This window comes from Euwallacea similis, chromosome 7 (assembly GCF_039881205.1).
Source record: "Euwallacea similis isolate ESF13 chromosome 7, ESF131.1, whole genome shotgun sequence".
Lineage (NCBI taxonomy): Eukaryota > Metazoa > Arthropoda > Insecta > Coleoptera > Curculionidae > Euwallacea > Euwallacea similis.
Window position 1 is genome coordinate 2,548,360 of NC_089615.1, and position 135,440 is coordinate 2,683,799.

At 34.8% G+C, this 135,440-nt stretch overlaps 21 protein-coding genes and 1 pseudogene across 21 annotated transcripts; 9 read left to right on the plus strand and 13 right to left on the minus strand.

The window, feature by feature from the left end:
* The first annotated feature begins 911 nt into the window (after positions 1 to 911).
* LOC136409829 (syntaxin-1A-like) lies at positions 912 to 7,107 on the plus strand. The gene is made up of 7 exons (XM_066391634.1): positions 912 to 1,079; positions 1,190 to 1,231; positions 4,215 to 4,368; positions 4,426 to 4,748; positions 4,809 to 4,946; positions 5,003 to 5,113; positions 6,798 to 7,107. Exons 1-7 carry the CDS (start codon positions 1,047 to 1,049, stop codon positions 6,864 to 6,866), a joined length of 870 nt encoding a protein of 289 aa, XP_066247731.1. The 5' UTR covers positions 912 to 1,046; the 3' UTR covers positions 6,867 to 7,107.
* Positions 7,108 to 9,159: 2,052 nt separating this feature from the next.
* On the minus strand, positions 9,160 to 12,002 carry Arl6IP1 (ADP-ribosylation factor-like 6 interacting protein 1). Its single transcript, XM_066391905.1, has 5 exons — positions 11,880 to 12,002; positions 11,646 to 11,801; positions 10,346 to 10,460; positions 9,970 to 10,226; positions 9,160 to 9,767 (listed from the first exon to the last, which is right to left on the minus strand). The coding sequence occupies exons 1-5, from the start codon at positions 11,889 to 11,891 to the stop codon at positions 9,549 to 9,551; spliced, it is 759 nt and encodes a 252-aa protein (XP_066248002.1). The 5' UTR covers positions 11,892 to 12,002; the 3' UTR covers positions 9,160 to 9,548.
* A 698-nt stretch (positions 12,003 to 12,700) lies between these two features.
* On the plus strand, positions 12,701 to 14,547 carry LOC136409939 (ubiquitin-conjugating enzyme E2 S). The gene is made up of 5 exons (XM_066391799.1): positions 12,701 to 12,858; positions 12,923 to 13,076; positions 13,721 to 13,908; positions 13,964 to 14,092; positions 14,150 to 14,547. The coding sequence occupies exons 1-5, from the start codon at positions 12,841 to 12,843 to the stop codon at positions 14,279 to 14,281; spliced, it is 621 nt and encodes a 206-aa protein (XP_066247896.1). The 5' UTR covers positions 12,701 to 12,840; the 3' UTR covers positions 14,282 to 14,547.
* A 403-nt stretch (positions 14,548 to 14,950) lies between these two features.
* On the minus strand, positions 14,951 to 18,307 carry LOC136410061 (jerky protein homolog-like; annotated as a pseudogene).
* A 2,056-nt stretch (positions 18,308 to 20,363) lies between these two features.
* On the minus strand, positions 20,364 to 32,934 carry ana3 (anastral spindle 3). Its single transcript, XM_066391585.1, has 27 exons — positions 32,763 to 32,934; positions 32,518 to 32,705; positions 30,560 to 30,870; positions 30,224 to 30,497; positions 30,028 to 30,168; positions 29,747 to 29,974; positions 29,007 to 29,173; positions 27,836 to 28,055; positions 27,517 to 27,778; positions 27,251 to 27,450; positions 26,823 to 27,082; positions 26,597 to 26,765; positions 25,725 to 26,034; positions 25,434 to 25,637; positions 25,099 to 25,378; positions 24,857 to 25,044; positions 24,544 to 24,807; positions 24,252 to 24,487; positions 23,952 to 24,105; positions 23,585 to 23,769; positions 23,228 to 23,526; positions 22,959 to 23,155; positions 22,690 to 22,902; positions 21,632 to 22,450; positions 21,115 to 21,326; positions 20,789 to 21,059; positions 20,364 to 20,712 (listed from the first exon to the last, which is right to left on the minus strand). The coding sequence occupies exons 1-27, from the start codon at positions 32,809 to 32,811 to the stop codon at positions 20,438 to 20,440; spliced, it is 6,576 nt and encodes a 2,191-aa protein (XP_066247682.1). The 5' UTR covers positions 32,812 to 32,934; the 3' UTR covers positions 20,364 to 20,437.
* A 1,903-nt stretch (positions 32,935 to 34,837) lies between these two features.
* On the plus strand, positions 34,838 to 40,128 carry LOC136409988 (uncharacterized). Its single transcript, XM_066391877.1, has 2 exons — positions 34,838 to 35,190; positions 39,772 to 40,128. The coding sequence occupies exons 1-2, from the start codon at positions 34,896 to 34,898 to the stop codon at positions 40,053 to 40,055; spliced, it is 579 nt and encodes a 192-aa protein (XP_066247974.1). The 5' UTR covers positions 34,838 to 34,895; the 3' UTR covers positions 40,056 to 40,128.
* Positions 40,129 to 43,771: 3,643 nt separating this feature from the next.
* Positions 43,772 to 44,844, plus strand: LOC136409979 (uncharacterized). The gene is made up of 2 exons (XM_066391868.1): positions 43,772 to 44,422; positions 44,473 to 44,844. Exons 1-2 carry the CDS (start codon positions 43,870 to 43,872, stop codon positions 44,730 to 44,732), a joined length of 813 nt encoding a protein of 270 aa, XP_066247965.1. The 5' UTR covers positions 43,772 to 43,869; the 3' UTR covers positions 44,733 to 44,844.
* A 2,458-nt stretch (positions 44,845 to 47,302) lies between these two features.
* Positions 47,303 to 48,212, plus strand: LOC136409983 (uncharacterized). The gene has a single exon (XM_066391871.1). It carries the CDS (start codon positions 47,353 to 47,355, stop codon positions 48,115 to 48,117), a length of 765 nt encoding a protein of 254 aa, XP_066247968.1. The 5' UTR covers positions 47,303 to 47,352; the 3' UTR covers positions 48,118 to 48,212.
* Positions 48,213 to 51,859: 3,647 nt separating this feature from the next.
* LOC136410116 (uncharacterized) lies at positions 51,860 to 52,567 on the plus strand. The gene has a single exon (XM_066392083.1). It carries the CDS (start codon positions 51,860 to 51,862, stop codon positions 52,565 to 52,567), a length of 708 nt encoding a protein of 235 aa, XP_066248180.1.
* Positions 52,568 to 53,052: 485 nt separating this feature from the next.
* Positions 53,053 to 53,607, minus strand: LOC136410117 (uncharacterized). The gene has a single exon (XM_066392084.1). It carries the CDS (start codon positions 53,605 to 53,607, stop codon positions 53,053 to 53,055), a length of 555 nt encoding a protein of 184 aa, XP_066248181.1.
* A 2,442-nt stretch (positions 53,608 to 56,049) lies between these two features.
* Positions 56,050 to 56,941, plus strand: LOC136409982 (uncharacterized). Its single transcript, XM_066391870.1, has one exon. It carries the CDS (start codon positions 56,087 to 56,089, stop codon positions 56,858 to 56,860), a length of 774 nt encoding a protein of 257 aa, XP_066247967.1. The 5' UTR covers positions 56,050 to 56,086; the 3' UTR covers positions 56,861 to 56,941.
* A 3,462-nt stretch (positions 56,942 to 60,403) lies between these two features.
* Positions 60,404 to 61,579, minus strand: LOC136410118 (uncharacterized). Its single transcript, XM_066392085.1, has 6 exons — positions 61,523 to 61,579; positions 61,422 to 61,466; positions 61,216 to 61,367; positions 60,980 to 61,161; positions 60,681 to 60,892; positions 60,404 to 60,621 (listed from the first exon to the last, which is right to left on the minus strand). Exons 1-6 carry the CDS (start codon positions 61,577 to 61,579, stop codon positions 60,421 to 60,423), a joined length of 849 nt encoding a protein of 282 aa, XP_066248182.1. The 3' UTR covers positions 60,404 to 60,420.
* A 2,068-nt stretch (positions 61,580 to 63,647) lies between these two features.
* LOC136409946 (uncharacterized) lies at positions 63,648 to 64,744 on the plus strand. The gene is made up of 3 exons (XM_066391805.1): positions 63,648 to 63,756; positions 63,808 to 64,025; positions 64,568 to 64,744. The coding sequence occupies exons 1-3, from the start codon at positions 63,747 to 63,749 to the stop codon at positions 64,682 to 64,684; spliced, it is 345 nt and encodes a 114-aa protein (XP_066247902.1). The 5' UTR covers positions 63,648 to 63,746; the 3' UTR covers positions 64,685 to 64,744.
* A 4,167-nt stretch (positions 64,745 to 68,911) lies between these two features.
* Positions 68,912 to 72,730, minus strand: LOC136409848 (uncharacterized). Its single transcript, XM_066391658.1, has 2 exons — positions 72,297 to 72,730; positions 68,912 to 70,143 (listed from the first exon to the last, which is right to left on the minus strand). Exons 1-2 carry the CDS (start codon positions 72,529 to 72,531, stop codon positions 69,905 to 69,907), a joined length of 474 nt encoding a protein of 157 aa, XP_066247755.1. The 5' UTR covers positions 72,532 to 72,730; the 3' UTR covers positions 68,912 to 69,904.
* Positions 72,731 to 77,759: 5,029 nt separating this feature from the next.
* On the minus strand, positions 77,760 to 79,098 carry LOC136409826 (keratin, type I cytoskeletal 10-like). Its single transcript, XM_066391630.1, has 2 exons — positions 78,649 to 79,098; positions 77,760 to 78,593 (listed from the first exon to the last, which is right to left on the minus strand). The coding sequence occupies exons 1-2, from the start codon at positions 79,052 to 79,054 to the stop codon at positions 78,196 to 78,198; spliced, it is 804 nt and encodes a 267-aa protein (XP_066247727.1). The 5' UTR covers positions 79,055 to 79,098; the 3' UTR covers positions 77,760 to 78,195.
* A 654-nt stretch (positions 79,099 to 79,752) lies between these two features.
* LOC136410119 (uncharacterized) lies at positions 79,753 to 82,622 on the minus strand. Its single transcript, XM_066392087.1, has 5 exons — positions 82,068 to 82,622; positions 81,829 to 82,008; positions 81,518 to 81,775; positions 81,306 to 81,308; positions 79,753 to 80,209 (listed from the first exon to the last, which is right to left on the minus strand). Exons 1-5 carry the CDS (start codon positions 82,462 to 82,464, stop codon positions 80,112 to 80,114), a joined length of 936 nt encoding a protein of 311 aa, XP_066248184.1. The 5' UTR covers positions 82,465 to 82,622; the 3' UTR covers positions 79,753 to 80,111.
* Positions 82,623 to 90,163: 7,541 nt separating this feature from the next.
* LOC136409901 (uncharacterized) lies at positions 90,164 to 91,717 on the plus strand. Its single transcript, XM_066391751.1, has 3 exons — positions 90,164 to 90,531; positions 90,585 to 90,775; positions 91,370 to 91,717. Exons 1-3 carry the CDS (start codon positions 90,200 to 90,202, stop codon positions 91,627 to 91,629), a joined length of 783 nt encoding a protein of 260 aa, XP_066247848.1. The 5' UTR covers positions 90,164 to 90,199; the 3' UTR covers positions 91,630 to 91,717.
* Positions 91,717 to 92,708, minus strand: LOC136410120 (lysozyme C-3-like). Its single transcript, XM_066392088.1, has 3 exons — positions 92,670 to 92,708; positions 92,369 to 92,606; positions 91,717 to 92,312 (listed from the first exon to the last, which is right to left on the minus strand). The coding sequence occupies exons 1-3, from the start codon at positions 92,706 to 92,708 to the stop codon at positions 92,209 to 92,211; spliced, it is 381 nt and encodes a 126-aa protein (XP_066248185.1). The 3' UTR covers positions 91,717 to 92,208.
* A 2,333-nt stretch (positions 92,709 to 95,041) lies between these two features.
* Positions 95,042 to 96,007, minus strand: LOC136409945 (uncharacterized). The gene is made up of 3 exons (XM_066391804.1): positions 95,558 to 96,007; positions 95,392 to 95,504; positions 95,042 to 95,333 (listed from the first exon to the last, which is right to left on the minus strand). The coding sequence occupies exons 1-3, from the start codon at positions 95,943 to 95,945 to the stop codon at positions 95,043 to 95,045; spliced, it is 792 nt and encodes a 263-aa protein (XP_066247901.1). The 5' UTR covers positions 95,946 to 96,007; the 3' UTR covers position 95,042.
* Positions 96,008 to 97,566: 1,559 nt separating this feature from the next.
* Positions 97,567 to 105,498, minus strand: Osi10a (Osiris 10a). Its single transcript, XM_066391865.1, has 4 exons — positions 105,022 to 105,498; positions 100,578 to 100,762; positions 98,028 to 98,313; positions 97,567 to 97,976 (listed from the first exon to the last, which is right to left on the minus strand). The coding sequence occupies exons 1-4, from the start codon at positions 105,303 to 105,305 to the stop codon at positions 97,790 to 97,792; spliced, it is 942 nt and encodes a 313-aa protein (XP_066247962.1). The 5' UTR covers positions 105,306 to 105,498; the 3' UTR covers positions 97,567 to 97,789.
* A 4,791-nt stretch (positions 105,499 to 110,289) lies between these two features.
* On the minus strand, positions 110,290 to 112,712 carry Osi9 (DUF1676 domain-containing protein Osi9). Its single transcript, XM_066391769.1, has 3 exons — positions 112,462 to 112,712; positions 110,963 to 111,209; positions 110,290 to 110,709 (listed from the first exon to the last, which is right to left on the minus strand). Exons 1-3 carry the CDS (start codon positions 112,624 to 112,626, stop codon positions 110,366 to 110,368), a joined length of 756 nt encoding a protein of 251 aa, XP_066247866.1. The 5' UTR covers positions 112,627 to 112,712; the 3' UTR covers positions 110,290 to 110,365.
* Positions 112,713 to 119,186: 6,474 nt separating this feature from the next.
* Positions 119,187 to 120,280, minus strand: Osi8 (Osiris 8). Its single transcript, XM_066391628.1, has 2 exons — positions 119,739 to 120,280; positions 119,187 to 119,677 (listed from the first exon to the last, which is right to left on the minus strand). The coding sequence occupies exons 1-2, from the start codon at positions 120,168 to 120,170 to the stop codon at positions 119,300 to 119,302; spliced, it is 810 nt and encodes a 269-aa protein (XP_066247725.1). The 5' UTR covers positions 120,171 to 120,280; the 3' UTR covers positions 119,187 to 119,299.
* Positions 120,281 to 135,440: the final 15,160 nt, after the last annotated feature.

Consider the following 135,440-nt stretch of genomic DNA (forward strand, 5'->3'; position numbering starts at 1 on the left):
TATCCTCCAAGCTGAGTTTCCAAGAATTTCACACCTAACAAAGCTTTTACTATCAACTTAATTAGTTCCTTGTCTAAACATTTTACTTAACAAATTACCTATCTAAACATTTAGTTGTTGCGTATACGTTGTTTCCTGGAGAAGGACCCAAAACAACCAATTTTGCTGTCCTTGACAATGGAATCATTGCTATGCAGAAACTTTCTCTTGTAAGCAAAATTTTCCTAACTTAAAATTTATGTCTGGGTTTAGCCGAGAATTTACAACGATCAATAATCCGAAATGACAGTTTTAATAGTTAAAAAAATGCAAACGGAAATAGCCCGAGAGAAACTTTTATTGTCTTTAAATGGGGAAGGTAATGGTTATTGTAAAATTTGAAAGGCAAATGAAATTACCAATTATTTTAAGCTGTTGGAATATCAGCCAGTCTAGTCAATATAGAAAAGTGGTTGAACGATCTTAGGATATCATTAAAAAAAACTAAGAGGAAGTAGGTAGATAATAGTTAGTTTTTTCGGACGCTTATCTAACACCTATCCATCTATTAATGAACCGAAACGTGAATTTGAAAGTTAAGAAGATTTTAGGAATTTCTACACATTCTATTTATACAACTCTGGCTAATAAGTGACGACAGAGAAGTAAACACCATCAACAATTTCCAAACACACGTAGATTATTCATCAGGTTCTATGGACATATGTACCGTCAACATGTGCTTAAGCATATAAAAATTTCAAGGTTCTTACGTGGTTCCACGTTTTACAACACTAAAGTTTAAAGCAAATTATCGCCCAGTAAATGGTTAGCCATCGTTGGTAAACTTGCAGGTAAAAACGTCCTGCTAATACGAGTCTTACCCACATAGCAAGTGTGCCTTACTCTAACCGATATTTACTTAACTTCCTTATATAGTATTTATTTTTCCTCCTTGTGATATTTATATAATAGTCATAATGAATTGACATGGAATAGAGAGATAAGTAGTGATAAGATAAGGATTTTACGCCCTATCAGTATGATTCCCTTTGAATATTTCAACTATGGTAAAAGATAGATTAGACGATTTGAGGAAGGTAAGCTACTAGTTTATGAATAAATTAATGACATTTGAATTATTCAATAAGATTAATATTGAAAGCTGTAAATAAGTGATTAAATTAATGTTAATATGTAAACATTGCAGGAACGGGGGAGGCACAATGGATATACGCAAGTGGAAATTCAGGTAAGATATGATAACATTTTTTCTGAAAACTTTATCAGCTCCAACAGATCATTCTGATCGGAAAATCAAAAAACATATCAACATTTAGACCAATCTAATCCTATAACGCGCCTTTAAACATAAAGGCATGGATGTAACAACATCCATGAACATCACCACTTTTTAGGTAATGTAAGCGGCTAGATTCTAATACCAGTTATCTCAAATAAGGGTGGCCCTGTATAATAAAACTTACAGCCTTCTCTTCGTAAAAACTGGAAAATATGTAAGTTTCATTAAATCGGTACAACTGTAATGCCCCAATAAAAGACCAATTTCGCTATTCACCCAACAATAAGTGTTAAGGATGTTGATGGTCGATAATTTCCTTTTAGCCTTAGTACGCCTCTGCGCATTAGACTTCGGTTTTGGTACTAATATATTGTAGAGTATCAGACAAAATCAAAGCAACTTCATAATTTCTCATTTTTTACATATATAGTTAACCGTACATATTTAAAACTATTATAATTTTCCTAAATAATAATCAATTAACCTACACGAGTTTGATTTTGTCTGAGTTCAGAGTAAATATTGTTTTGAAGAACTTTAATATAACAATTTTCTTGATACGATAAAGTTAAAGGAACTGGAGGATAATTTCTTACAAAACAAAAATAATATAATTAGAACTTATATTTTTTCCAGTATCCTTTATTGCTGACAAATTTCTGGCGTCTGTGTGGCATGGAAGAAATGAAATTATTAATTACATATATCATCATCTATTGTATTTCAAGCTATATGCACCTCTTCAAATAACTGGTGGCTATTTCTTATTTCTCAGCGACGAATCCTTTTTTCGACGATCTCCCATAAATTTTCTATGGGATTTAAGTTTGGAAACTCAGCTGGCCGTTTTAAAACGGAACTATTTTTTGCACAATAATTTGAGCTGTATGCTTATGGTCATTATCATGCTAGTATATAAGTCTAAATGGCACGTTTCTTTCTGCAAAAAAAAGTTTAAGGTTTTCCAAAATATTTAGATATTTATATCTATTCATAGTTCTAGTAACCTTATACAAAATGCGGATTGCAGATTCGGGTTTGCTAAACTGGTGTATTTGATGCTTTGATCTGTTTTTTGGAGATTTTTCGTAACCTTCTACCACGCTTTAAATTCACTACATACCTTCGAATTTAATAATGTTAGTTGTTTTTTAAACAATATCTTTTTCACACCAAAAGCATCTGTTATCCACTTGTTACGATTTGCCGGACTTACAAGCCTCAACGATTTTTCTTTTAAGATCTACTGAATAATGAATACCACAAAGCCTATTTAAATCAAAAATCCACTTTGAAATCGAATGAAATTCAAACAGTAAACTAAATTTACTATCTAATTGCTTTAATTTTGCTGCATGCATTTTTTGAATTTTTTTATCCCTCAGGTCACAAAAACTAAAAGCCTATAGATAGTAAATAAATAATAGTACTCTCATGAATAAAATACGTTGTAAATAAAATATGATCATTGTAGCATCCAATATTATTAATTTTTTTGCAATTTTACATAGTCGCTCTAATTTTTTCCGATTCTTAGTACTTACGGAGTACAATATGGGACAGTTTCCAACATGGGAGTCCATCCTCGGGTAATTATTGGAAATAGTGAAATTTCCTGGACTCATGCACCTTTTTTCCTTTTTATTTCACAAAATCTTTAAAAAAAACCGACCTGTTCTCCTAGCAACCGAATAGTGCGAGATTCACTGAGGTGTGAACTAACAACCTCATCTTTCAAGGGTCGAGGGTTTATTACACCCTCATTGTGTGACGTATTCCGTCTGATTATTTTCTTTATTGGGTTATTGTGTTGTTGCCCTATTGTCCTTCTTAAGTAGCGGCACCCATCATTAATTCCTTTTCTTTGACCATGCACCTGAAGAAATGGCATTGCTGCAGCAGTCCTACTTCATTTTACTTTCCAGCATCCCGTTGATGAGGGATATTGAAGTTAGATTCTTCACACACTCGTTTAGGGTTTCTCTTTGTTCTTCAAATAAAGGGCATTGATAAATGCAGTGCCTTGCGGCGTCATTGATTCCACAGTTCCTGCAACCCGGGCCCGTTTTATCTATACTGTCCATATAGCTCCTGAAGGGTCCGTGTCCGCTGAGCGCTTGAGTTAGGTAATAATTCAAGCTTTTATGTTTACACAAAGTCCATGAGTTTAGGTCAGGAATAAGACTTTTTGTCTACTAACCCTTGTCCTCGAGACTTGATAATCAATCCTGCCATTTCTGGATGGTCGTACTTCTGACTGCTCTCCTTTCCACCTCCGATACCCGTGGAAGAACGTTGAGAGTTTCACATTCGTCCAGGAGGAGGTCAATAGGGGCCATGCCTACTAGAACTTGGACTGCCTCGTGGGATACAGTGTGATATGCACATATAGTTCGTACGGCTTTTCTTTACTCTCAGCATTATATATGTGTTCTTTTTTATTCTCGTCATTCAGCCCCAAATTAAGGCAACTTAGAATAGCATCGACTATGTCACCCCGTAGGGTAGTTGCCTTTTTTAAGTAGGCGGTCCTTCGATTGACAGCATTATTCTGTGAAAAAGTCCCAATTTGTTGAGACTCTTTTGACAAATGTCCTTTCAACTTGTAACTCTTTGAGCCAACCTTTGAGACATTTAATGGATATCTTCAGGAGAATGTAGAGATTGCTCACTGTGAAGGAGATGTCTTTCCTATCCCACTTCGCGCCCGGGCTATACTTGACGAATGGTCAGTCAAATGATCGCATTCGCTTCTCTCATCATCTCTGCACCATCGTCTTCGCAAACGACTAAAACTATGTCGTCCGCATACCCCATGAGCGTGATTTTTGATGATTTCTCAGCTTTCAATATCGCATAGATTCACGCACCTGAATCTTGATCGTATAATTTCATTAAAATATTACTGACTTGAGAATGTTTCCATTTTTAGGAGGAAACCCGACCTCTCACAAGTGGAAGTAACCTGCGAAATACGTTCGAAAGGGCAGATATTTTGAGCCAGTGGATAGGAACTATTGAAGAGAATGTAGAAGCAATAAAACAGTATGTTAGAAAGCTAGATGATGTCACTGTGAATCAAAAAGGTATTTAGATTCAAGATGTTTGCTGATTGTAGGCCCTAAGCTTGGCAAATTTTATAGATTTAAATGACAAAATCGACTCCCTGTTTCAAAACAACACAAGCATATCGCATCAAATTCAAAACAAGATTAAAGAATTTGAGGTGGAAATCCAAGACTGCGACACATCGGCGGAAGGGCGAATTAAAAATATCCAATACAACACCCTGAAAACCAGATATCAAAAAATCTTTAAGCTAAATTCTACCGAACTAGAGAACTTCAGAAGTATTAAAAAATCGCAACTCGAGGCCCAACTCAGAGCTAAAGGGGTGAGGGTGACCGACGAGGAGCTTACCCAGTTGCTGCAAGATGGAACTGACATACATATTTTTACCGAAAATGTGCGTCTTACCTTTGACTTTATAGATTGCCAAAGTTTTTACAAATTTATTGATTTTAAGATTTTGGCTGAAACAGCCGAAGCCAAGAGGGTTCTGCAAGATATAGAAGACAGGCATCAGCAACTGCTGAAAATCGAAACTATGTTGGTGGACGTGCGGGATCTGTTCTTGCAAATGGCTATAATCATTGATGAACAGGTACAATCCTGCGAAATTAGAAGCGAATTCGTTATTCATAAGGAAACTGTTTTTAGCAAGAACTGATAGACCGAGTGGAGTATCAAGCAGAAATGGCGCAAAATTTTATTGGCAGAGGGAGGGAAGATTTGAAGAGCGGGCAAAAAAGGCGTATGAAGCACCTGAAGGTACGTATGCATAAAGGGTGTTCCAGGGCAACATGTAAATTTTTCCTGAGGTGATAATTCAGGCAGTTTTATGAAGAAAAATTCTTATAAGCACGTACTTGCGATATACAGGGTGAGCGTCTATAAGAAGTTGTCGACACCACGTAAGAAATCGTTAGAAAAACAATAATGTCGAATTAATAGTTAAAAATGTGGTTTTAAACGATATTAACATTCAAAAAATTAAAATACATTTTCTTAGGTCTAGGCGGCGAATATTTTTAATCGGAATGTTGCTCATCGTCAATTAACGATAAATGAATTATGTTTTGTTAAGAATAGCTAGCAGAATGTGTATCCGGTAATCACCTAAGCAATTCCGTTTGATATGACTGCGTCTACGTTTCACGTAGCGAGCCGTAATTTTACGCCAAACGTAAAAGGTGCTGCAAGGAAAGTTTTTACTGCGCATGAGCAATTCGTAATTTTTACGTGTTCAAGTCGACTTCAACTGCCTAGTTAATTCTTAATGCACGCGAATGCGTTAAACTTTTTTGCAAGTTATTTACACCGTTTTTCCATGGAAGTTGCTGATCTGCACATGATCACATTCATGATTGCGTCTTTGAAAAAGTATTGCAATAGCGTGGAACACGTGCCAAAATACAAAAATATTACAAAGACATACCTATTGGCGCAACCAATCAATAAAGGGTGTTTTTAAGTACGTGGCTAAATTTTAAGGTGTGATTCTAAGACGAAAAATTTATATAAATATAGGTCCGGTAATATTTCGTTATCAAAATATAACATATCAAACTTTGTTTTTATTTGTCACATATTAAAAAAAACTCTTAAATAACAAGGAGACGCAAACAAATATAACGTTGAAACTTGATGACAGTTTTTAATGTAGAATAAAGGAATTTTTTAAACTAAAAATTGTTTGTCTCCTTTTGCTAGTGGCGTGCACAGAAGTAACGCCGGAAATTTGAGAAAAATCAAACAAGAAAAACACTTGATCAAAACTACACTTAAACAATGGTACGCACGTTTTTAAAGTAAAAAAAAAAAACATTTAACAATAAGTAACACGAAACTTACGATAGTTGCTGAAAATGTCCTCCTTCAACTTAAATGCAAGCATTATCTTCTTGTTTTAATATCAATTTCTGAACACGTTGCAATATTTCCAGTGTATATCTTATCTGATTACATGAATCCCATATCCGTTGGATTAATTCTCCAGCGTTAACTGGAATTCTATAAACGAAGAACTCTACATGCCTTCAAGAGAAAAAATCTAACGGATTTAAATCTAGTGACTTCGGTGGCCATGACTACTTAATGCGAAGAAAATATAAAAGTTTTAAAAAAGACAGTGATGCATAAATAACAATAACAATCATAAATAACACTGTCAAATTTCAACAAAATCAGCTAAAAAATTATTAAGATTTTTATAAGAAAGGATTTTTAAAAAAGTTTGACACTGTTTCTTGAAAACGAAGCTTTACTGGACCTATGTTTATATAAACTTTTCATGTTAGAATCACTCAAAGAATTACCTCTTGAAGTTTGGCCACGTAGTTAAATAACATCCTGTATATTCGTAATACGTGACATCTATGTATCGAATTAATTACTTTCTTCAATACTTACTGATTTTGTAAATTTGGAATAATTTTAATTTTTTCTATTTCAGCTTAAAATCGCCCTTATAGTAATCGCCATTGTGTTCGTAATTATATTGATTGCGTTACTTTTTAAGTAGATAAGGATAACATGACTATAATATTTATATTTCTTGTAACAGGTTGGTAATATATTCCCGTACGTCTCGGTTTTCGCATATAGATGCATAAAATATACACGCATATTTCCTGCCTCTAATGCTTGTTAGTTTCGAGTATCAACTTAAATTGTTTGCTGAGAACATGTTAGTTTTTCTATTAGAAACACAGTGTACTATTTCTATTCAATTGACGACTTATATTGGTGCTAGTTCTATAATATACTATTTTATAGATGTAATAGTATTTGCTCCAGTATATTCTAAATAATAAACACACAAATCTATTTGTCAGTTTATTATTTACCTAGCAGCAGTCCAGGAGTGACTGATTCAGTCGTTCATCCCATATGATCCCACACCAAATAATCGAGTGTGACTCAAGTGATAATGAATGGTGAATATTAAATCCTTTTCTATCTCGATGACATACGTGTGGTAAAATATTTTTTTATTCGCGTGCGGAAAACTGTACTTTACCACATTAATTTGGCTGTGGAAACGTGTGAATTTCCGCGGAACGTACGAAGCGGTTCCATAATATAACACAAGTTTAAAATTTTAGTTTTTCAGTTACTCTACATCTAATCGATCGATGCTCTTCCCGAACCACCTCGTATTCTAAACTGCCCCACAAAAAGATAGCTCCACTCATGTTTTTTGGTAATTTACGAGTGTTTAAACTTTTCTTAAGTTTTTCTTTTGTATCATGTTTGTTGACCAAAAACATTAGGCTCTGCAAAGAACCATTCACATACGCTTCCTCATACCGTAATAAAGTATACTAAACCGAAAATCGGCTTTCACAGCTCCACTTTGCTTTTGTCACTTATCGATGTGTTTTTGTTTATATTGTTATTTTTGACAGCGTAAAAAACTGTTTTGAAAGATCGTGTTCGGTTTGGTTCAGTATTTGTTGTAATGGGACGTGGTCCGTCTTTAACTGAAGTGGAAAGAGCAGATATTTTGACTCATCATCGTTATGGACGCTCAAATCGTTGGATCGCTCGTAAAATGGGACGTAATCATCGAGTTATTAATTGTTTTTTGAAGGATCCGGTCGCTTACGGTACGAAAAAGTCCCCAGGACGGCCGAAAAAGCTTAATGCCCGTCAGAGAAGACGTATCATTAATGCAGTTTCAAATGCTACCGTATCGTGCAGCACCATCAAAAAAGATCAGGACCTTAATGTGTCAATTGAAACAGTTAGGCGTACGATTCGTCAATGTGGCTTTGTTAAACGTTCAAAAATGCTCACAACGCCAGAATTGTCTGACGTTCACAAGATTCAACGTCTCGCATTTGCTCGTGCTAATGTTCGCACTGATTTTACAAATGTAAGTTTTCAATGTTACCAGCAATGTTATGTAATTATTTAACGCCTTTCATTTAGTTCATTTGGTCTGACGAGACAAAAATGGAATCTCGACGGCCCTGATGGATTCAATCCATATTGGAGAGATTTGAGGAAAGAGCCTCGAATTTTTTCACGTCGAAACTTTGGTGGTGGCACACTAATGGTGTGGGCAGCGTTCAGCGTGCACGGTAAAGTGCGTTTAGCATTTCCATCCGCTAAAATGAATTCAGAAGAATATCAAGAACTGCTGGACGCATGTCTTTTGCCTTATCTCGAGGAAAATGACGGTATTGAATTCCAGTATCAGCAAGACAATGCACCAATCCATGTTTCGCGATCAACGAAAGCTTGGTTTAACGGAGCACAATTGCCACTGGTCGACTAGCCTTCCCGTTCACCGGATTTAAATGTTATCGAAAACGTTTGGGCAATACTCGTATGCCGTGTTTACGCAAATAATCGCAAATATCGTACCATTGAGGAGCTCAAAAATTCAATTGTGCTCGAATGGAAAAAGTTAGATAATAACTTTCTTGTTCGGCTTGTAGATTCTGTGGATAACCGTTTATTTCAAGTAATTCAGAGGAATGGCAGCGCCACTAATTACTGAAATGTCGTCAATGTTATTATTTTATTGATAATATGTAAATAAATGATTGTTTTTGAAGTGAAGCTATCATTATGTGGAAGCCAATTTTCGGTTTAGTATACTGTATTACGGTATAAGGATGCGAATGTGAATGGTTCTTTGCAGAGCCTAATGTTTTTGGTCAACAAACATGATACAAAAGAAAAACTTAAGAAAAGTTTAAACACTTTCGTAAATTACCAAAAAACATGAGTGGAGCTATCTTTTTGTGGGGCAGTGTATATGTATAGAAATATTAGGATTTGCGTAGAAATAATAGAACCGTGTCTACACATTTCGAAGAAACCCGTATTTATTTAATATTTAAGAAATCCATATAAAATTACTTAATATGTACAGATATCAGTCAGACATTTAATATCACACAAAATTTATATTAATAGGTACGTACATTCCTTAATTATAACAATTAATAACTAAGGAATCAGTAATATCATATAGCGTTTCCCATTCCTATATTTGCAGGAGCATTCAGAAAAAAAATGGCCAAAAAGTCCAGTTATGAAACATACAACACAATACGACGATCAACATTTTTATATTTTCAAAAATGTGAATGGAAATCGCTTTTAAAAATTGTCCCTTCCGTCAAGGACTTACACGTAAAAACAATAAATTAGGAAAAAACAAACTAAAGAACACACGAGGATACAATCTTCACTGTAACTTTTTCTGACCAACTCTAACCTTTGCATTCTCCACTAATTCATTGAATAGCTTGGAAAATGTTTCAGAAAAATTCTTCAGTTTTCCATGATATTGCATTCCAGGAAACATGACAACGAATGAAACGGCAATATAGGACAATAAGAGATTGTCCACGGTGCTTCCGAGCCAGGCGAGCACAATTAGGGCTGATATGGTAACGCCAAAATACTGAAATAACGAGCATTAATATAAGAAAAATTGTGACTTTTTTAAATAGATATTTTTAATGAAAATTTTAAATAGTCTACATATGAAATTAAAACTGACGGTGACTTTTTACTTGAATATACAGAAATATAATATAATAATATATAGAAATTAAAGTATTATATAACGTTAAACCTTTTTACATTGTTTTATGCTTACTCACCAATTTTGGATTGGTGACTCTCATTCTGCAAAATGAGGAAATCAAAAGTTGTGATTTGGTTTTGTACAAAATAATATTTGTACATATCTCTTCGTATTCTTTTTGCTTTTCCGGTGTCCAAGTCTCGGGTTTAAACACGGAGCTTAAAATGATTGGCATAAAGTAGTCACTTAGAGTTATGGCGATCCCAATTAGTGACATGATGGTCAACACGTTTGGGTCACAGAAGAGTATTAAGGTGAACAGAACCGTAGTGCCTGTAAAATATGAAAGATATTATTATTTGCTATTATTGTAATTGGTGAAATGAGGATATGAACTTAATATGTACTTAAATAATAAAATATTAGATATTATTTTAATACCCATTAATTACCTGCTAACAAGCCTGTAGCATAAAAATTCCGCTCCCATAACAATAGTTTATTTGTGAAGAGAACTAACTCCCGCCACGGTTCCATGGAAAGCTTCAGTTTCCTTATTTGTGTTTCCTGGAATTTAATAACCCATTAAGCAATGAAACTATTTTCTTTGGATCATCAGTTTTAGAAATAAAGTAAAAGAAAGCTACTCTGCGAGATGGGGTAATCTTCAGGCGCACCGTGTTTCGCGGGGATATTGTTTTTCCAAAACTGAAAACATAAATGTTTATAGTAATTAAATAGGTAGGGTCACTTTAAATTACAGCATATTATGATTACTAATGGTGATTGAATAACAAAGGCTTCATGGTTCTTAAACAAGCCCAAATTAAAGCATCCCTTACATAACTTGAGTAACTATTATACAGAGTGTTTTCTAATGATTGCGGAAAATTTTAACCACGGATTCTACATTGAAAAATAATGCCAGTTTGCTATATAAATCATATTCTGAAAATGCTTTGTTGAAGAAATACAGGGTGTTGAAATTTAATAATTTGCCACTGAATTTTCCAAAATTAAAAATAATTTTTTAATTCCTTGTTCAATTCTAAAGAAAAAGCCTTCTTGAGTTAAGAAATTGTATTATAACATCTTGAGAGACAATTCGACATACACCTGAAATTTTTGAACAAGTTCAATATTCAATGCATCGGAGGATAAATGCTTGTATTGAAGTAGGAGGAAATCATTTTCAACAACTTTTATATATTTTTGTTAATAAAAGATAACCTACAAAATGTCATTAAAAAATCTCTATTGTTTTGAAGAAATTTGTGAATTTCAATTTTTTTCATTCAATTTCAACACCCTGTATTTCTTCATCGAAACATTTTTGGAATATGGTTTATATAGCAAACTAACATTATTTTTCAATGTAAAATCTGTAGTACAAATTTTTCGCAATCATTAAAAAATACCCCGTATGTCAACTTATAAATACTTTTTTGTCAAAAACTCGATAATTGTAAAACATTATTAAGCTATGCAAATGAGCCTGAGTTATGTGACATTATCACATTTGTTCAGGAATGAATAAAATCTTGAGTTAGCTTTCATCACAAAACACACACACTAAGGCTAATCAGGCAGAAGACCAAGGGAGGACTGGCAACTGTTTAGAAATAATAAAATGCCGACTCAAATATGACAGTGGTATCATCTAGTATTGAATCAGCTTTTTGCCCGAATAGCCCTAATGTAGTTTGTGAGCTATATCAGCTATGGGTTAAAACAGGATAGAAAGTATAGTACCATTGATAGAGGAAGGGATATCTTGTAATCACTGGAAAAGGAAGTAGTGGGTAAAGGTACGTTCATTTGGGAGTCGCAGAGAAAGCCTTTGGCGAAAGTTCCTTGGTCATTGAAACAAGGTGCCAAAGCTCTTGGGGGTTGAAAACAAAGGTCCTCCTTAAAAAGTCGAATTAAATAATAACAATAATAAGATGTATTGGGTAATGCGCCTATTACATAAATGCGGATACTCACGTTGTCGCACATTGTGATTTTTAATTGAATTTTTGAGAATTTCTTCGGAACGTATTTTTTCAAGATTGCATTATTTGAAGCTTGACACCAAAAACAAAACACAAATACAAAACAAAGCACCCTGTGACGGGTGGCGAAAACGACAAATGACACTATTGACATCATTAATTTGAATTTCAATATCAAGCATAATTGATATTCTCAGGGTAGCGGCCCCCATAGAATGGGAGCATGGAGGGAGCCGTGTTGGAACTCTGGCAAATACTGGCTTTTAATTTGTTCAAAAAACAACTACAAAGCACAAAAATTATATATATAAAATGTATAGAAGAAAAAAAAGGACACTGATCAAACAGGCATACTTTAGCACCTGTAGGTGCTTTTATGGTCACTTGTTCGAAAATGATAGTTAATTTTTTCCGTTCATCAAATATGCTGATTTTGACTCATATTTCAAAAATAAATCTAATTTTTGCATAATTTCCTCAATTATCCGCTTAGTTTTGAACTATTTATGCTCAATTTCTTATCTTATCTGTCGGTAATAATCAATTGCAACCTCCGAATGGCCGTAAATCAGATTTTCTTGTCAATTTTGATTTAATTTTTTTTTTTAATATTATAATATTCTGGATAAACGCTATTTTTGAATAAACGTAAAAAAATTTAAGCTTAAGGTAATTAAAACCTATGAAAACCATTAAACATTTTAAAAATTGAAACAATGCAACATTTAAATGATTCTTTCATAATCTCGATGACGCTCTGTCAGGTTTAATAAAGTCGTTATTTCAGATAGCTGTCACGTTTTTTTTTCATTTTTTTCTTGAAGAAGTTGTAGAGGGGGAAACGTCAATTTTTTATCTGTTATTATTATGAAGGAAATTTTAACAGTTTTTCATTAATCTTACACTGTAGAGTGTAAACCAATAAATTCAATAATCCCTGGTCACCGATTAAGATGGCAAATGCAGGAAGCGTAAGTTTATCATGTAAGAATTAAAATTCCGGTCTTAAGAATAGCGTTTTGTTTAAATTTTAAGATGTCCAACAACGTTGAAAACCTCTCCCCCCAAACAATCCGCGGGGTTGTGAAGGAAATGCAGGAGCTAGTCAATGACCCCCCCGAAGGAATTAAGGTCCAGATTAACGATGAAGATGTAACCGACATTCAAGCATTCATTGAAGGCCCTTCTGGTAAGTGATGCATTTTTCTTTCTTGTTTCTAGTTTGTTTTATCATTTTCCCTTTAGGCCTTTAATTACAATTCGTATTTACTGTGATGCAGAGACAAATTTTACTGCACTTGCATGCCACTATTCATTTTTTTAATCAGCTATTTTAAGGTAGATTCTCGATAAAGGATGTTTGAGCTTTAAGCTGCATCCATTCAGGGAATGATAGAGAAAAACAAAATAAGATGTACCTCCAAACTTTTTTTTGTAAATCCATCATTAATATCCAATAACTGAAGATGTCAATTCTTTATTCAATTTACAACATTCTTTATCTCTTGTATTTTGTCCACCCTTGCATTCACATCCCTTGTCAGTTGGTAAAATACAAAGTTGTTTTTGAAAAAGAAAGTTTTTGAAAATTATTCATTTTAGGATATCCCTTATACTATACCTATTTGTCTTGGAATCATTGTGTCTTTTATCATTCCCATTAAGGTTTCTATAATTCCAATGGAACTCACAGTTTCTCAACCTTAAGGGTATTTTGCATGTTATAAAAAAAATGAATACAAAATTACCTATTAATTTAGTGTATCTGCTCATTTAGTTTAATAATAATTGCATTAATAAAATATTCTTATAATTGTTGTTTCATACACCAAGGTACCCCTTATAATGGCGGAGTTTTTAAAGTTAAATTAACACTGGGCAAAGGATTCCCCACAGAACCACCAAAAGCCTATTTTTTCACCAAAATATTCCACCCTAATGTGGCTGCAAATGGAGAGATCTGTGTCAATACTTTAAAGAAGGACTGGAAACCTGATCTCGGAATCAAACATATACTTCTTGTGAGCTTTATATTATGCCGGTCTTAGTTTTGGAGATTTATAATGCATTTTTTAGACCATTAAGTGTCTTTTAATAGTGCCCAATCCAGAATCGGCCTTAAATGAGGAAGCTGGTAAGCTTTTACTGGAACAATATGACGACTATTTTCAGAGGGCGAAAATGATTACTGAAATCCATGCCCAGGTAAGTCATATGAGAAATTTAATTGCACTGAGTGGTTAATCTACATTCTTAATATAGCCCCATAAAAGTAAAGGGCTGGGGACAGCAGAAGGTCCGATGGCTAAAAAACATGCGGGCGACAAAAATAAACTTACGGCAGAGAAGAAGAAGATATTAAAAGATAAAAAGCGAACTCTAAAACGTTTATGAAACTTTCCTTAATAAGCCATTTACAGTTATCATGTAGGCTATTTGAAGGAGGCTTTAGTTTAGACCCACTTAAGCGGAATTTTAGCGGAACTGTTCCAACAAATTTTATAAGCTAAAAGTTTCTAGTTTACAATCTCGCCCTACTAAGCTAAAACTACCTTTTGTACTGCTTTCTAGTTTGTTTCTGTCCTCATCTCATTTCTTTATACTATTTGTCATGCTTTTTGAACTATTTACCATGAAGACAACATACATATTTCTTACAATTTGTGAAAATGTTTTCTTTAGATACGACTCCACTACTAGGTGGGCTGTTATACCCCACACCCCAAAATAACCCATTTGGCACCTATTCCCACCCCTTATTCCCCATTACCCTCAGGTACCTACCTAGCCCCCAATTACCGCCAAAAACCCACCGCACTAATCTTTTCGTCTCACCTAAACCATTGGAAAAATTTTTAAAGAAAGGCATCAAAAACCTTCTCAAATCCCCAGGTACCTACCTGAGGAGAATGAAAGAAATTTATCCCAAAATTTTTTTTATTTTCCCAAAAAAATTATTTTGCACAACATATGACGAGTTGGATGATGACGTTTAGGTGCTTTCTTTTTAAAAAATATTTGATTTCCTTAATAAACTTTTTATTGTAGCGTATGAAAACAATTTCACATAACAGCTGGTGGTGGAGGGTTTGGTGGACTCAGTGATCCTGAGGAGACACCGGAATCTTCATCACTGCAAGAATATAAAGAATCTTTAATTGTTATATACAGTTTAGCTTAAAACCAATAAGTTATAGAAGACTGGAAAGGTGAAACTATAGACATGACATTCTGCATCTATCTCTTTATCAAAAATTGATTTATAAGAATTTCCAGAATGTTAGCTGTTGTATTATAGGATTATATTTAACATTTTAACAACTATTATAGTTATACTTCATATTTTACATCTTGGCTCTAATAAGCCGTCTGAAAATTTGTTTGGAAGGTGGGCTTCCAAAGGTGATATTTATGTGGCGGTTATTCGACATCTCCAATCTAATGGTTGATACTTTGATATTAACCATATTTGCTTATAATATATATAAGCAAAGCATTATCCTTATATATTCCTCCTGGCGACACTGGCGATATTACCACATCATTTTTCGTTACTGATAAGTTTGCTTCGTATGAATTAAAAAGCATGGAATTTATCACCACTCTAAACTGCATCGCCGTATTGCCTCCTGCCTCTTCATAAACTGATTGTTTATCATTTTACAGGTCATTTTTATCAATATATAGTAAAAAGTGGAATAACATAACCTTCGATTCAATATTTAATGACACGGAAATTTGAATGAACACAAACAGTTTTCTCCACACCAGAGCTTGATAACTTCTTTCATAGATGGCGCTCGCTGGTTAAATTTGAACAGATTTAATATTATTTTCATTTTAAAAAGATCCAACTATTTTCAAAATAACTTCTTTATAAGTAAATTAACTATAAATACAACATTTAAAATTCTTAATTCGTCTTTTTATTGTGCATATTTAATGTTTAGTTACATACAAACACATTTGTGGTTTGGTTTTTAAATTTTTAATTGTTTCCTCAACTTGTTTTTTGGTTAAATTACCATTTTTATATTTATCATTTAAATTGTATATAAATTTGTCAGGTACCTGTTCATTTTCTGATTAATGATTATTCGCATTTGTTATCTCTTTGTTACTGTTAATTACAGTACCGGATGCTTTTAGCATCCGAAAGAAGCCTCCGGCTTCCATTTCATTATAATCACACTGTGTTTGCGCTTCAGTACGAAGTCGTTCCGACCTCCTAGGATGCGAAGCATCCGTACTAGTGCTAGTACGCATTTGTTGCATTTGAGTAGTAACGTTTTCAAGTTCCTCTTTCAACTTAGTGACAGGATCTTTTTGTCCATGGTTATTCATCATATATTCATATAGCGGTTTAATTTGTTTATAAATTCGTAACAGGTTCGCTCTAGAATTGTTATACAGTAGAGTCTCGATATAGTGAACTAATTAATGAACGATCTTGTCATTACACCGAGGTTGTTCACTATTTAGAGTTCAGATAAAAGCATACAACAGTGATATTCACGAAGTGTTTATTGCGTTAATAACTCAGTTTCAAGTTTAATATAATATAAAAACATATATATTTTAGTTATAAAACAACACGAAATACATATTCTAATAATAAATAGTAGGAGAGATACATGTGGTATTACATATTTAATTAAAAAAATAAAATCAGTTTGTAGAATTAAAAAAGTCTGTTAGTTTACTTTGCTTTGTCGGCTTATTGTACATTGTTTTCACTAAATTACCTCTGAGATCTTGAAGAACAACTACAGTAGAATATTCTATTTCATCGGAGTTTTCTTCAGTCCATTGAATAACCTTGTTTAAACATTTCAATGCCTCGCATGTAGAAATCAATTTTTCAGACATAAATAAATCCGGAACCATATTACTGTCCTCATCTTCAACTTCAATTATGTCGCTTTGCTCATTTTCTGGCTCATCTTGATAATTTTCTGGTTGCCGGTCTTCGTTCCAAACCGCAACATCATTTTGATCACATGCGTTGGGGTCCAAGACACTTAGGATTTTCGTGATTTCAAATTGTGTATATTCTGGATCTTCATCCCGTATCCGTCATTTCAAAACACTTAAAGGAATGTTTTCTTCTTCTTCTTCAAAATAAATGTTTGGTCTTAAAATTTTATGCCAACATTTTTTAATTACTATTGGTTTTAATTTCTCCCAGGCCAAATTTAGGTTTGAAACAGCATCTCTTAATTACAGCTTTTAACGTTTCACCGACATCACCTTTTGCAACTACTTGAGATAACAAATTTTTGCGATAAAACAGTTTCGTAAGACGTATTGCATTCTGATCCATGGGTTGGATGAGTGGAGTAACGTTTGGCGGCATGTACATGACGGTAACACATTTATCTATTTTGTTAAATTCTTCTGCTGGTGGGTGGCTTGGATCATTATCTAGCAATAATAATACTCTTATTGGTAGACCCTGAGTTTCTAGAAAATCCTTTACCTCTGGAATAAAATTCTTTTTGAACCAATTCTTGAAAATTTCCGCTGTCATCCATGCTGTCTTAGAATGGTCATAATTCACAGGGCAATTAAATTTTTTGAACGTCCGAGGATTTTTAGCTTTTCCTACCACTAGCAACTTGACTTTATGATTTCCAGAAGCATTCGCACACGCTAAAAATGTGATTCTTTGTTTTTCTGTCTTCCTTCCAGGGGCTGTCTTTTCCATTGAAGAGACAGTACGTTTTATCGGGTAGAAGCTTCCAATATAAACCTGACTCGTCTGCATTGTAGATTTGTTCAAGACCTAGTTGAAGCTTCGCTATTTTTTCTGACAATTTTTGTTTAAATGGAGCTATTTGCTCGGGCTGTGATGACAGTTTTTCTCCGGCAATTTTTAAAAACCTTATGCCGTAGCGTTTTTTAAAATTCTGTAACCAACTGTTACTTGCCTGAAAAGATCCTCTGTAAAACTTGGAATTTAGAGTCTTTGCCTTCTCTTTGATCATGTCCCCATTAATGGGAGAATGTTGTTCCCTTTGCTTTAAAAACCACTTATACAGATGTTTTTCCATTTCTGCATAAACAGACATTTTTAAGGTTTTTCTTTTCCGAGGCCCAGTAAATGTACTACCAACACTTTGCAAAATTTTATGTTTCTTGTTTTTAATTGAGGTGATTGTAGATTTAGCAACACCATATTTTCTGGAAAACTGTATAGGTGCTACCCCACGTTGCAGTAATTCTAAGATTTCTGCTTTTTGTTGCAGTTTTTAATGTGTTCTTTTAGATAGCGACATCTAAAAAAAACAATTACAATATGTAGTATTTGCTTCAAAGATTCTGTATACAACACCTTTATTTTTAATTTAGCAGCACAACATTACACTATCATCACATATCTTATCTAACAAAGAGACTCCGTTCAGAACCGTAGCAAAAACTGAATTGTGGAATAAACATGCTCGGGGGAAGTACCGACGTATCTGTAGGGACTTCCCCCGTATATGTACCAACGCTCAAAACTACATCACAACCGTAAGCCGACCGCAGAGTCTTCATGAAAGTAAAAGTGTTTATTGTATAATGTTAATCAATCAATAATCACTCTAGCGAGGTACAGTTTGTTCACTATTGAGAGGTCAATGTTATTTTTTTGTATTCACTGCAACGGATAGTTCATTATATCGTGTGTTCACTATATCGAGACTCTACTGTACTTACTTCCTATTTCTGTTATAGAACACTTTTCGTACTCAACTAGTTCGTACATTTTAAATTTTTGTTCAGGATTCATTTTAATATTTATTTATTAATATTAAAATAAAAATTTTATACGGGCGCAAACGACCCTACTAGGATGCCTTCGGCATCCGTATAACATTACCGAAACATTAACAATATGATCGTGTAACAGTTATATAACAGATTAAATTTCCTCTTTTAGAGTATTTTTTAGTATATCGTGTATGTACCTGGCGATTTGAGAAGGTTTTTGATGCCTTTGCTAAAAAGTTTTTCCAATGGTTTAGGTGAGACGAAAAGATTAATGCGGTAGGTTTTTGGCGGTGATTGGGGGCTAGGTAGGTACTTGGGGGTAAACGGGAATATGGGGTGGGAATAGGTGCCAAATGGGTTATTTTGGGACGTGTGGTATAACAGCCCACCTAGTAGTGACTCCTTTTTTAATTTTAATTTTTACATTTATTTAAAATGGCCGGCTCTTTATGTAGTTACTCTGCAGAAATTCACTTTTTCCAAACTTTAGCTGCCAGGTGCAGAATATTAAAATTTTATTCGTCTTAAAAGATAATGCAATTTTGTTAAGTTTGCTGGGAATTTTACCTTAAAGGGAGTATGGACTGTTTTTTATTTGTACATCCAGGAAGGTAGTGCAATCCGCTCGAATCTATTGTAATTATTTTTTCCGGTCACAAATAAAATAAGTACCTAATTAAATTATTGATTTTTTTATTGTAAGAATATTTTTTAGCAAAATGTGTTCATGTAGTGACTGAGTGTTTCTTGTGAGTATATTTATTTAATAAAATTCTTTGATTCCACTGAAAAACTGTTTTATTGAATTAATTAGTAGAGCTCTCGTGGAAAGGAACAATCATCTATTGTGTGGCTACAATGGAACTGGATGAGCATGTTGCTAACCAAGGAAACATATTTCGACACAGTGAATAATTTTTTTACAAAGCTCAAAATCCTTAACAGATAAATACAATTACGCAGGTTCCAGGTATAACTTCTTATTACTTTCTAAGCTTCCAGATTAACATAATCCACGAGAACATGTGGCAGAAGAAGAACAACTTGTATAAATCTTCCGGGCTATTAATATCAAATACTTCAATGCGCTTCAAATTCCTGATAGTATCTTGGGTAATTTTTATTATTTCTGCTAACATATCAAGGGTGAATGTACTGGAAAAATGGGATGTTTTGAAAAACTACAAAGTTTGTTACATGGTTTTTTTGATGTCTTAAAACGTAAATGTCAGCAATTAAGGTTAATGTGGGCGTCAAGTTTTTGATGTATATTATACCGGTCAGGTTCCAATTTCCAATAAGAGACGGTCATGATATTGTAGTTTTTTTACATGAACTGTACTCAACATGTTATTATTTATGAATTTGATTCAAGTGATGTTCCTTATCTATCGTTACCTGTTATGGAGCTGTAGCAGGAAACTGCAATGACTAAACACTCTAACTTGCTGATTCATTTTGTTAAAGACCCAGTTCCGATTTATAAAATACTTTTTTTAATTAGAAAAATGTACTTGTTTTCTTGATAATATGGTAAAAGACCACCCTGTTCAAACAGACAACATTTTACATTCATAGTGGATATTTTTCTTTTTAAGAAAAGACTAACTCACATTTTATAATAAATATAATATGTTAAATATAATTTTTTAAATGTTACAAATTAAATAAAAAAATATTAATATTGTAATTGATTTACCTTCACTAGATACTAAGAATAAGACACTTACGACATTAAAATATCAAATAGCAGTAAAAATTTAGAAAATCCAATGTTTTTAAAGGACTTTCTAATCACTTTGAGTATCTGGTCTTATCACTCCCTCTCAAAATACTCAGTACCAAGTCCATTAACTCCAGATCATCTTTCCCATAAGAGTCGCCTGCATTTCCCAGCAACCTCGCGCATTTAAGCAGATTTTCTAATTTCGAGTCAAGTTTAGCAGACTTGAAAATAAGTTTGGCTTTTTGGTTATTAGCTGCCAAAGACCACATGATAACAACTACAGTTTTCTTCTCTTCGCAAGTTCCAGAAGAGAGTTTTAATTGAAGTAAATTTAAGAAATCACCTAAAAAAATAAATATTACAGTTTAGAAATGATCGTTTATACTTTTATGTTAAAACAATATAATTTAACTCCTCACCCGAAGACAATAATCGAGGCCTATTAGGTTGGTAGAATGTTACATTACGCAGAACCATTAAAGCCTGTTGGCGATTAATCTCTTTACTGTTGTGGGCTAAACCGATTACTACATCGAGGAGATCGTTTTCCTTGGCAATTGCCGATTGACCCTCTGAATATCTCGTATAAGTTTGCAAAAATTCCAACCAAAGTAGTTCGACATTGTCCCAAGGAAACTGGCGTTTGGTCGCTGCAGGATGCATGCGAGACATTGCTTGGAATAAATTACTCTAAAATTGAGGATGTATAGGAAAAAAACATGTAAAGAGAAATCTAAAGTTTTACCTTAGAAATTACAACTCGGCATTCTAAAATATCACAGCAGTGATGTAAAACATCGAAGGCTAATTCTAGGACTGACAGGTCATGGCTCTTGCTCACTTGCTCCATCTCTTTGGAAATTACGGATATAATGGAATGTAATAAGGAAAGGTTGCTTGGAGTTTTTCTGGGGCCTGTTCCAGCTATAGCACTGGTTAGTGGCAAAGATCGACATGCTAAAACAATGAATATTTAAAGATTTAATCATAGAAAAAATCTGAGAAAATTAAGGTCTATTGCAACTTTATGCCTTATTCCAGTTCTGTGTTTAAATGAACTCGAGCATTCTAAGATCGGCTTCGATTCTGTTAAACCTCAACAATTCAGTTCATTTCAAATATTTACTTGAAAAACACATACAGAAATCGGCAATGTTAATGGCAAGTATGTTAGGCATGTAGAAGAATATCCTATCAGCGCCATCGCCATATTTTTTAGAAGTGTTGTTCAAAGTACTAATTAAACATATTTCAGAACTTACCTTGAGGACAATCTAAAGTATACACGGACAGCAACCTCAAGACGTCAACGATATAACTGCTTTGGAATAAAAACCATACCCACAACTTATGGACTACGTCCGCCAAACTGAAACTAGCAGCCAGGGTCTTGACTTGTGAATTATTCAGCATGAAATTCGTTAGCAAGCCTATTAAATCCGCTATTTCTTGGAGCACTGGAACTATTCTTTTCTTATCTTGCACTCTGCGCAAATTTTCCACAGACTCCAAGGTCAACCTTATATGGAATTCTCGTAACTCTTTGATTGTGGTCTCTAAAAGATGTTTTTCTAAAGCCTGCCTTTTGGCTTCTTGGGAAATGCAAAGAATCCCGGTCAAGGCCGCGATCACCAGGCTTTTTTTCTTGTTTATCTGACCGTCTCCTGTTATTTTGATGGTGATAATGTCAAACAGATAGATCAGGATTTTACATAATTCCGCTCCGACCATAAGAGCATCTTCAGAGTTATCAATAATGCTGATGTCGCTTTCTTCTGCGCTTTCCGGTCGCATGTGTTTGATTACCTGGCCAAAGTATGCTTCTTCTAATAAGTTACTTTTATTTCTATTGAACCTGCCCGAGTCGTAAGAGGTTTTAAGACTAGAAGTCTTATCTTTTCGCATGTCATCAAAATTGTCTCTAAACGTAGCCATTATAACTGTTTTAGGGCTGCGTACAGTATCTAAAATGTTCTCTATCGAATAATTCATGGATATGAATTCGTGTGTCTTATTCATAGCTACGTCGCACTCGACTCGAAGTAAGGACACTAATAGTATCAGTGTTGAGTTCTGTAAATCTGAAATTAGGCATTTAATAAGATCTGAATGAATCTTTTAAAGTTAAATGAGAATTCAAACACATGAAGTCTTATTTTACAATCCACCTAAGTCAAAGGTGTCTGGAAGAAAAGTGGTTATTATTCTACCTAAAGATAGAAAATCAGACACTTTTCACCTGAGAAAAACACTACATAATACCATGAAGTACATGGTTGTAAATAAAAAAGTGTTCTTGATAAACCGGGGGAAACCTTACCATTCGATCCGACGCTTCCTAATGACTCACAGAGTGCATCCAGAAACTGCTCCACGCCAGTTTGTTCAATCGTCTCTGATATTATAGAGAGACCTTCAATTTTCCTAGGACTAATATCATCATCGTTGAAGCTTTCCAGAAGAACTGCTATTAAATTGAAAATCTCACTCCATAGTTTATTCCTTATATACAGCAATTGAGGCAAATGAGTATCTGAAGTAATAGTAGTATTAATACATGAGATTGATTAAAAGGTATACACAACATACGGAAGTTTTTTGCATTAAGAAGACTGAACAGGACATTTATGCAATCTCTGGTATGCAGCACAGTTCCTGTACACAAAGTATTGTAACTACAGAGTTTTCTCAGCAAACTACAAACGCTGGTATTCATTTCCAATATATTACAATAGAGGGCCAATTCCTTCTTATTATCAATGGATATTGATGGCAGACACATAGTTCTGCAAGGCAACAATATACACACTAAATACTTACTTAAACAAATAAAAACTTATCAAACCTTCTTTACAGACCTAAAAATCAATTTAATCAATCCACTCTCATGCAGTTTTCCATACACTTCTTTATTACTAATATCAATAATGCTGCTCAGACACACAGAAATGGCTTTAATAAAACCCGGAGTAGTTGCATTAATTGGTATCTCACGGGGAACGCTACTGGAGCTGCGGCTTCGCTGCGATTCACCACAATCGCGAAGACAAACCAACGGTCTGGTAGACTTTAATGAGTAATCCAATGTGAACAATGTTGTAAGGATTACGTCCAGATGATTATAAAAGTCAAATTCCTCTAACAAAGCTGGGATGTCCTTAAAAATTTGCCTGGTTAGAAGCTCCACTGGTAAAATATTTATTTCTAAAACTAACCTGCCTCTTGCCCAAGAATGAAGGACTCAAAACAGTAGCCACACCATTGTTACTTTCATAAGATATATGCAAGCAGAGATTTGACAATAACAAAGCTGCGTTTTCTCTTACGATACTCGCTTCACTGTGATCGGTTACTATGCTTATTGACAATTGCCAAATATTGCCGTTTTCTGATGAGAGATCTGAATAAAAAAGTAATTAGTTAGTTCAGGTTACATATTTTTGGAACTAGTTAAACGGTACTTTGTTGAAATTCACATTATGTGAATTTAACCAATCTAGTACCAATTCAAATAACAAAGACCCTCATCCTTAATCCCAATAATTAGTCACAATTATAAAAGGAATCCAACTCTATTCTTACCATTGATAATTTCCTGGGCGGCTATAGGGGAGTTTGATAAATTACTGACCAGTTGCACAGCCGCCGCCCGAAGAATCGCATCTCTGCTAGCCCACATGGCTAAGAAACTCTTGGTTGGGCGGGTTTCTTCGTCAAAAAAATACTGTTCCCATCTCTACAGGATGTTACAAATTCGATGTATTAGCATTGCTATCTTTATTAAATATTTATTGTTGCTCTAATTGAAAACAGACCAACAAATGGCAAAAAAGCACAAAGCGTGACAATGGACCAGAGTAAAGATAAATCTGAATTACTTACCTTTATTTTACAATGTTGCAACTCCGCCAGCAAATGATTGAGTATGAAAAGAACATTTCTGGATATGCTCAAGCCCATCACAGATATCGCGGCGGTGGCTCCCTTTCCGCAGTGAAAGGCCGTTAAAAGTTCACAAAGGCTGGAAATAAGTTGAGGAATAGGCCCCGTTTTATCCTGACTCCAGCCCAGTCTGGCAGTTAAATGAACGAGACATGACAAAAGGGCATCCAGATAGGCTTAAATGCGAGTACAAATATACCAGAAATGGTTAAATATGGAATGTATTGCCTACCTAAGTTATAGAAGTGTTGCCTGTTATTGTATTGAAGATTTTCGCTAATTATCTTGATTACATGATGCCAATTGTTTGGTTTATCTTCCTTGGGAGTGTAGTAATCAAGATAGCGATATTCTAAGGTTACGCACATGGTTAACATTTTTAGCAAATTTTGGCTTACTAATTTGGTGTCCTCTTCAACGTTGTTTTCATACGCTAATACGTCAAGTAAGCAATGTGTGGGATCCTTCAAAAATTTGGTTATCCAGCAGTCTTTTACTAAAAACCTTAAATTATATTTTTGAACTTAAAAAGGCAAAGGGGGCACCTGAATCTTTATACATGGGCACCAAAACGATTAGCAACTTTATTACAGCAATTAACAAGACTATATCCTCATCACTTGAAGGTAAAACCTCTAAATACCTCGTAAAAGATTCTTCCCATGGATGAGATAACAGCTGGTTGTCTTGATTGTCGTTCAGTTGACTAGATATTTGGTAAAACTGCAAATATCTTAAGAAACAGCCTTTAAAACAAATTAGAGAATACTTTCAATAATTCACGTACAAAACCAATTTCGTTATAGAATCCTGAACAACTTCATGTGAAGTTGCACTTTGAATCATATACAAATACTTCTTGATGCAATAGTGTATAGATGATGATTTAATATGGGCCAGATCTTGGGGCTGTAAGGTCAGTATGTCGTTTGCAGCCAAAGATAGGTCTTCAGGCAACGAAAATTTGGCATCATTTACATTAATTAAATTATTAAGTCCGTCGTAAATATCGGCATGCCACTGAACCTGAAGTGAACTAAGGCTCCATTTGTCTTGAGTAATTCCCGCTGAATATACAGAATGAAAACTAAACTATCGTTAAATCTAACATCGACCACTTACTAAATAAATCTTCTGGCGAATAGGAACTTGCGTTTAAATGAGTGTTGGCAATGAAAGGAACACACAATTTCTCGTCAAGTAAATTAGGTATTGAGAATGTAGCCTTTGCGGGAGAACCACGTATGTAGTCCTTAAAAGTTAATAGAAAAAGAAGTATTGAGCCTTCCAATCTCATTCGATCATCGGTAAAAAATAGAAACAATCCTGAAAACATGAAAATACATAAAAAATCAGTAATTACGACACTACCTAAAGACTGTGTCTAAGAACAAGAAACTAAAAAAGACATACCCCTTAAGGTGTAATAAAACACATCCATATTAGCACTAAGCTCCTCCCGTACGCTGGAATGATACAAAGCAACGCTCTTCAATATGGATACTATGGGGATGATTGAATCGGGATAATCCCGAAAATCATTCTCTTGCAACGCTCTCCTCATTAGGTGGACCATCAACGTTAGACCAGATGAATCAATGAATATTTCGTGCAACAGGTAATCATCCATCATGACGCTGATCTGATTTAAAGCCGATCTGCGGATAACTGGTTCCACGTTTTCGGATTTAAGGAGGTCTAAAACCTGGTCTAAGCTACTCGGCTAAAATAGTGTAGGAAACCAAATGAATGAATGGTGGAAATAAGTCTTTCAAATACCAGGGTTAGGCAATAAGATGTATGTTGTAGGATAAAGATTATGTTTAAAACTATTACTGCTGCAATACAAATATAATCATAACATAGAAATAGATTTAACCTTCTCATATTAAGAAAACTCAATAAAATAAAGTTATACACCGCCAGAAAACCAACAACTCGAAAAATTTCTAAACTATTTGATCTTATTGCCGCCTTTGTAACCATAGATGAAGGAAAGATCATAGAAGCCCAGTGCAATACTTTTAAAGTGGCACCCAAAAAGAAAGCTGCTTGAAAACACTCGTTTCGTCAACTGCTCATCATAAATGCCTATAAGTGCATATTTTTCGTATTTCTGCACATTTTGCATATTGCTACATATTTTGTTCGAAGTTAAAGGATTTGACACGGCGACAAATACGAGAAATGTATGATTGATAAGCAAAGGGCGTATTTTTTAAATGCCATTTTACAGCTTTGCGCTGCGCTTCTATAATGCGTTCTTATTCTATGCCTGAACTAACTTGATAAAAATGTTCAGACTTCCTCATTTTGTTAATATCTACTACGGCCCTTTTTATACAGCAAGCATTTGACATCGCCTTATCAAAAATTGTATTAAATTTAGGTAAAACATCTCTAGAATTTTCTTGTTTGGCCAGCAGCCAACATAAACGGGAAAACGCTTCATCCCTGTAAAAATGTTCCCTGTAAAATCTGTTAGAATTAATCAAGAAAATTACAGGTTACCTCAAAGTAGAATTATCGGCAAAAAGCAGTTCAATATTGCTCTTTAACATAACAATTTCGGGAATAAGCAATACTTTCGCGGTGTCAGGGTCTACTACATTGACTATAGTACGACCTAAATTGGAGGAATTTTCGGCATAACAGAGAATTATTGGTAAAACAGGAATTAAGGCCTGGATGCAGCTATCCCATATGAGTTCTGCCACTACAGCTTTACACTTCAAGACGTAGAGGAGTATTTCTTCTGCCAAGCGTTTAACCTTGAAAGAAGAATCAAAATATGTGAGGAATAACTATAACTAGGAATTGTCTAAATATTTTATAAATTTAGTTATATTTTAGGTAAAAGAAACTATATCGTCAACACCGGAAATGGTTTCATATTTACAGTTACGTTAGCTGAGATGTTCTAGTATTTCTAAACTTACTTCATGCTTTCTCAAACCGAATAAAGCTATTTCTGTAATTATCTCAGAGTGCAGCAGAAAATACACTGGACTCCCAGGGATACCTATCGCTGTAAAATTCATCTGAGTAGCTATGTTATCGATTACTTTTCTGTGACAAAGTCGATATGTTTCTTCTTGAATTTCTGGGATACGATGCGCCAATAATTGAAGCAAGGTATCTAGAAAATACTGATCTGAGGTATCCATGGAAAAAATGTTTGAATTTCCTACAGATGGAAATTTACCTTGAGCTAGCTTCACAATTTCCAAATCATCCCTATAACTATATAGCATGTCAGCGCATAAATCTACAAAAGACGACAGAAATTGCAAATTTCTGTGAAATTCTACTCCTGGTATTGCGCTGTAAGCCAACCGAAACTTTTCAGCAACTGTGGCTTTCCCAGCATTTCTTAGAAATTTTACGGTGGTGGTTAAGCCATTGCAAACTTTCATCGTATTTTCGTACTTATTTAAAGAATTCTTATCCATGGAAGAACTGAAGCTCTGTTACAAAGAGAACAAATTACTTTACTACACATTGCTGAAGTACTCACCAATTACCTCGACATATTGTAGGAGACATTTATGGATTTTGGGATACAATCTCCCCAGGCTGATGTCTAAAAGACTGTTGCTCAATGAAAGTTTAAAGTTTTTAGGGAAAATTAGGTTGGATTTTGGAAGAGGTATTAAGCATTTCAACCATTTGACGCTGATGCACAACAGATGGAGATAGATAACTCTACAGATCAGGTTATTTTCTAGGCTCAGAGATTCTATCCTGCAAAACAAAAATTAAAGATGCAACGTTAATGTATAGAATTTGTAACGCCCTGTATGTTCAAATTCGCAGGGATTAAGTTTATTGGGAGGGGTAACAGCACAGTTAAATTCTTAATAAACTATATAGAAGGGATTCTACTTTAAAGTCGGAGACGTTCTGTAATCGAACAAATGAAGTAAAACAAACAGCATAATAATCACTTTGATATATTTAATTGCAATTGATAGTCATAGATAGATTAACATAGAGAAATTCATTTATTATAAATACAAAAACATATAAAAATGATAATTACTACCTACAAGTGGTATAACGGCCGAATAACACCCTATCACCCAATCACATTTCCATCACAATTGGTGACAAATCGGTAGCCACCCGCCACTTTTACTCTTTCGTCAATAGATCCACTCTTAAATCTATTGATTTAAAGAATGTCGAATCACAGGCAGTATCCAACGACCCCAATGCCGTCCTCTTGGACATCTTCTTGCGTATCTGTCTATTTCTGTTGCATTTCTCTATCAATTTGAATGCTCTCATGTTTATGAGAGTTTATAATTCCGAAAAATTTTCCTTCGATTGTGGTCATTACAGCACTATCACATTCGGAATGCAAATAACATCTTCAAAAGATTCCATTTAATGTAACACTTGTAAACTGATAGAGGAAACTCTGGATAAGAATGAATTATTCTTGTTCGTCAAGGTTTAGTAACGTAGGTAAACTCATCGACATTTTTAGAATATTTCAAAAAAGTTTTAGTAATTGAGAAGCAAACTTTCCGTGGTTTGCACAAAACCTAAAGACTTGGACGATGCGTATAATTTAAATACCTGTTAGAAATATCTAGGAGGGTGCAACTAACATAAGAGTACAACATTTCGGACTTTTTGACAGGTTTCAGATGTATCTATTATACTGGCAAATTTATCTAAATCACTTACCTGAAATATTGCAGAGTATCGCCATAAAGTGATAAAGAATTATTCGTCTCCTTAAGAACAGATAAATTGTCGGTCGTTACTTGGTCTTTCCAAAGATTTTCTCCTATAGCGCAATTTAGTAGATTCACTATTTCGTTTAATAAGTTCAAAGACATAGCTTGACCTGCCTAAAAATAATAATTAGAAAAGATATGAATTTACGTTACAAAGTTTCTTCCTATCTCATATATGTATAGGGTGTAATATATCAACATCGGAATATTTCAGGGAGCGATAATACTCTGCCAAATAGAAAAATGCTAATAGGCGCACGGTTAAAAACGCACCATTTTCAATATATAGGGTGGCAAAATTTCACCTTCTTTTTCATATTTCGTGGGAAATTTTAAAAATTGAACTCAAGGTATACGTGAGAAAAACGCAGTGTGAAACTTTGCCACCCTGTATATAGAAAATGGTGCGTTTTTGACTATAGGTCTATTAATATTTTTTATTATTATTGTGTTGAGTATTATCACTTCCTGAAATATCTGTATGATGGTATGTTACGCCCTGTATATCTTTTTATATCTCGCCAATTCGATTCACTTCGAATCAGCTAAACGCACAGTTGGAATGAGGCATAAGGTTGTAACAGCTTTAATCATCTCAGGTGTTTGGGAAAGTCGTGCGGCGTTGGACATAGGTCGAAATTATTGACAAACTTTATTTCTAAAATATACCACTAAATAACATCTTACATGGTTCAATTTGGGTTTATGCTCATTGATCCCCTCCACTTTTAAACTCATACACTTTAGAACAATATTCATTGTTCTAAAACAATAGTCCGGCACAGTAAATGCGTTATTTTTTAAAATCTTTGTTTCTTCAACCAATTCGAACTTATCATTAATCGACGGCTTTTCTATATCGTAATGCCTATTTAAACTTGGAGTAGTACATAATGATTCCAAATTAGGCAGCATCTACAATGTTGGAATTTATAAACCAAATTAACGCAGATTGTTATACAACCAACTTCAGTTTTGAAATTTTGCATGCATGGGTCATTGCAGTGATTTATTCTAACTTGCAATGCTTTAGTTAAATCATAAAAACACTGAAGAATTATGTTGTTAAGCCTGGTTGAATGACATGTAGACAAGAGCTCATAGAGGATCTAAAAACAGTATGTAAATATTTTCATAGGACCTATGAAAATAAAGAAACTTTACAATGACAATACCAGGCCTCTGAATAAAAACTTCAGCAGGAAAGTCATGCAATAGAACATTGATAAAGAATTCACAAGAGTGGTACAGCATAGATGAGCCATCAGGATTTTTTAACGAGTTTTCAACTGATTGCAAGACATTCCTATCTGTTTCAATCAACGGTTGCCACTTCAAAGTATGCACTGGAGTAGGTCTGTGTGTTATACTGCTCTCATCCAACCTGTATGTGGGATTATTGGATGCTATGGTTTCATCAACTACTGTTTGTGGATACCTGATTAATTAACAATTTAAGTGAAGATATTATATTTTGTTTCAAAATATATTAGACATTACCCTAATTGATGAGATGATCCCTTTTGTACTAAACCTTCAATTGTAGTTGCAGTCTGTATTACTGGGTGTGACTGTGAAACAGTCCATTCTTCCCCACAACTGCTGCGATAGCTCAAAGGAATATCATTTTTCAATGGTGGAACCACTGAAGGCACATTGTCAAATATTGGAGTTTCAATAGTTTTCAATATGCCAAAAATGTCATTAATTTTTTCATGAAACTTGGGGCTAATAAATGATTTTATTTTCTCCAGTTCTGACTGAATAGTGGTTTTTCCAATGTGACAGATTAATATTTTTCCTGCAGGGGACTTGGAAAGAAATGCCCAATTAGTCAGTAAAATGACATTCTTCTTTTTACATCATAAACAAATTGATAAGTTCTCAGAGAAGTTTTATATAAAAGTTATGTGCTGTTAGACAAGCTAATTTTCACGGGTACTTTGAGTTAAAAAGGGAGCTAAAAATAACAGTATGATGGTTGAGTCAATTTTTTAAAATGGAACAGGTTAATTTTTAAGTCAATTTCAATCACAAAACTTATATGGAAATTTTTCTCAGCATTAATTTGTTTATAATCCAGAGGGAGAGAGTCACTTCACTGACTAACTCTGTATAATTATTAGGTGTACAACTTTGCTTCCGCCGTTTTTGAATAGATGTATGTAGCGGTAAGTAATGATCGAAATAAATAACCCCATGTGGGCATGCAGGAGCCTTGGGCACCTGTTAACATAACCTCATAAAAATATTAGTCTATTTGTGTCTTCATCATAAAGTTATTCGCAATTGAAAATGTCAGTGTACGAGCCAAATTCTCGTCATTTGCGGGAGGTTTTACTTTTCTGCTTCAATATGAAGAAATCTGCTGCTGAGGCTCATCGAATGCTCTCAGATACTTATGGGGAAGCCACTATTAGTGAAAGGACATGTCGTGAGTGGTTTCAGCGCTTCAAGAACGGTGATTTTCACGTCGAAGACCAACATAGTGGTGAAAGAAAGAAGGTTTTCCAAGATGCGAACTTGGAAGCATTACTTGACGAAGACTCGTGTCAAAGTCAACAAGAATTGGCACAATCATTGGGAGTGACTCAACAAACAATCTCAAAACGCCTCAAAGACATGGGAATGATTCAGAAGCAAGGATATTGGGTGCCGTACGAGTTGAAACCAAGAGATATTGACAGGCGTCTGTTCGCTTGTGAACAGTTGCTTGCAAGGCAAAGACGGAAGGAATTTCTGCATCGTATTGTGACTGGGGACGAGAAATGGGTTCATTACGATAATCCCAAACGCAAAAAGACTTGGGGATATCCCGGCCATGCTTCCACGTCGACGGCCAAACCGTCTATTCATGGTTCCAAAATCATGCTCTGTATTTGGTGGGATCAACTCGGCGTAATATATTATGAGCTGTTACAACCAACTGAAACAATCACAGGTGCTCTTTATCGAACCCAATTAATGCGTTTGAGCCGAGCATTGAAAAAGAAACGGCTGCAATACAACGAGAGACATGATAAAGTGATTTTGCAGCACGATAATGCTCGACCCCATGTTGCGCAAGTGGTCAAGAAATACTTGGAAACATTGAAATGGGAAGTCCTACCCCACCCGCCATATTCTCCTGACCTAGCTCCTTCTGATTATCACTTGTTTCGATCCATGGCACATGGGCTAGCTGACCAACACTTCCGGTCTTATGAAGAAGTAAGAAATTGGATAGAATCGTGGATCGCTTCAAAAGATGTCCAATTTTTTCAACACGGGATTCGTATGCTGCCCGAAAGATGGGAGAAAGTAGTGGCCAGCGATGGACAATACTTTGGATCCTAAAGGTATAATTAGTTTTTTACAATAAAATCGCGAAATTCGGAAAAAAAACGGCGGAAGCAAAGTTGTACACCTAATACATTGATTGTGCAAATTTTAATTAATTGCAAATAAAGAGTGCTTACCTGCAGAATTCTTTTAATTAGGTCTAATACAAGATCCTCACTTGTGCAGGGTTCAAAAAGGAACCAGTTAAACAAGTTAAAAAGTAGTTCCCTGGATCTGGATAAATCATTGTCAAATACAAAACCATTGTCTAGCTTTGAAATAAGAGACAACAGGGCCCTTTCCCTAATTTCAGCTATTTTATGAGCTAAAACTTTCAAGTTCTGGCAATGTCTGACTTCTAAGAACTTTGAATTTAACTTACTCAGCTTTTGGATCATGGCAGAAGAAATATAGCTTTCGCTTTCGCACATGATTAACGCACTAGCATACGGGTTGCTTATGGGTTTCACTTATTTCCGGAAATAAATTAGGAATAGAATCGAAAAAAGAAATTGTTGTAGAAAATCGGTTGAAATTTCAAAAATTTAAAATTTGTATACCATTAAGGATGATGTTTACAAACAAACAAATGCAAACCGCTGCAGCAACTGACACTGACACTCGTCATTTGGCAATTGCGCTGTTTGATGTTTTAAGCTCCCTCTTTTATTGTGGAAGGAAAGCTTATTAAAGTATTCCGGCGTATCCACCAATTAATTTAAAACCTAATATGTACATTTAATGTAAAAAATTATACATATTAATTCGTTTCGCTTATAATTATTAATCTTTTCAACGGGTAACTACAGTGTTCGGTATCACTCCGACATAGGCACCTCTTTGTATTTAGAAGAGATCTGTATTTTTTGAAGAAATTGAAATGGCACTTTCTCTTCTAATAGTTATTCAGATGCCAACTAGGTGGCGGTTCCGTTTCAATGTTAGCAAGTAACTCTATCAGATGGCACGCTACATTTCTGCAATTTAAGACCGCCGTCACATATAGCGTAAAATGGTCAAAAGCGGAAGGCAGCGAAGGTGTCAAAGATGAAATAGTCTGATTTGATTGATTTTTTCAGGTTACGTTCCGTTCTGCTTTTGGGTATTTTCCGTTGTATGTGACGTCAGCTTCACGGTACTGTAATTACGTTATACTGTAAGGTATAAGAATAACTGTTTCAGATTGATCTATAGCAATTATCGGCCTAAGGCCTTTTTTCTAACATCTTGATAAACAAATAGAATATTAAGATCTGAAATCTACACCACGTCATTTAACGCAACTGTTTGTTACTGTAACATTCCACTGTACTGTAAAACCCGTTCTTACAGATTTAACCGAATTTACTTATATGGAAAAGTTGACAGTTATCGAAGGACAGGGTGGTCAAGTTAAAAATGATTTTTAGATTTTTTAAATTCTGAAACTATAGTGAAAAGGAACACGTAATTTAATGTCCAGTGTTTTCATGTGGTCTTTACGAAGATCTTTATATTGTATTAAAACTCGAAAACGTAAATATGTACGAAACGAACCATCTTAGCACGAGCTACCAATTATTACTTATTTATGTAGAAAGCTTTGCATAACCCAACGGTTAATGGAAATTAAGAACATAGCTATGTGAACATAATTTTTTTGCTTTCAGCTGAGAGCAAAAAAGTTGAGAGCTGTCAAAAGCATGGAAAAGGCCGCTGACAGCTCCCTCTTCATTTTACATCAAAGTTTAATTCAAAAACGCCATCTATTAGCTTCTTTGCGAAATTATTTAATAGACCATAAGTGATTTTTAGTTCTGTATACTTTGTATTTCGGTTGTTCTCAACCTTCAGATATAAGTAATTCAGTATAAGGTTCAGTTATGTATCATCAATAATAGGACACCCTGTATATATATGTATTTTTTGCCAGTAATATCAGTTGCAAGAAATAGAATGACTTCAAAACAGATTTGCATGCAAATTTTCGTTTTGTAATTTTATTACGCTCTGTGTACACGCAGAAAATTATAAATTTAAATCAGATTTTCAATTTAAAGCGGAGATATTGAGGCAACCAGGCCTCAAAAATACCGAGAATTCAGGGGCGTTTTTAATGGTAGTGATTATTATTCATGAAAATCTCTAATTGAACCTAAAAGGAGAGCGAAATGACTTCTTTTTGCCAAATTTATGCGACACCTCTGCATTTGTATTCCCTCACATACTACCACGAACTTCACCACTGACACACAATTAAATCTTCAGGAGAATAAATTAACACCAGAAAATGACGCAGAATACCAAACAATATTTGCGAAGCAAAAATGTTTTTACTTTTCGTTTAAAACAATGCACGACCATCTTCGGAATTTATTTTACCGTGTTACATATCTGAATATTTAAACACCCCTACTAACACCCCTACTAAAATAAAAAAGAATTAAAAGACTTGTTCCCTTGTTTATCACCATCAATCTGTCGCCCCTGTTTGTTTCTGTTCCCTCGTTTGTCCTCCTCAAACCCAACTAAAACCATGTTAAAGTTTTGTGCAATTTTCGGCTTAATTACTTGTGTTATTGCTTACGATCTCATAGAAGGTGCCGATGGAGTTAAAGATCTAGAAGAGTCAGAGGTATTAAGCTATTTACGAAGAATTGAGGATTTGGATTCCATTCCACTTGTGGGAAACTACGTTGTATTGGAGAAAAAGGCGTTTCGTGGAAGTAAGAAAATGAACGGAAATTTGGTGGAGAGATGTGTGAGTTTCCTGGCTGAGAGAGAATTGCGGATAAAATTCCCTGAGAGTGAAGCAAGAGACCTACTAACAGGTAAATTTTTCAAGTGGATCTACAATGTGTTCATTTAAAAACTTACCACTTCAATAAGTTCAGAATGAAGACATTGTAAATGGCACCCTACCTCTGTATGTATCTCATATTAAAGAACATTTAAAATGCATTATTTTAATGTTAATCATTCTAAAATTGATAAAGTTGTTTTCGATAAATAAAAAAAACAATTCTTTAACAAAATAAACAAACTTGCAAGAGTCCAGTTAGATTTGACAATTACTGCTTAGTGACTGGCAAATAATTTACTACTATTATTGAAGTGTTAGTTTATTAAAATCGGTTTAATTCATAGAAGAAAGAGTCGAAATTGTCTTAATTTATGTTGCGATTAATGAATTTTCTAGGCAAGCTGCGGCTGTGTTGAATGAAACGCATCCTGGCAAATATATTTCGCACGTTTATGTCATTCACTTATTGGAAAAATTTTAAATGACTCGATCTGTAGTGAATGTGAAACGAAGTAGTCACAACATGTTAAATGAAGCTGCTCAGATCAAAGTGCTAGGATACTTGCAGCCGGGCCAACTACATCACAGAAGAAAATATCCCACGAAACCGGAATTTCATTAGGCTTAATACATAAAATAACAAAAAATTATGAACTGATGATGGATTAACAGGAGAGGTATAGTAGAATGGCTAGCAAGACCTCCTGACTTAACGTCGCTTGATTTTTCCTTTTGGGGGGTTATTTAATCTGTAGTTTACAAAACGATCCTTCGAGATAGTAATGATTTAAAAAATCAAATGATCTCAGAATGTCAAAAGATTATAAGAGAAACTTTCAGGAGAGTCCGAGAATAGGTCAAAAGAAGATTATAGCTTTGTTTAGAAAATAATGGGGGAGTATTTGAACATTTAATACACTAATTTTTAAGTTTGTAACTTTTTTTAGAACATTCCCTGTTTTTGTCGAAAAGATATTAAGTTTGATATAAAAAAAAAAATTAAACAGTTGTAACAAATTATTCAACAATTTTTCGAAAACAACTTTATCAATTTTAGAATTATGTATATCAAAATAATACATTTTAAGTGCCCTTTAATGTGAGATATACATATATCGAGGTAGGGTGCTATTCAAGATTCTGAAGTTGTGGTGGGTGGAAGTGAACATATTGTATAAAGATGCCATTTTATTTAATAGCGCATGTAGCTGAGGTCCATCATAATTTTAACTAATGACAATAAACAACCTTTGTAACTGTAGCACTACCGAGAGTGAAATTCGACATTGACTTTCACTGCTGGCAAACCAGATTTTTCCCAACTCATTGTCAATAAGTGCTCAAAAAGCTAACGCTGCAAATCTGCTAAGTACCATCTCAACGGTAGTACTTTCGTTACAGAGAGTAAGAATATAATTAGTGACATAGATTTCAATGGAAAGGTTGTAGAAAGTGATCATTCGAAATCACAAAGCCGATAAAAAAATTATTAAAAATGCTTTAGATATCCATTCTATTGGCGCTGAGAAAGTGTTAGTTGATATTACAGATCCGGTTGAAATTGGAATCACACAAAAAAGAGTGAAGAAGTATTAACTGATTGCAATATCGGCATCGATGAAAGTCAGAAAATATTGTTTTACGGTGGATAATTTAAGTTCCTTTCAGCAAGCAAACAAATTGAGTTAAAAGTCGTGGAAAGAACAATAAGCTCGGAGTTATATTTTAATAGTCTCCAAGTCCCAAATTCAAATGTGATACAATTAGCCAGCCACCGGAGCTGACCGTTAAACCAGAAGTCCGTTAATTTGTCACACTCTAAATAAGTACAAACTGTGCAAAGGTATGTCTTCAAAAAAAAAGAATGGGTGGGGTCAAATCTGAATTTTAAATTGAGTTTTGTACGATTATTTGATCAAGTGGGTCAAGAAATATCGGACAAAATTTTAATAATCTTCAAGAGAAATAATTACTCAGATAATAAGTTTGATTTTATGGTGCACTTGATGTATAGTTTAAACGAAAAATGTGTTAAAAGAAAATAAAAAATATTACAAAAGCTACTAAAGAACGTTTGCAGTAAGTCTTGATAATTTTTGAATGTTTTTCTTTTGTATTAGGAGCAGCAATAACGGCCTGGCGAGTGTTTTAGAAAGATGTGGTGATAGAAAATAATAATTCATAGTCTGTAATACCGAAAAATATGAACTAATACGTGGATTATTATGACCTATGAAAGGTTAAACTTATATTTATGCATTCGCGATTTTTTCCTATGTTACTCAAAAACATGTTTAACAATTATGTTCACCGATTACACTTAGGTTCCTATCAATTGTTTTTTAATAGATCAATTTCTCGTTAGGAACTTAACTTAAGTTTGTGCCAATTTTCTAATATGAAATGATCGATAAACCAACATAAGACTGATTAATCTGCTGCTATCTGAAGACTCTTCCGACATACAATGTTGCTTCAGTTCTTGGAAGATTTTTGTCTATTCCATTTTCTGGAACAAAGTTGCCAAAGCCTTCGTTGATTTCTCATAGATTTTCCACGGATTTTTAAGTTTCTTAGAAGTGTAGAGAATTTTTTATTTTTTTCGCATACATTTGTGAAACTTTTTGGTTATGTGCTTTCCAAGGAATTTTTGCACGTTGCAGTCGCAAAGCAATTTTTAAAAATTATTCTTTATAAATTGTAAAATAAATTCAAATTATACAAAATTTGTTAGGTTTTTGCAGTTCTACAAGAAATGTTCAAATTACTTCTGTGAATCTGATAGCAGAGAGCTTTTCAATTATTTTGTATAATTATTTGGAACATGGAATCTCCATGTTTTTCTAGTTTCCAGAAGGTTCTTCAAGTGTTTTTTGAGATTATAGATTTTTGGAGTTTCTCTTCAATTGCAAAAGAATTTCAAAATTTTCAAGCTTTTCATTCGTTTTTGTAGCTTTTGAAGACATTTTTGAAAGTTTTGGAATTACAGTAAATGTTTCATTTCGGAGGCATTTCAAAGATATTTGTTGTCCTTCAAAAGTATTTTAATGGATTTTTCAGTCTTGAACGATCTTTTTTTTTACTTCTCACAGATTTTTGGAACTTACCAGCCTTTGTAAATTGCAATAACATCCAAAAAAGTGATCTTTATTTACTTCCTCCTATGTCTTAAATAATTTTTCACCACCATCTTTTACCTTCGTTCGGTGTTCTACGTAAAAGATGAACTTGTTGCTCGGTCAAGTAAAAGCATTAAACATTGTAGAAAGCTGGAATGCTTCAGATAAAAACTTCTTTCACCAACGGTCGGTAACGAAAAGTGAGTGAAAAAAATTCACATGCATGTGCATGTGAAGATATTAATGAAAATAGTGGTACATAATATGATTTAATTATGTAGACTATTTAAATTAAAGTTCTTTCGCACTAGCAGTGATAAAGAAACAATTTTGATTCGCTATAAATATATATACAAAATTGTCAGACATATTTAATTCCTCTATTTGCCAAACCATTTTCTAATTAATATGGAATAAATCAATAGAGCTATAGCTCATAAAAGTAACAATTTCCGGGAACTCAATATTATGAATTTTATGAAAATATTATGAATCTTTTATCTTAATTTTAATTTAATTCGCATCCAGCACTTGTTTGTAATAATTACCTCTGAATCAAACTCACAAGTTATGAATTACCCAGGAGGAAGAGAAATTGAAGAATAAAAAGAAATTATGGCATTATATTGGTGAAAGTGATTTGTATCGTCGCAAATACCACACATTTTCATTAAGAGAACTTCACTATCTTTCATCATTGTGTATTTGTCGATGAATGTTGGTTGTCATATATTAAGACTCAGTTGAGTACTTAGTGTGGAAATTTCTTCACTTAAATTCATCATATTATCATATTCTTAAACAATAGATTTGATCTTACATGTGTCACCGTTTTTAAATTAACAAATACATGAAACGAATAAAAATCATAATTAGTTCAGGTTCTATATCTACTATCCCAACAATAAAATTAATCATCCTAAATTCAAATCTCTCAGGTATGTTAAGATAAGGATGAAAGAGATTCCTCTAAGACAGTTCATTTGAAACCCCTCTGGCAGCTTCCAACCAATGGAGCAAGTACTCCACAACCCAACTTTCTTCACCATAATCGATGATCATGGGTGCGTCATCCGTGGCTAACCAACTGACCCACATACTATCGAGTTCTTTAAGTCTTCCGCCTCGGCCCTGACCTTCTCCCCTGGTTAAGGTTGTCTCGGTTCGTTTTTTCCTTCTTCTTTTTCTGGGACCACGCCTTTTCCCTTCCTACGTCCAAAGAAAGTAGGTACTTGTTTACAGTACACTCGGGGGGACAGTATATTAAATGTCGCTGCTGGTGGATTTCGACGGTACTATTTGCATGGTATGAGACGCATGGTTTGGTACCGCAGACTCCTTCGATGCAGCGTCAAGTTGTTTGTTACTTTTAAAGTAGCAATATCATGAAATATAGATTTACGTACAACTGAATTTTCTAAGTAACTTTTCTGCTATAAGTACTTTTAACTAAAGCCTCAGATAAGTATGCATTTTTTTTCTATTTTCAGGCGCAAGAGGCAAAAAAATCAAACGAGTAATCCTCCCACTCCTCCTCTTGCTTAAACTGAAAGCCGCCATAGTACTGCCTATAGTGCTCTCTTTAATAGCCCTAGTGTCGTTTAAAGGGTTCGGTATGAGTCTGGCAGCCCTGGCTGTAGCCGGTACCACCGCCCTAAAGAACATTATAGAGCATGCAGGTTCTAAGGTATCGTACGAAGTAGTACCAGCACCTATTGGGCACTGGGGCCGCTCTGGAGTTGTCGCAGATAACTCTGCAGCGGGCATTTATTAGTACGAATAATAAGTTTTAGTTATTTAATAATTTATTGTGTGTGATTATTTAATAAAACCAACAGTTTTTCGTATATTCTAAAGTATTTCATTTCACAAAAATTATTATCCTCAATATCGCAACAGAAATAAGTACTGTAGCCACTGGATCGGCCCCCTTCTTCCTGAAACAAAAATGTTCTCATTAGTTGTCAAGTTAGCAGATAATAACAATTTAATTTTGAGATCATAACTTTCTCATGAACCAGATTCGAACTTGCTCACTCATAATTAAGGGAGGAACTAGTGCGACAAAAGAAGTGTTGCCGAAGGAAAGTAAACTTAAATTAATGTGAAAACTAGAAGGTATTCTGGTATAACCAGTACTAAGATGTGTCTAATTAAATGATATCAAATCGGTATGTGTGAACTTGAATCACTCTAATTAAGGTGTTTTGATGTAAACAGGAAATTACTTGCAAAATCCAATGATCTCATTTCCTGATTAATTGGCTAGATTTTGGCCTAGATGGAGTATACAGGGTGTAACATATCATTATGGTGATATTTCAGGGGACGATAGAATTCTGCAAAATAATGAAAAAATAAAGTGCTGATAAATTAATGGTGAACAAAGCACTAGTTTTAACATATAAGGAGATAAAGTTTCATGTTTTTTAAAGGACTTTTTAAAGTTTTTGTAACATTGTTTTCGTTTTCGTTTACATTTATTTTTGTTTTAAGAAATTTAATTAAATGTTACAATTTGCTTCAGATAGGTGATAACTGAGCCTGATGATTTTTTTTCATTACTTCCTGTGTATTCTTAATTTGCATCAATAGATATTTTTGAAAGTTCTTCGAAAACGGTAGAAGATACGAAAGTACTGCAAGAAACCAACAAGTTAAAAATTGAAGAAATAATTTAAATTTGGCATCAGAATTCATACAGGGTGTTTCAAATAAAGATAGAAAGCATAAAATAGTACATGATCGAAAAAATATACCACTCTGTATATGGCTACCGATGATTTTGGCATTTTGTTGTAGAGGGTCTTAAAGAAAATGGCGTACGAAATTTTAAGAATTTAACTCAAGGCATATTTGTTAAAAACGCAAAATATTTGAACAAATGTGAAACTTTGCTACCCTATACATATGTATATCGAAAGTGGTGCGTGTTTGACTATGGGTTTATTAGCATTTTTTAATTATTTTCCAGAGTACTATCGCCCCCTGATATATCTCTATGATGATACGTTATACCCCGTATTTGCGTTATTCCCGGTAGGGGCGAATATGTGTTCCAAATATTTCCTCATGAATATTACTAGCTTTTTGTAATCAAATCAAAGTAAAAGAGTCGGTTTCTGAATGAGCTAACTTCATAAATAATTTACAGAAATATATGTCAGTATCCAAGTTAACCAGTATCTTTGTTCCTATTACAAATTGTTATGTTAATGGAAGTATTGAAAATCGATCAGTGACCGAGAAAAACAGGATTATTAGTATATGAAGTTCTAATATAGTGTAGATGAAGCCATGAAGATAAATCGATATCTATGTTGTTTTGAACATATTTACTGGCAAACTGAATTAAAATCATCCTATAGATAACCTCTATACGACCGTTTTTTAAGCATTAAACTTCTTATTCAATCACTTTAAAAGTACGGGCTTTGCCCAATATTTCCTTATTCTATGCCAACAATATTTCAAAAATGAAACAGAAAATTTGATATTCGGATATAAATTTAATACGTGCAGAATTTCAAAATTAGTTAAATACAAAAAGTTATTCTTTACTACTTATCAATGTTTACCTACAGTGCAAGACCTCTTTTCCCATTTTTAAAATTTTTGTATATTTCTTTTAAAATTTACTTCGGTATTGCAGGCTGCGGGATTTTCATTATTCTATCGGATTATATGGATATTAGTTTATTTGAAGTTTTCCCCCAACAAATCCAAAAGAGATTTGACAAGTTTGAAGAAACTATTGCAACTTCCTAAATTTTTTGATACTTTCTGAGGAGTTTTTGTGATTGTTCAGAATAAGATTAACATTTACATAAATCTGGAACTCTCAGTTTTATTTCTTGTATTACCGATGATTGACATCCGGTAGTACCAGAAAATTTAGCAATGTAGTAAAATCTCCACTAGAATATCTAAAAACATACAATTTGTATTTGCACTGTAGAGCCATATGGAAATATCGCAAATTATTAATAGAAAGTAAAAAATCTCTTAAAGATATATTTAAAGAAGAAACACAAGAAGTTCATTAAGTAGTTATAGAAGTTTACATAGAAATTATTTAATTTAGATCATTTTTCTTAGTTTTAGAGACGCTTAATTTACCAATGAATTAATGAACTTTAAAAATAGGTAGGTGTCGATACTGACTCACAACATTGGTATTTAAAACTAAAAACTTACCCGTTATACATTCATAATATTAATTTTAAAATTTTAACACTCGCCATAAAGCTATTTCTAGAATATCGCAATAATACAAGTTTAGGTAAGTATTTTATGTACGGGAAAAATCACCTTTTGATGACATCTAATTAACTTTGAGGGCTGTTAAGAATTCTTGACAACATTTGTAAAAACATTATTGCTTACCAGATTAAATGGAACCTCTTTGAACCTCAAGTACCTAATCACAACTAAACGGTGTAAACTCAGACCCAACCCTACCTAAATATATCGAGCAGTTAGATTGTGATAGTGATAGTCAACAAATTAGAAGCGGATTCTGACCTTAATAGTCTAATGAACTTCATGGAAATTAATATTCTGCATCTCTTGTTGCGGTAATTTTTATGAGTTCAGAATGTAGAGCAAGCAATCGCGACATGCTTCTACTTTCTTTGGTACCATGCAAGTTACATTTTTAACCAATGACGTCCAGTGACGTTACACTAGAATCAACCAAGAAGGTAAATACCATAAGGGCCAATAGATTTAAGTAAGGCAAAGGTAAGGTAAGGCTAATTTTATATAAAATAATTCGAACAGGTATCATTAGAAAGTATGATGAAGCAATTTTAACATGGTTCTTAGCTCCCTACTACAGGTATAATAAGATTGTAATTACGCTGTGATGTTTTGCCATTTCGACGCTACTGAATAAGAGATTTTTCATATCGATGTAAATTTACCTGTTTGATTAATAGCATCACAGAATTCTTACCAGGGACGTATTAAGGCAGGGGAGTTGATTTAGATTTTTCTTGTGCAGACGTAAAACAAGAGTTCGTGATAGATTAGAAATATTGAGGAACACGATTAAAAGCTGAAATATGTTTGGTAGAAATTATAATTATAATTTTATAGAAATATATTTGGCATAATGGAAAATATACCGATTAAAATTGGTTGTGTAAATTCTAGAACAATCCTCAAAATCACTTGAGGAATTCGTGTTTTTCTTCGGACTTAGTTTTTCTATTATGGAACTATTGAAAAAATTTCAAATAGAAATTTTTGAATGTTTATGAGCATTATACGTTGAGCTTTCTAGCCTGTCTTAAATAAAGAAAAACAACTCCGTCCCTGTTTTCACCATTCCATACAGATTATCCGCATCAAGTTCCATTCTACTGGGGAAGTAAACGTATTATGATATGCAATTATCGTCTTTAAGTCCATCAACATACGACCTAAACACGTCAGGCCCAATTTTCCATACTGATAAATTATTTCCACTGTTTCATTTAAGGAACATGTTTTGCTTTTTTCCTGCTTACCACCTTTAACAGTTCTGTATATAAACTAGATAACTAATCAGTCTACACATCAAATGGTGAACAAACTGTAGAAGGATGTTCACTTGGAGATCGGTGTTTGTTCTTTCCCTACTTGTGGCCCTTCAGGCAGTTGCCGAAGATGCTCCCGAGCCCTTCTCGAACCCTTCACCCGAGAAAAGTGATAAAAGTGAATATAAAAAGTCGTTATCCAGGGACTGTTCCAGTGTGTACACTGCTACGTGTTTGAAGTTAGACGTCGTGTCCTGGGTAGACAAACTGAATGAAGATGACGACTACAGTGTAATGCCGGGAGTGTCTTTAGTGCGTGAAAATGGCAGTGCTAGATCTAGTACTGCCGATATTGTGGCTGAACTAGCCCGAGATTTCCCTAACGACCCTGATGCTCGACTGGATGCGTACCTCATGAAGAAAGTGACCTCATACCTCAACAGCCACTCTGTGAGGCTCAATTTGTTTGACCGAAAATCTTACGTGGAGGAGGCCAGAAAAAGAGGTGGATCGGGTGGAGGAGGTGGCAAGGGAGGTGGGGGTAACGGAGGAGGAGGCATGGGCATGCTCGTGGCAGCTGGAGCTATGATGAAAGGGACTTTAATGGCTCTGGCTTTAGGTAAGTGCAAATTATCCCAATAAACTAATGCTAGTTTTCTTTCATATTAGGCGGCATCGCAGCCATAGCAGGTAAAGCCCTGATGACTGGTCTCATTTCCTTGCTGCTCTCAGCGATTGTCGGTCTCAAAGCGCTGAGTAGCTCAGGACACAAACAAACGACATACGAAATTGTATCCAAACCCATCTATACACAATCTCACACTCATTCTGAATCTCATGAGCATCCGCACTATGGACACTCCTCCTATGGCAGGAGTTTCGATATGCCTCTACCATTACCACTACAGCCTGACTACAAACCAGCATAGGAAAAATGCAAGAAGTGATATTGAATTGTCGTTAACTATATTATTTATTTTTATTTATTATTGTTTATTGATTTGTAAAGATGGGATTAATAAAGTTTTGAATTTACATGAAATAGTTTGTTGGATTTCTGATACAAGTGTTCACGTCCAAAATTCAATTGTCTTTATGTTCTCAAATTTATTGTCTGTAAGAGTCAAGTTTGTTCAATTTATGACTCCTTTTCTTAAAATAGAAGAAAGAAGAAAGTATGGGTTTTTGGGTCTTTTGTTACTTGAAGTTAGTATTTTCACCCATGTAAAGACCAGATGACCAGGACAACAAATCAAGAGAATGGTTGCAGTGTTTGACCCTTTTAATACTGATGGGTGGTAAAAGTGTGAGTCTTTAGGAGTTAGTTCGTTACAGATCTTTTGACCGTTAACACGTGCCTTCTGACTGTAATAAAGAAATTAGAGTTCTAACAGAAACGATCTGTCTTAGATTCTTTTATTTCTATACCCCATAATTTCACATAGTTCTATCTAGAAAAAAGTTTTTAAATCAAGGTAAAATTATCTTATATATGTGTTTGCTAAGATTACATGTAGCTAGACTGATTTGGAAGCTAATATATACAGGATAGCTCAGTCTCAGTACAGAACTCGATACCATCCAAACTCTTTTAGACATTGATTTGGAACGAAAATGATGTCATGCCACATGACTTGTCTTCATTTTAAAAATAGTGAACATTATACAAAGTGTTCCAAAAACTATAACGGTGGAAATCTATGTATATTATCTTAAATTTAACACCATATATATTCTGATTTTAATAGACAGAATTCGTCTTGACGATTTTTAAAACACTAGGTGGTTTACCTCTAATAATTTTCACGCTAACCTAGAATTCCTGTTTCATAATAATCGAGCAGGGAAATTAGCTATCTATGAAGATGTTGAGAAATGCAAATAAACTCATTAAATTAATGAAATTAATTATGTGAAAATTTGTTTCCTTGCTTTTGAATTTGAGCTCTTATTTTTGACCTTCTCTATCCCAAGTTTGAATGGTACTTGTTAATTGGTTTATCACATTATCTTGATGAAACAGAAATTCTGTGTTAAGTTGAAAATTATTAGAGTTAATCTACTCAAATATTATATTTTCATAATAAGCGTTCTCTCTATTAAATTAGAATCATGCAACTGGAATACGAGTAATTAAATAAAAATAACTAATTATTCAGTCGGTAACTACAATATAATAAGGACTTTCGTCACCTACAATGCACCCGTTTTCAGTCTGGCATAATTCTGCATGAATATTCATTATGTTTTTATTTCATTAATCTTTAAGTCCACACCTTTGCTGATTTTTCCTACATTCTCAGTCGAAATTTGATATTTTTCGCGAGTGAAAAGTGTCGATTTGTATATAGCAAATTAAATTAAGTTCTGTTTTCAGAATAGAAGTTATTTACATTAGAGAGATACAGTCCTGGTCACGTAAATAGCACACTTTGTATTTTAGTTTTTTTCCTTTAGTTAAATTTAGTGCATTTTATAACGTTATGTTAAAATTATGAAATAGATTTTCATTTTTTCAACAATATTAAGATTAAGTAACTTAAACACAAATAATGAGATAAAATTTATTTTATTTTTTTCCTTATACAACCACTTTATCCCAATTAAATAAGGCGTGCTATTTACGGTACCAGGACTAAATATCACGAATTTTTCGAACGAAAGAAAACCTCATTAATAGTTTATTCCGTATTACGAATATCTTGTTTGTTGTGCTACTATTCGGCTAAATCATCTTAGAAACAATATCGATACGAAAATACACAAAACTTTACAATTTGTCTTTTGCAAAGGGACTAGGTATGGGATGAACGATGACAATGGTACGATGGTCTCCAACATTCAAATATCTGTACTGCCTTTTTTGCGAGCGTACTGCTCACCGGTCTAAACACGGTGACGACAGATGAAATAATATACAGTGCCTCAATAAAAAATTCTGCCAGATGTATCTTTTTTATTTATTATTTCCAGCAATTTTTTTAATGGTAAAACAACAGATAGGTATAAGAAATCTTGACCATTCCTGCTTCATGTAGCTAATATATTTAAATTACCAGGCAAAAACACGCAACATAACTACAGACAACCACTTTACCTAATAAAGAGGCTATTATGGTACTTACATTAGTCTATATTACACACAATACATATTCTCACGAATCTCGTTAATGCCATCGTTTCTCGTAAAAGAACGAGAGCATTTGGAATCCAAAACTGTCGAGTCCGCTGCTCGGAAATGTACGACATGGTAGGGTTTAAGTAATTGAAAAAATCCCACATTCGACATACGGCCGCCCAGAAAAATCCTTTCTCTATAGTACCGAGTGAGAGCACCCGAGTCACCTCGGCTATTGTGGCCTAATGTTAATAGTCCTGTCACTTACTCTCACAGTAATTTTTGTGTGCTCCACTTATTCTAATTCCCCAGAACCACCGATTTTGGTGGGTACGTCGTCTATATTTTTTAACCGCAAACAGGATCGGGTATAAAACACGCCACACTTTATGCTAAATCATTAGAAGCAGATTAAGCACTGCCGAGTCAGCATGGGTCTTAAGATTGTAATGGTTGTTTTTGTAGCCACCCTTGTGGGTTTAAGTTCAGCTGAAGAAGTTCCCAAAAAAAGTGATCGAAGCGAGCTTAAAAAATCTTTGTCCAAAAATTGCGATGACTATTCGCTGACATGTCTAAAGTTGGATGTAGTGTCTTGGGTGGATAAGCTGAATGAAAACGAGGATATTGCGGTACTTCCAGGAGTGTCCATAGTGCGCGAAAACAATAGTGATAAATTGACCACTAGTGACTTAGTGACCGAGCTGGCTCGCGAGTTTCCCGATGACCCCAATGCCAGACTGGATGCTTTTTTGATGAAAAAAGTCAGCGGATTCCTTAACAATCACTCAATCAAATTGAACCTCTGGAAAGCAGCTGAAGACGGTGCCGCAGGGTCTGCTCGTAAAAAAGACAAGAAGGGCGGTGATGGCTTAGGAATGCTTCTTGCTGCCGGTGCTATGATGAAGGGCATGCTCATGGCACTTGCTTTGGGAGGCATTGCTGCCATTGCAGGAAAAGCCCTTATGACCGGCCTCATTTCTTTGCTACTTTCCGCCATTATTGGCTTGAAATCCCTTGCTGGTGGCGGTGGTAGTCACTCTACCTACGAGGTAGTTGCCAAGCCCGTGTATTCAACATCCCATACACATTCGACCTCTCATGAAGGAGGAGGTTGGGAGGGTGGCTATGGACATGGCAGAAGCTTAATGGACGCACCTCTGCCTTTAGCCCTGCAACCCGGCTTCAAACCACAATAACAATACTTGTGATACTTTTTAACTTATTTATGTCAATTTCTTTTATGTATGTTAATAGTTATTTATTCGTAGGTAAATAAAGAGTTTTAAGTTATTTTTTACAACAAACGTTCAATTTCTCGTCAAATACGGGATGATTAATATTTATTTAATCTAAATTTAATCATAACGGTAATGGAATACTACTATAATGGTTTCAAAGTAAATTAAGTAAAGTACAATAATTAAACCACTTCCTCCTTTATTTAGAAGTGATCGCAGGCATGCAGAACTAATAGCACTTAAATCTTAAATTCGGATGTGCGTGCTCCAGTTTGCTAGACTATGAAAGATTATGCGAGACCTGCATTCTAATGCGCGAACCTCATTATCAAAACATATGTTCTTGATCAACAAGAAAATAATAACCAACACCACTAACTATATGTAGATGAATGGCATCGTAGATGAAGATGTTGGCAGGATTGGACGGACAGTTTGGGATAAATGATTAGACAGAAGTGGTCCATTAACAACTTTTAGTATTCAATAGCGAGTTAATGATATTCTATTTAAAGTTATAATGTAGATAATGCTGGCGGTGTGTAGTTTAATAATGATGGTTTAAATTAATAAATTTCTCCGAAACTCAGGCCTGAAATTTCGATTTCTTCATATTGCATCAGATATACCTACTCTGCATATTAATCTTAGTTACACGAAATCAGCCAGAATGAGAGAGATACCAGAATCATTAGAGATATTGGCTTGTTTTTCGCAAAGTTTTCATTGCAATATAGTATTTTAGTGTTTGTCAGCAAATAGAGCAGGCGTGAAGCTTCAGTTTTACCTAAGTTCATTACAGTAACTTGATTTTAAGCTGGGAATTCCTTAGAGAGTTCTGAAGGGTTCAAAAAGTCAATGCCCAATTAGCTCTTCAAATTTTTTTTGAAAATTTTTAAATTGATCTGAAATACATGCAGTAAATTCTTGCAATTTCAATACTTTTACTGATAGAAAAAAATCTTAAAGAGGTTCTAAAAAGCTCACAAAGAGAACATAAAAGCAGAATTTTAACTTTTATAATTGCAAATTAAAAACACTTGTGCAATACGCACATTACTGTATCTTTCATCCCAAATTGCAGCATCAATATGCAGCGCTTGTAAAAAGTATTGCAAGATATTTATAACTGTCATAAACCCCATATTTTAAAACAATGTTTAAACAAATATAATTTTATTTTAAAAAAGGTATTTTATGCATTATTTTCGATGTTCAAATTTTTCACTCCTATCCAGCTACTTCTACTAATTTTTTATTTTTAAGTGGAAAGATACCTGCTATAGCATATCAAGCGAAAGATAATTCAATAAGGGATCCAACGGTATACTTAGAATTAAAATTGGATCTACAGTTTTCTTCCAAAAAATAGAACCAAGTCCGCATCCTAAAAAGATTAAACATTTAATCTTTGTTTCCTAGATAGCCAATCCAATCTTATTTCACTTTGAAAGAGAGTGAAAAAATTGATAATAAAACGTAGAAATTTCAAATCGTCTTCAACGTGAATACATTTTTAGATACAAAATATTTTGGTTTTGATAGAATTCACTGATAGTAGAATTCAGTTGCTAGATACCTACCGCAGTAGGAGAATAAAAAAAATTGATCATTTATTTGAGAAGCAAAAAATTGAAATTTTAATCTTTTTGAGATATGGAGATCGTAAAAGAACTTACGAAGAGATGTGTCTCATATTTAATGAGAAATGTTCAGACCGATTTATTGATAGAAGTGTAGTTTGTCGGATTAATAAATTTTTTTAGCAAACTGAAAGGTTTAAAGCTGTTCCAAAATATGGAAAACCTCGAATAGCAACTGGTGGCGATTTATCGATTAGTACTTTAGTACTAGATATTCTTTTATCAATTGATGAACACCTCATACAGTCTAACAGCAAACTTGCCGATGAATTTCATATATCTGCAAAATCAGTAATCAATTTTTTAAAACAAGCAAAATTTCATCCACACAAAATTTCTTTTATCCAAGACTGAACTGAAGATTTTGATCATAAGATGGAATTTTGTGAATTGATCCATGAAAAAGACATTTAGGATAACAAATTATTTTTTAGAATTTTATTTTCGGATAAAGCAATGTTTTGCTTAAATAAATCCATTCATCGACATAATTGTCGCTGCTAGGCTACAGACATTTCTCATTGGGTGCAGACTATGCATTCACAACATCCGGCAAAATTCAATGTATGGATGAATATAATCGACCACCAGTTCATCGATCCATTTTTCAAAGAGGGAAACTTAAATAACGCACAATACTTGTACTTATCGCAAAACAAAATAGTTCTATCAATCTTCGCAATTTTTCCTAGAGAAATTGGGAAATAAATAGTTAATAATATTTGGTTCCAACAAGATGATACACCACCACATTGAGCTATGCCTGTGAGAGAGTATCTTGATAAGATTTTTTCTAGATGGATCGGTAGAAAAGGCTCAATAGAATGGCCCTTACGAACTCCAAATCTTACGCCCCTCGATTTTTTTGGGGTTGCTCAGATCCAGTTTTAATTCTGAGTATACTGTCATATTCTTCATTGAATTACCTTTCATTTAATATACTACCATGGGTATATTACTATTTGAAAATAAAAAGTCAGTATAGGTAGCTGGATAGAGGTAAAAACTTTGAAAATCGAAAATAATGCATTAAATACATTTTTTTAAATTAAATTATATGGGTTTAACCATTTTTTAAAAATATTGGGGTGAGGAAAGTTATAAACGTGTTGCAATAATTTTTACAAGCACTGTATATTGCCCTAGAAGTAATAGATCGTTATTAATGTACTTAATATATTGCATATTAAAAAAATCTCGGAGAAAACTGGATAGTGCTAAACAAAAAATGACCTGCGTAATCTAGAATTGACAATAAACGAGTATTGTTAATTATATTAATTGGCCAGGTTCTGCCAAATAAATCAAAATTTAATCTGCCCCAAACCTTGTGTAACAAAAAAGTTGTAGGATGGACTCGGTTTGTAGGGCCACTAGGTAAGTGGTATTCCGTTAAAAAAAAGCTACATTGATTGAAATTGAGATTCCTTTGAGCATTTGTTTTCAACTTCAAGCTATTAAAGTTGATAAAACTTTGTTATTTAAAACTTTTATTAACTTCAAAATGGTCACTTGAAAAGTGAAATCATCACTCTCTAGGAGTACCACGAACGTTCTATTAAAACAATTTTTTCACCAACCATCTCTTTCACCACTCAAGACAATTCCAAGAAATCCCCTAATAACTAGCTGAAAGTAGTAATTTTAACGAAAAATAATAATTGAATTCGAGCAAAATTTCACCTTTCTATTAAGTTATGCAGATGGTAGATATGGAAATGGAGCATTATCGATTTTAAAGATACCTACATACAATCGAACATTTACTCTTTGAATAATTGACGATTACATTAATCATAATTGCCCAGTAATTAAAAAATTAAAGAATTATTTTAAGACGATTTTGATTTTTTCCATATTATTCACCTACTTTTAAATGTCCCTTTTAACACGTAAACCAAACGAGTTTACATAAAACAGAATTTTTGAAGTTATATTTAGAACAAACCCAGTTTAAAGTAGAAAAACTAGATCTGCTTCACAACTTGTATTGGAACTATAAAAAAACACCTTTTTCGGCAAACCGCGGTTATTAGTGAAAAATCATCACTACGAAAATGACTCTGTATAAATTAAAGTTTGTTGCAGTATTGTTCTTCGTTCTAAAGCTCAGCAGTGCCATTAAGACTGAACCACACTTTCCATTAGATTATTGTAAACAAATCTATACATTGGCCTGCTTCAAATTCGAGGTAGCAAATTGGCTCGACCACTTCGAAGACCGTGATAACCTGCCCATTGTACCGGGAGTTTCTTTGTTTCTGAGCCCCAGCAGAGTTAAAGTGCATCATGAAGTCCCTAGAGAATTTCCTATATCTTCCAACATTGAGACGAAAGCAGACGACTATTTACGAAAGAAGTTAGACCAATTCCTTTCAAGTCACTCAATAAAGATTAATTTATGGGCGTTAATTGGTGAACAAAGTGCAGAAACTGGTAGAGAAGACAAATACAAGAAAGGTGATAGCAATACTGGAATAATTCTTATGGCAGTAGCAATGCTAGCAAGTGTCTTGACAACGTTTGGAATGGCAAGCATTACCGCATTAGCAGGAAAGGCCTTGATTACTGGGGTAATATCATTTGTTCTGTCAATTGTGATTGGGGTCAAGGAATTGGTTGGAAATGAGCATTCGCAGGTCCCTCGAGCAGTAGTCGTAATTCCTGAGGGATGGGGTGCTTATGGCGAACATGTCAGGAGTGCCAATAGAGCTGAGTTAGTCGTGAACGAAGTGAGTAATACCAGTGCTCCCGAATTGTTATAATATTAGTTATTATTTATGTTGTATACTCCTGTTTAGTGGATAATGTTAAATATTGTTCTTTACATTTCCGAGTGTCTACTGAAATGATAGTATTCCATCCTCCAACTGCAATGTGTATTATTTAAAACGTTTAGACCCATAATAATTTAAAAATCGATGGAAAAGTATTAGAATATTTATTTGAAGGAAATTTACAGTAATGTATAAGCTCTTAATACGACAAGAAAAATGTATTGTTCGAGTTACTTAAAACTTAAAAAATTACTGTTTTATATACATACATGGGGTTAATCCAAGAAAATGAAAAGTATTTTTATAGGAACGCAGGTTCTATCTATCACTGGCATGAAGACACTTCAATACGTATCTTTAAAATTATAGTAAATCAATTAGAATTTGAAAAAGTAAATGTCTAAAATACTTTTTATTAATATACAAAATCAAAAAAATACAAAATTTCACCAAAACTTTAATGGAACTCCCTCTCATTCTGTGGACTGATGCTTCCCATAATATTCAGACTTCTTCCATGTCTTCATTGCCATTACAGATGTTATAGTAAAGGCAATTATGGCTGCCAAAAGTGCTTTTCCTGCGACTAAAAATATGACTGCCAAAGTTATAGCTTTGACAATAATCAAGCCTATAACTCCGCTTATCATAGACATAGCAAGCACTTCTTTCTCCCTATTTTCGTTTTTCTTCTTCTTCCCTTGAGCTCTTTCTTCAGATAGCACCAACTCTGATAAATTCAGTAAATTTGGAATAACATAATGGGTTTTCAAGTAATTGAAGATATTGTCAATTTGTAAGGAATCCAAGTGAATATGCTGTTCTGAGTTCTTCACAAAAATTTCTGTTCTAAGTTCTTCATTCTCATTGTTCAAGATGGTTGAGTTTGTGGTGATGTCGGTAAGATGTGGTGTAGAATCGTTCATCAAAGTCACTGCCCGCACTGTCAGACACTGCACTAAATTATTTTTGCAATTTTCATAATTTTCGTGGTTCTTTGCGTTCTGGTCATCACTAACTATAGTCATCGTCATTGCAGTACTGAAGATTAATGAGGAAAAATAACTTAAAAGCAGTACTATTTCGGACATACTTGCTCCGCTAGCCGTAATCTTCATTTAAAGTTATGTATGTTAATGGTAGATTTTATATTTGGGCAGGTATTAGAATTCAGGTTTATAGTTGTATTATATTCATTGTGACGTTATATCTTGTATGAGTACTACGGTAATTCTATTATTTACTTCTGCCAGATCAAGGCATCTTACTCGAATGTAAACTTTGATTAATTAATATTGAACATCCTCTAGTGCATATTTAGATATTATAGTGTAGCAATTACAATCTTAAAAAGGAAAAACTTCATATGAGAATTTTTTTGGTCTTGTTTAAACCTAAAATGATATTTTGTCAAACCAAATGTTTGTTTATCAAATAGTAATTATAACATTAACATTATAAAGGTAAAAGCTTCATCTGCATTCTGGATTTGGGGCTTTACTACAAATACTTCGGAATTATTTTCATGTAAATAACTTTTAGAAGATTTAATCTTCATGTTATACTTCTTTTGTTAACAACAAAGTCATGTTTATTCTCTATCCCTTAATAAACTTTTGGACTATCTTAAAATACCAATTCGATATTGGGAAATTCCACCACAAGTTTCTGGCATTTCCCATTCTCGTTAAGGTAGGTTGGTAAATTATTGTTTTAATTTTGCAAAATTCATAAAATTACTGGCCACACAATTGTAATATAAAATGCTTTGGAGGTATAGAAATTCGTTTCATGCATAAAATAGCAATTGAACTCACGTCAGACAACCAATACAGTTGGATAACTGCAGAGGTTACGCTTTTAGCCATGCAATTTCTTGGATATTTTTATAGTTTAACTCAAGCATTTACAATGAAATTGAAAAAGCTTTATTAATAAAGGATAAATTACTTTGTACACTATTTTGGTTCTGGTCCTGGAATGGCTTGCTCGAAAAGACATGAGAACACCTTAGTTCTTAGATGGCCTGTGATTGTATCACATCTGCAATACCTCAAAATCTTCAACTTTGCTGATGGGTATTAATTTCATACACATTTTCCAATTATTTTACATTTTTGTTATAAATAATGTAATAACGACAAACTTCTAGCTAAAATCAAAACAAATAATTTTGAGGTTATGATGAAATAAACAAAAGATACGTCTGCGAGAAGCCCAATGATCCCGTCTCTCTCTGAGCCTTACTGCCTGGGAATTCCAGACAAGAAGGGGTATACGTTTCAAGCAGAGGTCTTTATTGCACATGTTGACGTCCTTCTCTTGCTTTCGTCTCAATGGTTTTGTACTCTGTCTTACTTGTGATGACCGACTGACCTACATATCTAGATCATCCCCTTTGATTGGCCACAAAATCATTCAAAATGGAATGCGTGGAATGTGGATAAAACCGGATTTTGGTAGCGCCTCTGGTTTTATCGTCCTTTTTTACCCTTTGGCGCTCGCATTAGAATGTTTGCAAAGCGGATAAATCCGGTTTTTGGCATTTTTATTCCTGTTCGGAGCGTCTTTGTTTACCTTCATTTGACCTTCGCAGTGGAATGTGGATATAACCAGTTCTTTATAGGGCTTTTTCCAGGGATTATTTTTAAAGGAGAATGAATATGTGTATATTAGAGGTGATTTAAAAACGGTCTTAAATTAAATAATAAATAATAAATTTAAAAAAAATAACAAAATAGGAGAAGTACGTGTGCTCTACTGCGTATGAAACTTCTCAATCAAACAGTTATAACCGGTACAAATGCAACCATAACCAAGCACGCGTAAGATGTTTCGCACATTAAACATGTGATAAATTGTGTAAGTTTTCACTATTATCAAACCTAAAAGTCAAAGATCGTTTCAACTTTTATGCAGTTTAGAATTTAATATTTTTAAAGCACACCTATATGTGTATTAAAGCATGCATACATAGGTATATTAAGACCTTAAATAAAGATTTAAAGCTATATAGTACTTACAAGCTCCACAATGCATTTTGTCTATCCATTCATCTTGCTGCACTTACAATAAACATCTAACTGGTTTCAAGAGCACTTAGCTCTTAGACCCATTTTTAAGATGAGAAACAGTGCGATAAATTAAAGCATGATGGACGGGTTTGCGAAAAAACCAAATTATTATTCGAAATGACTCTTAAAATTGCGTTCTAAATGTGCTTGATCTAATAGTTTACTTTTACTTTAATGTAAAAAACCTATTGTGGTGATCGTTCATTTATTAGAACGTGCTCATGGGATTTCTCATAGAGCGGATGCTGGATATTTACCATTTCATGGTTACTGTGCACTAATTGCTCGGTGCTCCACTTCTTTCTATTCGTCTTGAAGAGTGGTCAAAATTTGATCGAGACAATTATTGCAGTTTTTTAATCACTTTTCACTAGTATAAAAGGAGACCGAGATTTTACACTCCCACAGTCTTCTGCCAGTTCTCATCAGAGCAATGTGGTTGCCAATTATTCTTATACTCTCCCTTACATCTCACCACGTGTTCGGGGATGAGAGTAAAAGTGAGTTTAAAAAGTCGTTTTCGCGGAACTGTGACACTGCATATTCCCTAACCTGCCTCAAACTGGATATCGTCAACTGGGTTGAAAAGCTCAATGAAGAAGATAACTATAACTTACTGCCAGGTGTGTCAATAGTGCGAGAGAATGTTAGTGCTAGTGCCAATACTGCAGACATAGTTGCTGACTTAGCTAGAGAGTTCCCCAATGATCCTGAAGCACGACTAGACATGTTTTTGATGAAGAAAGTGAGCCGATTCTTCAATAACCATTCTCTCAAGCTGAAGCTTTGGAGCGACAATAGCGTGGATGGAGCTTCAGCTCGTAAATCAGGCGGTGGATTAGGCGGCGGCGGCGGCAAAAAAGGGGATGGAGGCGGTTTAGGCTACATCTTGGCAGCTGCTGCTATGATGAAGGGCACCCTCATGGCTATAGCTATGGGAGCTTTGGCAGCTTTGGCCGGAAAAGCTTTGATGGCAGCACTGCTATCTCTCGTGTTATCAGCTCTGGCTGCTCTTAAGGGAGGCGGCGGAGGTGGTGGTAAAACTACCTATGAAGTAGTTGCCAAACCTGTGTACAGCTCGTCACATTCTCATTCTGTAGCTCATGAAGACTATGGAGGCAGCGGTGGTCACTCGGGGTATGGAAGGAGTTTCGACGGTCAGCCTCTGCCCCTTGGATTGCAACCAGGATATAAACCGGGCCACTGAGTTTGTTTTTTGTTGTTATTTTATTTATTTATTTGTTTAGTGATAAGGAAGAAAAAATAAAAATGTCGTTGTTTTCAAAGTTGGTGATTTTGTCGTTTGAAGTTGATGTGTTGCTGACGGTACATTATGGGAAAATGGTTATCGAATACAAAACAATTTTGTGGAGAAATTGAGGTTTAAAGTTCAGGCATCTTTAAAATGCTAAAAAATAGGTACCAAAGTGACCCGGTATCTCTAAAATTAAAGAAGATTTTATAAAGCGGTTCATGTTTTAATTTTCATGATAATGGTTGCCTCAATTGAAGTCCTGGTATTTTGAAAACACATTTTTTAACACAGCATCCATTGCACTACCTGGTTTCACATACGCTCCTGAACTTTTTCTTCTGAATAGCCGAATTTTTCACTTCGATCCAGTTTGAGTTAGATCCAGATATGCTGCTCGGTGATCGTGCGACTTCGCGGACCCGTAAACGAGACGATATTTCTGATATTGTCGAATAAAATTGAATTTTAAAAGCGTGATTTTTTACTGTTTTGAACTGAGCACAATCTCATAAGAACTTGTTATGTTCTTATTTAATTGACATTCAAATCCGCGCAAACTTTTCCAATTGTTTTGCACATTTTCCCGTGAAATTTGATAATTTTTGCGACCGAAACGAGGGAAACGTGGAGACGCCATTAACACTGACAATCGAAGTATTATTTTGTTTTCAAAGCCTTCTTACTCAAAAGCCTCTCTCCCGTGTGATGTATTATTGTAAAACCACGTGTCGATTTATTTATATTGAATTTAGTACGTGGCACGTAAGTAACAAATGGTATAATAAGTAAATAAAAGGTAATAAATAATAAATTATTTGCATGTATTTATATAGGATGTCCGGAAACAGGTGGTCAACCCGTTAACTATGCATTGTTTCAGAAAAAAAAATGAGATTATTATGCCTCATAATTACACACGGTATCAAACGATTTCTACTCATATATGCACAATGTGTAAATTATCTAAGTTCGGAACTAGGTGGGAAAGTAAGTTCGACAATAAAACTATGGAGAAAAGCTGTGGAGAAAGATAGTAGAATATGTGAACGTCATAATTTCAAAGACATGAAACTATGGAAAAACACATAGGAAGAAATCTGCATTCCTGACTGTAATTGACTCAAAAAATCTAGGATTTTATTTTAGTGGGATTATGTAAATGGACAGTTAGTTAATCATAGGATTCCTGATCATCATTCTACTGTTTTTATCGTAAAATTATGCTTAGCTGTAATAATCAATTTTAATCAGTTTACAACTTTAATGAAACACAAATCTGGTTATCGTAAAATAAAGGAAATAATAAATATGACAGGAAATTTAATCATTGAAACAGAGAAAACATATTTCTACGAATGTCCTTTTTTCAATTTTCAAACATTAGAATTTTACCTTCACCTTTATTTTCGGAATATTCAATTGGATGTATGTATGTACTTGTAATCTATTAGGTTCATCGGTCCACTTCGACATTTTCATTCACCGATAATTGCACATCATTCAATAATTCTAGAGAAATCTATCCTTTTCTTAACTTTAGATTTGATTAAGGTGTTTGTCTTGGCAATCTATCAGGAATGATATTATCGTTATTCGTCGATGTATGGAATCAAAGTCAAATTATTGTAGACTCCAACGATCAAACTATCATTCTTTAAAATTTGCCAATCATACCAACCTGCTGGATGAATAAACTTGGGAAATGCCAGATACCTTCATAACTTAGAAACTTTAATCGTATCTGCCTTTTATTGTTCTTGTTTTTCGTTCTAGAACGTTAAAGATTTGTCCATGGACTTGGACATTGAATTTGTATTAAATAATATACTGAAGTTGAATATTTCGAGTAATTATAAAAGATTTTTTATTTTTACATGAACGTTGAAAAACAATGATTAAACACCATACCACTATTTTAACAAAAATAATGTGAATAAACACGAATGGTGGTTTAGTCCACTATGGTGATAACACCTTGGGTTACGTTATACATAGAGACAAACCACCCATCGACAGTTAAAACAAAAGGACAAATAACTTATACTGAAGTACAACCTGATGACACACATGATCAGGTGTACAACACCTGATCTGCACTAAACGCACTACAGATTTTTACCACTACAGGGTGTCTCTACAAGGTTTTTACAACGCTCTACCATAGATAGCTGAGATAAAAAAAAACGATTTAACCACATTTGCCTTAGTCGAAAAGTTGATAATATCCGAGCTACAGAGTGGCAAAGTTGAAATGTAAAATTAAATTGTTAGCCATAATTATTAAACGGCAAGAGGAAAACTCAAGAAATTTTCTACAAGGGTGTTTTTCTGGATGAGGAATTCATATCTACAAACAAAATTTCGGTAAATCGCAGAGGGCCCCACGTATACGAATTAGGTACTTGTTTAGGTCTTTCAAACTTTTTTGTTTTTAACGGTAAATCAGTTTTTGATGAAAAAACGTATTTGCGCGGTATTTTTGCTTAAAAAAGGTATACCTTAATCAAGACGCTAACTGCAATCATTTTCGAGAGAAACGCTTGTAAAGTAAATGGAAAGGCATGTCATTTTATAAATTTTTATTTTTTAATATTTAAAATAACATTAAAAAATTACTTAAGTAACTGTTCAAAATGCCCATCATTTACACGCACACAAAAATTAATGCGACGAATAAAATTAACCCCTGTTGTTCTGTTGCTGCGTGCCACCCTGTAGCTCGGTTATTATCAACTTTTGGACTAAAGCAAATGTGGTTAAATCGTTTTATTTTGATCTCAGTTACCTATGGTAGAGCGTTGTAAAGATCTTTTAGAGACACCCTGTATATTTGAGGAGATATATTTTTGCTTATACAAAGTATGTTTTTAGCGAACACCCCGAATGGTATCTAATTTACAGATCCATTTGGAAATTTTAACAATGTTACGTATAAAGTTATTAGTAAATATAATATTTTTACAGTTTCGAAGGTCCTGCCTAATTTCCAAACAGACTGAGTTTCAGAATGTTTTCTGACATTGTGAGTTTAATATTACAATATTCTCATATTTAATGGATTTTGCAATCGTAGAGTTCAGGTTAGTTCAGATTAGTAACTTTTCATTAATAATAACCGTAGCACCAAGGCTACCAGGGTTTGTTACATGTTTAAACTGGAACCATTCTGGTAATACTGATCGCGCCCTCTTCGGTCTTAACCTCCAAGCAAAGATTTTAAATTCAAATGCTCCAATTCAGACTGCCTTACAGAACCATACAATAATTCATACATTAACTACATTTACTTAAAGGCTTCATACACTAAACGTTCAACAGATGGCAATAACATTAACAATACCTGTTACGGTACCATCAATAAGTAGATCAATATCCAAGACCGCCCGCACCAATGCATCTAGTAGATAAATTTAATAACAAATGAATAAAAAACTATAATTTATTTACGCAAAAAATAAATAAAATAAATAATAACAATCGACTACATTACATACAAGTTCAGTTCAAATAGTTCATCTCTTTCGCTGTTCTGAGTAAGCCAACTGCTGGCTGTATTTCGCCTGATCTTCAGCGGTGTTGAAAGACCTGGAGTATGGGTACTGTGCTGAAGGTGCTCCATATGAGCCTGATGGTGGTCCATATGAATTTGAAGGTGGACCATAAGACACCTGAGGTGCAACGTTCCAAGTGGCTTCAGCCGTAAATTGATGGTCCTAATAAAGAATCCTACGTGCATCCTGGTTTTTATATGAACAACACGAAGAGTACATACATTGATCTTGCTTCCTTTGTTCAGCATTTGAACAAGGAGGATGGCCGATAGTACTAATGCCACCTTTCCTATAAGCAGCGCAGCTCCAGCGATCAAAGCTACTTTTCCCATGAAGAGAGGTATGAGGCCAGCTATGGCGGCACCCATGCCCATTACGCCCATTGATACGCCTCCCTTGCGTTTGTTGTTCCCTCCTCCCATCTTCTTGCGGCCTAATTTCAACATTACAATGATAGAAAATAGCAACGAAGACAATAAAAGAGAAAGTGTAGGAAAAAGAAGCAACGAATGGAACTAACCTTCTTCCAAGGCCCGACCAATTTCTTCGCTGGAGGGAAGCTTGACCTTCAAAGTCCTTCCAGAGAAAAATCTGGCAGTGGCATTTCCGATTAATTGCAACATAGACCCATGGCTGGATTTGGCCTCAGTTATTTCGTCTTTCAGTTGCTTTCCCGAGCGATAGTTTTCCGTCTTGCCATCGCTGGTTTGATATTGGATTTTAGAATGTTTTTTTTAATAGCTTGTTGGGATTTACCTTAGTAGTGACACTCCAGGCAAGACTTCAATATCCTTCTGTGAGGCTAAGAGATCTAGAGATCTTACTAATCTTTCAGTGGCGCAGCTGACAATTCCATCACTGTTAGGTTGGAGAGCGCAGCTGTTAAGGCTTCTGACAAAATCCGAGTCCTGCTTTATGGTACAAATGAATTGAAAGTTTGTTTATTTTACAATTAAACTTACTGCACTATTTATCTCGTTCGTATCCACAACACTCGAAAGGGGTACCTAAAAGAGATTTTTATTAATAAACACTAACAACAAAATGGTCTTTGTTCACTAACTCCGCATACTGCAGTTGCTAGCGCTAACGTTGTCACTACAACTTTAAGGGCAGTCATGTTTCTTTTTGGTCTAAAGATGGATCTTCGCCGTATTGAAGCACTTGACGCACTCTCCCGGTTTAAACAATGAAATATAATATTTATACCTTTAAAGCCCCCCTTTGCGACAAAGTTCCGAAAAAATACAGGGAGGTGTCGCACGCATTGTATGTAAAGTAACACCTACCCATACATAAAGTGACCCAGTGAAATTAAAAGTAAAATATTTGCTTAAAGTCCAAAAACCAGCCGGAACAAATATAACTGTATTGTATAATTACACAAGATATTATTTGGTTAAATTTCACTTACGCTTCGGTATTGTTAACTGAAGAATACAGGTTGACTTTAAATTCTAGTTCAGGGTTTGCCATCCAAACAGGATTTACAAGCTTTTGGTGATGTCATTTTCTTGCTGATTTTAACTTTTTTTTTAGTTTTACTTTTAGTTTTTAGGAGTTTTACTAAAAACCAAAAAAAAAAAACCGGAAATTTCATAGCAAAGAACTTTGGTTGTTCAACAAGAAACTACTTTCCTAATTTATTTTCCGTCCCTGTATCTTCTAAGAAACGTATCACATCTTCACTATTTCTCAAGGTTTTGTTTGGCAGGAAGAAAGTGTGAAAACATCATTAGCTCTGATTTAATAAACTAATGATATTTATTTTATGAATTTTGAAGGTAGTGCTATAAAATGTGAAATGAAAATCTGGATAAGATGTTAAAAAATGTGGTGGAAGGGAAGTGGAATGATTAATTTAATGTTATTTGTTCATCCTTAAAATATGCACTCCTCATGAATACTGATGTCTTTGGATTAAGGTTAATGACTTGACAGTGAAGGACCTGCTTAAATGGTATTATAGTTGTAACCACAATTTTTTTAATTTAATTTAAGTGTTCTGAGATCTCATGTGAATAATTGAAGCGTCTTTTCGCCCTTTAATAACCACGTACGAAAAGAGAGGAATAAAAAGGAATGCAAAACCACAACCGTTAACATTTTAAATGTAACACAAGTTCATTTTTGGGTTCTGGGCCTTGATGTTGCTTTGATTTAGCGACTAAACACTTGGAAATGAATTTGTCATCGACTTAAAACTTTTTCTAGTATTGTATGAAAGCAATTTTACGGCTACGGAAATTTATCACCAAATTTCTTTCAAAATTCTTGGACTACTATTATTTATCTAAAGCAATGAGGTGTAAAAAAATTAGGTCATTTCATAAGTTGTCTGCAGGTTGTTCTGAAAAATTTTCACTAAGTGGATCTATGTGACAATGGGCGAGAAATTATTGTTAATTGTACATAATGACAACAAATAACAGTGGTTTTTATTACGCTATAAATTATTCAGTTAGCCATACACTTTATGTTCAATTTCTAATATCGTTTTGTCCATGCGGTAAACAATTTTCCATCGATATAGCAATTACTCTTGAAAGTTCTCCATAATTTATGACATAAGAAAGAAAAATCTTGAAATAATTCGACTTCTAGGGACATATATGTAGGTGAATGTTTTCTCAAAGTTCACATTCCTAATAAACAGATACAGAAACGGTCAATTTCTCAGACCAGATTAAAATATCAATTTAGATACATACTTGAATAATATTTAAGGTTGTTTTCTGCTGTTGTGATCTCAATGCAGTAATAAACTCAACCTTCGTATAAAAGGCAAATAAGTGCCCGAGGATAGGTAATAATCTTCTGATATCGACTTATAACGATTTTCCGCCACTTAACAAGCGGCAGATATAATTTTATTTTTCATATTCAATTTATGTTAAATGAGACGTTTATTAGGCCAAACTGTAATAAAAGAGAAGGGCCGTATTATGTGGATTTCAAAAAAATCATGAAAAGATGTTAAATATTGGTACCTGTGAAACTAAATGGGTTCCGAGTAATTGTATTAAAAAAAGTTTGGTATTCAAACTGAACTTTTCACGTGTCATGCTAATTCGAATAATATTAGACCAGCAGAAATTTATGGTTACATAAGTCCGCCTCTGTCTTCTCTCAATGCGAAAAAAAGAATTCACTGACTAGAGTATTTGTTTTTTCCTAACATGCGGCGTGACAGGCTTATTTGCATTTTCACAATTTTTCTCATAGTACTACTGCCTCTAGTCAATAACTTTCTACTCCCATTTTCCAACTCTACGAGCTTGTCAGCCATGGACTCAGGTGAATAACTCAATTGAATGGAGAATTTAGCCTTAAAAGTGAGTGTTTTAGGTCTGTATGTCGAGGCAAGAAAACGCAAGAAAAATGATAGATACCTCATAGGACTGGTCTTTGGGGCCCTTTTGTGCAAACTTGTGCTTTTCCCACTTGCAGTTAAGGCTATGGCTGTTATGTCAAGTGTGTCGGTTTTGATGAGCGCCATGGGACTGATTATTTCATCCATTGTGGGATATGGAAAGTTACCTTCTAGGACGGTGCCTGAACAAGTTGTAAGTGGTTTTGTTAATGTAAGAACGTATTGAGCGATTGAATTGGACGTCTTGCCCTTTGGTTTATTTCTAAGGCCTGATTAATTTACCTATAATTTGATTACGTCTTAATTTATACTACTAGAGACACAATATTAAATTATTACAATTAATAACTGTAGAAAAATTGGTGATGTGGATAATAAATCGATTTTCTTTGTTTTCGGCCAAATTACCAATAAACAATAAATGGAAAATTAAGATAATCACCAGAGCTTAACGAGGCCGAAACTGATCTTATTCTTGGGTTGATGATCGAGACCGATACCAATGGCCGTCTCGGTCTCTTTTTTGGAATTAATTGAAAATTCGAGATTGAGAAGTCTCGATAAGCTTTAATCCGAATAGAGAGGGCAAGACAAGGAAATAGAGGACGAATTTCTAGTTATTCTGAGATGTTTTTCTATATTTAATAATTTCTGATACATATCAATTATTTCTTATATTTCGGCTGCACTATATGTGTATTCACACAACCACCTAATGGTTCTATTTCATTTCAGATCAAAATTCATCATGTGAAAAATGGTGGATGGGGAAAAGCAGATCTCGAACTTCCTAAGGGATACATCCCCCCTATTTCCATGGATTATGAGTTTGGCGAAAACATATCTCCCTAAAATATACCTTCAAGGCTAATAAAATACCCGTACACAATCCAGAAATGTATTAACGTGTTTTTACATATATGAAGGTGAAGTTACTACTGTTTGGTCATGTCCTTTCAATGTTTTATTATCTGGATGGTAAGATTCATGTAGTATTGGGTTTGATACTACTGTAGATAAAGGATGGTTAAATGAAATCGCAGGTCAGAAAAAGGATTATAAATATGCATTTATAAATATAAAGTGAACAAATCAGAGGACAATGTAACTTATGAATTTGCGAGCGCGGATGCAACTCCTAAGTTACCAACGACCAACCGAACCCAGAAGAAAAGAGAGCTTGTTGATACACGCCCTACAAATCCTTAAATACTACAACCCAGGATGATAAACCATGAGCGTACTCTGATTAAGGTGCCATCTGCACTATCCGCCGTATTAATCCATGGTGTCTTAGCTGGAAATTGGAACTGCAACTATAGGGCCGATGAAGTCTATTGCGGACAATTCCAATACCGACCAAGTTTATTGCGGAGATTTCCAATGTCAACTAGGCATATGACGGGAAATTCCCATGCTCCAACTAATGCCTACCAGGGTCGTACCTCAGGGGTATATCAATCTTAAAGATAATATCTACTATCTAACATCTTCCTAACTTAAAAGTAACACCTATTTACAAGAATACACCAACAGTCAACTGTGATCTTACATTCATAATGGTTGTTTTTAAATGAACAGGGCTGTTGAGGTGTTAGGAAATGACCAAATACTTACTAAACTTGTGTTGTCTTTTATGAATTTAACTTTAACTAGTATAATAATAATAATCTTAAGTAAGTCTGTATACCACTGCTCATGAATGTAATATAACATATTATTTTAAGAAACCAGCTTATTTTAATATTGCTTTACCTATTGATATTTCCGGCACTTCTGCGGTAGCAAATCCTCCTTTAGATGGATGTGCCTGAGTCACGTACCGAAAATATCTTAAGAGTTTTCAATCAATAGGAATTTAATGACCTTTTATGTGATAAAAACAAGGAAGTGATGTAAACAGATTTACCATATAAACATCGGATAGTGCTAGACGGAAAAATCGTTCCGAATAGTATTGTTTAATAGTGCATATCGTTGGGATTAATGATGGTCTGTTATAACTTCCATGACGTTGCTCTCAAGAAGTTACTGATATTTTGACAAACTCACTTATACTTTCTCTAAACATTGAAGAAATTAGCCATCACGGTAAGTCACACAAAAATTAGTCAGAGGTAACACGCATTGCGATTACAGTGGTTCAAAATGTTGCTGGTTAAAATCAAAACCACATTAACTCCCTTATCCCTGGATCTTAATAGGCTTCAGTTGTCCATGACGTCGGGCGTCCATATGTGAGATAATATATCTACAAGACAAAATGCGAAGAAAACAGATGACTACATGAAGATGCAGATGGCTCTTATACAGAGTGTCCCGGAAAATGTGGGCATGCTTTTGAATACACATACAGGGTGTCAAAATAGCAATACAGACAAGTTCCTATAAAAATTTTTTCTACAGACCCTCCCTACCAAGATATAGGCTAGGGAAGAAGTATTGCAAAGAATTTTGTTTAATTCCGATCAAACAAGAAACAATGCTAGGATTTTGGCGGGTGCAACAATTTTCAATTTGTCGTGCGCGATAATGTATTAGACTACAAGGAGCCCACGTTGAACCCACTTTTGAAGTTTTTAATTAAACGGTTAAATTATGAATTCTTCATTTCGACTTCGAAAAGGTTTAATTTAATTAAAAATTAATTTAAATAATAGGCTTTTTCTGGAAAACGGTTCATCTTATCGATGTCAAACAAAAGTACCTTTTTTTTTAGTTTAAGCTTCAAGCTATCCAAAAATATTCTTCTTGTGTCTTTGTCATACAGAGTGTTTAAAATATGAGTATTAATGTGTACAAGCTGGTCGATCCCTGGCGAACTTCAACAGTGGAATGAGTTTCAAAGACATCATTTTAAGGGGCCGTAACTAGTACCTATCATATTAAAAAATGATCAAATTATACCAAGTACTTTAAAAGTTATTTAATAAAAACCGATTTTCAGGGGTGTCTTTTAGGGGACTATCTCTTGGTAGGAAGGGTCTATAGAAAATTTTTTTATAGAAACTTGCCATGTTATTTTGACACTCTGTGTATGTATCCGAAAGGATGCCCACATTTTCAGAGACACCATGTAGAAGCTTAAACAAATTAGTTGAGAGCATAACAAAATTCCTCATGTAAGATAAGAGTAATTGTCACTTATGAAGAGAAGTAAGTTACCGTTGAGAAATTATGGAATTTGCTAAACTACATGCTAATTGTAAGACCTCAGATTGGAACCGCTTTAAAACGATTGGGATTTAACACTAATGACGTGTATAACGAATAAGGACATTATGCAAAGCAACTCCATCGCTCCAATAAAATAATTGGAATTTTTCGATTTTTTTTTAATTGAAGAGGTGCTTCAAGTAAACAGGCCCTAAAAAACGTTTAATGTGCCAGCTGAAGCTTTTGATTAATGCATTACTTGAAGCGTTTTAGAGGTAATTGGACCGTATCTAATGTCACGGCTGTAATCATAAGAAATATCAAGCGTGAATATTAAACAGTAGACTCGTGCTTGCTTGGTATAGGACTGTGAATAATAATATAGAAAAATGGTAGGTAGTTGTTTTCTTTATTGCTATCATCATGATGTCAAGTAACCACACATGCTCAGGTTTCGAGCAGAATGGGAGTTTTATGTTCGGATAGCTAGTTTTGAAGCAAAAAAAGTTGTTTTTTTAAACGCATTAGCGACTGTAAATTCTTGTACATATTTATGGATAAATTAATAATTTATAATGATTTTAAATCATGATTGTTTTACAAAAACACTCAAAACGGAGATAATTCATACGATTTGTCCGTTAATTACTTTCCGTGCCGACGCTTTGATCTCTTTTTTCGTATTGCCCTTGGTTTTCGTCAAATCCAACAATCGCTTCCTCTCGATGTAAAGAGTGTTGATCAGGGGCTCCTCCGTTGCCTCTTTAACAGACCGCACTTCTTTCTTCTTCCGTACGTCCTTCATGAAGGGGGGCTTGTCTGCGCTCTCGTAATTCAGGGAGGACTCCTTTTCCTGGGACTTGGGCTTGCGGGCGGAAATGTCCAGTGAATCGTCGTCGATACTGTCCGTCATTACCTCCACAGCTTGCGTCATTGTGGAGGCCAATTTCCACTTTAAAGCGCTATGACAATGGGTCAAATTTCTTCATAATAACACCAAATGTTTGCAATAACCATGTCGTGAGTTACTACCTAAAATATATTGTCTGAAAAGTTGTTTTTTCAAGGCCCTACTCCTTGTCACTAATGATCTATACCTGAAGGTTAAAAATAACCAGAAGACACGATTTATGGACCTTTATTTTTGTGTCGCACTTTTGTTTACGCAATTGAGAGTTTGAAGAATTTTTCAATATTGTATTTATTCCAGGGTTTTTGCACTTTTGCGGTGTAATTTTCACTTGCAGTGATACACAATTTGGCACGCAGGATGTCTTCGATTAGCGCTATCCATGGACATAAAAAGCACGTTTTCTTGCACCATTTTAACTACTTCAATAGAAAGATTCCTATTGGAGTGATTATATCTCCGTCTGTTCCCGACCTTTGTTCGTTACGATCTAGAATAGGAGCTATGAGAACCTAATAATGATTTAAGGGCAAATACGCATCAAACGGGTATCCGTGATGCGGCCAGCCGTCCGATTAACCGCATGCGATAAAAATCTATGTTAACTTACGGAGAAACTTTATTTCTATTCGTATTATGCGGCCGATAGTGTACGTTAACAGTAAGTAACAAGTAACAGTAAGTTAACATACATTTTTATCGCATGCGGTCAATCGGGCGGCCGGTCGCATCACGGGTACCCGTTTGGTGCGCATGTGCCGTAAGTCTTTCATGACAATGCGCAAGGAAAAATAACGTTCGTGATACAAACATGCAAAACTTGCACAACACATTTAATTATATTCCGTACAGTGCGAGTAACAATAAAGGTAATTACAAAGATAAAATATTTTCAAATTATGCCTAAAAATAAATAAATAATAAATAGATTTATGAGAGATACAATAAATTACTTTAAACCTACATGTTTTATATACAAAATGTTCTTATATATCTAAATCCTGTAACATATGAAAAAACGTTAAGAGTAATCTTACTGTTCTGTATTTTATAGATTTTTGCTCTCAGAAACGCAATCTTTACAGACGTAATAAATTCTTGAATAACGTTTTTTTATTGCACAGCAACCCAAATCCCTGCAATGGAATGTCTGATAGGACAAATCTCTCATAGGATGATGATAAAATGATGAAGATTTAAGCCATCATAAAAATAGTGAGCTAGATTCACCTTCTCATTTCCAGATCAACCCATATAATATAAGACCTTGTAACTCTAGCGAAGGATATATCTAAAACCAGTTTGACTGAATAATTCTCTAATAACGACCAAAGTTAAAATCTAATAATCTTCACTAAATCTATTTTATACCTTATTTTACCTTTAATATTATACCCGATGTTACACGTGAAGAGTAATTAACCTGTTAAAGTGGGGAAAATATAAAATCCTGAGCCAAAAATGGTGATTCTATAAGCTTTAGATTCTCGCAAATGCATTTAACTTCCCTCCTTGCATCAGACAGACTTTGACGTGTTGAAGAGGAGAACACCCCTATAATGTAATAAAAGTGTAGTTGTTGATATTCTCTAAATCCGAAATAAAAACCTTCTACTTTGAAATTATATCTATAGACGAGTTGAGTCCTAAATTATGTTTTTGCCTTAGGCTTAAAACCAGATTCGACTACACAGTGTTTCTCGATACAACGAAAGAAGAAAACATTTATTTTGACCTATCAACTGGCGTTATTCTACTTATCCGGCAACTAGTCAACCACCTGGTGCAATTTCGCGGACTAAAGAAAACGTGAATTTCACGTACCTAAACCATTGATATCTCCATGCCGTTAACTTTAGTTTTTTAAAATAAATTCTAGAAGTGCCTCCTCGTACATAACAACATTCAGGCATTATTCATAATCAGAAACTACATTCCGAACTGTTATGCCCCAAGATTTACGCGCTATGTTGAGTATTTTAATTTATTTAAACGAGGTATAAGTTTTAATTGTGCCCACTCTTCAGGCCCATGACGGCAGCAAATAAGGCAAAGAAAAATCCTGCCAGGCCTGTGGCTCCTGTCAGAAGGATCAATCCTCCAATCATGACTGGAATAAGGGTGAAAAATTTGAGTTTGTAGGCTATGAGTAAAGGCATCATGTATTTCTTCATTTTTTTCTTTAGGCTGCCTTTTTTCCCTCGTCCTGATCCTTCGTCGTCTAGGTCCTCATCCAAATCTGTTGCTGAAAAAAAAGAGCTTTTGTTACATTTTTAAAATGTATATAAGTAATCTCTAATTATAGTTACTGATTTCCTATCCAACTCTCCTTGAATTGCTTATTATATATTACTTATCATAAAAATTTTAATACTTATAAATAATGCGCGTACTTTAATGAAACTTTGTAAATATATTGACAAAACTATATAAAATAAATGATATAACTTGCGAGTAAACCGAAGTCCAGAAAGTCTTTAAAATTCAAATAATATGTTTAACCATTTTGTGAATTTACACCCTTAGAAACTCGTCTGGGCATATTTCTAAGCAAATGGTCGATTTCTTCGTGAGGTAGTGTATCCCAGGCAACTTGAATTGGATTTCATAACTCTGCTCAAATACATCAAGAGTTTTCTAGTGTGGAAACTGTTTTTCTTGTCACGTCCCATACGTATTCTATGAGGGAAAGATCAGGAGAGCATGGAGGCCAAGGAAGCACATTAACATTGTGACGTCATAGATGAGCCACAGTTATACGAACGTGGCCGTGCATTGCCTTGCTGGAAAAGCACGTTTCCAATACGTTGAATGTATTGTATCTATTGATTCTAATACTTCCTATATGTAACGGTGTTACATGTAAAATGTGATCAATTGTACTACTACTACAACAAAATACGTATATCAATTTTAGTTAAATTTGATGCATTAAGTCTAGGAATTGTAATTTTTATGATATCTAGTATATTTAAGCATATAAAATTAGTAATAGGAAATAACATTAGTGAATGCTCTATGCAAAGTATCCAAATAAGTAATCCACTTAGGTGCCTTATATGACTATTAATGCATCTTAGCTAAACGTTTCTTAGCAGATAAAGATAAAAAGGTCCACTGCGTGTAACTGGACATAGACAGGTAAGGTACTCTTAAATGAGAAATGGATAAGAACTGCTTTTAAAATGATCGCCATATAAAAGTTTCATAAGCACTGAATGTATTTAAGTACGCTCTTGAATATTGATCTTTTCACTCTCTTTCGTCCCAAATCGTAGGATGAAACAGTGGCGTATCACTTTTTCCTGAAAAATTTTTCAGTGATATCCTTAAAGGCAAACAAGTGAACAAACCCCCTGAATAAGGGCTCCATCTCCTTAAGGAAGCTCTCTCGGTAAAACTCGTAATAAAGTTTTTTTCATAATTTGACTCACTGTATCTGAATCTAGAATCCTTTTCTCAAACCTTTTACAAAATCCCTTGTGTTAATTATACAAAATGTTGATTAATTAACTTCCCATGATCTGCTGTGAAGAGTGCTGCTATTGAAATCTTGCAGTAAACAGCAATAAAATGATCCATTGAAAAATGGTAAAAACCAAATTGGGCGTTAAGTATTCCTCTGAGAAAGGAACGATATATTCATCTAAATCACGTTTGCTATAGTGAAATGCCATTTTGAAATGTAATCAGTTTTTGTCTCAACATCGTGTGTGTTGGACCACTATGAATCTTTTACCTCAAATTTATTGTTGATTTTCTAGTATTGCTTACCAAACATCACCGTTAAACTTTATGGCACAATATTGCCTTTATTCTCATTAACATAATATAGGAAGAACATATTACATTCGGTAGATATAAACCTAACAGGACTAGGCAATAATGAATGCTCATCGGTCAATTGTGATGTGCTATTATGGCCGTTAAAAGACACATGTTGTCATGTAATTAAACGATTTACGTAATACATTTTTTCGTGGAAATTGTGCAGTTACACTCTCAACTAACAGAACCGAATTATGTAGCTATAAATGAAAAAGGCTTCGCTTTTTTTTAATGAATTTCTTCTAATTAAGAATCAGATATAAATATTATGTAGGTCAAGTGTTGTCCATCAGGATATTCTCTACTCTCGTGAAAAATTAAAAAATGCTGTGAATGATATTGAAGTTTCAAGGGGGCTTAAAGAGGGGATGACCCACAAACCCCGAAAAATCTTCCCTAGGCGGAGCCTTTTCAACTTTCTCATGCATAATTGGAAAACAATATTTCTGGTTCAGGTGATCATTGATGAAAATATTTTCACTAAACCTCAGCTCTTCCGCAAGAAGATAATTTTAAAACTCCAAATCTGCTTAGATGAAATAAAATCAAAATTATAGGATTTTATCTTACCAGGACTAGACTCTGAGGAAAAAGGGATGCTTGTGTGCAAAGACCACGTAGCCACTGTAGGGTACATCGAAAGCGCACCTTGCCAGCTCTGCACTCTTTTATCCATCGCTCCAACCTTCTCTATTTCACGAGGATCCCGCTCTAACCTGTCTTTTGCACCGTCGAAACCATCGCAACAAATCGTGGTACACTTTAGCAAACAAACCATCAAAATTAACCAGAAATTGCTGTCCATTGTACACCTAAGGAGCCAAAAAAGTCAAGCCACTTAACTCAGACCGGTCGAACCATAACTTTTTGGTAGAACAATTAAGAGCGCTTCAGTTCTTTTTCTGGGTAGTACCGCGATGGTACCCACTACCAAGAGGTCTCTAGCAGTAATGCCAAGTTAACGCAACTGACATTGGACCGCATTTTGTCTCAGCAATTGCGGCCTTGTATTGAACTGTTTTAGCATTAATCCCGGTGTAATGCTAAGTACATATTATCCACGTTTACGCATGAATTCGTTTAATATGGAATGGTCGGACCGTATAATTTTTGCGGTACTTGGTATTATTGAGGCGTAGTTTTTGTCTAGTATTGAATTTAAATTTATATTTGATATTGGGTTTTCGATAAAGTGATTCAAAATACTGATTTCCATTTTGATGGATCGTTTTAATGGAAGTATGGGTAAATAGTGTTTATGATAAAATAGAGAGCAAGTGGGTTACAAAATGACTGTGAACAGCTTTGTAGGCTGATGTTGTACAGCCTTTTCAAAATCGCCGCTAATTCAAATTTCACTCAACTGAATATTTTAACCACTAAACCATCTTTGCTCAGTTTATTCCCTTGCAAATTTCTGCCATCGTACGTTCACCGTTTTTGATTGAAACTCAGTATATTAAGGGCAAAGTTGAACTTGCTTCCCTATCAAAACCTATTTATTATCTTAAAACCTTGAGAGTGCATTACTGAGAATAAAAAATAACCAATGTTTAATTAGAAAAAAAATTAAATTATAGTAATTTCTATCATAATTTTGTTCTTTAAGCCGCAAATGCTAATGGAAAGTGCTTCTTTTGTTGTGTAATTTGCATGATTTAAGTTGGTTAAAATCCTTTAAATTCTGTACAATCACTAAGCAATAACTTTCGTATGATATTACGTAAGTAATGATAGATTACCTCTAATTAATTAAATGATTTATTTAAAATTAGTTAATTGATGACTAAAACAAGATGTCTTTCATGTTAATTTGGAGTCTAAGTTTTTCATTCTTGAAATTGATTTTCCCATCTCAATAAAGCCCGCTGAAGGGAAGAAACCCTTTGAGGCTTGACAAATCTAATGGTAGATATTTTTTGTAATTATTTCATTTTATCGCTTTTTATTTTCTATGTATTAAATAATTGTTCTTTGGCATACCGTATTTTCGCTACTTCAAGTTAATTTTTTCAACTGTAATCCGACGACATACATATATCGCTAAACTTATAATACACTTGCTCAGTGATGAGGAGGTTAGTTACCTCTATTTAAATTAAATGGATACTGAAATATTCCTAAATTGATATAATTGCATTTTTGACATAATATTATTACAGTTTTAGGTGCTTGAAAATTCTTAAAGTGCACGCATTTTCCTTGAAAAGTAGAGCAATTGCAAATTACACAAGTTTTAGGCTCAATAACGATCTTCAACGAGTAATCAAATTCGTCGATATCTTAACTAAAGACAGATACCAATAAGTGCTACTTATGTTTCTTGTTACAGCTAGTTGTTCTTCAGTTACGGCCCTCTTAAAGAAATTATTTCCTTTTGTGCAAATATCAGGCAAAAAATCGAAAACGTTTGAACGTGCCATTGTGTAATTTTCAGTTGCAGTTTGATAGCATTACGTTCAAATATGTACTTAAATTTTCTTTTCTTTATGGGCGCCATAGAATTTGCTCAAATTTTTTAGATATTTTTTGTTTTGAAATTTTTATTAAATTTTGACCTACGAAAACACTTTTTTAAGTATATAGGGCATTTCCAAAAATATGGGTACTATCCCAAAAATGAAAAACTCTTATCAAAAGATTGTACTTATTCTTATAAATTGTTTTCCAAAAACTTACTTTTACGGAAATGTAACTCTTCAAAATTTGATAGTGAAAATGGTATTTTCTAAATAACTTTTCTTCCATTTGATAAAATTTGATGAATTTTTAGTCACTCATGTATGATTTCAAGGTTAATAAGATAGGACCTAACACTTCTTTTTACATCTTCAGGGAGGCGGAGACGGAGGCTACGCTTAACTTTATTATTTCTAAACTTCTAAAGTCTTAGATTTAGCCGTTATGTAGTTTATTAGAACTAACTTAAGAAAAACGAATGTGCTTGGTTGCTGTATGTGAACTGAATAATTTTCCAGAAAAAAATCCTATTTGCCAAAGGGCGTATTTTACGAAAGCAACGGAATTTTGGGTGTATTTTTTACTATTCACCTAGAACCTAGAAACCAAAATAAACAACATTTTTGTGTTAAAAATGAATGTATTACTTTGAAATAAATTCATGACATTTCATCAACTGGAAGAAAAGCTATTTAGAAAATATCATTTTCGCTATCAATTTTTAAATTGCTGTATTTCCGAAAGGGTATGTTTTTGGAAAACAATTTTTAAGCATAAGTACAGTCTTTTGATAAGAACTTTTCCGTTCAAGGATATTGCTCACATTTTTGGAAACACCCTGTATACATGCTATTTCTGGATACCCTGTATGCTGTACCATATCTACCTAAATTTTTTAATTCCACTTAGTTGGGAAATAAGACCTGAATCGATAGAGTGTTTGGAGCAGTGGCACTTACATAGGTAGGTTACATATATGTATACATTTGAGCATACTGAGGTACTAGCAGGTATCACCTAGACATTGCGCAATTTGGATATGTTCAATATTGAAAATGAATGTTCCAAATTACATTTACGGATAAACTATCGATTTTGAACTATAAGCTAAAACAAAGCAGTGTTATAAATTTTAATTCAATAGAATATAGAGTTTTTTAGTTATAACTTTGTTAGTAGATTCTAGACTAAATGGTGAGTGGGTCTTTTGCAATTCTTACAACTGAACGTGGATGAGACGTCGTACCATAGTAAGTACGTAATATCTGATTACTAATATGGACGAATGTATCAATGAAAAGCAGAAAACTATACTTGATTATACATTGACATTGAATTATACTATTTTCCCAGTAAGGTAGTATACTACCATGTGCAGAACATAAACTAATACTTTCAACCATTGGACCCCTACCGATATTGAACTGTTTTTCCTGATAACTTCTTAGGGGAAGTACTTGAAATTAGAAAGTTGAAAATAAAGACGACATGCGCATAGAATCGTAAACCCTTACATTTTACGTGTTAGACAAGTTAGAACATACAAGTCATGTTTACAAACCCTTTTAGACCATTCTTGATCAAGAATTTTTAGAGACCCCCATTAAATTTTCAATTCGATTTTCAGGTTTTATTCGGCCTCCAGTATTTTTTCGAAAGACATGAATAAATAATAGTTTGTAGGAAATTTAAATAGATAAGTAGCGTGTTATTATTTTCTAGAATAACAGACTTCTCCTTGAGAGCTGACACAATTCATATGTGGAAAATTATAAGTTTAATGTACTTTTCAAGTTTGTATTTTTATTTTGTAGAAAAAACCTGATGTAAAAATATTTTCAACCTGATATAATTTTCGGGTAAACCGGAAAATGACCCTTAGTTCATTTGTTTAAATGGAGTATGGCAGTTAGTGAAAATAGTTTTTTTGTTGAAAATAAATATAAGTTTTATATTATAATATAGTACTGATTCTCAACTGTTTTTTATGTGTTTTGATTTTCACGATTTTTTCGACACATATAGAGTTTTACTAATACTTAATTGTTGACAAAATTATTTGACAAATTAGTGCAAAAATAATTGTAGGATGTTATTTGAAACAATTACTTTTTTGGATTTAAAAATTCTAAATGTTAATAATTTTTTTCAACAACTGTTCAAATATTTTTCTTAATTTTTTAATTGTTTATAAAAATTTGCAAATTTTCTAGTAATTTAAAATTTACTTCGTCAATCTATTTCAAATTGTTTTATAAATAATCGAGTTTTAGTAAAGCCCTACAAGTGTCGAAAAACTCGTAAAAATAAAAATTAATAAAAAACAGTTGAGAATCCGTATTATGATGTATCATGAAATTTATATTTATTGTTAAAAAAAAACATTTTCACTAAAAAAAATCCCATGTTCCATTTAAAAAAATAAAGTAGGAGTCAGTTTCCGGTTTAACCGGAAGTGATATCAAGTTGAAAATATTTCTACAATATCAAGTTTTTACACATACCAAAAATGCAAACTTCAAAAATACATTATACTTGTAATTTTCCATATACGGATTGTATCGGCTCCCATAGGCAAACCCTATGGGAGCCGATACTATAGGAGCCTACGGCAATTGCCCTCTGTCTCATCCACTAGGGTATATAAATTTTAAGAAAAGGCTTAATGTTTTGAAGAAGATTTTTAGTAAATCCGACCCATTTGAAAACAATACTTTGCGAATTCGTCATTGAAATCTCTTTTTTTTCATTGCAAAGTTACAAATCGTCCCTGCATTTGTGTTAATAAACACGAGAATGGTCAGGTTAGGATTCAGAAAACTCCAGATATAATCGCCCCAAAATGAACGCAACCACTCAACTTCATTGAAGCAAAACATCAATCGGACTTAGTTTCTGTGAGTAAAAAGTGAGCGTGAAAATCTAGTAAACCAGCGGTAACTAAATCAAAATCAACAAACATGACGAATTAATCGAAAATCCAATTGTCGATAAAATGCTCTCTATAAGTTAATCGATTTTTATGGTTTGTTAGACTCGAAGCTCAGGATGAAATAGAGTAACACTCGGATTGCTTAATATCAATCGCTTTTCATCAATCGTTCGAGAGTTTTTGGAGAGAAAGTTTTTTAGCTCTTTATTCAATCGAAGAAAAACTGTCAATTACATGTATGTTCATCACACATATCAGGTGATACGTAAAACCTGTTCGGATCATACACAGGTAACCCATCAGGTATACAAGAAGTGAAATCGGAAACCTGAAGCTGTTTTTGCACTTCTAAAATCCGCAAAAGGACAGAAAATCGTTTATACATGTATGCCGAATAGCTAGAAACTAGGACGAGGAAGAGCATAATGTCCTCGTTCACAAGAAAAAGGTAAATAATTGAGATTGCCTATCGAGCAGATCACACGCCAACAATTATGTTAATTGCATTGGCTTGTTCGGAATTCTCTTGCGTTTACCTCATTTTGCCTTTCTTTTGTCAAACTTTCTTTCTTTATCTGCTCAGCGATACCAATACATAGTAATAAATATTACGTTCGGCGAGGGCCAAAGAAAACAATTAATCAACAACATTATTTTTTATTGGAGGCAGAGAGCAGAAAAAATACTGTCAGGCATACAAGTCAAAGTCAGTCAAGTCCAAAAACATAAATAAATATAAATAAATAACGTCCAGTTGGTGTGTCTCGATAGCTTAAAAATTTGCAAAATTGCAATGACATATATAGCTGTCCGAGCTTCCTCTGGAAGCAAATCTTATATTAAATAAAAAAACATCAATATTTGTGTGATTTCGAATGTGCGCCATTCCTTGAGATATTGGGTAGTTATAAAAAACCATGCAAGTTACTATAATTATTATAAGGGTTGTGACTAGATAAATTATGTATAAATATGACATTGATTAGGCCATCAAAGACGGGAATGGAACACTTTTTGAAAGGAAGTTAGAGAGCTACAAGTTAATCGACCCAAAAAACATATTTGTACCGCAATAATTTATGGCTTTTCGTATGACCTATAGGCCAATTGCTGGGCGTCCTCTAAGGACCTCTTGTCCCATCCTCCTCCAGAAGATTGCCAGCCACCGCCACCACCGCTAGACCAGCCACCTCCGTGGCCTCCGCCGCCGCCACCGCCTCCATGTTGTTGTTTAGCGGCGAAGAGCTTCTTTACGGCTATTATTCCTGATATCAGCAGGGCTATTTTCGCTGTAATTAAAGCTTTTCCTGCTAGCAGGAACAGGCCGGCGATAGCTATGGGAATGAGCGCTGCCATTTTTGCCGCAATCGCCATCATCATGCCGCCCATCATATCTTTCATTTTGCCGCCTCCCTTGCCACCTCCACCGCCGCCGCCTCCCCCGAGGTTGCCACCGCCGCCTCCTTTACCTCGGCCTGAAATATATTTTATAAATGTTTTTTTTTTTTCAATTTAGTTGACTGTTGTTACCTTCTTCGATCATTTCCGATATCTTAGGCATGGAAATTTCGATCGTCCTACTTCCCAGGAGGCTATTGACTCGTTCATTCAGCATGTTATTGAGGGCTTCTTCCTGACCTTCCACAGATCTGGGCAAGTTTTGTTCAATTTCGTTTTCGAGGATGTGGGGTTCTGCAATTGTAGCGTCCTTGGACTTGATGAGGGCGACACCCTCCATTAGGGGCAGTTTCTCCATTCTGGCTACCCTGTCTAAGAAGGTAACAGCCTTCTTTTTCAGACAGGGCGAGAAACCTTCGGAATTTGCACACTCATCATAGATTTTCAACATAAAACGAACACTAGCGCTTTCGAAACTGTCCTGGGCCAAAACACTGAGGGCGCAAAGCACCACCACTAATACAAGAGACCTCATCATTCGCGCACCGGAAGGTTACGACTTCGACTGATGCACCCAGTGATTTTACAGGTTGTTTTATAGTATCTTCCTTGACACGAAGATTGACCTTTTCTCGCGGTACGACCTGATAAAAACGGCGACAAAGAGGGGACGGTACCGCGTTCCACGAGTAAGTTTCAATGGCAGATTTTCTTGTTTCTTCTTGCCCTAGAGCGAAGGCCATTGGTCGATCGTGACCCAGAATTTCGCCTCTCTTCACATCATTGGACTTAAGAGAGAGTTGCCCCTGCTTTTGCACCTTGCAGATGATGCCGATTTTTCACCTGTACCGTTCAGAGATAGTGAGTTTAATTCCCGGAGAAAACTACGATTGAAACTGAAACTGCAAGACGGTTGAAGTTGTTTTGCTTTTGGGCGGCCCAGTCAACCGTACCAACTGAGTTCATGGATGGTCTCATTACTTCATTGCTAATTAAAATTAAGAACTCTTTCTTGTTTTTTGTCTGCAATTAAGATCATAACATGTAGATGCTTGAAAAACTAAAGCTGTAAAGATGCGGACATTTTCTTTTAATAAAACATCGTTATCAACAAAATTAGAAATAACATTCATCTATTTGCATCAAATAAGATACACGTAATCAGATAAATAAATTAACAATAAATACACATTCATGGCTACCCAGCAACGGTCTGGTAAAAAAATAAATAAATAATCGTAAGAGGCAGTCCAATTAATCTCTGACCAAAATATCGGTCATAGCCGCAGATCGAAGAATTCGGGTTGCATAGAGATGATTTAAGGAATGCGATTGTGAATAATGTTTATGACATCAAATTGAATTCCACCATAGGCGGGAAAGGTCATTAAGCTATGTTTTTGTGTCACACATTTACCTACATGTGGCACGAAATATAGTAAACTTTTTGTACAAGTTGAAGGCATGAGTGTAATACATGAAGTCTCATCATTATGGAAGGATATAGATGATTTGGATGACTAGATGGGTGATGGTTAGGTTTGCACAATTAGATACTGTGTAGTGAAAAATCCTTGAGCTCAATATTTTTGGGACTATTGAGACATGGTCGGCTCTTGCTTTTGTCCTTGATAGGCCAAGTTGTGGGTTTCTTCCAGTGATCGCTTGTCCCAACCGCCTTCCCAGCCGCCACCTGAAAAATATATGAAATCTTTTCTAGAGGAATAAATTAAAAAAATGTTGGAATATCATAAAATACTATAAAACAAACAGTTTGCCTAAAAATAATAAAACCGCTAGTTCTGTTGATATAACTAACGCTAACAAATTAGTACGATGTGTAGCTGTAATATGGCTTATATTCGGTGCAGCGACTATAAAATCTTATACAAATTATCTACCCCAAAAGCACATAATTTCGTATTTTTTTTTAAATTATTCTTATTGGATTTGCTATAATTTCTCGTCTAGTTTGGATAGAGAAATTCTGGGAATAGCGAACGTCGGTTCAGGGTAACACTGCCCCAAAACACTTATTTATTCGATCTATCAAATTTTGAAATTTTTGAGTCAACTAAGATATTATTTTCTCGTTGAGCTAGAGTTTCTTAATAAAGCGGCGTTACAACGTAACGGCCGTAATATGGCATTAACGATACGCTTCAAAAGTTGTATCAACGTAAAGTTCATGGGCAACGTTTTATAGCGGTCACCATATTCCAGTACTGCCTTCCTAGCAAACTCTAGTTTTACGTAATGCCCTGTTGGTAATGTGTCAGGTAGTTATATCATATCTATGGTAAATTTTTAAGTAAACTGGAAATAACTTAAAAAACAACCTATAACGGAAAATGAGCTATTACAGTTGGGTGTGTGTAATGAAGTTTCAAACCAAGCGGAATAATAAAGGGGATCGGTAAAGAAACGCTCAAGTAGTTGTTGAAATACCAGAGGCAGGTCTTAGATAAATTCATTTTTTATCAGTTGTCAATCACATGTTTGATAGTAAATAGCGAATGGTTCAATCGATGACTTCATTTATGGTTCACCGTCTACTGTGAGATTTTTTTGATCACTCTATTCACGTAAATCACGCTGATAGATTAGCATAACCGTGATGATTACTGCACGATGTAGAAATGAAAAATAAAAAAATATTTAATAATATCAAATTTGCAACTAACTGTTGCTCGAGAAATCAGTGCTTAGAGCATCGTCCTGATGTAATCGAATTGCAGTGAAAGGTCTGATTACATTGATGATGAATATGTAATGTTATTTTCTGAAACCTCCTTCAGACTGAGAAGCATCAATATCATGACAACCAATTAGGCGTATAAAAACAAACTCGTCGGTAGCGAATAATATTAATTTCTCATTTCATTATATTATCCATTGCTATGATAATCATGCAGCCATTAAAGTTGATTCATCGTGATAATATAGACTCACTGCCGTTAAATTATTAAAGGATTTTAAAGTATTTTTTAATCAAATATACCTGCTCCGCCACTCCAACCTCCAGCCCATCCTCCTGCTCCTCCAGAGCCTCCGCTCCAGCCTGAAGAGGCATGCACGTGTTCCACATGACCTTGGTTCTTATTGGCCAGCAATTTCTTTGCAAAAATGATACCGGCGATGAGAAGGGCGATTTTGGCTTGGGTCAATGCCTTGACAGCGAGAATGAACAGACCACCGATAAGGAGGGGAAGCATGGCCAATTTTTGAGCCATCAGTTGCATCAAAAAGTCCTTAAGGTCTGTTAAGATTGATTGCATTAATCTGAATTTGCAGAAAATGTAGCGGGCATACCATATCCGCCTCCCTTTTTTTTGCCGCCACGTTTGCCGCCGCCGCCACCACCCCCGTGACCGCCACCCCCGTGACCACCACCCCCGTGACCACCACCCCCATGGCCGCCCTCGTCGACTCCGAATTTATCAAAAAGTCCGTTCAGCTCTTCGAATTTATCGTCTTCTTGTTTGCGTCTAGCTACAACAATTAATCAGGTTCAATTTACGTAATTCTGAGGATTTCCTTTCTGTACTTACCTGATTCAATTAGTTTCGGGAGGGACACTTCGATGGTCTTAGATCCAATCATCCTAGCAATCCTCGTGAAGATCATGGAGGTAAGGGCCTGACTCTTGGCATCCAAAGCCCTTGGCAAATTCTTCTCTTCCTCCTCCAACGTCGGAGCATTAGGTATTTCCTCAGTTTGTCCATTAATTACTACACCATCCATTAGGGAAATTTTCTGCATTCTGCTAACCCTATCGATGAGGTCGAGTGCCTTCATTTTCAAGCATGGCGATAATCCTTCCGATTGCGAGCATTCGACGTACAAGTTTAAAACCTCCCGCAGGCTTCCCGTGTAAGTATTGACACCATCATCGGCAAGAGCACTAATTATGCATATAGCAAACACTGCCACTAGAAATGGCTTCATGATGTGACACTACACTACGCCGAACTACACTGATATTTCTTCTGGACCAGTCTTCTTTATATAGTTTACATTTGAATATAAATTAAAGTAGATGGATATGCTTAAATTTGTGTTGCCCAAAATCATTGGTCTTCCTTCTATCATGGGAGAAACATAAACTCGTTTGAGTATGAGAGGGGGTCAATAGAATTTAACCTTGACATAGAAAAAAGCGAAAAGTGTTAGGTTTGAACAAACCATTATGGAGATGGACTATACCTAGAAGTTAATTAACGTTTTTATTGGAGGATGAACACAGGCGGCACGAGCATGTGGCCTAGGAAAGAAAAAAATTATTATGTTCTTTTCGTAGACAATTTCTGCATTTTTATCAATTTTCTTCAGAGTAAATTTCTATTTTGCATGATTATCAATTGATATCCTGTACTTATTTCAAAAATAAATTAATCGTTGTGAATTGAGTACAGATATAGAGCAGGAGCTGTTTGGTTGATTTTAGGAAACCGCGATAAGAAATCACGAACAGGTTTTCTAGATCGAATAAATCTATAAAAAATGGCAAACCTTATATCTACTCCATTATTTCAATTATTGTTGAAGCTTTATACAGCATGTCAATTTGAAAACGAACTACCCTCGATATTTTGGTCCTTATAGAAAATATGCAAAAACACGTCGATTTTATTTTCAAGGAGGACATTTTCGGTTTTCTATTAAATTGCACCCACCCTCTAGCGAGGATGGAAATGACCACTAAAATCTGAAATAGAAATGGCTATTGAGTTATACTTTATTTGAAAGATCTTTCAATTACTTTTCGAAACGTAACGGTTTTTTTTCATTGAGAGATTTCTGAAAAATCATGTCCAAACAGTAAACAACTTTCAATATCAATTGTCTTCTAGAAAAATTGTTTATTAATGTTTTAAGTGTTCCAAAGCTGTCCATTATTTTTTAAACAGTAATAAAATTTGTTTTCAAACTCTATTCTAACATTCACAAAAATTTCTATTTAAATTATCCTACAAGCAGCTGTAATTCTCCTCTTCCATCCTTTCAAATTTATTGACTTGGTTTTATCAAGAACAGATTATTATTTTTGTTTTTATTTGTTTATTCATATTTGTAAATGCATTTTTTAAATATTCTACTCTTAGAAATAACAGTAAGAATAAGACTGTTCAATTAAAAAAGAACGATGGAATTCCTGAGTTTTATGTTAAATTATTATTTATTATTATAAATCTTATTTCGCAAGTTAAAGGCTGGTAATAACGTTTTACAAGATCTTCATTTTTATCACGATGGAATCTATTTTCTTTCTGTTAAACAATAGTTACATAATAGGTTTCTTGGCAAATGGATTCGTCGAAGAGGACCAATTGAGCGGCCACAGCGTTTGCCCGATTTAACCCCCCTGGATTTTTTTTCTTTAAGGCATTTTAGATATGTTGTATATAAAATCCAGCTTCAAGATTTGGAAGGATTGAAAAGAAGAATTACAGGTACGTGTAGGGAAATTCAAGTTGACGTTTTTGTGGAAGTTAGAATGGAGTTTGAAAACAAGCTTTATTACTGTTTGAAAAATAATGGACAGCATTTTAAACGCTTAAAACATTAATAAACAATTTTTCTACAATATACTTGATTCCTAAGCTTGTTTACGGTTTAGAGATGGTTCTTCGAAAACTTCTCAATAAAAAAACAAGTACATTTGGAAAAGTAATTGAAAGACCTTTCAAATAAGGTATAACTTAATCTTTCTTTCCATTTCAGATTTTAGTAGTTGTGTTTATCCCTGCTAGAGGGTACATGCAATTTAATAGACAAAAAAATCGACGTGTTTTTGTACATTTACATATTTTCTATAAGGACTGAAATATCGTTCGGTTCGGGTGGTTCGTTTTCAAATTGACATGCTGTTTAAAGGAAATACATTAGAGTCACCTATAGGACACAAGGCGATCATATTGATGGCATTGTATCAAAAGAAAATAGCAATGCCACACCGTTCTGAGACACCCTATGTGCTTGAATATTTATTTGTGCCGCAAGGTAAAAACCCAGAAGATTACTGCCGCAGCATTTTTCATAGCTGAGTCGAAAACGAGGCTATGAATGGAGTTTAGGTAGTAAATTTACGCTGTTACCGAGTAAAACACATAACTTTTTGGCTGAGAATTTCATTCATCAGATATTTACAAATTATATCGTAAAATTTTATTGGAATTAGCATCTGGTTCATGAAATTATTCTTCGAATATGTCGCACATCTGGATCAGAAAAACGCGCAACTGCACTTCATTCACGAAATGATATCAGGCTGACTGATGGTGGAAGCTCAATACGGATGTCATTAATTCCATTCACAGAATAATTCAAAGATGTCTATTATTTGTCTTTATGCCGTTTTTGCACTTAAGAGGATCCATCTTTAATGTCTTATGTGCTCCGATTGCGCATCTCTGATGACGCATCTCTCGATGAATGCATCTGTGAAAACAAAATGACGTCATATGGGTAATAAGTCATAGCGGCCTTCCGTCCAAAAATGGGACCAAGTATAGTGGAATGTCGGCAAATGTATGCTACGTCCATATGTTCTAGGTCGTTGGTGTGTATGAGTGCACATGTACGGTGTGCCCCTTTAACTGCTGAAACCATTTTAACTTAGAGAAGCTGAGTGCAATCAGCAACTCAGTGAGGTAAATGGAAAAAAAAATTTTTTCTATTAATGCATGTGTGTGTCAACTCTGATTTGCGTGTGGTAAATTTGTTTAACGCAGACGTGCGGTAGAATCACTTCACCGTATGCTCGTAGGAAACTTTCATCACATATTTATCTTCAAAATGTTTGAACCGGGTATAGACCATATGTGACGGTAGCGAGTGCCTGCACAAAATGAACTAACCTTTAGTTAGTTCTTACATTCAGTTTTCTCTTCACGATCGAGTCTGCATGACTAACTCTTTTAGGAATTCGCCCTTAGAACTGTGAAATTCTAGACTCTCCACCTTTACGACCTAGAAATACTTTCCTAAACATTTTAGTAGGCATCAGAGGATCATTTCATTGTTTAATGAATCTCATATGTTTCCTTCATAAATTATGAAATTGCGCCTTAATTATGTAAATAACAGGATTTATCATATGTTTTATCCGTTGAAAGACTTTAAGTTCTTCCATACGACAACTCAACGAGCTGTTCAAGTAAATATGTACATTGGCAACAAGTTTACTTACATTGTTAAAACAAACGCAATTGTCCTCTCTTCTCTACGCCACTGACCAGCCAGCCTACGTCGAAGTATCAGAAGAAGATGTAGAGATAAGAATCATAAATTTCGATTTTCTTTCCGTTAAGCAGCTAGCCAAATATTTAAACTTTCGTTCAACATCCTTTAGAGCGTTATGGTAATTCATGGGTGGGCCATAATTTTCTCTTCTGTTCCGGTATTCGTCCAAATCACCACTCGAAAGAGGTAGGTCGGTGGCGGGTTCAGATCGCTCATGCAACTTTAAAAAAATTAATTAATTAATGTTTATTATTGCGGTTGGAAAAATTCTGAATTAAATTGAAATATGTCAAGACACTAAACAGTGCGCCACACTATTCTAATTTATAGCACCATATATTCTCTCCATAGTCACAGGTACTTCCGTTGTATAAGATTTCTGTGGGCGAATTGATAGGACATAATAATTTCCTTCACAAGCCTATTTTTCATTTAATCCCATATTTACATATCAATTCACTTTGTTGAGAGCCAATGAATTGGGTTGACAATGGGCAGCATTTTAATAGACAGGCAGATCTATTGAAAATTTTGTAATGTTTGCAACAATACAACTATACAGGGTTCGCCTTGGGGAATTGGCACAATCTGTATATGGAAAATTACAAATTTAATGTATTTTTGAAACTTGTATTTTTGTTTTGTGGGAAAAGCCTGATATTGTAAACATATTTTCAACTTAATATCACTTCCGGTTAAACCGGAAACTGACTCTTACGTTATTTTTTTAAATGGAACATGGCGGTTTTTTTAGTAAAAATGTTTTTTTTTGTTGAGACTAAACATAAGTTTCATAATACAAAAAAATACTGATTCTCGACTGTTCTTGATTTATTTTGATTTTTACGACCTTTTTGATACCTACAGAGGTTTCCTAAAACCACCCCCCATTATCCAACCAAACTCAATTATCTACAAAACTATTTGATGTAAATTGATGAAGTAAATTTTAAATTACTGGAAAATGAACACGTTTTTTTAACAATTAAAGAATTAAGAAATATATGTGGGGTTGTAAAACTGAGTCATGGTTAAGAATCGTAGTAAGCGACCTTCGACGTCTTTTTAATATTGTTTGTGTTATGCCTCTCATTTTTATGACTCCGCATTCTTCCGCGAAGTAGGATGAGTTAGATGGATGGGGTAACGGTTTTTCTGGGTCTCTGCCACCCAGATGTTGACCGGGCGGGGGTGAGAAATCCCGTTACCAAATAGAATAGTTTTTAAGAGAAAGGACGGACCCGGCCAGTCCTGAATGTAAATTGGTGGGCATTAGATCTAGGTCTGCCCTTTTCTCCTTTTGTGTTCAACTGTAAATAAACGCTCACTTATACTTCTACTTCTTTGAACTGTGATTCCCTTTGCTTTGGATATAATCACCATCCTATATCTACTTTAGTGTTGAAACTCAATACCATATTGAGTTGCGATACTACATATATTTAAAGAAGTTTTTGGAAAAATGATTGAAATTTAGAATTTTTAAATTCAAAGAAATATATATTTTTTTAATAGCACCCTACAATTATTTTTGCACCATTAGATTGGTAGAAAAAAATGAAGAAATTCAATCTACAGCATAAGTATTAAAAATTATACTTTTAATAAGTATTAAAGTATAAGTATTAAATTAACTTTTTGAGTAAATTGAAAAAAACCATAAATTACTTTATACTACGCGAGTCATTGATACATCATCGCACCTTTACATGATTAAGTTGCTTAATATTTATTTTGATTTTTTGTTTGTTTTTTGTACAATGTCAGGTTTTTTTCACAAACTAAAAATACAAACCTGTATAAACTTGTAATTTATCATATATGATTTGTGTCAGTTCCGAAAGGCGAACCCTGTATAGTGGTTACAGGTGCCATTAACCCGCAGCAGTGTGGTGTTGTGTTTTGTAGGTTTGCCTAAAAGTTAAAAGGCTCATGAATAAAAGTAAAAATGTGAAAAATTCCACACTTAACGTAATTGTACCGGGGTTTGTTTAATAAATCGTAACACATAAGACCAACAAAACTACTTCCATTAGAAACGAAATATCACATTTCCTTTCGTATGTTTTTATCTATTTATTTTGTGTTTATGACTGTAGCTCTAATGTAATAGATTGTTCCGTTAATTAAATCCCCCGTTTCCAAATACTGAATCGGAGAATTATCAATCAGTCATACATGTACTCTCTGAATTCTCCGCTTCATGATGTTGAAGATACGCACATAAACGCGCTTAAGCAACTTTCTTTTTTATGAGACTTCCCAATTAATTAACATCGAATTAAGCTGAGCAAACGTGCCGGTTTTTATTTTCTAGACAATTTGGAATCTACTTATATCACCACAGCAATGAATTTTTTGCGTTTTCATGCTCAATTGAACGTTTAGGAACTTAATGTTTAGACTGCAAATATTGTTAATGAATATATTACCTACTAATGTGGTTAAAATAAGCAATTTCCCCACAAAGTTTTGCGGTATCGATTCAAGAATAGAAATGGATAATATTGCACGAATGCATAAAATTCCGATGAATAAGTAAATCAGGTTAAGTTAAGTCTTGAAATCAATGAAGTTTAAATCTAGGAAATCAACACTGAACAATAATGAAATTTACATGTGACCTATAGAGATCATCTGCTTGGCTGCTGGTTAGCTCGTCATTACGACCTGCTTTTAAGAATTTCATTCTTGGTCTGTACATTACTAATTTGAATATCACGTGAAAGAAGTAGTCTTCGGTATTTGGGGGCATAGCGATAATTTTTTCTATCCTTCCGATGAATGGGTTCTTTCGGAATCCAGTAAGATTCACTGTTAATGTGTGCTTTTAGACATAGAATTTGCATTGCAAGTCTTTCATGAAGGAGCCCAGTAGGGTTACCTTTGTCGCTGTGACTACGTCTTATGTGGGTTCGGAGGTTAGAAGGTCATAAGAAAAATGAAATTTCAGATAGGTATAAGTACCTGTATTAAAGCTCGATAAAAAAAACTCGGTCAATCTTATAAGAAGAGTTCATAATTTGGAGATTTTTTTAATTAAAAAAATTCATCGTTCATGATTTTAAGTGGTAATTCAGATCAAAATGAAGAATCTAACGAAGAATTAGATGAACCAGAAGTGAGGAAAGAAAGTGCCGAAGATATGGATGAAATTGAAAAGCTTGAAAAGCCAAAGGCCGATTCGAAAAATCGAGGAAATTTAGATAGATATGGGGGAATACTTTTAAGAAATCGTCCAAGCAATAACGAACTTAAGATAGAAAACGTATCTAATTTGAGTTATGAATGTACATTCAATACATATTAATGCATAGTCAAATCTAGTGTGTTTCTGAAAAACCGAGTAGGGAAATCGGGACGACCATTAGAGAATAGTGGCGTGATACTCTCAAAATTTCAAAAGTTTAATATTTTTAGTATCTCTGTAAGAGATCCGGCTTTTACTTTTTGAATTTAGATGACCTTTACGCTCTAAATTATTGCAAAGAACGTATTGAAAACGCCTGGATCTAAAACTCTTTTAGTTGCGAAACACCACCAAACTTTCTTAAGATCATGACGTTTCCTCAAGAAAACCACAAGAAGATATAAACATGATCGTACCTGTGCGAATCTTCCCACAAATTACAGTTCATTAACTACGGCAGAACAAAGGCCTATTTATAGATCCATTAAGATGAAGAATGTCAGCTATTCAGGAAACTCGAACAATTTTCTTAATGGAAATTATATGTGATTTTACTACTGACCCATTAAATATTTCCTTTGGAGTTACTCCACGGTCTACTTGAACGATTTATTAGCAGTTTATCATTATATGTATGTATATACCGATACTTATTACTGCCAAGGAATAAATTTGCCTGTGATTGTTCGTTTATGAACGTATATATTAGCAATTTGGTAATAAGAGACGGTGCAAAAATCATCTCACTGTTAAAGGAAAAACATCAAAAGAAACTGCTCTCATAATCTACATTTTAAAGACCGAAACGCCAACGTTTCTGACTCACTATATGGCTCACGCATCCGTGTGTTTATTAAAACAAAATCAGTTTAATATGGTAATAAAAAGTGAGTTAATAGTTTGCGTTTTTGAACGTAATTATTTAGGAAGCCGGAGGCTTTCAAATCAACAATTAAAGAACTGCACCCCAATTGCCTCAATTAGCATGACGATTTTGCTCTTAAAACCCTTGTCATCAAATATAGAAATTTGACCCAAAAATGTCCACTACCATAGCAAAATTTGCAAGTTCGTTTCAACTATCCTCGGTCAACAAATCACAGGGGCCTAAAGTTGCATGTAAAGTGTTAATTTTAATTCTTTACGGTCTAAAACACCTGCATGTAAGCAACACGAAGGCTTCTTAATAAAGCCCCCAATCAACTACACCTTTGCGCCAGTTGAATCTTACACCTTGAGTAAAATACTATGAGACTTCTTGCACTAATTTTAGTGACGTTTTGTGGTACCCTCCATGCAGCCACAGGCCAAAATGAACGTCTCAGCCCTTCACAAGTGTTCCAAAAATTCTTCGGGCAGTGTTCGCAAAAGGAAGAAGTCATTAGATGTCTTAAAATTCAAGCCCTTAAGGTCGCCGAAAGGGCCCTGCACATCAAATCTTTTAACGTAGTCGAAGGACTTGAAATTGTCGCCAATGATCGAATAGGTAAAAGTGTGAGTGGACTTAACTTCAACGAGGCTAAGGTGGAAAACTTGACCAGTGATGATTTGAATAGTTTATTAGGAGATAGGACTAACAGGTATTGTAGCAAAGCAAAAATTTAATTTGGAGGTAACTTTTTCCTGCGTTAAGGTTTCTGGATACTCATAGAGTAGAAGTAAACCTACCCAAATTAATTGAGCAAACTGGAAGAAGCCTATCTGAAGAGGCGCTTGAAGGTAGGCGGCGGAGGGGTGGTGGAAAGAACAAAGGAGGAGGAGGGTATGGTCCATTGCTGGCTGCTCTGGCTATCAAGGGGAGTTTTCTGGGTCTTGCTTACAAAGGTCAGTAATGTGATTTGGTATTCTTCATACAAACACTCCATTTAATATAATCCATATTTGTGATTTACATTTTGTTTTAACCTCTTGTAAAAGACAAATATGGTCTTGCAGACATTCTCATTTGGCATTAGTAATTTACATTGAACAGTTTATCGGTAACGTATAATCTTCGTAATAATGCCCTACTTACTAGCAATCAATATGTTAAGTGATGTATGTAATTAGGTACCTCGATTATATGAGTGGTTTAGCTGGAGAGATCGCCATGGTGTAATTAAAATGAGCAATAAAAAAGGGAACTAAAATATCTAAAGTTCTTAATTACTTTAGATTTACTGATATAATTAATTTTCTGGCAACGATTTTAGGAAATTTTGTTTCGCGAAATTTCAATACAAAAGGCAATTCATTACAAGATTTGTGTCTTCCCACTAACAATCTTCATCTTCGTGAATACGTAACAAATTTTATCAAAGTTTTGACCAAATTCATGGCCCTCGAAACAATCAGCGAGTGCCATGAATTATATCATCTTAAATCATAAATATTTTCTCCAGTGACTAGTATGATTCATCATACAATACCTTGTTATAGGTATCGCCATCATGTCAGGCACAGCGATATTGATAGGCAAAATGGCATTACTGCTTAGTGCCATTCTAGGGCTCAAGAAGCTCATCGCAGGAAATCAAGAGAAAACCACCTTTGAGATAATAAAATCTCCGAAATACAGCGAAGACCATGTTCACTCCACAACCTTTGAAGATGACCATCATGACCATTTTAGAAGGAATTATCTGGATCCTGGTGAGACTCATAAGCGAATTTATCGGTTTCGTATTCCGGAACATTAGCGTATGAGGATTTTTTGTAATATTGTGTGTAAAATAAAAATGCTTTGTTGTGTATTGTTATAAAATTATATTTATTTCTGTGTTCGTTTATGTTGCTTTTTAAATTTTAATCTAGTGAAGGAATACACAAGACGTTCTTAGTTGGCTAATTATTGATCTCAACTTTGGATCAATGACAATAGTAGAAAATCACAAACTAGATTTGAAATAGTATAGTTCATTCAATGTTACGTCTTAAATTATTTGTGAGTTTTGAACTGTTTCTTCTTATTTTTTATTTTTTTCTTCTTATTCGTTTGATTTTTTTTCCTTTTTTTTCCTTCACATTCTTTTGAATTTTCTATTTTTATTATTATTTTATTTTTTAATAATAACATGTCCAAAACTGAATAGCATTTTTCTTCACTTGAAGAGCTTAGGGCACTCGCTAATGCATGGTTTCATTAATCTAATGCAAATAACAATAATTTAACGGGTCATAAATACACTAATATAGATATCATAAAGACTACATCCTGAAATCCATTTAGTCTGATCACCCATACAAAGATGATTCGTAGTCCAGGTGCTGAAGCCATATCAACCCATGCTCTGAGTTTCTGAAAAGACTTTCTTGGCACATATGATATCACCTGTTATATCATCATCCAGAAGGGATTTGCAGGAGATGTGACAGCCTTTGCCTATAGAAAAATCGTTTAAATATTATTGAAATATGCAAGATCGCGCGAAAAGTCACCAAGCGTGTTGGAGTCGGAACACCAATAAAGATGACTAATCTGGAGAATACCATAATCACCTGTTTGGTAATTGATAGCCTTGATGTTGAACCTGGATTCCTCGTAAGCTATGGAAGTCCATGTTTCTAAGTGATCTCTGCTGGTAACTCCTTGCCGTACCATCGCTTTGGCAAATTCACAGTTCGAGTAAACTTTGGTATAACTTCCTACTACTAGAACTGCAAATAGGAAAAAGAACTAAAAGGTGTTGCCCATGTTATTTTTTTTTCAACGTAGTGTTAAGCAGAGTTTTACGGTTACATTGATTTCTGGGACACTTCGCAGTCGTTGATAAAGCATTAAGCTAAAAATAATTTCTTTGTTAATTTTGTACTAAAATTGTTATTATTTTTGTAATAGAGAGGTCTCAGTTTGGTTAAAGTAAAAGTGAGATTGCTTGCCTACACATACTACGTCGGCCATAATAAGAACGAAAAACAAGCAAGAGAAAACCAAATCAGTACCCATTGAAGCTGCTCTTCAAAGGTCGGTACGACCACATACAAGATGAGAAAATGGGACGAGATCATCACGAGTATACCGTGCAGGAGTGAAAGTTATCTGTCTGTGAGAACAGAGATGACCTGATGAAAATGCTAGAAGCGAAGAATTTGGCCCATGTGTACGATGAAATGTGAGCTACGAATTTTTTTCCGATTTTTGCTGTAGTTCTCTAATATCTCTTTAGACAAGGCTTAAAGTTGTAGATTAAAATGTTGATGATTGATACCGCAATTTTTATATTTATATTTAGAGCTCTTATGGAAATACTTGCGTAATTAGTAGGGATGTGTAATCCAAAACTACCCATAAATGTGTGTGGGAGTTTAAAATAAGATCAAATAAATTAAAGTCCTAAAGGTAGGGAAACAGGTTTGAGCAGACGCACCTTAATCTCCGGTTACCGGATTACCGGTCTCGCGGTCAAGATCAAATGTTGACTTTCCTATTGAACATATACGCGGATACAGCCTTATGCAACGCGCTTAAATTTAACTCTTTATATGATTTCTCTTCTCACATTTTCTCTAATGCGTGTGCTATTGCTGTCCTTAATAGCAAGCTGACTAACTCGATCGACCTGGAAATTGAATTCCGAATAAAAATGACGGACATGTGGATGGACTTCATCTGATGTTCTTTGTCGAAGAATTTAGTTTTTTTTATTAAAGGCTTTAAAATCGATGGGAATTGTAAAAAAGTCTTGAAGAGGGCAAAATTTTTGCAATTTGTTAATTTGAATTTTATTATGTATGTATTTACCCATCGTGGCAGTTCAAAATTAGGTGACAAAAATTGAAATGAAAAGAAAATCAATTGAGAGTTAGATAAAAAAAATACACGCACGTATATAGGTACGCAGGTTTACGCTTTTTCACTTATTATAGAAAATCGCATGTAGTTTGGAAGTCACGTATTAAGTGTTAAAGCGCTGAAAAAGCTTTCAGTTTTCAAATAAATCGAAAATCGATATGTTAAAAGGAGGCCAGTCAACGATGTCCTGCGGAGAGGCTAGCATTTTGTACGGGATATCCGAATATTTGCAGTCATCGGTAGTTTGCGGCAAAATGCTCATAACACGGTTTTTCTAGGTAATATAAAGATAATGTAAACCGGTACAAGCCAAATTTCTCCCGCAATCCCCAATTTATTGCGAGTCGCGCTGCCTGATACAGTCGAAGACATCGCTTTGTGACGTCACACCGCTGCAACAAAGTTTCGGACGTTCATGAAAATCTTGAATTTTCTTTTAAATTTCTTTTATGGCACAATTCATTCGTTTTTGCGAATTTTCTATTTTATCGCTATAAAAACTACGAAAAATGATGTGGATAGAGACGGGTATTGATACGCAGATATTATGTAGAGTACATAGATTGTGCTTGGGAATCAGGTAGAGTAACGTTGCAATCGATTTTTTCCGACATAGAATCATAGTAGACAAGTTAATCGACTTTTGAAAAAAACTCTTCTTTAGTTTTGGAATGGGTCATTTCCCTGATAGTAAAAATAAATTTTAGTAAATCTATTGCTGTTCCCTGTTGATTTCACTTTCCAATGTAAGGACGTAATTCAAAATATTTTTCTGCATTGAATTCTCAAGTTTAATAATATAATATTTGATGATGTAAAAGAACACATAAACTAACCAGATATTTTATTGCAGCGATAGAGATATTGTATATACATATAGACATAGATATTTTATTGCAAAGGTAGCATGTAAGAGCCATCATACCTAATCTAGGAATCTAAATTAAAATATCCTAATAAAATAATACACACATAAATTCCTTCATTCAACTAAAATACCATAATCAAAACAACCTGGCTAAAACAGTTATATGTATTACTTATAAACTCCCATAGATTTTTCCCTTAGAAATCTGGGTATAGAAAAAGGAACATTTTCCTCATAATTCTTAACGACTACGAAGGCTTCAATAGAACAAACAAAAACTTGAATATATTAATTGTTTTAGGAAAAAAGCTGATCATTGAAGGCTTTTTAGTGGCTTAATAGTTGCAAATTTTCAGTCATTTCTCAGTAACCCTAAAATATTTCATATATGTTTTATATGTGACATGTATTTGTTTGTTAGAAACTACGATTCAGACCAATACATATGAATATCAATAACCTTCATACACACTGCTTCTTTCGTCCGACGGTACTTGACCTTTATAGGCAATTATTTGAGGATCGTGGTCAATGCTTCTATGCCAACCTCCACCGCCACCTCCTCCCCCCTTTCCATTCCAGTCTCCTCCTCCACCACTCGTAGTGGCATAAACGATCTTGATTTGTTTTTCTTTCTCATCTCCACCCCCGCCCCCTCCTTTAAATTTCTTCAGGATTATGATTGCCGAAAGAAGTAGCGAGATTTTGGATAGCATCAGGGCTGTCATTGCCATCATACCCATCTAAAGGTAAAAGCTATTCGTTAAGTATTTGTTGAATTAAAGTAGATAATTTTGCTACCTTTCCAACCATCATGCCCGCCCCGACACACGCTGCAGCGGCACCCATCATCATCATCACCCCTTTGCCCTTGCCACCTCCCCCACCGCCTCCGCCAGCACCGCTCTTTCTTCCTAGAAAAAAGCTTCCATGAAACAAACAATTCAATAGTTATTTTTTGTCTTACCTTCAACAGCTTCATCAATATTAAGCTTGATGGTGCGTGACTTAAAAAACTGCTCTAGTTTCTGATATAATGCTTCATTAAGCATGACACTGCGTTGAGCAATTTGGTTAGGCAACGCTTCACTTTTATAGTTATTCCATTCGTACTCTGGATTCTTCTCAATCCTTAGGAAACCTACCATGATGGGCTCTTCGATGAATAAGGTCCTGTTAAGCGATTCCAAGGCACGCTCTTTGAGGCAAACTGCAGGAAAGGTGTCATTGGCCAAACACTTCTTGATCATTAGAACTATTTTGTATAGTTCCGAGACTGTGTCGGACTTAACGCCGGTCTTACTGAGCAGAGCCACTAGGAGTACCGTCAAAAATTGGGTACTTTTACACATCATGATAAAAAGGCTTAAAGATTCTTGAACTACTAAACATTAAAATAGTGACGAAATTAATTTTATACGGAAGGAAGATTCGTGATGCGTAAAAGTATAACAGTAGTAACATTAAATGTAGGTCTTAGATAAGGAGATACGAGGGTTGGTTGTAAGAAATCAGCTGGTTTGCCTGTTAAATTGAATTATGAGGGTTCCTTGGTACTATTGAGAACTGCTTTTTCGGAAAAAATGTCTGTCCACATAACAATGTTTGGGTGACTCTCAGGGGCACCTACTAACTAAGATCAGAGGAAATCTATTCGGATAAACATGTTTTGTGCTTTCCCTCGTAGTGTAAAATATTAACATCATAAAAGTTAATCTTCCAATTTCATGGTCTGTTTTCTTGGTGTCTTTGTGTCGATTGAGGTGATGCTTAGCAGATAAGATGCGTTAATGAAATATTCGATTCAGGTTTTTAGATGACGCATATTACCATAATATACACAATGATGGAATGCGTGTTGAACCACAAGTGCGGTGGTTAATACTTGTAGGTTGTGTGTGGTCAGTACCGGTCTCATATGGGGAGGGAGAGGGGGGCGGTTAGGCCATGGCCTAGGGCTGCAGAGCAGCAAGTGAGGACGACTTTCTTGGTCAGCGATTTTCTTGGGGGTAGGGGACGGTGATTAACAATCTCGCTCAGGGCGCCGGAGTTGCTAAGGCAGGTCCTGCGTGTGGTCAATTTCGTTAAATAAAAGTCACTGGTAAAAATGGTGAAATTCATTTAATAAGGTTGCCATTTACGGACCGAAATAATTAAACAACGAACTTTTATGTGTATCCAGATTTGAAGGTGTTCTGAAGCTACAAAAAACCGAACGCCTTGCATAGGTTTTAGCCGCTTTACTGGTGATAAAGGCAGAAGAACTGAATTAACATTCCTGTACATCGGATTATTCTGTAGGAATACATAAATAATGACATTTTTCTACGATTTCAAGGCGGAGATTGTTCATGGCGGTCTACGGGCCCTTCCACTCCAAGAAAGAAGAGATCGTTTTGCGCCTATCTGTTCAGAAATTAGGCTTGGGCGGGAAATGGCGTTTTTCCCCTCACTCAGTTTGATTAAAAATATCACTAAAAATCTTTGCCGGTTAACTGAGCACTCCGAAGGAATCGTCAAAAATATTTAAAGTTGATTAAGTTATTTTGTAGTCAGGACTATCTCACGCATTTGCGTTTTCCGAACGCACTTTGAATACTACTGACATGCCCATGAAAGATACTATAATACAATTCTCGTTTCTATACAACATTTAAATGGATCAATTTCCATTAAGCTAATACAATAAATCTCGACAAAAATAAATATTTATTCCATGAAACTTTTACTTCGATAATGACAGTAGTGACTCGAGCATCGCAAGATCAATACGATTGTGAAAGTGATGCCGGACATTTCCTATAAAAGTGAGTAATCTCATTACTGAACAAACTGTCTCGGTAAACGATTGAGATTTGCTGCAAATCTGTGTTAATGTTACAAATATTGGCGATAAAAACTAAGTATTTAAATAACGGCATTTGTAGCGTAAGGTAATTTATTATCGAGGTCTTATTAAGTAATAATAATGGTAGCAGATCTAGGCAATGCCTATTCTAGGCAACAATGACTGGTTAACTTCAGTATTAATTGATACTTTTGCTGAGCATTTTTCTGAGATAATTAACTACCTCCAGTATAATTCACTCGCAATTGGTTGAGCTACTTTTGTTAATTTTGCAGTTCAATGGAGTCTTGTCTAGGTAAAACTACAGGTTTGCGCCAAAGAGGTAATAAATTAATAATGATAATTAAAAAGTTAGAGCTTTTTCACGTTTTCATCTTCACTCCAGGCAAAATTCCTCCCAGTCTTCTGCTTGGAATCATCCGTGGACCTCACGAAGGCTTCTGGTAAATTAGCAAATAGCTTCAGCTGATCTGCTCCTACGTTGTTCTCAACATTTCTGTACTGCAGCTCTTCAGGTGGTTGATACTCCTCAGAATGCCTGAAAGCTAATTATAAGCAAGCGAAACCCAAAACTTTTACTATTAATTACACTTTATAGTGATGTCCAAAGCTTGTAGGGTGGTACTGGGTGGTTACGTAATGATCAGCTGGATATGACTGAGAATAGTTTTCTCCACCCTCACCATATCCACCTCCTTTGAAGAGCAAAGAACCAAGTGCGATAGCAGCGCTTAAAACCAAAGCTATTTTGCTGATGTATAGGATTTTCTTTGCCATAAGAACTAAGATGCCGAAGATTATTGGAACAAGGGTGGCGACGTTGAATTTGAAGCCCAAGAGGAGAGGAATCAGGAATTGTTTGGTCATGAGCCTGGCTGCAAGTTTAGGGTAATTAGTCATCTCTGAATAATAAATGATTCTTACTATACAGGGTTGTGATTTGTTATTTAACATATTCAAAAACCTTTGAAATTAAGCGAATGTACTGAAATCGCTCGGACACGTTGAGTTAATTTTCGTTTATTCAGGAGAATTCAAAAAAGTTATGGAACTGATATTTGCATACAGAATCATCCAGAATTGATATAGCCTTACCAATAGCTAAATTTGATTATTTTTAAAACAATCAGGTGCAAAATGATTTATTTAGAACATATTACATTTTTATCATATTTATTATTATTTTTTTACTATTATTTTTACTATTATTACACTTTATCATGTGTATGCAGGAAGTGCCATAGAGTGACTGGTAAGGTTGCCAGACTGGAATCTCTGGGATTTTTTTCCTTGAAGTTGTATTACGGAGAGAGTGTACTTAAATAAATCCGTATTTCATGAAAGCATTTCGCAGCGTTTCGACGGACAGAAAACTCCTGGCAGACATTATTTCAAGCTGAATGGTCCCTATCGCAGTAGAAATAGTACTTATTGTGAGTTTAAGAGTTTTTAGAAGAACATATTTATTTTGTTACGCCCTGCACTTACTACAGCCTTAAAAAAGAGTCTAAGAGTTTCAAGTCTGGCAAACTTGTTATCCATTCTATGGTGCCGACGTCTTCCGTAATCAAAATTAAGAGTTATCGGTTTTTTTGAGCCGCCCTGTATAATTCAGTGCAGATTTAAAATATGTACAAAACACAAACTAAATCGGCGTATCCGACCAATCCATTAAAATCCCTTCATTCCGAAGGTTTTTGATATTTTCCATAATAAATCACAAACCTGTCCATTTTAAATCCTCCTGAACCTGAACTTGAACTTGTATTGCGAAAAGCACCTGTCGGCGGTACCTAAAAACAGGTTTCTCAGTGAGGAAGTAAAGTCTGGTGCAAAATGTTGAGACAGCGAGGTTCAAAGCCGCAGTGAAGAAAATAAAGAAGTGAAGTATTCAGGTCATTACCTCCGGACTATAGTGAAAGCGCTGAAGGTTAGAAACACGGGTATTACTTAGATGGCGCTGAAATGTTGCTTAAGAGAATTTAATCGATTTATTAATGAGCCGGTTCAAAGGTCGAAAGCTTAATTGAAATTCGTGATTTCTAGGTCTTGCTTTATAAACTATGTAACATTTAACTGGGTAAGTTCGTAAATTTGCCTTTGGAAGTGAAATAGTCGTGCCATCTAGTATATGGTAGACGCAATGACGATGCCGCATTGATTAATGTCCAAAGAGCTGTGAAAGGAGACCAAGAGGTAGTTACCATGACCATATAGCGGAAGCAATTCCCTATTCCACGTTGTGATGCTAGATGGAGCCATTCAAAATATTTCTTGTAGAAAAGCTCCACTTTGCAAAATTATTTTTTATTTAAATTTTGTCGTTCGATTGTCCAAAACCACATCAAGATGAGTCATGGCATGAGGTACGTATAAACAGGTAGAAAAATATATCCAGAATGGACCATTTTGAAAATTCAAAATTTTGATTTTCCCAGGCGCTAAAGTTTTCCAATTCGTAGTCGTTATTTTTTTTTTAAGTAAAAAAATAACCATGAGCATCCCAAGGGGGTAGGGACACAATCACGGGCCTTTAAGCAATTATTACAATTCTACACCATTATCTTTTTCGATCTGAGCAAAGCGTTTGACTGCGTGGCTCACGTACCTGGATGCTGTGAATAAATTTTATTTAGAGACCATTTCATCCATTACTTATCAATTTTAAGACCTGAATTTGTGATGATTAATGATAATGCAGATTTATGGTTTTGTTCATTGCATGTTATGAAATCTGCTTTCGATTTCCTTTCCGGAGCAGCCAGGAAGCGGAAACATTAATTGAGAGTTATTTTTCACAGCGGTTCGGCGATCTGTTTTGCAAAAGTAATCTCCCTGAGGAAATTTTATTTATCCAGTAGATTGTCCAGAGATTCAATACAATGTAATATTCAAAATTTATGGCAGCATTTTGGATGCTAAGGAAAGAGTAAACCAAAACTATACTGTTTAAACATACCCTATTTCTGATAAATTAGCTTCAAATGGCTTCAATTAACCATTAAAAAATATTTCGGTATGACTAATTCGCCAAACTGATGAACAGGGAAACATTAAACAATTTGCCATTCAGCGACCATTTGAATTATTTATCTTTACATTTTCGACCACACTTTCAAAATAAATCGAACAATTTTACCTGTGCTGATCTCTTTTACTCTATGCAGATTCAATGCATCTTGACCCTGATCCATTGTGAATTCGAGCACTCCATGGGGATGTACAGAGGGGGAAATTCTCATTGCCAACCCTGGATAAATGAACCCCATATCCCACCGCATGGCACGTTTGGAAAACACGTGGTCGAATGTGTCAACAATACTCCTGAAAATATCGAATGATTTGTTTTAACTCTCAATATTTGCTCAACGGCTCAAGTTTACTACTGGGAATATGTATATCTATACGGGGTGGGTTCTTAAAAGTGTAAATACCAATATCTTGAAAATTATGCCGAAAATCGGAAAATTCCGAAAACACATCTACCATAATATGATGGGAGGAGATGATTGAAGGTATGACGAACTCACTACCCCCTACTAAATGCACCCCAGCCAGCCCAAGTTATTTTTTTAAAATAGCACGGACATGGTTGCGACATATCGATGGAAAAAAATTTCAATAAGCTTTTCAATGGTACCAAAGTTTCTGGAATTCTACCCTCAAATGTATCCGATAGTGCCTAAAATGCAAAATCCATGAGTAAGACACCTAGGCGTAGAATTAAGTGGTTTTCAATCAGGAATAAGTAATGGAACTGATAATTAATTCAAAATTTTATTGCAATTGAACCAAAGAGCAAGATTTGCTGCTCTATATTTAATATGTTTTTACTATAGGTGTTCGAAATGTTGTCCGTTTTTTTCTATGAAAGCATACAAACAATATTCACATTCTTAATGCACATTGGCAAAAGTTTCCTTAGGAATTTCATGACACTTAGTAATAATTCGCTGTATTAACTATTCAATTGCTTCTGGTTTGGGTTTTGAACAATACAGATTTTAAGTGCCCACACAAAAAGAAACCCAAGGGTGTAAGGTCGGGAGACCTCGGGGGCCATTCTATGGCTTCTCTCCTTCCAATCCATCTTTCAGGGTAATTATTATACAAGCTAGGCGTAAAATTAAATGGGTTTCAATTAGGCATAAATAATAGAACTAATCATTAATTCAAACTTTTATTGTAATTAAGCCAAACGTAAGATTTGCCGCTCAATATTAATAATTTTATAATAGGTGTTCATTATTTTTCATGTAAGCAAATAAACGATATTCGCGTTCTCGATGCCCATTGTTATCAAGAAAATAATAATAATGTTAAATGTAAAAAATTAAGTATTTTTTTTATAGGTAAATGAGGTATTTATGTTTTCCTACCCAGTGAATCGTCGAATCCTGTTTATTATCTGAGTTTCACTTCATGTTTCTTCTCGCAAATTTTCAATCGAAATATAATTTATTTAATTGTAGAACGGGTTGAAATTGTATTTATTTATGGTGCTGAGGAACGTTATCTATTACGAACCATAAAAATATTTCGCCAGTGAAATTCTGGAACGAACACTAGTCTTTCCTACGTTATATAGAAATTTCAAGAAACCGGTTTTGTGGCAAAAAAAAAGAATCGACCTAAGATATTAGATGAGCTTACTCAAATCGAAGCTCTCGGACAATTCGCCCAAAATCATTATCTATCTGTCAAGGATCTACTTTAACTAGACACTACCAACAGCATCGGTTAGAAAAGTTCTAAAATTACACAAATTTCGTCCATACAAAATTCAACTCCATCAGGAATGAATATTGCGAGGTGATGCAAGCTTTGGTTATCAACCAGTCCTGACTACTTCTAAACGTTTACTTTAGTGATGAGTGCACATTTTACTTGAATGGTACTCTCAATAGGCACAATTGTAGAATCTGCAGTAATTCAAACTCTCATGCTACGAGAGAAGGAAACACTCAATATCTAGAAAAACTGAATGTTTAGACGGGGATTTTTGGAAATGCTAGGATCCTAAGACCTTTGTTTACTGACGGTAATTTGAATGGTAGGATCTACTGTGACTTTTTAGAAAATGCTATTGAACCATTAATGATAGTCCATGAGTTAGAGAATCAGCAGGGCGAAAATAACGAATTACAACAGGATGAAAATTTAATAAAATTTCAACAAGATGGGGCACCGCCACATTTTGTTTTACCCGTTAGGCAATATTTAGATAACATTACCCCGCAAGATGGATTGGAAGGAGAGGAGCCATAGAATGACCCCCGAGGTCTCCCGATCTCACGCCCTTGGATTTTTTTTTACGGGGGTACTTGACATCTGTAATGTTCAAAACCCAACCAGAAGCAATTGAAGAGTTAAGACAGCGTATTATTACTGAGTATCATGAAATTCTTAAGGAAACTTTTGTTAATGTGCGTTAAGAATGTGAATATCATTTGTACGCTTACATGGAAAATGACGAACCACATTTCGAACACCTATTATAAAAAATGATTAATATTTAGCCGGAAATCTTGCGCTTTGGTTTAATTACAATAGAAGTTTGAATTATTGATCAGTTCTATTGCTTATTCCTGATTGAAAACTATTTAATTCTACGCCTAGGTGCTTTACTCATATTTTTTTATTTTATGCATTATCCAATATATTTGAGGGTGGAATTTCAGAAACTCCGGTACCATTGAAAAGCTTATTGAAAATTCTTTCCATCGATATGTCGTAACCATGTCCGTGCTATTAAAAAAAATAACTTAGGCTGGCTGGGGTGCATTTGGTAGGGGGTAGTGAGTTCGTTATACCTTCAATCATCTTCTCCCATTATATTTATTATGGTAGACGTATTTTTGGATTTTCCGATTGTCGACATAATCTTCAAGATATTGGCATCTATACTTTTAAGAACCCATCCTGTGTATAGATATGTTATACAAGATTGGCCACGCAACGCGTTCATTAGACAATTTTTGATTTCCTATTATCGTAGCCCAATGAAATTTGGTTTCATACTAGAATCAACTTCTTTGAATCAAAGTAAAATATTATCAAAATGGCAGGACTTCCGGTTATACCGTGAGTAAGACACCGTGGTCAGAAACGGTCCAAGAAACCTTAATAATATTTAATAGAGAATTAAATTTGAGACTCGAAAACGTTTTAAGGCACAGGGCGTTCTATTTGAAATAAGCAAGTTATTTAGATTTGAAGTAATGCAACTTTAAAGGCGGGCGTCGGAGTTTGTGGAAGACTTTTTGTCAAATTGAAATACGTTAAAACGTAGCTTATTAGCTCCTCTTTGAGCTCCAGAGCACCGATTCCAAAATGGATAGCTGTAAGCGCACAACGCCGATTACCGTGGGATTTTGCAGTTGTCAAAATATTCAAAGTTTCCTAGATAACTTAGAAACCGTAAATTTTAGATATAAGACATTTACATAAACTAGCCATAAAATTAAAGGAGATATCCGAAAATGTAAAAAAAAAATTAGAGGATAAGTTTTAAAATAACGAAGTTGGCAGCTACTTCCGGTTGCACCGGAAGTGCCGCCATTGTGAAAATACTTTACTTGGTTTCGGAAGGATCGATTCTAGTCTAAAACCAAATTTAATTGGGCTACGATATTGGGAAGTTAAAGATTTTCTAATGAACAGGTTGTGTGGCTAACTTTATACATTGGGAATAGCATTAGGGTATCCACACGAAGAAAGCCAGTTAGCTGTTTACCGGCCTAAAAGCACCGAAAATTTCATGTCACAATCATATTAATGTAATTTCCATAAGGGTCCGCAAAAATATCGGCACTCTGGAAATTTTCAGAAATATCGCGAGTTTTTGGACGTGCTTTTTATTGCAGTAATCAACAGATATGGATCCTACGTGGTGTCCACTCAGGCTCTAAGATTCTAAAAATGCCCTTTGCAGAATCCTTCACTTTGGGAGACCTTCAAAAGAGCGAAAATCAATGCGAATGTTCCTTCATATCTTGGGAACTGAGAGAAAGATAGCAAACCGTCTAGCGCGGGTTGATATAGCTGATTGGGTGATTAATTTGGCCTGTGTTCTTAATGGAATTGCCCTTTTGGCTAATCGACGAATATGAATCCTGTGTAGACCCGGAGGCACAGAGAATATAAATTTCGGTAAATTTGTTCTTTCTGACTTAAAATTTAGCTAAATACTCTGTGCTTATAGGCGTTGGATTCCGGTAAGGAAACAACTTGTATCTTTGCGTAGACAGACTTAGGATGTATTTATGTTTCATGGCTATAAAAGGAAAATATATGCAGTAATCACTGGGAGCTTTTCTAGAAATTCAAAGCTTTAAATGTGCTCAGAATGCTGGGTCATTTTAATCTAAATATCAAAGACGTTCCGTAGGTATATAATATCGGCTATTCCCCAGGGAAGTTTCGGACTTTGAGTCCCCTTTACCTCTTCGGGTTTGAAATTTTACGTTTGATTACATTGCTAGATTAAACCGCATCTGTTAATAAACTTTAAGGCAGTTCCGCGTTTTTGAGGTTTCATTTTCCAGAAGAGAAACGTGGGCTTTATTTGCAAATCTATGTACCTGTAATCCGAGGGATCCTGATCGGCAAAATTATAAGCCCCTTCTCTATATTCTTGGCTCATATCCCTGGATAATGTAAGTCCATCGATAATATTAAACTCCGGGTTAGAATCCAAGACTTGCAAACGGCTGATTGCTCCAAATCCGAAGCACCTTTTGAGGTCATTTTGGGGTTGATGGCCTACTATGCATTGCTTGAATGTGTCTTCAAAACCAGCATCTCCCACCAGCGCCCCACACAAAGTTGCCACTAATAATATAATTAGGTTCCTCAAATTTTTCATGGTTCACTCTTACAAAACTGAACACACACAAAAGCACTCTCCGGAGATTTATCTTATTAACTAAACTCTTTGGATTGAAATTACGTCCTCTTTGTGTTAGGTATAGGGAGACGGTTATGTGCTATGGGAAGAAACATATGTTGTGCAATCTCGTTCGCGAACTTTTAACAAAAGCTAGGAAACGTAAGTTCATTGTGTTTTATATACGCGAAAATGACAATTGTTATGTTCTAGTGGATCTGAAATTTTAGTGAAAGTACCCGTGTTAATTAGATGCTTTTTATTCACAAATTACGGGACGCTTTTGTTGTCTTCTTACAGGCGATTCGGTCGACGGGTTCGGGGTGCACAAATCGTTCCTTTGGCTGGTGAGTCGACCAAACGAACTTCTCTTTTAATGCTTTTTAGATTTCTCATTTAATACGCTCAATTACCTCCGTATTTTAATCAGAACTCCAGATCTCTGAAGACCTCCAAAGCTTATGCTTGTTACACATATGTGCTATATACAGGGTGCAACATATCATCATGGAGATATTCCAGAGGGTGATAGTACTCTGCAAAATATAAAAAGAAACGCTGATAGAGTCATGGTCAAAAACGCACCATTTTCAATATATACTTCATACTATTTGTTCTTATATTTTGCTCTTTTAACGAGTTAAATTTTTGAAATTTCCTACAACATTTTCTTTGAGATCCTCTGCAACAAAATGTTAAGATCATTAGGAGGCATATACAGGTTATTAGGTTTTTTGTTTCATGTACTATTTTATGCTTTATATTCTTTTTTGCAACACTCTGTATGAACTGTAATAGCAAATTTAAGCTTCTTCAATTCTTTAACTTTTTGGTGTTTTGCAGTATTTTCGTATCTTTCATTGCGTTCCTGGAATTTGAAAAAATAATCTAGGATGCTATACCTGAGTTTCAGCCAATTTAATAATTTTATTTTGATTTTTTATGTTTTAAATTTTCAAAAATTTAACGCAATGCATACGTGAGAAAAACGCAAAATATCAAAAAAATGTGCTATCATGTTTATGGAAAATTATGCGTTTTTTACCACAGTTCTATTTACATTTTTTTATAATTTTGCTGATCGATATCACCCCTTGAAATATCTCCATCATGATATGTTACACCCTGTATATTATATAAGATGTTTCTGAATATAGTGTTATAAATTCAAACATGTCAATGTGTTCTAAGTCCAAAAATATGATGAAAACTTCACATAAACATATATCGAAAAGCGCTTCGTTTTCAATATACAGGGCGTGAAAGTTGGTTTTTGAGGATGGTTTTTTTATAGGAAAAATATTAAATTTGAAGACTTTTACATAAAAAAGTACTTTTGTGATGTGAAATGTAAATCTCCAAAAATTAAAAAAAAAATTGAGGTTTAACAAATCGGTGAATACTACGTTTTCTTAAACAAACATCAGAATTAAAATCCCTTTTTATTGATTTTATTTTATTTTCATTCATCCTTATTAATTTCACTATTAAACTTTAATAATAAATGCTGTCATATGTGGAAATATCAAAAATATTTTTTTGTTTCATTCAACCGGATTTTAAATATGATATTTATTTAATAAAACATAGTATCCATCGATTTGTTAAATCTCAATATTCTCGCAACCTATTGGAGATTTCGACTTCCAATAAGAGAACGTTTTTTATGTAAAAATTTTCAAGTTTAATATTTTTCCTATAAAATTATCAATAAAGTTAAATACAAAAAAGTTTTGGTACTTTTTAAGCACTATCCCCCTGTATTACACTACCCCCCCCCCCCCCCCCCTGGTAAAATGTGACTATTTATTTATAGACACTCAAAAAGAGCACAAAAGTTATGATAAAGTACAACATTTCATTAATTTATCTCGAAACGTTTAAAAAATATTAATAAAAAACCATCTTCAGGAACCAATCTTTCACACCCTGCATATTGAAAACGAAGGGCCTTTCGATATATGTTTATATGAAGTTTTCGACATATTTTAGGACCTAGAATATATAGTTGAATTTATAGCACTATGTTCAGAGGCACCTTGTATACAACAATACATACATATATTGCCAACAAAAGGGCTTCTTAATGCATGAAGGATTTTCACTGTGGTCTTCTTTTACGGTGATCAGTAAGAGCAGCAAAATCCTTAAAATTTCTCTAAAAGAAATTGCATTGTTTAAGCGATCTAAATAATGGTAATGGGCGGAAATGGGTATGTGAAAAGAGAGGCGAATTAATTTAAATTTGATCGAAATTTTTCTTCAGAACTGAATACATTCATTGAGAGGAAGCAAAGTAGCAGAGACGGTGTGAAGATTTGAGTAACAGATATTGGAGAATTCACACTTATTATTATTTTACCAACCTCCTAATTAAAGTCTGTAAAATATGACTTACCTTCTGAGCAATATCTTCCTAATCAACTTAAATAGAAACTTACCATTTTTTGGCGATTTCTGTTTCATTTTAAGTTGGAATGTAGTGTTAAAAAAAACACACAATCATGATAATATACAAAATAATATAATCAACAAGTAAAATGCCACCTTACAACAAAATAAGTTAAGAATCGCCATAGATTGGGTAATAAATTACGTATAACCTAATTGCAGGTACAGTATTAATGTCCTGGAGAACGAGAAACTGTTAGACACTTGACCTCAGTAGATAGCAAAGGCAGATAATGAATCTATTTAGGACAATCCTATAGATCCAGCTACGTTATTTTACGACTACTGCTTAAGCATTAAAGTGCAATTACAGCTTTCCTGCTTTTACGTGCTTGTAGGTCTTACTACAGCGTTTATCAAGATTCTCTGGTCATAAATTTGGTCAGCTGCAAAGTTTCATCAGGGAGTGCTACCTGTACAGCGGCTGAATCCTTAGACAACGAAAATTCTTAAACTTAATTCAATTACCTACTTTATGTTTATCGTACTTCAGAAGGAAAAGAACACCTCTTAGTTTACAGCTACCTACCTAGATATTTTGGCATTAAAAGCATATTCTCTAAAACTGTACGTTTACCTACATTAAACCCAGACCCAGCTAACATTATCTAAAATTTTACGAGTATGGGATATCGCGTATTTATTTACTTAAGTTAATCTGCATTGCGAGGATCTAGAGTACCTACCTACTAGTTAGTTTGCCTGCCACCGAGTTAACTTTACATAATCGATATTATAGGAAAGATATATGCTTACATAGCTTCATACACATTAGGGCCATCACCAAAGACAACCTATCATATACTAAGAACTACTAACAGATTTAAATATGTATTAGAATTGTACGATTTCAAACAAAATTATTGCACAAATCATTTTTCTTAGTTTCCTAGTATACCCGTGAGGATTCAGCTGAGATGCTGCAGGTCCAGTATGCCGCTCAGAGATTGTATCATACAGAAACCAGGTCAGATCATGATCAAACTTGAACTAAAGTTGTTTTTTCTTGGGGAGGTTTTTCTTGATTATTTAAATTTTAAAACCCTCTCGGAAGCTGAGTTGTAACCATATATCGTATAAATATTTTATATAGCAATATAGCAGTTCCCTAGACGGTCTGGTAGCTAAACTAGAGTAAAAAACTTGAAGAATTAAAGCAGCTGAGGAATCCTATAGGTACCTACTTCTCTTTCGTACATAAATGTCTAATTCGTCTTGCAGTTTCTCATTCATCCATAACTGTAATATAAAATTAAGAGAGCATGAATATTGGACAATTTTGTTTGTTTTGTGTAGGTTTCTCTGCATAAATTTTATTTTCTATTTTGCTGTAATTTTCTTTAGACAGTCATTTAACTGCGCATCTGCGCATCTAACTGAAACTCGCGTTTATGATCTACAGAAACGATAGAAGAGGTCATAAAAGACTTGTTATCGGATAAATTCTGGGTATAGGAATTTGTTTAAATAAGTAGAGATCGAACTGAGAAAGAATTAAAGAACCCAAGGACTGATAGGGAAAAAATAAGAAACTGCGATGAGGCAAAGAGATTTGAAGAAAAATCGATATAGCTTTTATCCATAAATAATAAAATATTCATGAATTTACAGTTAAAATTATTTCCATTATTTCACAAGAAGTGTTTTTGTGACGCGTGTTAACTTGAAAACGCAATAAAGAACCATCGATAAGAACACTGAAAAAGTTGTTTATATGAGGATACTTCGAAATGTTAGTGAATGACTCATTGATATATTAAAGATTGGAAACAGTTCTGCCTGTTGGTGGTTCTCTATCTAGTGGTAAAGGTTCTCAAGGTGCGGCAATCTATTATTAAGAATCAATCAATCATCCGAAGATGTGACAATGTCTTATTGAATATGTATATCGATAATAAGTATCTAAGAGTATTGCATATTGGACAACTCATCGGCAAGCGCCAAGCCCTGGAAAGAGTCCAGTTCAAGATCTTCCAGAAGAACAACGATGCCAATGTGCTGCTAAACATTTGGCTTCCGGTCGTTGTTTTTCAGAAGATGCGAATTTTCCAACTTAATTAATTCATTTTCTGATGACAATTTCCGGAATTCAAATGTTCTTTTCTGGAATGAAAGTGGCCATTCTTAGATACAACTGAAGATTTCTGAAATTCAAATGACTGATCTAGAATTCAAATGATATTTGCTCAAGTGACGCTTCAAGATCCACATGATGTCGTGGAAAATTTTGGAATGTAAATGATCTTTTCTGAAATATAAGAAACATTGCTGACGATCTCTAAATTTAAATTGATACTTTTTGAACTAGCTATATCTGAAAGTGGTGTAGTCAAACAAATAATAGTTTTAGTAATCTTGTAAAAATTTTTAGTAGTAACCTTTGTAAAAATGTATACAACTGAAGTGCCTGAGTAATCCAGCAGAGAACAAATAATTGTATCAGGTAAGATTTCATAACAAAATCAAGTTGAATATAGAGATATAATCAGATCTCAAGCACTCTTATAAAATTTACTAGCTTCGATTAAATTACACTTTTTTTTGCAATTCTGGCACAATAATCACGATCAACTTACATATTTTACCTATTAATTTGTACTCCCCGAAGCCCCTTCGTACCCCCTATAAGCCAGCTGGTCCTTCGTAAATGACCGATCATAGTGCCCCCAATCATCATGATGAGGATGAGAGGCTACAATTTCATAAGTTGAAGTGTGGTGTTTTTGTTCCAGCAACTTTTTTAAGGACAGTATCGAAGCCATAGCTAGGGCTACCTTAGCTACCAAGAGAGCTTTGAAAGCTACCAGTGCGACGAATTTCAAGGCTATAGCCCCCAGGAGAGCCAGTTTCAGTTGGATTAGCATCATTAGGCCTTTCATCTTTTGACCACCTCCTTTATCCCCTCCTCCAATACCACCGTTTTTGCCTCTACCTGAGAAGGTGAAAGTCCCGGTGAACTTGAATAAGTTCTGAATGTTGTATTTGGATGATTAAAATAATTAATATGGCATATGAATCAACTATTTGTAAAAAATTGTTTTACACTGATAATTTATTCGTGAATATTTAATCGCAATATCGGTTCTCGTTTATAATAATATTACGAAAAAATTCGCGAAATTTGTCATGGATTAACACTTTTGAATTGAGTTTATTGAAATTTAATTCAGCGTTGAATTACATACCTTCGTCCGCCTTTTTCATCTGTTCTACTGTTTCAGGAGGCAGCTTGATCTCGATGGTGTGCGAACTCAAATAATCAGCAATTCTATCCCACAAGAATGATTCCACGATGCTCTCACGAGCTCTGGGTTCATCTGGAAGCTGCCCAATCTCGGTCTTCCTCGAGAACCGTCCATTGGGCTTGACTTTCACTGTTTCCCCAATATCTAGCTCATTTGGAAGGGAGTCGATATACCTTAGGGCTCGTTCCTGAGGAGATTAAGTAGCTGTTAATACTAACATGCCGAAAATGAGTTAACAACGTCGGGGTTGAGGTGCTAACCTCAGGTTTGTGTTCAGCATTTTTCATTATACCATCGCAAACGTTACATAATTGGTAACAAAAAATTTACTAGATCATACAAGAAATTCCACCTAACTACCTAGGTGGAACAGCTAACTACCTAAGTGAAACCCGTGTTTGTAAAGAAATTTGATAATTGTGCGTGTCAAATATATTTAGTTGTTTCAACGAGGCGAAAAAGTAGCAAATTTATTCTGATAGTCATATTCATGGCTTCGTATTCGGCTGGGATATGAACTTGGTTAGGAAATACTATAAAGTAAGCGATGAATAAAATAATGTACTCTTTTTCCTCGTAAAACGCATAATTTTTTTCTTCGACAAAACGTCAGATTGAAAAGTAGCACTTTTATTGTTTAGGCAGTTAAAGTGTTATTTTACAGCCTAGGCATTAAAAGTGCCACTTTACAGCCTGTATTGTGTCATTAAAAGGAACATTCTTTTAGGTGATCAGAGGAAAAGTGAATAAGTGACAGTAAATAAAAAGAAGAACTTGGAAATTCTAAAGGAAATACTAAAGAGCCATCGTGAAATAAAATTGTATGGATACTATCACGAAAAATAAATGACATAGTTTAGCAGTAAATGACTAACGGCCAGCGTGCGTTAAGAATTCTTAACAGCTTCCATCCGTCAAGAAAAAACATTTGTTGTTTATCATAGAAAAAGTCGGTAAGTTATTCAATTTTGGTGTGCAGCAGGTGAAAATCTGAAAAAATAGCTGGAAAACAGAGCCTTACTAAGTCAATTCGATGTGCATATCTTTCTTTGACCAAAACAATATATCTGCTTTCCCATAAAACTGCACCGGATGCTTTGCGGCTCGCCGAGACCCAATTCGTCCAATATTGAAGGAAACATATGAACCAGACGTCAAGAAAATGAAATATCGACGAAGTGCTCCCGTTGAAAAATACATATTTTCTTGAGGCTTATTGCCCTTTAGACGTAAAACCGCGAAAATTCTTTTGCATCCCATTTCATATTTTATGGCTTTTGAAAACTTCTTGCTTTATACGGATATTTATGAACACGCAAGAAAACTCTTTGGTTGTATATATTTGAATTAAAGGCGCTGAATGAAAAGCAAAGTTCTAAGATCCTTTCATCATGCAACAGTAAGGAAACTCAACAAATCTTTTTTACAAGAGTACTTACTTTGAGACACAGTGAGAGTTCTTTAGCTCCGCACTCATCAAGGAAATCGAGGGCGATCTTGTAGATTTCCATTTCTTCCTTGTTGGCCTCACCAGCGTCCCCTGCAAGGGCTGAAGTGAGGTTTGCAAGAACCGCCAGGGCTAGCAGGAGAATATTGCGGCCCATGGCGAAGGTCTTCACGGCTTCGCGATCGAGCACTGAGGCCGGCCTGGTCAACCGTTACACTTTTATCACAAGGGAGGAGTGCCCGTGGTTCGGTATCTATATATCGGAAAAATGTGTGTTACTAGAATCTAACCATGTAAGAAGGATCTAATGGTAATACTAGGTTAAATGTTACGAGGTGGACTGTCTGTGCGATGATCTATTCTAGGAAGAGTCGAGCGAAAAGAGATTTAGGTGTAGCTGGAGGTTCAAATTTCATCAACTCTATGTATATCGGTTTGGCCTTAAATCAAAATACTCGGCTGTTCGTGAATTTTTTGGTTTGATGAATAATATATCAACAACACATCTAAACGGTAGAAAATCGGAAAGTTTACTTATGGACCTTAATAAGGCATTTGACAGCGCGCGGCACAGTGGTCCACTACAATAATTTATGCGCCAAAATCGGTATTTCACATTATCAAAAACCCACTGGAGAACAGACAAATAAAAGTACGAATTTCGCTTGCTCTTCCGTTCAACTGCTCTTTTGGGGAGTTACCAAATGCATTTTTTCTTCTCTTTCCATTTTATGTTTTTGTCGCAAGGGCAAAAAAACCAAATAATCAATAGCCTTTTTACTACCTACAAAACTTTTAAAAAATCGTGTACCTAAGCTGGCCAAAAGTGACTCCAAAACATCAATGGTTGAGGGAAAATCATGGTAAATATTACACATCCTATCAAAGAAGGCCCTCTGGCCGTTATTCGTTTTACGTGTTGGAGAAATGAAGAGTTGCCTTTGGCGGTTAGTTCTACATAATTGCCCATAAATTTGTTTTTGCAATAATGTTTCACAGTCAATTTGCCCGGCAATAGGTGTATGAAAAAAATACAAATAACTCTTATTGCGATGAGTTCCTGAACTGGAATATCCAATCATCCATGTTGTGGAACGCCGCAGCAAGGAAACCTTTGTTGTATTTGAATAAATCAGTGATGAAACAATACATGCACACGTACTCCAATACAGGTCTAACCAAAAATTATACAGTGCGGCTCGCCAAACAACTGTTGTAAAATGTAAAATATTTTGGATTTAAATTTAAATTGTTTGGGCCTTAGCCTTGCTTGATTAAATACCAATTTCTAACATAATTTCACTTTTTGGAAAAACCAAGCGTATGTCAGAAATTTTCAAAATGCTTCGAAAATTTGAAATGTGTTAATAAAGTCCCATGTACACATATGTCTGGCTGTTAAAGACATTATTCCTGTAAGTAGTGGCAAAGAACCTTATCAGACTCGATGTATATTATCTAGACATCGAGTACTACAAACCTCGAACCAAAGATCTGAGAAAAGTCTACCACAACTCATAACGGTAGTCAGCAATAAGATTCCTTTTACAGGCAACTGTAAAATGCGTCTTGAAATGAAAACACGCCGATTATCCGTTTAGTGTTTTCATCAAAACGTGGGTAGGTAAAAATCTAGTTCACGTATCTCGTCAATTTTAATTTGATAATTTTGGCCTAAATATCAAGTTTTCCATAAATTCAAGAATATTCTAGGACTAGAGTTAGCGATCTAAGTTACCGTACACATCCTGAAGGTTCAAATCCATAAAGTTGATGGGGAAGTGGAGCAACACATGAGGATGAATATTAGAAATCTTCTGCCATAGCCATCGAACTATGAAATATGCATACTTCGCTATCTGGTTGTATGCCTGGAGAAGTACGTCTTATTTCGACGAGCTCACATTTTACAATATTGTCTAGTGCCAACTTTGTTTTGTAAAGCGAAATTTTGATTATTGTGATTGAATATATTAACAGCGTGATTATGATAATCATGTTTGTATGTGAATAATTTCGTCTAATAGACAGCGCTATCGGTTTTCAATTATCAGAAATTCTGTTTAATTTCTCTTGTAATATTGTACCCAATTAAAGGCTCATTAAACAGCTCGATTTTTTGCATGGAATTTGGCAAATTCATTGATTCAAAATTGACGGAAGTTGCGACGAAACCATTGGAAAACCGATCCAAAATTGAGGCTGAACGTAGAAAAGCAGAAACGTATTTTCATTTCCTTCTGATTTCTCTCCATTTTCTTGTTTTTTCAACTCATTAGGTGACATTATTATGACATTATATCTCAAAAATATTTAATGGACTTTAAAAAAATTTAGCTGATAAAAAATACGATGAGGTCAGAGAAAAAATCACAGTACTTCAGGAAGATATATACAGGGTGCGCACCGAATAATTTCCACTGAGAATTTTTTTCTTATAAAAGAATACATAAAAATATGCCCAGACACGTAAACTTTAGCTTTTAAGGGGAGCAATTTTTACATATTCATACCCTCTCTGCTTCAATCTCTACGAAGGTGTGGCTGTCACCCTTAAAATCTTAAGTGGGACGGGGAGGAGGAAGCGATATCTTAATTTAAAGAGAATTGAATTTCCTTTATTATGGGACCTTTCTAGTATTATTATGTTGATAAATAAAATGCACAAAAAAGGGCATTAATTATAGTATTTTGGAATTTCAGTTGATTCTTCGAAAAACCTACTATTATCAATATGTTTGTCGCAAACACATAGCAAGAATTAAAAGTTGTTTTGTTCAATAATTACGGATTAAAACGACTTATACGCTTGAAGAAAAAGTTGAAAAACTATTACACTATTTTTACACTATCAATAGTACCATTTTTTGTGTATTTTATTTATCGATCAAATAATACGAGGAAAATCCCATAACAAAGGGGTTAGTTCAGGGCAATTTCCTTTAAAAGAAGACATCACTCGCCCCTCCTTCGTTAGGGTTAGTGTAGAGGGGATGTAAATATATTAAAAAATGTGTCCCCTTGAAAATTAAAGTTTACGTGTCCGCGTATATTGTCATTTATGCGTTTAGAAGAATAAAAACTTGAGTGGAAGTTTTTCGAAGTACCACCCTGTATAATGGTCCGGCAGATAATGGCACAGTTTCGGTTATGATTTATTTGCAATTTGAAAATTACATGAAATATATGGACAGGAACTCTAATCTGAGCCACTCCGAATAAACACTATAACAAGTAGTATAATGATGGCGATTAATAATCAAGGAATTTTAACCGCAAGCGTAGCGAATGAAAGAGAGAAGTTGTGTCAAACACAGGTGTTTACACGCTGTCGGCTACATCGATCTAATCAGGAAGCACTCAAAATCATGCATTAATGAAAAATTATGCGTTAATCCGAGCCATTAACGAATGAGTTGGTATACACTAAAAGATGTGTTAATGTTTAGTCAAGGGAAATTCTTTTTTAAACATTCCCCCGGTCATAAAAAATATAGATATATGAATTCGCAAGTTTAGTAAATTCCTAAATCTCACTTTCTTCGTTTTGACGCAGTTATCTACAACGCCAGTACAAGTGTAAACTTCAAACTCTTTTATCTAGGAGTCATCAATTCTTTCTAAATGTTTTTTACACATGAATACTCACTTTCTTCTGTATACCTAGATACATATATATGTCGGCACAAATTAATTAACTTCGAGCTGAGTCTTGATGGTCGCATATTGTACATACATTTCACTTAGTATAACAGTTACTACATCTATCCTATACAAATGGTACTTCACCGTTACTTAGTGAAACTAATGCTAATGCGTCCATATTTATCTTCATACTCTTGCATAGAAAAATTAAATATGGGTTCTTGCTGAAATAAGTTCGTTAAGCACTTGCGAGATGGCACTATCGGGGGTACTAGATGGTTCTTCAAGGCGGGCTAGAATCGTGACGGTTCTTAGTTAAAAGCAATTGTTGAAGATGGCGCTATATGTGGGTAATTACCAAGAGGTTGATCGTCTGGTTAAAGTATAAAATTTGTTGTGATCAAATTATAATTTATTTGTTACAGTAATTATTTAAGTAAAATAGGTTAGTGATCAGTTTACAAAAATAGAGAAAAAGAAAGAAAAAAACCCACATTGAAAAATAAGCTGATAAACCCTGAGTTAGTCAAAAATTCATGGTTTCCATTAAAAATCTTGGAAAAATGTTTTTTTTTCGATCGTCTTTAAAACATTTAAATAAGGCGTCGAGTGAAAATACTTTTTTAATTCTATCTTTTCTTTTTCTTTCTTTCTGTTCAGCTAGATCATTATCTATAACATTTATGAGCACGAGCACTATCTTCATAATTAGAGAAACATAATATTACAAGATACAAATAAAATTCCAATTAAGGTTTCTTGATTTACCATGAGACGAAGACTGCAGGGGGCTGTTATCAGGACATCATACGACCGTTCCAATTAAAGAAATCTCCAGTCCAACATCAACGGTGTTTCTAGATCATTTTATATGTTGTTCTAAATAAAAGAGACATCAGTTAATGACTGAGATAAGCATTCAGAAGTAGCTCTAAATCTTCACCCAACCTTATTTTAAGCTTCAAATAGCCTTAAGCTCAATCTTCATTTACTAAAGGAGATCATGAGCTGAAACAGCCTGTATATCATTTAGTAGACTTAATGATATACAGGCTGTTTCAGAATAAGTCTGCCAACTGCTTCCTGTGACCGAAATTTAAAAAAAACTCGTACAAACAAGGGTCCGTTTTTACTTTCTGTCTAATATACAGAATGATAAAAAATATAATTAAAATTTTTTTTCCTAATAAGTCCGTTCTGCAATTAAATATTTTTATAAAAATTGGGGAGATAGATATAGAGACATACGTTTTAAGGAGAAAATAATGTTGGGAGTTTCATCAGTGGCGTTCCCATGGATGTGATCCTCAAAATTTTAAACGAAAAATATGATACGCCGCTGGTTAAAAAAAAATGAGAATAATTTCCTGGACGCTTCATATTTCTGTCAAAAAAGGTCTCTTGAATATTTTTCATAGCGTTAACTGTTTTCGTTGAAAAAAACATTATTTGGTAATTAATATTAAAACTACAAAATTAAATTAGGTACGTTACATTATTTATAAGGGAACAATTAAATAAGGTGTTGAAAATGCTCTCCACCTACAAAAATGGATGCTTCGGCACGTTTTTGTATGTTATCGTGCCCTATTTGATAAAATCATGGCATATTTTTTATTGTGTTAAACGAATGAATTATGCGATTTCTCAGTTGTAAATTGTGGCGTTTTATTTTTTCCACGAAAACGGTCATTAATGAAGGAAAACGGAAGCATTCAGAAAAATGTTTTTATTTTTTTAGGCAGCGGAGTATCATGTTTTTCGTTTAAAATGTTGAGAGTCAAATCAATGGAAACGCCACTGGAGGAATTAAAAACATTTTTTCCCCTTAAAAGATGTGCCTCTACATCTATTTTGCGCTACCCAATTTCCATAAAAATATTTAATGCCGGAACGGTCTTATTAGGAAAAAAGTAAAAAATTAATCATTTTTTATCATCCTGAATTTCAGAGAGGAAGCGAAAACGGACCCATGTTCGCATGAACTTTATTTCTTATTTCGGTCACAGGAACCTACAGTAAGCAGTTGGGACACTTATTCTGAAACACCCTGTATGTACGCTATTGAGGTTTGGAGGAGTGGAATGTCCAATTAGAGTTTACGAGGGGTTGTTTTTATTCCCTTTTAAAAATCATTGGTCGAATTATCTGCAGGAATTGGGCAGCTCTGCGGGGTTTTATGGTTTGGGTGGCCGCATTGTTTTGTCCAAACCTGTCCACATACAATGACCATATGACTAATGCCATCCTAATTAAACATTGTCTTGCACGAAAAGAGAACACGGATCAGACCGTTTGCCACTTTCTTCATGGAATTGTTTGGTAATCAGTTTTAATATGAACAATTGGTGTAGCAGTTAGTGACCCCTATTAATGATTTGTTGTTGTTAATACCGCTCCAGATTAAAAGAAAATTATGTATTCTGCAAATCACAATACAACGGCTCTCCCAAAAGAACCAATTGTGTTAAAATAATGAGCCAAACTCATTATGATACAAACTCAGAAGAACTTTTCAGGGCAGTGCCATCTAATTAAAATAACCCACATGAAATAATGCACCAGGATATGTGTGACAAGAAAACTTTCTCGAGGCAGCAAAAAACACATATAAACGTATTTAATATTTGCCATATGCTTTCTTCACTTAACCGTGACTTGCATACATGATCAATGTCACGGACAACAAACCATCTCGTTCTGGTTTACATTTTATCACGGACGGCGCTAATGACCTTTAAATCTCCAAAGGTACAAAAACTTTTGATTATCTAAGGAATCTCGTAGACTGAAGGAAAGTAAAACCTTGAATGCGTAATCATGCATGCAGGGTCGGTACCAAAACCTATAATCGATAACTTTCTCAGCGGTTCTTTTATCTTTTTCTTGCTTTGGGATTATGCATGACGAAACTGAAAGTGTGAAGAAGAACGAAAAAATTATATCTTGTCTGTGTTGCAAGATTGTTAGATGCTTCGCTAGGTACTGAAGAGGAATATGTGCAGTAACTTTCTTGTGTCTCGTCAGTGACGCAATAAAAATTCAAACTCACGCCTCAAGAGTAAAAAAAAAAGTAAAAATGTATTTATAATATATACAGAGATGTACTGTGTTCGTTTGTTAGCTTAAATCTTATAACAAAACAATAATTTAAATAAATTAGTTTACAAGTCTTTGTTTCATTCTCATCGTTCCTTTTTGGGCTCATAAGCTTGGTATGCTAGTCTGTTGGCTTCCTCCGTGTCATACGATCTTCCCCAGCCAGACCCATGGTGTCCCCCTGCTGAAACGACTTCAACGTGGCCAGAATCGTGATGTCCCGACTGTCCCGAGAGCAGTTTCTTGAGCCCGATAATTCCCGCAAGAACTAGGGCCAGTTTGGACACAATCAGAGCTTTTCCCGCCAAAAGGGCCAGGGCTCCCAACGCCAAAGGCACTAAAGTGCCTCCGAGAATCAGGGGAAGCAGCATCATGGCACCGCCCTTCTTGCCACCCTTTTTGCCTCTACCTTCTTCATCTTCGCTGAAACTGCGGGCTATGTCCGAGGCTGAGGGCAATTTTATCTAAAATTAAGAAAAAGTTTGTAGAGTACTATAAAATGCAAATATGTTTGCGATTTTCTACCTGTAAGGTATGAGATCCTAAAAATGAAGCAGCTTTCCCAAAAAGGAGTCCAGTCAAAGCCTCATCCTTCTCATTAAGAGATCTTGGAAGACTGGCCTCGATTTCAGCCTCAGTCTTAGGACCTTCCTGCTCTGCAGGTGCATTAGGGTCCTTGACAAAGGTGATTCCATCGATGAGGTTAAGGTTGTAGCTCCTTGCAGCTCTATCCATAGCGGCCAATAGTTTGAGCTTCAAACAGGGTGTCAGGTCCTGGGAGGCACATTCCTGGTACACTTTGTACATATATTTGAAGTCATTAAGGTATGAATACGAGTCAGAGGCACGTGGAGAACCATTATTGCCATCGATGGTGTTCTGATCTACGAAAGTGGCAGATCTAGCTAACACACCCGCGGATAACAAGAACCCGAATAGCGCGTACTTGACGAACATTTTTGACAATTATGGCTGATATACTGATATGGATCCACTTGCACTAGATGGTTTTATACCGGCAGAGTGACTTTGACTTTGCGACGCCGCCGTCGTCCCCTCCGGGTGGTACCTCCCGACTGATGGTTCTCTTTGGTACAGATCGGATTGCACGGATGGTACTGGGTATGTAGACCGTGAATTCACGGGCAACGGCTTCTTGGAATAGCGCACATCCATGCTTGGTGAAGTTGTTAGGTAGATCGCATACGAAGCGTACTCTAATAAGCTTGACAAAAGAAATGATACAATCAGTAGCATGGCAATTTGGTCTGAAAAATGTTCATCTTTTTTTTATAGAAGCGATTTCATCGCCTTTTTGGCGATATTGAATAAAATAAAAGGTGGTTACCGGAAAAAATACGTATGGTTGGAAGCTACCAGTAAAATATCTACATGCAACTACATTCTTTCAGGCGACCGCTTTACTCCGAATAATTCAATAAATTTTGCTTTAAAAGCGAATTCAATTATATGCAAAATTTGTTAAAAAACATTTAAGGTGTTTTAAGGGTATTAGTCTCATAAAAAGTCTTGGTGCGAATACAATGTGTTTAAGATAAGGACGTCCAGCATCGAGATCCCCAAAGCGGTAATAGGTACAGTCTTGGTTAAATGGGAGGAAAGTATTGCAGTTAAAACTTTAAGTGATATACTTGGAGTGATAGTTTCAAAACCCTCAAGAATTCTCCTTCGTAGTTCCTCTTTCGTCTCAAAGATGTCGATAAATATGATTTTTTTATGTAACCGTAAAGAAAAAATCTAAGGGGATGAAGTCTGGAGAATGGGAGGGTAAAGGATATTCTCTGTGGGTGCCAGTTCATCTTCCAGAAAGTGTAAGTGATATTCCTGCGCAATTCTTGCATTATATGCGGCTACGCCACATTGCTGGACTCAACAGTTATGTGTTAAAGTCGAGAGGTTCCTTAAGGTTTTTTCTAAATCCCCATCAAGTAAAATGATTATAAGAGAAATGATTAATTATTGGAATGCCAAATATTCCAAGCCACATGTTAAACCCTCAGCGATGTATTGATACGTAATTCTGTAGACACGCAGGTTCTCCTTCCTCCACCATTAGAAGTTTTTTTAAAAACGAAAATTACACTCATTTTTATCATGTATAAATGTCACCATCTGAACATACGATCCACTGAATCCTATATTTCTTAGGCGCATTAATTCAAACGCAACAGTGACTGCCGTTTTGCTAGTTGACCATAGAAAGCTTTCATTAGTCATCCAAAATAGCTATCAAGTGAATTCTTATCAACACAAATAACTTATAAATTTTGGTCATAAAACAAATTTGCCCCTATTTTCACTTTAAACGAATTCCATCGTGTATCCTGCACACAGAGCGTGCGTGCTAAGCCGGTAATAACTGCAAATATCCGTTAATTTAATACCTTGGTATATGGTTTCGATCTATTTCCTCCCTAAAAAAATCTCACCTTGCATGCTTAATCGATAAGCATGCGAATTATTATAGACGACACAAAATGCTTTTGTGGGTAAGGATGTAAAATACCGTGGCGGCACAACTTGTTGCTATTGTTATAGTGGAGTAAGTGTAAACGGTATATACTTGTAGCTGGGATTTTTAGGCTGATTAGCCGAAACAAGTGAAATTGCGGGTCTGAAAGATTATTATTGTTAATGATTTTCTTCTGTGCTGACCATATGGCAGTGTAGAGTGTGGAGCAGAAAAAAAAGCATTAATTTCTCGCAGAAGAGGCAGGTCTGCAGGAGATACGGAAAACTAGGTTTTGCACATTTAATTTTTTTTAGCACTTTTTGTCTATGTTTTTTTTGTTATAATTAAAATAATGTTGTAATAACGTGTGATCATTAAAAAACCTCGCAGTAAGTTTACGGTTCTCCGCCTGTTAATAACACCGTTAACGAGTTTTGTTATCTCTTTAAAGCTTAAATTCTCATGAGTCAAAAATATCATTATCCAGATGAAGTTTGCCACAAGCATAACTGGCGTAATGGTAGTGTAACAGCAAAGCATTGCTGAGAACGTTGGTGGATATTGTGGCCCTGCGAGGAGCTCAACAGCAATCTACGATAATATTCGAGTTTCCACAGCCATAATCGACAGCTTTCAAATTAAAATCGATAGCGATTCTATGTGTTTGGACGGCGAAGGACTAAAAAAATGGAAAACTGAAATTTTAATAAACTGAAAAATAACACAATGTCGAAAATAAACCCCAAAAATGGCGGTCGAGATGTTGAAAATAAATTTTAATTCTGCAGCAGAGAAAAACCTCGATGGAAAACAATTTTTTCCACATACTAAAAATAGATCACCCTTCAATAGTGATTTGCAGCATTGGTTCATGGATAAGGTGCATATAACATAACATGACTATAGATTCTTATTGCCCATACAAAAGCGCAACTTTTTCTTAATTTAAGCCATGCCCTAGCTATCGTTGGTTGGTCCGACGTAAAGAACCAAAAGTGTGTATGATCCTTTTCATAGAGCCAAAAGGAGGCGCTTTTATGTATAAAGTAGCTACTCTATGTACAAAGGTTGTTGTAGATTGAATAATTACGTTGGGACCACTCTGAGTTCGCAATCTCAGAGATACTGGTTGTGCAAAGCAACCTTCCTAACTATAGCTAATGTTTATTGGTAAAAATTAATGATTCATGTACTCAGAAAAAATCGATAAATTCCAGCAAAAATGTGCTGCCAGCTCAGTGCCTAAAAAAGAATCTTTATGTGTGACTGCAGATATACAGAGTTCGCCTCCGCTTGAAGTAATGTTGAATGGCAGTTCGAAGTGGATCCAAGGGGAAAAAAGGAGTTTTTTAGTGGGTAGCTGTCTCCATCAAGGACAAATTTCACATATCTCAGTCACCAGTAGTACAGGCCGGGCACCTATGAAAATTTTCCTCCTCTATAAAAAAAAAATAAAAATAAGGATATATATTTGTACAGGGTTTTCTTAAATATCACAAATATACAGAAGGGGGTAATTTTTTAGTTTATTTCACGACTAAAAATTCACATAAACATAAGTCCACAGACGCTTCGTTACTTATCTACAAGATGTTCAAATTTCAGAAATTGTTCATTTTTTTCTTTACAGCTCTTGCAGTTTTTGAGATATTTAGTTAAAATTTGAAATATAGTTTACGCTGTAGCTCTTACATGGCATTTGGCATGTATCTGGACATATCAAGCAGTTTTGATAATCTACAGGGTGATATATTTCAGGGGCCATGCTTCCTTTTCTTCTCCTGAACTTTTTCGCGGTGCACTGCTGGTGAATTCTAAAATACAAAATGAGTTTTTTATTTTATTTAGAAACTGTTTGGTCTCTCGTAGTTTGATCGTATCTACGTCGATAATCGGGAAAAAAAACAAAAACGATTTTCTGTAATTCGTTAGATGAAATTAAAATTTATTATGGGTAAGCAATTATTTATAAAAGGTAATTCCCTACTTTTAAGAATTTTGAAGGTTTATTTAGAACAACCCATTAAAAATTAAAGCTGGGATGACCCTAAATAATAATAATAACGTGAACAAGGAAACTACGTTACAGCTAGTGTTAAAAGTGACCTCCTCCAACCTTTACACATACCTCCACCTTTTTTCTCATTGTTGCCCATACTCTTTCGAATACCTCCGGTGTATTTTTTACGGTTTCAAATGCATCTAATATTCGATTTCGCAACTCATCAACGATATTTACTTTTTATTTTTTTTAATTTGAACAGTCTGTGGATAGGTAACGAGGCGTTTGCAGACCTATATTTATATGAACTTTTAGTCATGAAATAAGTTAAAGGATAACTCCCATCCGTATGTGTGTGGTATTTAGGAATACTCTGTATACACAAAAACACAACAAAAATAAAACTTCACAGTGGATGGCGCATTTGCCACCTTGACTTGAGTCTAATAAGACACAGGTTTGAACAACAGCTCCAACTATTTAAAATTCGTCCATAAGAGTCTTAAGCATATCATATACTAGACTGAACCACTCTATGAATGTCATGGCAATTGTGGTGGAAGCCCATGGAACCTTTGCAATACTACAGTTTTGTGTTCGAAGTGAAACGATTTAACTAATTAGAGTCCTCCTCACATTCTTTATAATATAATTTTCAAAGAATAAGAAAAAATGCAGTTTGTGCGTAGTATATAAACTGCTGCTACTCACAGAAAATGTGCATACTTGTTTTGAATATCTAAATCCCCGAGAACTTTCCTTAGTTAGCATCAAGTAAAAGCATTTCAATTGAGAATATAGGATCAATCGAAAGCAGTAGAATATTTATTAGAAATTAAAGATCAATTGAAGTGTTGTCTATTTATTTAAAATATTTTCCGACCTGGCATGTACTCTATGAACATTTACTCAGCATAAGAATTTGGCCTTCTTAAGTCAATAAATTTTTTTAAAATTTACTTTAAAGTATTCAATATCATAGTTACTTCGTAGAAACATAGACAAAATTGCAACGAAGAAATGGACTTTCTTAGTAGAGCAAATATATTATCTTGTAGATATGTATATGAGCATAAGAATACTCAATATGAGAAATTAATATTTAATTCAAGAATTTACATTTTACTGTATAATCCCAACAAGTCACCGGTGTTTCGATATGCAAATTATGCATTAAGGCACTAAATTCATATCTGCGATAGATATAACGTGAAATAACCTTTCAAATTACGTTTTTTAGACATCTGGTGCTTGTCACAACACAAATCATTTTCATTCAGACTTCTTTTCGCAGATGGGGAGATCCATCATGCATTTTCACACTGCAATCTAATCACATGACACTTAAAACAAAATCGTTTGTAAATAAATATGTTTTCGTGGTGCACATCAAATAAGGCTCAAACGAAGCAACATAAAAGCAAAAACATTAATTTAAATTTTAGGAAATTCTTTGTTCGTGTTTTGATGTGTCCCAATCTGGACCTTAATGCTGTCTAGTCCCTTCACAAGTCCTGCTGCTCTGATTAAAAATATACGAAGTGACATAGAAACCCGAGCACCCAGTAAAAATGTTCGGATTTCGATAATACTTTGTACAAATTTCAGAGGGATTAAAATTTAAAAAAAAGTCAAATGATTAAAGTACCAGGTAAATTGGATAATTTTTATCCATTAATTAGGATTTTTATAATTAACGATATGTTAATAAGCTAAGATTTTGTATACATTCATTAATGTGTTCAGGCATACTCCTGAAAAGCTGGTGAATATCTTCGTGGGGTATTTTATTTCAAGAACTTCTATCTCATGTGTAAGCACTGCGAGAGCTTGAGAGGGCGGCTGTAACGTTCGCAATCCCCTAACGATAATGTCCCACACATGTTGAATTGGAGACAAATCTGGAGATCTTGGAGGCCAAGGTAGCAGTTTAATACGAGCTACTTCAAAGCACTGCAACGCTACCTTTGCCATGTATGATCGGGCATTATCCTATTGAAAGACAGGATTTTGGAGGGTTCTAAAGGATGGAATCAAATAAAGTTCTACTATTTCTTGGATATATCCCTGTGCAATTTAAATTATTATTTATTAATGTAATGTGGTTATATTGCCTCTAATAAAGGCAAGGGGTGACCTAGAGTTATAAGCAATGGCATCCCACACTATAACACCAACAACACGGTGAACATGCCTCGCAACAAAAAATTGTGAATCTTGTCGTTCCCCATGCCGCCTTCTGACCCTTGCTCGACCATCGTGTATGTCCAAATAGAACTTGGATTTGTAGCTGAAGACTCTTGCGTTCCACTCTTCATTCCAGTCTAATCGTTTTCTATTCCATCTAAGTGGATTTCGTTTCTGCTCCAGAGCTAATGGTAAGACCCATTGTAATCGGTATGAAAATAGTCTAAAGCTTTTGATTCGTCGGTATACATTTTGCATTCTAATAACTCTTCTGTGTTCTGCAAACCGCTGATTGGCAATTGCTCTGGTGGTAGAGAATCGATCTCGTATAGCCAACATTCTTAGGCGACAATCTTGAAGTGGTGTCTTTCCGCGAACTCCCTGACTCTTTGTGTTCGCCATTCCTCAATCCATGCCTGACAACATCTTATTACAATTTCTGCACTCGTGTTAACTGTAGTCGCGATATCCTGAAAATATAATCACATTTTTTTTGTGGCATCATAGTCACTTGTACAAAATATTATCGAAATCGAAACATTTTACTGGGTGTTCGGGTTTCTGTGTCAGTTGGTATATTTCAGGAAAATCAATTTGCCGGATAAATCAAATGCCCACACCAATCCGAGGCACTATTAAGAGCAAAGCAGTTGCTCGAATTGTTTGATAGTTCAAATTAGTCTAATTTACGAGATTTAATGCCCAAATTGACCAGCCGCGAGTACGAGAAGAAGACTCCTCGAATTGTTATTCGGCATGAGTGAATTTCTTTGCGGCGGCCCAGATAATGATGTAACTGCTATGTCCGATTCTACAGGCTGCAGCACCTTCCAAATGTATTAATCATACATTCTTATTAATCCCAATACATAACTCATGAGATGTCCCACTAACCATACAACAATTATTAACCGTTACGTACACCTCACTAAAATTTATTGCGGTTAATATGTTAATTCCACGCAATATGTCGTATCTCCTCCTCAGTATAACAATTAGCATAATAAATTTAATTAAATGCAGCTGCCTTAGTCATTAAGCTTACGACCAAAATTTTTCGCTTCTGGGAACATTTATGGACATCATGGTAACTGTTTAGCTTTTAAATCTTTTTATCATGGACCAATGTTAGTTTACCCTTAATAAGTGTGTCGTTTAATAACGCCATTATTGCCCAGTTTAAAACCGAAGCGAGTTTGGAAATCACAATCTCATGTCGTGTTTCGCACTTGTTTAATAACTCAAGTAGGATTTCTCCTAGGAAATCTGTATAGACCTGCTGATAGTAAACCACCTTGAGTCTCCTAGGGCTTATTAGGGCCCAAATGTAAATCGCACGCCCTTAACAATAGAGAAATTAAACGTTTGCTTAGGATTAGAGGTTATTAGCTCTTCATGCCACTTGAAGATACATATTAATTACTTAGCATGAAATACGTGCTTGAAATTGCTTCTATTTCGCCGCTAAGTAGACGCCATTAGAGGCATCAATTTTATTAATTCATAACCAATGTTAATAATTATATAAGCTATCTGTTTCAACTGAGAGTGGTAGGCGTAATAATTTGCAGCTTGTTTAAATTCGCATTTAGGTAAAATGAAAGTCACTTACATGAATCCTTAGACGTTACATCTGAACCGGATGCTCTGCCTATGGTAATTGCATCAGAACTTTCTTCTGTTTATGACCACGATTGCGAACTTGCCCATCATTTTTTTTTATTTGCATTGGTTACAAAACTTGTTATTCAACGATTAGGAATTGATTTTGATATTTATTATGAATTCTGCACAATTGCGTGATTAAGATTCGGAGCCGAGCAATGTCCAGTCATATGAATGTAGAGGTCAAAGAAATGGTGTCTATTTCCCCAAAAGTCGGCATCCTGATTTTGATAAGTTTGAATACAGGTTTTAGAGGGCTCTACTGCCTTGTCTGGATTTTCAAGGTGTCGCGGGACTGGATGATGATAAACTAATGGCGAATTCCCTAGAACCCAATTGACTCGCTGTGTAAAATACTATTTTCCGGTGTTGCAACCGAAATAACTATACTATATCTAAATAATGCAGAAATTAGTTATCACGATAGGTCACACAAAAAAATATTTGTTGGTAAATGCATCTTCCTATTACAGTGGGTCAAAGCTGTAGTTGAATGGTAAAATGTGAAATAAATTCAATTCAATCGAATTTCCTTAGAGTCTTTTGTCAGCGGCAATTTCTTACTTTTCCTGCTACTTTCACTAGATGCAGTTTCTTCAACTTCAGAAATGTGCTGAGGTTGTTTTACTACAAACTTTTAAACGTTCAAAAATAACTATTTTACTTGTAAGTACTGCTTGCATAAAATTGTGCATCCTAATACAAAACATATTCATTAAGGTATTAAAGAAAAACTGTGTAAGAAAGGCATGGTATTAAAATTTTAGGTTAATACGAAAAATTTAAAAATTTGTATAATTTTGAACCACTGTACTCTTTGTCGACGGTCATAGACATGTTTGCTGCTTGCAATTCTTTTTTTGTGTGGCCTATCGTGATGACTAATTCTTTCATTATTCAAATATACTATATACATGCAATATTATAACGATTATTGAAGTTCTGATTATAAAATCTAGGGCACCAATCCCCTCCTCCCACCCCATAATCTCCAAGCTTTACATTATTCGTGAAATTATTCAGTTAATGCAATGATTAAGCATGCTCACGGTAAGTTTTTTGTTAATTTGTGAAAAAGTTCCATAAATATACAGGGTATCCCTGAAACCACGCGCCATTTTTAATATTTTCACGCATTTAAAAAAATTTCGCTTACGTTAAAACACACTAATTTATGTAGTAACTTTTAGTTCCAAAATTTGAGAAAATTGATAAAAGCGTTTAGCAACTCTGTATTTAAAAAAATGATATAATTAAATTTGATAACTTTGACGTCCTGTAGCGACAAAACGGAGCAACACTGGATATAGCTAAATTTGCCTAAAAAGCCTTATTTTTCTTTAAGGAATTTTTGGTCAAGCGTTGTAGGGTCATTTCAGGAAAACCCTGTATAACTGCCTATAGGGAGGGTTCTAATCAACATCAAATATCGGAATCAAGGTTACTTAAAGGACTCATTATGAAGAAAATCGTAGAGTGATAACCAATATACCTCTCTTGAGTATCTTATAGGATTTAGTCAAGTGTACGAATATAAAAGATATTAATTTATATTGAGGCTTAATTACCGCGTATTTATAGCCGCAATATTGTTACAAATTGTAGGCTAAATTAGTTATTCTTCGACTTAAGATCCGCTTACACCCAGCAGATTTTACTATACGTCGTAATACCGAAAACCATGAATGAAAGTTTTCGGCTCGAAAAATCTGTATGGTGCAATCACTTTCTCCATATCCTGTTCAATTATAGCAAGACAGGTCGCGTGGCAAATAAGAGGCCACCTGGCGAATATGCAGCTCTTCTTCGCAGCACCACCTGAAGAGAAACCTGCATCTAACTTTTGTTCCTTGAAAGCGTTCTCTGAAGCACAAGAAAAAATTCGGGATTTTTCGAACGTTCGAATTTTGTCACGCAAATCAAAAACGTAGTGCTTTTCTGGTAAAAAATTCATCATCATTGTTTAATGTCCGGTAAAGAATCCTTGAATTTCGTCATTGCCGCGCCGCAAGTGGGTCTCGGTGTTCTTGAACTCGAGTTCCTTGTCCATCAACCCAAACTATTGACCCTGGAGAAGAGAAATTTCGTCTGTGCAATCGAGTCGCCGTCATCTCCTGATCTAAATTACTTTCTCGAACAAGAGAGAGTTTTGTACCTTCTGCCACGCCGAATTATCGTCTTTATCAAGTACCGACAATTTCGTTGAAAAAACTTATTGTGCGTCATAATATTGGACGCGAGGCTGTTTCAGCGTGGGAAAATGAAAATCGGAGATGGTTCTTGTTAGCGGGTCAATAAACGTTTCGATAATCACATTTCTTTCAAACTCAATATCAGCATTGGAGATTCACACAGAAATTCCAATTACTTATGAATGAGGTGTTTTAATGAGTATTTAGATTGCTACATAGAAACATTTTTATCCAGGTAAATTAATGTAATCAAGAAGCATTGAACGAAAATTAGAAGCAGACAGGAACACAACATAAAATCAACGATGCGAATGATCGTTACAAATACTCACTTCATGATCCATCGAGAAAGCGAAAACAGATGATGTGCAATGGAAGACAAGAAATAATTGTTAATTTAGAATCTTCATGTGAATAGCTGTATAAGCATAGAATTCCTCAGCTGTTGAGGATTTCGAATTTTTCAAATTACTTGTGGGAACGTGCTTTCTTTCATTCACGTAGCTCGTTCAAATAGAAAATATTGAAAGAAATAAAAAACAATTTTCTCCAATCGAGTCTAATCGGGCTTGGCAGTTACATCATAGCTCTCGGTTTAATTTCCGTTTTACATTAATTTTTCACCCTTATTGTCGGTATTTTCGGTGATTTATGAAAAAAATTATCTAACCGTGAGCAGTTCGAATGGTGCCGTTCAAATCATCGATCATGAGTGATGTTCACGTAATGTTATTTGGAAAAACGAAAAACTATTTGATGAATAACGAAGATTCTGCTATTAATTAGGCTTGAAATTAGTAAAAATGTTGGGCCTAGGCTTAGACAAATTGGGGGTCAAAGACTTATCCGCACCGCCACGTGGTGACCCCTGAATGCCTCCTCCCTCGGATCTGGGTAACCAACCCGGGAGGAGGGAGAAAGAGGTAACAGACGTGGAAGGCAGAAGGATGGATGTTCAAACGGTAAGGAGAGTGCCTGGACGCGAGCCTCTCGAAGGAACGTCCTATTGTACCTTCAGAAACCAGTTCTTTGAACAAACACGACAATAAAAGCCATAGAAAGTCATGACGAAAAATCAAACACACAAGGACGTTCATACACGTATGGATGCTCCAACGCAAAGAACCATTTTAGGAAAAAAGGCAAATATGTGGGAATGCTTTCCACTGTTGAAGATAAAGGTAAAAATTTTTGTCGGATGTATACATTAGAATTGGTAACAACATGATACGGGACCAGAAGAGTATAGACAAAAGGATGGTAAGGAGGAAGACTGGCGTTCTCCGCAACTTTGAAGGACAGAAATCGAGAATGGGGAGGCTTGAAGTCGTCACGAAAGCTCTTTCGATTACACAAAGGGCGAAAAGAGCAGGATTGAAATGATCTAAATATACAGTAGATGTTGTAAAAACAGATGAGGAGAGCACTGAATCAGTTAACAGAAGACGAGTGGACGAGATAGTAGCTCCTCTCCGGCCCTGATGATATATCCTTCAGGGATAGTTCCGGAATCGGAGAAGGTTTTTTCATTCCAAGGTTTTTAGTGGGTAGGTGAATCGCACACTACCCGATCGTCAGAATACTAGGAAAGATATCTATTGAAGATTTTCCTTGTGACAGTCAAAAACAAATTGAACTTTTGAAAAGGAAGATGTGGTTGCATGGCACACGCCAAGTGAAACATCTACATAATTTAATTTCAACATTTTTTAAACTCAAAATTTTATTTCCGCAAATAACTATTGGCACCCGCTAAAAAGGGTCGGCGGGTTAAATGAGTCTTCATTGCTGAAAAATATTTTCAATTAGATTTCGCAAGCATTTGGCATAAACAGTCTGCGTTCTGAATGTAAGAAAAATATCTTAAAAAGTCCAGAAGTAATAAAGCAAAAAAAGGAAATCTTTGAAATTTTAATATTCTGTGTTGGTCAGGGAAGCATTTGCGGACGTATGTTCATACGAATTTTCTGACTTAAAATCATGCATGTGATATATTCACCATCTTGAATAATTGCATACCATTATAAAATACCCGGTAGATAACTTTCCTACAAGTTGATCCTTGGTAGCCATGAAATCTCGAAATGCGATATTAATGACATCTGACTCCTGAAAATACGGATGAATGAGACTTCAATTAATTAATTTCGGAATTTCAATTAGGAATGGAACATAATATGATAATCTGCCAAACCCTGAACCCTTGCCGAACTGAATCTGGTGGATTTACTTGGAAGTGGAGATTTTCCGTTAAAAGTTAAACTCTCAGAGATTTTAAAGGAAATTCAAACGAAGGTTGCCTGACGCATTATTGACACCAATATATTCTCTTAAATGAGATTTTTCTTCTCTGTTCGTGTTAGTGAAATGTTACAGTTCAGGCCAGTAGTATCGAAAGCACTTTTGATTTTCGCGCCTTTATCGTGTATGCCACTCGATAAAACCAGAAGATACTTTCCATTGAATTTCGCCAAACTAACGAGCAAAGGCTGTTACTCAACCTCGACTTTTCGATTACAACTTTTAATTCATAAATTGTAAATTGGCAGTGACCATCGGCTGACCGAACCAAAACTTTCTTCTCTATTCGTATATTTAGGTGAAATGAAAAGTGAAATTGTACAACTGGTAAAGCAAACGCGCCAGGCCACAATTATGGCAATTATCATGATGAGAGAAGCTACATACGCAAAACACGTCATTATTTTTGTACACCACAAAAGAAAATACCCTGTTTCAACCTATTTGGTTTTTAACTTTTATTTTTTAATTGTACATCTCCTCTGTAACCCAGTAAGTCACCAAACCGAGAACATATGGACTACCACAGTAATTAATTAGGCGGAGTGTTTTGTTTTGCTGGTTGGACTATAATATCATTAGTTCAAGTTATTATAATTCATGATAATATTATTATGATTTAATGCACCTTAACATAAATGAATCCAAAACGAATGTTACTGTGCATTCCTCTAGCGTCACTTGGACCCTTGACCATCTAAACATTTATACCAACGAACGCAGTTCATGTCGGACTATCCGAATTAATTTATGTAAGGAAACTTGGGTTACAATTCAATCAGTTTTAGTATTGGCATGTGCCGTGTAGGACAAAAATTTAATTACAAAATCCTGATAAACGAAACGAGAAAGTTCAACTACTTTTACCTTTAATGAGACATTGGTATGTGTACAAGTTTCTGAAATAAAAGTGGCGACTAGAACAATTGAACACACACACATTATAGTGTGGCAAATTAATGGTAATTGTTTAATAGAAATTCTAGCTCTAGATACCACAGTCTTCGGAATTCTAACAATAAACCTAGATAGCCGATTGAATATTAAACATCGACTCGAATAAACATTCAAATGTCTAAAATTTTTGGCAAGAAAGTGAGCAAAATATTATTGCGTAATGTTCTTCTGCAAGTTCCTTAAGAAGAGAACATTACATATACAGGGGGTCATACATATGAGGGTCCTTTTTAAGTACATTCACTATTGCTTCACATGCGCTATCTTCAATTTTTAAAACAGGCTGGGTAAGACTTTTTGGCCCCTTTTCCGTCGATTTTTTCAATGACAATTCCCGGGAGAACCGAGAATTTCAACTTAACCATAATAAGTATATTCCTGTTTATGATAATGTTTTATAATTATCCTTTATTTAAGATCTACTTTAAACGGCTCTGGCACCCACTTGCGTCTGGTACCAAGTTTTATATTTTGGTTCGCCAAAAAGCCCGAACCTTAATGCCTTTATCAGCCATAAAGAATACCTATCTTTACCAGTTGTATTGGTATGAATTTGCTGGTGTTGTTATGGCACTCGCATGTACCATACAAACGAGCGTTATGAGTAATTAATAATAGTTATGGACAGCCTGACTTAGCAGTCATATTTACAAAAAGGAATCTTGTATTAGTGCCAGTACTCGTACCAATATAACAATCATTGAAAACATACTGACTCTGGACTCACTAGTCGTACGAACCAGTAGTGATCCCAAAATGTTTATCGTTTAATGTTGGCTACGGCTCGCGAACCAAATCCGACCCTGATATTTGTCCATGGACAAAAAATATTCACGATTATTCGCTATATTAAATATTAATGCCATATGAAAACGTATCGAAAATTTTCAATCAACAGGCTTTATATGAAAAAATTCTTAATTTAATGCACGTGATGTCTGTCATCGTTTCTACAGTAAATTTTATAAAAAAGCTGAACTTAATCATGGACAGTTTTCTTGAACATATTGAGTATGGTGATTTATTACATTACACTAAAGTGCAAAGGTTGAGCCGCGGAAAAATGCTAAAACGCTTCTTTAAGTTACGAAAAGAGTTTAATATATTTATGATGAAAAAATTAAGGCCAGTTCCAGAACTTTCAGATCTCATATGGTTGTGGGATCCAGCATTTTTGACTGACGTAACTGAACATCTTAACTCCCTTAATGTAAACTTACAAGGAAAAGGAAAAGTTGCGCATGAATTCCTTTTTCACATGAAATAATTTTAAACAAAATTACTTCTTCCCAAGCAACAGTTGCAACGAAATAATTTTTTACATTTTCAGTTTTGCGAAAATTTGCAGAAAACAATTCAAAATAAGTTTATATTTCCAACTCAATGTTTAATCGAAAAAATTGTATTGTTAGAAAACGAGCTAATACGGTTTAAAGTTTTTTGTAAATATGAAACTGATGAAGTTGATGTGAATATGTAACTAGAAGTGATAGATTTGCAATCTAAAAATACTTTGACTTCTTTGTTTAAGAATCGAAATTTAATTTAGCTTTATTCTTTGCTACCAAAAAGTAATTATGACTATATTATGAATTTTACTAGAAGGTTTCATTCTATTTTTGGAATAACTTATGTCTGTGAACGAATTTTTTCTACATTGAAATATATAAAATCAAAAAACTGCTCAAAACTGACTGATAGTCATTTGAAAGATTTTTTTACTATTGGTGCTTTTAAATCGGCATCAAATATAAATAAAATAATTGAAAAATCTACAAAACAAGCACATTAATCACATTAAATATTTGTGTTTATTTGTATCTATTTATATATTTTTTTGTTGATATTTTCATATATCTTCATAATTAATAAAAAAATCAATAACTAATTTTGTTAGTATTATTTGCGTATAAAACGTTACATCCGGCTCTCCAATAGTTTCATATGTATATTTAATGCGGCCTGATCTATAAAAAGTTTGAGAACCTCTGGTTTAATTAATATCTTTAACAATATCTTGACTAGATGGCGAATGCACGGTACTTTATTCTTAATTTGTTGATATACATATAGACAACTGTCGTCATACATGGCTATTGTTGGAATGACCCATGGAAGAATGATGAACGGTGAAGTATGAGTACGAATAACAGTAATCAAATGTATTAATTCCTGCGATAGGCATCTGTGATTCAGCTTAGGTATAGCTGAATAATCGTAGCAAACACCAGATAAGTAAGTACCTACCTAAACACCTAAATGTACAGTGAGTTTTTGTATACCAATGCAGAAAGTTTTACTCGTTAAATTGTTATTTTTGACTTTTTACAAAGTTTTTACAGACTGGAGTTTTTGGTGAGTGGTAGTTAAGTTTTTGACGTCGCGATGAGGAGCGATAACATCAAAACATTTCAACGAGTTTTGGAACTACTTGAAAACAAATACTTCGA

What these genes read in the sequence shown, in the direction of transcription:
- LOC136409829 (XM_066391634.1), top strand. Translation starts at nt 1,047, where the DNA reads ATGGTAAAAGATAGATTAGACGATTTGAGGAAG. An exon ending in TACATATTTTTACCGAAAAT is followed by an intron (nt 4,749 to 4,808) that starts GTGCGTCTTACC and finishes ATTGATTTTAAG; the next exon opens with ATTTTGGCTGAAACAGCCGA. An exon ending in CTATAATCATTGATGAACAG is followed by an intron (nt 4,947 to 5,002) that starts GTACAATCCTGC and finishes AACTGTTTTTAG; the next exon opens with CAAGAACTGATAGACCGAGT.
- Arl6IP1 (XM_066391905.1), bottom strand. An exon ending in TATCCCTTCCTCTATCAATG is followed by an intron (nt 10,461 to 11,645) that starts GTACTATACTTT and finishes ATTAAATTCCAG; the next exon opens with GAAACACAAATAAGGAAACT. An exon ending in GAGTCACCAATCCAAAATTG is followed by an intron (nt 9,768 to 9,969) that starts GTGAGTAAGCAT and finishes TCGTTATTTCAG; the next exon opens with TATTTTGGCGTTACCATATC.
- LOC136409939 (XM_066391799.1), top strand. An exon ending in GAATCAAACATATACTTCTT is followed by an intron (nt 13,909 to 13,963) that starts GTGAGCTTTATA and finishes TGCATTTTTTAG; the next exon opens with ACCATTAAGTGTCTTTTAAT. An exon ending in TTACTGAAATCCATGCCCAG is followed by an intron (nt 14,093 to 14,149) that starts GTAAGTCATATG and finishes TTCTTAATATAG; the next exon opens with CCCCATAAAAGTAAAGGGCT.
- ana3 (XM_066391585.1), bottom strand. Translation starts at nt 32,811, where the DNA reads ATGTGCGAAAGCGAAAGCTATATTTCTTCTGCCATGATCCAAAAGCTG. An exon ending in AATTGTGAAGCTAGCTCAAG is followed by an intron (nt 27,451 to 27,516) that starts GTAAATTTCCAT and finishes AGTATTTTCTAG; the next exon opens with ATACCTTGCTTCAATTATTG. An exon ending in AGGAAGCGTCGGATCGAATG is followed by an intron (nt 22,451 to 22,689) that starts GTAAGGTTTCCC and finishes GCCTAATTTCAG; the next exon opens with ATTTACAGAACTCAACACTG.
- LOC136409988 (XM_066391877.1), top strand. Translation starts at nt 34,896, where the DNA reads ATGTTAAAGTTTTGTGCAATTTTCGGCTTAATTACTTGTGTTATTGCT. An exon ending in AGCAAGAGACCTACTAACAG is followed by an intron (nt 35,191 to 39,771) that starts GTAAATTTTTCA and finishes TTCTATTTTCAG; the next exon opens with GCGCAAGAGGCAAAAAAATC.
- LOC136409979 (XM_066391868.1), top strand. Translation starts at nt 43,870, where the DNA reads ATGTTCACTTGGAGATCGGTGTTTGTTCTTTCCCTACTTGTGGCCCTT. An exon ending in TTTAATGGCTCTGGCTTTAG is followed by an intron (nt 44,423 to 44,472) that starts GTAAGTGCAAAT and finishes CTTTCATATTAG; the next exon opens with GCGGCATCGCAGCCATAGCA.
- LOC136409983 (XM_066391871.1), top strand. Translation starts at nt 47,353, where the DNA reads ATGGGTCTTAAGATTGTAATGGTTGTTTTTGTAGCCACCCTTGTGGGT.
- LOC136410116 (XM_066392083.1), top strand. Translation starts at nt 51,860, where the DNA reads ATGACTCTGTATAAATTAAAGTTTGTTGCAGTATTGTTCTTCGTTCTA.
- LOC136410117 (XM_066392084.1), bottom strand. Translation starts at nt 53,607, where the DNA reads ATGACTATAGTTAGTGATGACCAGAACGCAAAGAACCACGAAAATTAT.
- LOC136409982 (XM_066391870.1), top strand. Translation starts at nt 56,087, where the DNA reads ATGTGGTTGCCAATTATTCTTATACTCTCCCTTACATCTCACCACGTG.
- LOC136410118 (XM_066392085.1), bottom strand. Translation starts at nt 61,579, where the DNA reads ATGACTGCCCTTAAAGTTGTAGTGACAACGTTAGCGCTAGCAACTGCA. An exon ending in CGAACGAGATAAATAGTGCA is followed by an intron (nt 61,368 to 61,421) that starts GTAAGTTTAATT and finishes ACCATAAAGCAG; the next exon opens with GACTCGGATTTTGTCAGAAG. An exon ending in ACAAAGGAAGCAAGATCAAT is followed by an intron (nt 60,622 to 60,680) that starts GTATGTACTCTT and finishes ATTCTTTATTAG; the next exon opens with GACCATCAATTTACGGCTGA.
- LOC136409946 (XM_066391805.1), top strand. An exon ending in GGACGGTGCCTGAACAAGTT is followed by an intron (nt 64,026 to 64,567) that starts GTAAGTGGTTTT and finishes ATTTCATTTCAG; the next exon opens with ATCAAAATTCATCATGTGAA.
- LOC136409848 (XM_066391658.1), bottom strand. Translation starts at nt 72,531, where the DNA reads ATGGACAGCAATTTCTGGTTAATTTTGATGGTTTGTTTGCTAAAGTGT. An exon ending in TTCCTCAGAGTCTAGTCCTG is followed by an intron (nt 70,144 to 72,296) that starts GTAAGATAAAAT and finishes CTTTTTTTTCAG; the next exon opens with CAACAGATTTGGATGAGGAC.
- LOC136409826 (XM_066391630.1), bottom strand. Translation starts at nt 79,054, where the DNA reads ATGATGAGGTCTCTTGTATTAGTGGTGGTGCTTTGCGCCCTCAGTGTT. An exon ending in ATCGGAAATGATCGAAGAAG is followed by an intron (nt 78,594 to 78,648) that starts GTAACAACAGTC and finishes AATATATTTCAG; the next exon opens with GCCGAGGTAAAGGAGGCGGC.
- LOC136410119 (XM_066392087.1), bottom strand. Translation starts at nt 82,464, where the DNA reads ATGAAGCCATTTCTAGTGGCAGTGTTTGCTATATGCATAATTAGTGCT. An exon ending in CCCGAAACTAATTGAATCAG is followed by an intron (nt 82,009 to 82,067) that starts GTAAGTACAGAA and finishes TAATTGTTGTAG; the next exon opens with CTAGACGCAAACAAGAAGAC. An exon ending in AAAAAAGGGAGGCGGATATG is followed by an intron (nt 81,776 to 81,828) that starts GTATGCCCGCTA and finishes CAATCTTAACAG; the next exon opens with ACCTTAAGGACTTTTTGATG.
- LOC136409901 (XM_066391751.1), top strand. Translation starts at nt 90,200, where the DNA reads ATGAGACTTCTTGCACTAATTTTAGTGACGTTTTGTGGTACCCTCCAT. An exon ending in TTAGGAGATAGGACTAACAG is followed by an intron (nt 90,532 to 90,584) that starts GTATTGTAGCAA and finishes TCCTGCGTTAAG; the next exon opens with GTTTCTGGATACTCATAGAG. An exon ending in TCTGGGTCTTGCTTACAAAG is followed by an intron (nt 90,776 to 91,369) that starts GTCAGTAATGTG and finishes ACCTTGTTATAG; the next exon opens with GTATCGCCATCATGTCAGGC.
- LOC136410120 (XM_066392088.1), bottom strand. Translation starts at nt 92,708, where the DNA reads ATGCTTTATCAACGACTGCGAAGTGTCCCAGAAATCAAT. An exon ending in GAAGTGTCCCAGAAATCAAT is followed by an intron (nt 92,607 to 92,669) that starts GTAACCGTAAAA and finishes AACACCTTTTAG; the next exon opens with TTCTTTTTCCTATTTGCAGT. An exon ending in TTCCGACTCCAACACGCTTG is followed by an intron (nt 92,313 to 92,368) that starts GTGACTTTTCGC and finishes ATTTTTCTATAG; the next exon opens with GCAAAGGCTGTCACATCTCC.
- LOC136409945 (XM_066391804.1), bottom strand. Translation starts at nt 95,945, where the DNA reads ATGATGTGTAAAAGTACCCAATTTTTGACGGTACTCCTAGTGGCTCTG. An exon ending in TATTGATGAAGCTGTTGAAG is followed by an intron (nt 95,505 to 95,557) that starts GTAAGACAAAAA and finishes GCTTTTTTCTAG; the next exon opens with GAAGAAAGAGCGGTGCTGGC. An exon ending in CGGGCATGATGGTTGGAAAG is followed by an intron (nt 95,334 to 95,391) that starts GTAGCAAAATTA and finishes TTTTACCTTTAG; the next exon opens with ATGGGTATGATGGCAATGAC.
- Osi10a (XM_066391865.1), bottom strand. Translation starts at nt 105,305, where the DNA reads ATGAAAAATTTGAGGAACCTAATTATATTATTAGTGGCAACTTTGTGT. An exon ending in AGTAAAAGAGATCAGCACAG is followed by an intron (nt 98,314 to 100,577) that starts GTAAAATTGTTC and finishes CTAAACTTGCAG; the next exon opens with CCAGGCTCATGACCAAACAA. An exon ending in TTTGGACATCACTATAAAGT is followed by an intron (nt 97,977 to 98,027) that starts GTAATTAATAGT and finishes ATTAGCTTTCAG; the next exon opens with GCATTCTGAGGAGTATCAAC.
- Osi9 (XM_066391769.1), bottom strand. Translation starts at nt 112,626, where the DNA reads ATGGGCCGCAATATTCTCCTGCTAGCCCTGGCGGTTCTTGCAAACCTC. An exon ending in AACTCTCACTGTGTCTCAAA is followed by an intron (nt 111,210 to 112,461) that starts GTAAGTACTCTT and finishes TAATCTCCTCAG; the next exon opens with GAACGAGCCCTAAGGTATAT. An exon ending in GATGAAAAAGGCGGACGAAG is followed by an intron (nt 110,710 to 110,962) that starts GTATGTAATTCA and finishes TCACCTTCTCAG; the next exon opens with GTAGAGGCAAAAACGGTGGT.
- Osi8 (XM_066391628.1), bottom strand. Translation starts at nt 120,170, where the DNA reads ATGTTCGTCAAGTACGCGCTATTCGGGTTCTTGTTATCCGCGGGTGTG. An exon ending in TAGGATCTCATACCTTACAG is followed by an intron (nt 119,678 to 119,738) that starts GTAGAAAATCGC and finishes TCTTAATTTTAG; the next exon opens with ATAAAATTGCCCTCAGCCTC.